The 144,179-nt window shown below is 30.5% G+C and overlaps 2 protein-coding genes and 2 non-coding genes across 4 annotated transcripts; all 4 read right to left on the bottom strand.

Moving 5' to 3' along the window:
* Positions 1-9,999: 9,999 nt before the first annotated feature.
* On the bottom strand, positions 10,000-10,071 carry TRNAD-GUC (transfer RNA aspartic acid (anticodon GUC)). The gene has a single exon. It is a non-coding gene; the product is annotated as a tRNA-Asp (tRNA).
* A 2,403-nt stretch (positions 10,072-12,474) lies between these two features.
* LOC142317622 (cytochrome P450 4C1-like) lies at positions 12,475-43,806 on the bottom strand. Its single transcript, XM_075354180.1, has 9 exons — positions 43,234-43,806; positions 36,848-37,037; positions 35,779-35,848; positions 34,292-34,418; positions 30,631-30,703; positions 20,696-20,808; positions 18,236-18,304; positions 14,928-15,096; positions 12,475-12,668 (listed from the first exon to the last, which is right to left on the bottom strand). The coding sequence occupies exons 1-9, from the start codon at positions 43,804-43,806 to the stop codon at positions 12,475-12,477; spliced, it is 1,578 nt and encodes a 525-aa protein (XP_075210295.1).
* Positions 43,807-54,236: 10,430 nt separating this feature from the next.
* On the bottom strand, positions 54,237-54,308 carry TRNAD-GUC (transfer RNA aspartic acid (anticodon GUC)). Its single transcript has one exon. It is a non-coding gene; the product is annotated as a tRNA-Asp (tRNA).
* A 4,727-nt stretch (positions 54,309-59,035) lies between these two features.
* LOC142321836 (cytochrome P450 4C1-like) lies at positions 59,036-127,346 on the bottom strand. Its single transcript, XM_075360289.1, has 13 exons — positions 127,047-127,346; positions 110,883-111,096; positions 104,106-104,212; positions 103,414-103,504; positions 91,904-92,086; positions 90,835-90,904; positions 89,348-89,474; positions 84,981-85,053; positions 74,802-74,914; positions 72,317-72,385; positions 69,043-69,211; positions 61,992-62,177; positions 59,036-59,256 (listed from the first exon to the last, which is right to left on the bottom strand). Exons 2-13 carry the CDS (start codon positions 111,049-111,051, stop codon positions 59,096-59,098), a joined length of 1,518 nt encoding a protein of 505 aa, XP_075216404.1. The 5' UTR covers positions 111,052-111,096; positions 127,047-127,346; the 3' UTR covers positions 59,036-59,095.
* Between the last annotated feature and the right edge of the window lie 16,833 nt (positions 127,347-144,179).

Below are 144,179 nucleotides of genomic sequence, written 5' to 3'. Positions count from 1 at the left end.
TTAGGTCACTGACAGCTAATGCGACTCACTCCGGCGAGGGAAGTGCATTGCATCCTCCAACAACTAGACCCCCAAGAAGCGCATCATACAAGGCCGGAAGGCGTTAGCATCGAAAGGACTTCAGCGGACGGACTGAAGGGGAATCACGCCGGTAAAACGTAGCACATATGCGGCTAATCTCCAGAGGTCAGCCGAGTAACTCTTTTTAATCTGATCTAAAGGATTGGAACCGCAATACGCAACTCCGTCCATAAAAAAAACGAATTGAAAATATAACAGCCAAATAAACAACTACCCTCCCGAAAAAAAAAGAATGTCACAGCAGCAAGGGAGATATATAAATCTCCCGCTATCTTTGCGTTCCGTTCCTTTTAAGTGTGATTGATTAACTTTCAAGCACGATCTTACCAGGCTTCAAAATTTATTTGTAGACTAAGCCTTTTCAAGTAATTAAACATAATTTATATATATACTAGCTCTACCCGCCATGCTTCGCTGTGGCACATTGTGGTTGCATTGATGAGAAATGAGAAACAAAACAAAGCATACGTTTCATAGAAGTTTAATTTTGCAATACTTGTGGATATACAATATTTTTAGTTTTTCCACTGTCTGCGTAGATATAAAGGCTATCTGGTTTGCCAACTCGGGAACACGCAACATACAGTTGCCCATGTGAGAAGCAATCCGCATGTAAATCTAAACCACACAATTCTAAACATTGATCTTGAGCTTTATTGATTATGATTGCAAATGCCAATCGAATTGGGAATTTTTTCAATTAAAATGGTGTATCGGTCGGCATTATGGGTATTCAAGGAATGAGGGCATCTTCACCTTTGAAAGGCCCCGTTAAAATCGTTGCTTCCACTACGTTATTCATCAATTTCTAAACTGCAAGTCGCGTGCCGTTGCAGTGTTTTGACTGATTAATATTCCGCAACAGGATAATTGTCATTTTTTGATCGAACCGTTGCTAGAATCAATCTAATGAGGAATGTTTTCCCAGTTCCTCATGGCGCATCCAAGAAGAAGGTTCCCCCTAACTTCGTCATTTATCATTTGCATTATGCGAACATAAATGCCTTTCTGTTCACGCGTTAATTTGGGATTGTTTGATTGGACATATGACTGAAGATCACCAATGCTGTAAGTTTGTTCACGGCGTAAATCCACATCAAATGAAGTAATCGCAGCTCGGGTGGGTGCTGCCATTCCCAATTGACTAAGAACTGTATTTGCAATAGCTACTTGTCTTCTATATTTATCAATGCTTCGTTGTAAATGCCTTCTGTAAATTCAATAGTTTAATTGGTATTTTGTAGGCGTACTCTATGCAAAATATCATAAGCCATATGCGATCGATATCTTTCCCATAACTATGTGGGAGATGAAGGGAAGCAAGCGGTCAATATAATTGCGAATAATGCGCGAATTTGGTTTGGATATGCAGTGTTGCACGCGTCATTAATACATATATCCCACTGTTGGTCGTTTTCTAATAAATTCAGAGCTTGGTGAAAGGCGCAGCTCAATCACGACACGATCACACAAAAGTACCGCGATTAATGTGAATATTTAATTCAGATTGTATAATAATCTGAATCAGATGCAAGTGGATACGTTTTTTTTTTTGTTAATTTACAATGTAATTGGGAACAGGTATTGTTTCACATGTGACTGCGGTTGTCGTTAGCTAGTATGGCGAGTGTTCCCCTCGCTTCCGGCAGATGGCGCGGTCACTGGTACACAGCTGATCGTTAAAAAAACTGTTTTCTCGCGGTCGCGGGTATGTGACTGATGCGACAAATAGATAAAAACAATCTTTGATGCGGGTTATATATCGTGCTAAAATTTGAGCTCAATCGGTACAGAACATTTTGAGTTTTTGAAGCGCACACAAACGAACTTAACATTTTTATATATAAAGATTTGTGGGCTGCGAAAAAAAGCCCTTAAGTCGTGCGAAAAAACACATCATTTTAAATGCTTACAAAAGCAGAGTAATGCTTACAAATTACAGAATAATCAAACGGCGTTGATTTCAGATGTTAATAAACTGCTAACGTAAGTAGAAGTTGTGCTGCTTCAGTGTACAACGTGATTCTCAAATATGAATCTACTAATGAATTACGGTCTCCAAAGAAAACAAAACCATGCAGGTCAATTGAGAAAAAAATGAGATTTTGATCAAAACGCGATTCGTAAAAAAATTACACGAATTTGAATTATTTAGAAATAGTTTAGCAGTGTATTATGTCCTTTGGAAGAGAATTCGGTTATTACCTTCGACAACGCTTCTTATCATTAAACGAAAAGAATTCCAGCCGTGTTATAGAAAAACAATGATATCAAAATGTGGCTTAGTTCAAACGGAATAATTTTTAAAGAGGTTTAAGTTAATGTTCAATCATTGCAAAGGGTTTCGCGTATTAAAAGTAATTATAGTCCGTATAAAATTGGTTTGACACACAACGCCATATTGGTAAGTCGTGTTTTTATTCGGCTCCTAACGAATATGTTTGCCGGCCTCCGTGGCCGGCAAACATATTCGCGGGTATGTCGCGGGTATGTGACTGATGCGACAAATAGATAAAAACAATCTTTGATGCGGGTTATATATCGTGCTAAAATTTGAGCTCAATCGGTGCAGAACATTTTGAGTTTTTGAAGCCGTACACAAACGAACTTAACATTTTTATATATATAGATATATACTAGGTGATAGGTAAGTATGAAAAGCTTTATAATGCATATTTGTGAGGTGTTTGGGGGTTCTACATAGTTAAAAAAATTCTGCATTATGTTGAGTTTTTAATTTTTGCCCGCCAAGTTGAATCAAATTTAATTTTTTAAATAGATAAGTGGATACAAGATTTCTATTTAAAATTTTACAAGGAAAACAATGGTAAAACCCGCTTTTCTGTTAATACTTTCGTTATCTATTTATAAGCATTCAAGTTTGCAATGATGGAAAAATCATGTTAACAATAAAACGAGGTAAAACGCGCTGCATAAACAATTTTTTTACATTTTACATTCATAATGAATACAGTAACGAACTTTAAACAGTGCTATAATATTGATAATAATAAATAATAACTAATAACAACACAACAACAAATTATAGTGCTATATCAACTTATACTATTTACTTTAAAATTTTAAATAAATGTTTTCGATCGTAAATTACTAACCAAATAAATTTTGAAAGCATACCATTTTACAATAACTGTTCAAAATGGTTCCACTGTACAGCTTGGCAGTATGCCAATCTCAAGTAATATAGTTTTATAACTTGTATCGTGTCTAGTGGTACACGAGCAGATTCGTCAATTATTATTCTTTTCAATTCGTCAATGTCTGCAGGTTTTGTTTTGTAAAAAACATGTTTCAGGTACTTCCAAAAAAGTAATCCAGAGGGGACAGTCTGGTGGCAAGCCAATTTACAGCTCCTCTACGACCTATCTAGCAATTTGGAAATTGCTCATTTAAATTTTACCGTACCCCCTAGATAATAATGAGGTTGTGCTTCATGTTGTTGAATCGATACGTTATTATTTAATTCTGGTCCAACATTTTCCTTGATATTTGGTAAAGTCTATTGGCTAACAAGTAGCAGAAAACATCTCCTATAAGTCTGTTAACTAAAATAAAAGGCCCTACAGTACAATTACCAATGATTCCCGCCCAAACATTTACTTTCTGAGGGTGCTATGAAGTGAATGATATGAGTATCGACAAAAAAAAAAAAAAAAAAATTGGCCGCCAGTTCAATTTGTTTGTTAAAATATTTGGATTTTTTACTATTTTTTAACTACAGTAATAAGCCCTCATTGACAGCTTTTCAACGATATATCATAAGTGGTAATTTTATTTTCATTGGTCCCAGAGTTAAAGTCAAATTAAATTTTAATTAATGAAATATTTGGATCTTACAAGGGGAAGGACATCGGTTCGAATCCGTCTTCATATACACATATTTAAAAACATTTTTTTTAATATTTAAATACATTGATTTATTAATAATTAACCTCTGACTGTAAAAAAAATTCAAAACAAATAATAATCCAATGACAATAAAAATAAATATGATAAACAATTAGAAGTTATTAGTGAAATAAAATTTGATGTACTTTTCATTTTAATTCAATAATTTTCACAGAGGTTAATAATTATTAATAAATCAATATATTTAAATTTAAAAAAAAGTTTAAAAAAATATTTGTATATGAAGTCGGAGTCGAATTGATGTTTCCATGGTTAGAAATCCGACACGTTCTCATTTACACTACTTAACTACTTGAGTGCCGTGAAACAAAATGAATATATGAACTACTATATATAAACATACTAAAGTATGATGGTGTCAGAAGACCAGGTTAATCAAGGGAAAAATGGGAGGGGTTGTGAGAGAAATTATCAGAAAAGCAGGCCCCACTGGTGACTGGTTGGTGGAGGCGCGTGATACAGATAGATATAAGAGGCTGGCATTGGAAGTCATGGATTCATGAGGTCTGTGAAGTCTACAAAGAGAGTAAATGAGTAATACATGTAAAGCAATCATCTGAGACCTCTATGCACTTGTCAGTATTGGTTTCTTTGGAACTTATGAGGTACACTCAACAGCTAGTCCCTGCAGTGGGATGAAGGTTTCACTTGTAGGGCTGATTATCAACTGCATATTTATGGGCTTGGAATCTTGGTATAAAGCAGCTGGTATTTAGCTCATTAAAGAAGACAAGAGTAAACTATTTTACTCACTTTCCAAAGAAACCTGGTATGGGTTATTTATTATTGTTGAAGCTGGCTTTTAAATTTTTGTAAGTGACTTGCGATTCGTCAGTTTTCCTACAGTAGTTATCAATAATTGTAGAATAATATACAGAATTATTAACCACTAGTAAAGTGTATCATTTTTTGAAAGTGAAGGGAAGTTATTCTTTGAAGGAAACTTAAATTAAATTATTTTACTCCTGAGTGTTAGTTTATCATAAAATAATAATCAGAATAACTATTAAAAATATGTATATTTTGAATTCCTCTTCAAGTTAACAAAAAAGAAGTAAATAGACTTTAAAAACTTATTAATAACTTACTATCCCTTACTTAGGCATCCACTTCAAAATTTTAAAAATAAATAAGAAAGTATAATATAACTTTTAGTTTTATTGGTGTTTTAAATTAGTTTTACCTTTTTCAATTTTTTTTTTACCTTTAATCAAGATATAAATATGCCTAAAAAAATCGCTTTCTCTATGTAAAAATCAATCACTGGAATAGAAAACATAGTAAATTTGCATCTTTGTAGAAATAAAAAAAGAAACCCAGAAGTATGGCGTAAAGAAACTGCTATTGAGCATGAAGTACTACTTGTATTACAGAAAGTAATACAAGTATAGATATGAGTAATCTTTTTATTATAACTTTTCTATCTTGAATTTTATACAATAATGCATTGAATATCAGAATTACATAAGAATATGAACATTGCTACACCCAAACAATTCACTGATAATGTCAAAAAAAAAGTAAAAAATTTCTTTAAATTCCCTATAAAGAGCAAGTAAACTATTCATTTAAAATATGTTCCACTTATGTGAGAAAACCTTACAACAGGTAACTGCAGGTAAATATGAAAAGTAAAACCTTACTCTTTTAAAAGGGTAACTTCCTTTTTTTAATTTTTCATAACTGCATAGGATTACTTTAGTTAGTCCATTATCCAAGTCTCTTTGAAGGGACTGTACAGACCTTGTGATCCTCTTAGTACTTTTTCATACGTTCCAATCTCCGAGCCCTTTATGGTGTTGAAAATGTTCGTGTTATGAGTTTCTTTCTTGTGAGTGATGCAAGTGTTTTTATCCTTAATTTTTTCATTTAATTTTATCTTGTCTGTAGTGTCTTCTGGTGTAAGGGCAATGTCAATCAGATCCTCTCTTATTTCTCTGATCCATCTGCATCCTGTCTTGGTGTTTTTTGAGTTAAAATTGAACTGTACCAGCTGTTTTAGATGTCTCAAATCTTGCATCTTCATGATGTATTGAAAGGATCCTAGTCTCCTTTTATGCATGATATCAGTGATGGGTTCTAATTATTTGTACATGATTTCGTTGTGCATAATCCACCACTGCCAGTCGTTTTGGTATTTATTTTTCTTGTTCTTGCAATTCTTTTTATGATTTTCTGGAGTATGTTGGTCTTTGTTGTTTATTCAGGTGTTTCTGCTGCATATGTAGCTTCTGCTTTTATAACTGTGTTGTAGTGTTTTATTTTTGTTTCATGGATAGACATTAACTTTCTTTTATATGTTATTATATTTATATTTCAACCAGTTTCTCCAGCTTGCTGCCAGATCTGGATTTGCGTGCATAGGCAAATGCAATTACTGCTACTGGCTTGCCAGGCCTGCAGCTGCAAATGTAAGTTTAAATGTACTGGTACATGTAGTCCTGAACAGACTCAGGTGGATCACTCCTGAGATATATGGTTAATTGAAACCTAACCACCAAAGAACACCGGCATCTGTAGTCTAGTATTCAAATCCATATAAAAGCAACTGCCTTTACAAGGACTTGAACCTTAAAACTCTCAACTTCAAAAAGCAGCAGATTTTATAATGAGTTTAACCATTAGACTAACCTGGTGAACCCACTGGGTTTGTTTATTGGTGAACTCATCATCGCAAATCAGCTGATTCTGAAGTTGAGAGTTCTAAGGTTCAAATCCTAATAAAGGCAGTTACTTTCATATGGATTTGAATACTAGATCATGGATACTGGTGTTCTTTGGTGGTTGGGTTTCAATTAATTGCTCATCTCAGGAATGGTCGACCTGAGAATGTATAAGACAATTATTCTTCATTTCCATTCATACATATCATCATCATTCATCCTCTAAAGTAACACCTTAAAGTGGTTTTGAAGGATAAAAAAAAAGAACAGACAAGACTAACCCGGCAGGTTAACTTCCTTTATAAAGTAGAAAAAAAAAATTAAAATCAGCCCCTTTAATAGAGAGTAAGAATGAAGAAACATTAAAAGAAAGAGATTGAATCAAATTGAGAACATCTTTCTTTTTTGAAGCTGGTTAAAAACTATTTATGTTTCAAAAAAATTGAAGTTTATTAATTTTTTTTTAATTCTTTTAACACATTTGAAACTTTTTTTAAAGAAAATAACCCATTATCAGTTAAGTTAATGTTATTTTTTATTTTTAATTCATCTCATAGATAAGCTTAATTAGAACAAATATATTTTAAGCTTTGCAAATAGAGAAAATAATTAAAATTAAAATATTAAGCAAATTTTAGAAATATTCAGTTACTCTTGTTATTAGTATTTTTTTTTAAATTCCATAATTATGCCTACCAAATATCAAGTTGTATAATAATATATCTCAGGGATATGGTGATGGGATTTTGATTTTGTTGCTACAAACTGCAAAATTCATTTAGGTCATAATAATCCAAGAAGCAAGTTCTCGAATTAACTGTTGAAAGTAATTTAAAGAATATAAAGCTTCTTGGGAAAAATATAGAACAGATTAAAATGTTTAAAGTGTTGGCTACTCTAATGTACCAGTAAAGCTGTTTTCCAGAGATCACAAGAGAAAAATAAAAGTTGGCTGTAACTGAGGCTGAACAGCACTTCAAAGAAATTGTAGCATGTTTATATTTACTTCCCACTATTCCTAACAGATCACTTTAAAGCTCCAAAGAAATAACTAGCACACCCTAAAAAGACAATGAATAATGATCATATGTGAGTGAGAAACAATCGTGGATACACCTATTGAGATGGCCTATGTGTAATGCTGACCTGGAATGCTAGCTCCCCTCATGTTAATAAACATGTTAAGGATTTTAGAAAATTAGGATTGAAATGGTGACTGTTAAGCATAATTTTTAATCAGAATAAGATAAGAAAATGAGCAAAGGCTAGTTGCAGTAGCATGTTCCTTTTATTTTTCATTTTCATGTGGAAGAAACAAAAAAAAGTTAAAAGGAAATTTAAGCTCAGAAAAACAGTCAAGGGAAAAAGTTAAAATAAGATTTATTAGTGGCAGTGAGATACAAAAAATTTTGTTAAGAGGGGTCATTATTCATAAATACCCTAATAAAACCTTCTATAATGTATTTTTTTCACAGCATTCGGCAACGATTTTTTTTAACAACTTTTAACATCTATTTCATTTTGTATAATAAAAAAAATCCTTGTGCCAGTGCCACATGCCATTATTACACTTAGGCTACACAATAATCATATATTTTTTAGGTAATGGTTATTTGTAAAAGTTATATAACTTCTGAAATATATTATATTTTATTGACGAAGGAAGTGCGGAGAACTGGATCTTATATTGATAGATTTTGTTAGTCTGACATTGCGATATTAGAGGAGAGAATACGATGGAGATCTTTAAAATGATACTGAAATATATATGTGTAAATTAATAATATGCTTATTTTATATAGGCCTAATATTAAAAGGTACTTAAACCTTCAAGGGGAGGGGGGTTCAAACTCAGTAACCCCCCCCCCCCCTTGCATACGCCCCTAACTAATGGTATCACTATTTTGGGTGAAATTAAAAGTAATGGATGATAATATGGGTTCATTAAAGTAGAAGAAATTCAATTTAAATGTAAAAAGGAGTAAAACTATTGTAATGAAATATGAAAGAAGAGTAAGATGAAAGAATTAAATATTAAAATAGAATAAGATACAAGAGAAGAAGCAACTTTTTTTAAGTAGTAAAATTACAAAGAATAAATGAAATAAGAAGCATATCAAAAGCAGATTGGCACAATCCAGAAGAGTTTAACCAGAAAAAATAAATCTGCTGTCTAGCAGATTTATGAAGTTAGAGAAGAATTCTTAAAAATATTTGTATGATGGATTAAGGCAGGTAAATATGGGTAATTGGAAAGCCAGAAAAATAAAGAGCAAAATCTTTTGAGGTGTACTGTTACAGGAAAACAGTTAAAATTAGTTGTGTAGATAGGTTTTAGGTCAAGTAAGGTAAGGGATAATTTTTTAGCAGAATCTCTAAACAAGTACAAGCCTTCTTTATTTTTCTGTTTAGCCTCTGGAACCTCTGTAAGGTTTTACTTTAGAGGATAAACTTGCTGGCCTACTTATTCTCTGAGTCATTAATAAATAAAGTTTATTCTGATTGGTTTAATAAAGTATTATGTAGGTCCACCTCAGATATAAGAGATATAGATAAATGGCTAAAAAACAGAGGAACTGCCCCACCAAGAAACCACAATAAAACCTTTCTTTTCTGTTTAACCTCTGGAACTACCACCAGGAATACTTCAGAGGATGATTGAGAATGGTATGTATGAATGTAAATAAAGTGTAGTCTTGTACAGTCTCAGGTTGACTATTTCTGAGGTGTGTGGTTAATTGAAACCCAACCACCAAAGATATATATATATAATATACATATATATATCAGAACCATACATACCATCCTCATTCATCTTGTGAAGTAATACCTTACGATGGTTCCAGAGGCTAAACAGAAAAAAAGTACAATATACTGGCTGTCTGTCGTTTTAATCCGTTCGATAACATCAGCTTCATAAAGTAGTACAATATACCTAGATCAGAGAAATATCATAAAATATCCAATTAATTATAAAACAAAATTACAGAACGGTTGAGGTCTGTATTAACTGTTTACAAAACATAAATACAGATAAATTTAAAATAAATAAATCATTCAGAAAACATTAATGAAAATTATTTTACCTGATATTTATTTGAACATTAAATAATGGAGATGCAAAAAATCCAAAAATTTAAATTTGATTTTTATTATAATTAATTTAAAAATGTTGAGATTGTAAAAGAAAATATTTTAATTTTATTTTAAATAAGTTAGTGGAAGATCAACTAGCATGTGATTATAAATTCAACCCAAGAAAAAAATTTTACAACAGTGAATAGATATCAACAATACCTACACGAATTTAAAAAAAAAAAATATCCTCCCCGGCGGGGAATCGAACCCCGGTCTCCCGCGTGACAGGCGGGGATACTGTCCACTATACTACCGAGGACTACAAGTCATTTACAGGAAATATTAATAATTAAATTACATACAAAACGGTGATGCAATGAATTTAATTGAGAATTCAAATTATATTTTTCTTAGTACAAATACTAAGATATAACGTAGTTAAAGGAATAAAAGCTTAATTCAACCTTTTGATTAGAAAATAGAATAATTTTTTTCATTTTATCATATGTTGCTATGTGAACACGATCTGTCGGGATAAAATCGTTCTCAGCAGCAACGCAGGTACTGAAGTGAAATTTTGTTTTAAAAACTTGGAAGACGTAAAAAATTGATGTTTTTCAGGTGGAGTTGCGATAAAAAAAAAAATTCTCTAAGGAATTAATTCAGGACTCGTTCAATAATTTATTATCTATCAGCTGCCTTAAGATTTCCACTTTTTACCTCCCCAAGAAAGTTTTGCCGTAAATTTATAAAATTATGAGCCAGTTTTGTTATTATCCCGATTTTCTAATATATTTGAAAAAAAAAGTGAAATATAGATTTTTAACGTTACTTGAAGTATAATATATTGGCAAATTTTCAACATTTTTTTAGGTAAAATTTTCTGCTTACACGGCAGTTTTATAAAATATTTAAAATAGGTAGTGATGGTAACGTGTACTTACATTTTCAATTTTTCGTTATCTCAATAAAATATTTGATTTAGTTTTGCATTTTACTTTCCTGACATCATGCCTCTAGAACTATGCTGCTAGAAGAAAAGTATAGTAATCAATCAAAAGATGGTAGGGTATGGGCTTTTTTTATTTCTCTACGTTTACACAGAGGGACCCAAAAAACAAAAAAAAATGGGGTATTGTTGATACGTACATTGGCGTATTTAATAACTTGGAATGCTTAATACAGTAACTTTTGACTGAATTAACCAAGATGGATGAAATTTTAAACAAAGTCTCGTGGTAAGATTTTGGATCAATATCTCCGGAGAACGGTGGGGGGTTTTGAGAGTCAGTTTTCTCAAACTTTTACAAACATTACGCCTCTTAATATTAAGCTCAGTTCATACATGTATGCTTATTTTACCATTAAAAAAAAATTTCCCCTTCCCCAAAAAACTTATCTTTCTATTTATTGCATATTTTTAACAGATTTTTTTTTATGTGTTCTAGGCTTAGTAATAATGCAAGCGACAAAAAAATAAATAAAAATACTTAAAATATTTGTTTAAAAATTACCCAAAATTTAGTTTTACGTTTTTACTTTTAATGCATTAAAAGTTTAACTAATAAACTTTTAAAGGAGTAATATTAGAATAAAATTTCATCATAATTCACCCCCACCAAATAAGAAATCATAAGTAAAATTTTATAGGTTGTACCTTATTTTGTGGACTCTTTTTTAGTTTCTTCTATTTAACATAGTAAACAAAGAAAAATCAAACAATTTTCTTGGAAGGTAATTTTGGAGGTTGCGGAGCAGAAAAGTAAAACAACACTGATGTTTTTAAATTATGTTCTTACATATGATGACTTCAGTTGCAGAATTGTAGTATTTCTGTCTTTCATCCAGAAGGTTCTGGGTTTGAATCCTGGTCAGGCTTGTTATTTTTCAAATGCTATATATTTCATCTGTCATTAATAATTTGTAATTGGGCAGCAGCATAATGCTGCTTGGGAAAGTAAATATATATGTAACCTCTACATTCTATAGATTCTACTCTATATTCTTCTTCATAGTGTAAGTTATGTTGCACTGAGACAAAAGTTTAAACAAAATATGCAGCATTGTTTATATTGTAGTTGATGATCACCTACACCCAGAAACCAGATAATTCTTTAAAATTTTTACAACTATAAGACTAATGCTTGAATTTTACTTTTCAGTTTTGTAATGTTTTTATTCATACAGAAGACTGATCAATACAATACTATTGAAACGATTTTCAGAATATGTTTATTTACATTTTTTCAGGTTTTCACTGTTTTTATTATATACTGATATATTTACATTTTTTTTATTATATTCAGTTTTTCTAAGTAAAAGATTTATTAATACCACTCTTGTTTAGTACTCGTATTTTTGTTTACTTAGGGTCCATTTACAATCTTCTTTTTCTTTTATCTTTGCATGTCACAGCCAAAAAAAATCTCTGTATATTTCATAGCTTTTTCCTTTATGGGTTTTGTTTCACAAGTTAATTTAATTTTTAGTTGATTACTATTTTCAAGACTTTTTAATTAACTGTATTATTACCTCTAGATTACAATTAACTTTAATGTTACTGAGGAGAAGATATTTATTTATACAGTTTTAAAAAAAAAAATTAAGGAAACATACTTCTAAATATTTTGAAAGTTAGGTTTAATTATTGTTTTAAGTAAGACAAATTATTACTCAACATTTTTATTATAATAAATATACTGAATTTTTCATTATTCAGTTTTTACTCACCAATACAGTTTCTTGGCCCACCACTAAATGGTAAATATGCAAATGGATGCCTCTTAATTATTTCATCTGGCAAAAATCTGTCTGGGTTAAAGACTTCTGGTTCTGGAAAATATTTATGATGTCTGTGTAACCAATAAGGGAACATAATTACATTGGCTGTAGCTGGAATAACACATTTTCTATGAGCTGAAAAATAAAATTAATTGGTCAGTAATTAATATCTATTTTATTATTCATTTTTTGTATAAGCAACAAGCAATACATTCTTTATATTTATTCAAATAAAATATTGTCACTTGTTTGTGGCTCGATCAGGATATTGAGAGATTGACAATTGAAACTATTCATATAATTATAATTTATTAGTTTAAGAATACAGATAAAATAAGACAAATCAATAATAACAATGACAGCAGCAAACATTAATAATAATAAACAAATAATAATCACAGTAATCACAACCACAATAATAATAAACAGTGATTTCATAAAAAAACAGAATTTAAAGTAATCATCAGGATTTACTTACATGTAATTAAATATTGAAAAGCAGAATTCAGTCCCACTGACAAAAGACAGCATGACCACTAGTCTTAACACTTTTAACAACTAGTCTTATATTAACAACAATAGTACAATATATAAGACAAGCATTAAGTTCTTTCACTGCAATACCTTTTCTGTTCACAAATAAAACTACCAAAACAATCTATGAATGAAATTTAATACATTATCTCTCTCACTTTAGTCTAACAGTAACTTACTGAACCACTTCAGGATTAACAGTAACTCACTGAACCACTTCTTGTTTTCATGTACTGGAATTACTTGTGACGTCACCTTAATTGCATAGAACTTAAATCACTAGAAATTTGCTCCTTCACTGTAGAATACTCTCATTTCATCACAAAAAAAAACTCAGTAATTTTGATCATATTTTATTTTATATGAAGTTCTTTATAACTCACTGTAATATCTAATGTTGTAATTATCAGTATTCTCAAGTATTAATAAATGTAAAATCATTAAAAGCTATTTGGAATTCTTCGTAAATAAAATTATTATTTGATGTTTAATTAGACCCTCACATTTTACCATGGACAGTAATGGTGGAACCAGTATTATAAAAATGAGTTGATCATCCTGTTCAAAAATTGTCTGATGGGCTATTAATTTGATTTATTTTTAAATACACATTTTTGCACATAATATTGGATTGGTTGACAGTGGATTTATTTAGGAGGATTCTGAAAATAATAATTTTAGGGCTGTTTATTTATTTCTTAATCTAATTTTAAATTTGTGTCACCAAACTATAAACAATAATAATTGAAAATATTATGAACAGAAATATGATTATGAATAACTTATATTTATTTTTACGAAAAGATCATTGCTCTGGAATTCAACATCTGCTAACTATTACATGAAATTTTATAAAGTTGTCACCATTAGAACATAGCTGTTCACAAACTATGATCAACTTGAAATGATCAACCTTTTATACATCAAGAAAGCTATGGAATTAATACACAGGTATGTACCTGTTTTTGTACTTTGGAAATAATTACCCTTTAGTCTTACCATGATCATTTAATAGTATAAAAAACTTAAATGAATTCAGTAGTACGGTATTCATATATACATAGCACATGACATATACAATAATCCAATAATTCTTGTTATCTTTTTATGAATAATACGTTAACCTTCTGCTGCAATCTTTCATTTTTTCTCCAGCATGAAATTAAAAATTTTTAAGTTTCATAAAACATACAACACTTTAAAAAATGTTATGTTTGTTAGTTGTTATTTTTTAAAAAATTGAATGTTTTCCAACAGTATTGTAAGTGTTGAAAACAAGTTTAATACAATTCACTTTAACTTTTAAAAAACTTTACAAGTTATTTGAGGCATTTCACCACAACAATATGAAAACATTGCTCATTGTATTGCATAACTTAATACAACTTACATACAAAAAATCTAAAATAATAAAATTAATTAATGAAATACTTTTATCACATTTGTTGTGAGGTTTTGCTGAGCAGTGGACCACTTTTACTCTGTAAAATTTCACTGAAACAACCTGATTTATCTAATTATATTGGGAAATGATATTATTTTATGTCAAACCATTTGTACAATATTGTTTACTTGTATGGTATTATAGCTTTAAAAAATGTGCAGTATAACTTAAAAACCATTTTTCAGAACCACTTTCAGAAGCTGATTGTCATTTTCAGAAAATATTACTGCAAATATAAAATTATGAAGTATTTCTGTAACTCCTCTTATTTGTTACAGTTTTAATTATTTACTTAAAAAAACTAAAAAAAGTTATTTTTGTGTTTTGATTATTCTTTATAAATGTTTTTAGTTTAAATTTTTCTTTAACATTTTATAAGATAAATTATTATTGAAAACAATTAAAATTATCCATACGAAGATACAAATCTGACTGTAGCCGCCTTATCATTGTTGGAACACTGGGGTACGTTCTTAACGTTTCTTTAACAACTCTTTCTAAGTAATTATGATTAAGAAGATCATCCATGGTAGCAACTCTATCAGAATTTCCAAATATATCATCTAGCTCTTCAAATACTCTTTCCTAAATACACAAAATTTAAATAGGATTACAATAATAGATAATTTAATTATAATTATGGTAACTTGCATCTAGCAGAATTAATTTTCTGTATTTTTGAGAAGAATCCTTGTGTTTCTGTATTTCTTCCATATATATATATATATATATATACTCATAAATATGAGTTCAATGTTATTTAAATTGTTGCTAATCTTGAAGTGTACTTTTAAATTGTATATTTTGAGTAATATAGTAACGTTTTGTGTAATAATTACGTTATCCCCTGGTATTTCTTTTTATACATCCCACTATACATATGTAGTGTACAACACAAATGTTTCAAGTATGTATTAAAAGTTCTTTTAAGAGATACAGAAAAGGCACAGACTCAATAAAGACTTAATACAGATGCATAGGTTATATTACTTAAGTAATATATACATAAATATATAGATTTCTGTAACATTTATTTCATGGAAAACAAAGATAAGAGTTTACAAAGTAGGAAAAGATAATTACAAAACAAGATCTATAGAGAAAAAGGGATATAGAAGGGGACCTATGAGAAGTAGATTGAAATGGGTGGGCCATCTTAGAAAAGAGGATGATCCATGTTGAGGAAGGTAAGGAAAGGATGGCTGGAGAAGGAAAACCATCAAGACCAAGACAAAGATTGCATAAAGCTGTGAGAAATTCTGTTAGGAAAAATTATGATCTATAAACTGAGTCTACAATAGTGAATTGAGATTAGAGAATTCTAACTTTTGTGGTGGGATCAAGTGAGGTAAGATATAGCCAAGACCAACATAAGGAGGAAATAGTTCACTGAGTCAGATGAGGAAATCATGTTGCTGACACCAAATATTAACTTGGATATAAGTAGTCATGAAGTATATTAAGTGTATTATAACTTAGCACTTTACATATAATAAAAATAAATGAATAGACCTAAAAAGATCAATTAAACATAATGAATTCTGCTTGAGGAAAGTTACATTTATTACATTAATTTTATTATTAAAGTCTCTAAAATTAGAATTTCAATGGATTCTTTGTTGTGCTGGTCCATAGCTTTATTTATATTTCTGTTCATAATTTAGTATATTTATTACCAAAATTAGTCGCCTAAAAACAAACTAAGTTAGAATAAAACAAGGAAACTTTTTTACAAATTTTGTTTAAATGGTTTTACTAACAGCTTCATTTTTTATTATGTTTAATACCAGTTTTAAACATACTTAAAATCCGTGGCCTAAAACCTAAAAACAGCAACATACTTCTAATTTATTTCAAAATTCCATATCACATATGGTGGTTAAATGGTTTCACAAAGTAAAAATTAGTGAAACTGAAATTTCTTTATAAACATTGTAAAGGCTTCAGTATAACAATTGCTGATTACCTGGTTAGATACGTATATTGGAAAGAAGTTTAATTGATGCAATAATGTTCTCATTGAAAAAAATGATGTATAAATACTAATACTATTGTAAATACTATTGTAAATTATTGAACCTTTACTTGCTAAAAGTTCATTACCATTATCTATGTTCACTCTTCAAATACTTAAATTAATACCTATAATTAATTAAAATTCAAAATGACATTGGATTGTCATCAATTAACCATCACTAAAGGAAGTAGATGATATTTATCTTAAAACTTGACTGCACATAATTTCATCAGATAGTAAATCTTTGCATGTGTACTCAAAGAATGAACAAAGGCAATGATAATACTGCATTACAACCAGTGGGTTACAGTATAACACCCAATAAAAGTAGTTTTTTTTCTAAGTGAACTTTTAATTAATACAAAACTCTTCATTAAACCTGCTTCCTACATATACAAATAAGCTGGTTAGTAATTGTTATAGTAAAATTTTTGCAACATTTTAAAAATTATTTCAATGTTTTACATAATGAGGGATATACTTAACTAGTACTTGTTGTTTAATACCTTATGTCCTTTTTAATAATATCTCACCCCTTTTTTATATTGTAGATTTTACACATATTTTGTATATTATAAAAAATACTTTTAATGTTTTGTAAAATTCTATTTATGAATAAGTATGGTATATGTAGTAGAATCCAAAATGATACTGAGAATTATTATTCAGTGTTCAAGTCTTACATTAAAGCAAAAAATAAAAACTGAAAATCCAGTTGTTAACTGTGAAAATATTATTGTAAAGTAACAATTTTGATATACTGACTGTTTTGGTTGTTTCAATAGAAATATAAAAATGTATTACTTTAAATTATAAGTGTTTTACTTAACAGAAAATTATTTGATAATTATCATTAAAATTAGTTCATCCATTTTTAAACTAACACATACTATACAGATCAATAGATAATACAATTAAGCAGTACTAATGAAGATATACTGCAATTTTGTTTACAGGCCTGAAACAAAAGTAGTAAAAAAGAAAATCATTTGTTTTGATGTTCAAATTGTCTTGAAAATTTTTAATATAACAAATAGTGTGCCTCCATTTTTCTTTTATAAATTTAGGTTAAAATTGTAGAATTAGAATTAATATTTATTACAACATAATGATTACCATTGTAAAAGATTGTGAAATGAAATAATTCAATGATTATTACTAGTTACTGTAAATATTTGATCTCTCTAGGATTTGAAAAATAAAGATGTAGGCTTTCCTAAAGGTTATCATTCGTAATATAATAGTTGGATTTCTAGTATAAGAAACAAATTTAAAGTTAGATCTGCTATATCACTGGGAGCATTAGTCAGTGGGGTTGTTAAGCCATGTGTTAATATATGTATATAAACTTTGCGATAATTAAATAAATTAACTTTCTTTTTTCTTAAATCAAGCAGATATTGTTAATAAATTGTTTAGCAAACTGCATCCAAGCAGTAGAGTGTAATCAATTAATTAATTTTTTTCATCCACTGTTTTTGTTTTTATCCATATTTAGTTTTTTCAAATCATTTTTTAATAAAGTTTAATTAAGAACATTTAATATAAAGTTTTAAAATTTAAAATTACACTTTACTTCAATATTATAAAACAACATTCTCATGAAATAGATCTCTCCAAAACTACTAAAAATGTAATAAAAAATAAAGTAGTAAATATAAAAACTTAAGTTGAATAAATAACAGTCATGATAAACTAAATTTATACCTGAATATCAGGATGATGTCCAAGTAGAAATAATGCAGCTGTGATGGCGGCCGAAGTAGTATCATGACCCTAAAAATTATGTAAGAACTTATTAGTATTTCCAAGTAAGTTTTAAGTTACATACAAGTTACTACAGTGATAATATTTCAACAATGTATAATCACAACTGAGTTTAATAACATATTATATTTCTGTATAAATGTAGAATTTCTGAATTTTGTAGATTATTTTTTCTATGATGTAGAAATTTTAATTCTGTCTCAGAAAAGATCAGGAAGCTTGTTTTTAACTGATAGCCGTTTCAATCTCTAAGCTTAATGTACAGCCAACGGACAGAAAATGAAATCTCAAAATGATTTTTAGGATGACCTGCTACAAGAAAACACCAATGATATTGATATAAAATCCCAATATCCTTAGAAAACATTAAGTAGGGTCTGACCTGTACTTACAGAACCAACATGGAAAAAAAAAATGAGCAAAGATAAGGAAAAAGTTTGAGTGACGAGAAATAATAATCTGCTCAGAAGAACCATAACATTAGATAAACCTCCCTCAGATGAAATCTCAAGACTACCTTCAGGTAGCAATACTCATCCTGCTCTCAACACCTAGGGAGACTGGGGCATCTTAACCTAACTGCAACACAATGTTACTGGTAAAAGAGTTTGTGTTTTTCAGGCTAAAAATCTGCTGTAACAAACACCGTTTTCTTCCAGGAATTAAAAATCCATATTAGAACAGATACAGCATTTCTAAATAATAGCTTGTGAGTTGTGCAGTATAAGGAAACATATTATATTGAACTGCAAACCCCACTAAAGCTTTAAGTTTATAATACATTCTTTCTTGATAAATTATCTATAATTTGTAATAATAAATTAAAAAACTTAATTTTTTACTTACACTTAAGAACTAAGCATGATTAGTATATTATTTCAGGAATGTTTAATTTTATGTACTAAATATTTATATGGATTTGAAAAAATAGTTCAAATCTAATTTATTTTTCCATTACATCCTTTAATACATGTTATAAGTTATTTAAAAAGTACCAGGAATAACCTTTGCAAGATGGATAACACAACAGCAGCACAGTGGTCATGATGTAAGTGTAGGGAAAAATGTAATAAATTATTTAAAGTTTTTTTCAATTCACTACAAAGTTGCAACTTTTTTATTGCCTAATATCACAGCTAGCCATCAGTTTGACAGTTTCTATATTATATTTATGCAATTACTTTCATTATAACAAATTTTAGAATACTATTAATTTTTTGTGTATTATTTTAGTTAATTTTGTTGTTTTACTTTTATTACCATGACATATTTTATAATTAAAATTAATGGTTACTTTGGTGTTAGGAATGTCTGTTACGTGCCACCCAAAACAAAAATGAATCTTTCTAAAAAAAAGTTATAATAAAATATAAAACATTTAATATTTAGTAAAATGCAGATCTTGCTACCTTAATGTAGCAAATTCCACGTAGCTTCCTTCATGGTAAAATAGTTGCTGTGTGAGAGGTGTCAGTTTTACGAGGGAACAATAATATTTTAAAAATATTGATGAATTGATGAAACTTAACTAAGTTATTTCCAAAAAGTAGCCAGCAAATCTTTTGGATAATAAATATTTTGTATCAACATGGCAAAGATAATTTGGCTGTAAGTGATTATCTGTTGTCATTTTTATAAAGCAAAATGTATTATTGCATATCAAGATGTTAAGCCTGCCAGACTGTTTAGCTTTACATTAGATCTACATCTCTTCTTCACACAGGATGTGTATGGCTGTATGATGAACATTAATACTTCCAGAGAAAACAACTCTGACTATTGCTTTTTATTAACAGCTTCCATAAGAAAGATTGAATTGAATAGTGTAAGACAATAGATTAAGTTTACACTTTATATCACTCTATATTAAGAACACCAGCCTATAACCATTTAATTTTAAAATAATTTTTTTTTAAATTCAACACATTTGTAATTAATTAAAATAAACATTTTTCTTGCAAACAATCAAGTTTTTAAATTTTTATATAGGATTGGGGAACACTAAAATAATGGTTTCTTTCTAATATTAATTTTGGTTTTTGTCATTACACTGATTTGTTCTGTACAAAATAATACTTAGTTAAAATATTTTTTAGTATATGAAATGCTTGAGTTAAATATGATGTAATGAGTGTATTTATATATATATATATATATGTGTGTGTATATATATATATATATATATATATATATATATATATATATATATATATCTTTATTTTTTCTCATAAGATCCTTTATAAGTTATTTTAAGCTATATTCAGTTACTAGAATGGATTTATTAAACACGGAGAAGAGGAACCAAAAGATGAGTGTAATGCGTGGAATCTTAACAAAAGGGCACACAATATATTTCATAAAAATCTGTTTAATTAAAAATACTATTTGGCATATACATACCTCAAACATAAATGTGTCAACTTCTTCTCTAATACCTTGTTGAGTCAATGAGCCTGGATCTTTGTCACTAAGTTCAAGCAGACAATCCAGAAATGATCTTGGATGATTCTTTTCTAAAAAAAAAAAAAAAAGTTATAATAAAACACAAAACATTTAATCTTTACTAAAATACAGATCTTGTATGTGGTAAATTCCAAATAGCTTCCCTCAGGGAAAATATATTTGTTGTGAGACAGCTATCAGTTATACATGGGCACAATAAATTAATCCACTGTTTCCAAATGACTTTTGATGATACACCAGTATGTCCATTGGAATAAGTGCCATGTAAAGATTCATCACATTGTCATTATTTGGGATTGTGGCAGAGATTCAAACTAGCACTACGAGTTGACAATATGGCTTTAATTAGCAAATTATTACAATTTGTAAAGCTTCTCAACTCTTTTGTTTGAAACTTAGATATTGTATTAATTTATTAAAATTAGTAGCACAATCAATCAGGCTCATCAATATGTTTCACTAATTTAATTTATATAGATGGTCATAATTATAGCGTTCTATTATTGGTGTCCATTAACCGTATAGTAAAATGAGAGGGTGTATTTGACATATTATTTGAGTGTTCTATAATAATACTTTATATGTATATAAGATGAATCATTTTATAATAATTTGCAATTTTTCATGTGAAACATCCTCACCCTGTAGTGGAAGACACCCTCTGCCTCCCGTTCCATTCTTAGCCCTTATGGGCTTTACCAGAGGTCATCTTCGAAACCTCATTTTATGACATATTCTAGTCCACCTTGGCCAGGATGCACTGATGGGAATGCCACAAGTGACATTCCCATCGGTGTACTACTAGTTAATGACCTCAAAACAAAACACATCTTATAGAGTCTTAAGTAAGACTGAAAGGACCTAACTAAATAAAGGGACTGAAAACATAAAAATATTACACAGTAATATTGAAACAAAACAAAGAACAAAAACAACAACAAAAAGATAATTTATAAAACAAAACATCAACAAAAACAGAATATAAGAGAAATCCTAGCAGGGCTCTAGATCCCCTCAGCAATTCTTTCCTTTGCCAAGTACACTAAAAAACTCTCCACTATTGCCTATCTGGCCTAGCTCCTCCAGTTTACCCTGAGATCCAATGTCAACCGGATAAGATCAAGCCGACAGATAGTCTCGATGCGTGTTAACTTGTACTTTGAGCACTCATAAAGAACATGTAAGTGTCATCAAATTGTTCACACTGAGGACACATCCCAGAATCTTCCAGGCCAAATTTCTGCAGTCTGTTTCTAAAAGCACCATGGCCAGAAAGAAATAGTCGCATATTTATTAGGGTGTACCCAAGAGGTGTCTGTAAACTAATAACATTTGGAAAGAGATCATGCATATAACGCCCACCCACTATCTCATTTCATCTGGCCTGTCACAAGCCATTGACGTGTTGTTCAATTTCTCAAACTATATCTGAAGTTAATTCATTGGACTTCTTAGAAACATACTGCTGCTGATTCTCAGACACAATCTAGTCTATCAGTTTCACGACTGCATCACCAAGACTGTCTCCCATGAAATAGTACAGTAACCACCCTACAGTTAAAAATATTACGTGTTGAGCTCTTAATAATGTCCTGATAACTTTTATACTGTAACCTATCTGCCCAAACAGGTGCCACATATAGCATAATAGCCTCGCACACGCCTTTACAAAGGATGCTCATGGTCTTAAAATTAGGAACCCAAGCTTGAGGGGCTCGGAGTTCAACCTCCCTCTGCAAGCATCCTTTGATCAGCATAAGCCACAATACAACACCCACTGGGCAACCTCAGCCGCAGAGAGAATCAAACTCCACCACCCTCAATAAAGGATCCAAAATGCTGCTCTCGGGACATCTCTTGAATAGCATCTTGCCAACCTCATGGAGTAACACATCCCGATGACTGAAGTAACTTTGCATAACTTAAAATTCACTTACAGTACATTTTCTTTTTTGGAGTTGGGAAATAGCAGACCACCACCGTAAATGATTACATTCTCTGGAAATATCTGGAACATATTCCAGGAACATGTGTCCTAGGACATATTCCGTCACACTGGCCTTTACCACATTCATCCCACGAAGTATGGGTTCCTCAGTACCCTTTCCAGGACGAAACCCATACTGTTTCTCCATCAACAATCTTTGCAAGGTTAACCTCTCATTTGCATGCAGATACAGAACCTTTTCAAGGACCTTACCAATAACCAGAAGCAACGTCAAGGGCCTATACAAAGAAGTAACAGCAGGACCTTGTCATTACCTATAAGCAAAAATTTTACAATTCCCTTCTTCGAACACACAGGGAACTATCCACCAAACAACAATTTGTTAAAAATTTGTATGACAAGGGAAAAAGAAGCTCTACTGTTATTCCATCAAAGCCTGGGGCCTTGCCCCTACCTAAACTACAGCCTCGATAATCTCTAAGGACACTGCACTCCCACGGAACTGAGCGACCTCTCACTGCATCCACAGATTATATTCAGGCTCTTCAGCTTCATGATCATCAGGCAGTAAATCGTCTAGTAATCTGTGGAAAAATTTCAGACGTATCGAAAATTACACCACACCTGGTTGAGAGGGCAGACAGAAGAACATCCTTTTGTCATTTGTATCCCAAGACCCTATACATTGCATCCCAGGGATCCCTGTTCTTCTGCTCACAAACAAAGGAATGCCAGGAGTCCCTTTTCTCAGTCCAGACTTTATGAAAGTAATGAGATCTCAGATTTCTGTATTCAGCAACAAGGTCATTCTGGATCACCCTCACGTTGAGAAGCTCTCCACAAATGACAAACAGCCCTCTTCATGCCTGACAGTTCTCTATTCCATCATGAGATGCAAATCTCTCTCGACCAAAACTTTGGGGAATTGAACAATCAGCGGCATCAATAAAAGCTGCCAACAAACCAACTGCCAGATCTTCCAATCCAAGACATCCAGACTCTGATCCAAAACTTGAAAGCCTGGTCAAAAGAAATAAACCAGCAACATGAATATTTCAAAAATTATTACTACCTTCTCTTCAGAGATAATGTAGACTTTGATTTAAGGAAATATTTATCCTCAGGATTATAAATTACCCTCCTGAAAAATCTACTTGTTAATTGTTGATGAGTGTTCTACTAGATAGTAGAACACTATGTGATGATGCCTACCAGATGGTAGGCATCATCACATAGTCAGGATCCAACCTTTTTATTTTACTTGCCTTCTGGGTTTATATTATCAATTAGACCTTCCAGATCCATCCTGCCTTCAAGATCCTTAGTATAAATTTTCTTTGACTTCACCATAATCAGTATCCTTTTCTGTCCTAAATTACTTAACTTACTTTTCTTGTTATGGTGATCAAAATTTCTCCGTTTCTCACTTTATCTGTTCATTTCATCCTCTCCATATTTTCCCACATCCTCATATCTAGTACTTATGAGGACATGGGAAATTTTTTATCTTTCTAGAATCTCTGTTACACTCCACATGGTGCTACACTACAAACAAATAATTTTTCCAACCTTTTCCTTAGATATTTATTTAAATGCTTCCATAACAGTCCTTTTTTCTCATTAAAAACTTATTTTTCCATTCAATTCCTATTACCAGTCAGTCAATACAAAATTCTAACAGCCTGCAAGGACAATCTATCCAGCAATTTGTAAATTTAGTAATCTGTATGAACTAGACTATTAAACATTATTTTAGCTGCTATTTTACCCTAAATTTTCTGGCTTCATTGTACTATATATAACTATACAGAGTGATTCACGTCATGTTACCAGAGCTTTCTGAGCTCATTCTACAAATGAAAACAATGAAAAGGTTCACAACAAACATGGGTCTGGTTATGTTTTGTTAGAGAGATACAGCTAGCAAAAGATTTTGCTATGATTTCTGAGCAAAGAGTGAAATAAAACCATACTGAAATACTAGGAACCCAAATAAAGGGGTAAACTTGATGGTTTCTTATGGTTTTTGACCTGAAAAATTGAATAAAACAGGTGCCAGAACCATATCTCCAGGAGTTTTCATACAATTAGTTGTGTATTTTGTGATGTTGCTTTGATCAAGGTTTTATCATGGTCTTCCTTGACTCACCCAGACAAATTCAGGGGCAATGCCTTTTATTTTTTAAACTACGGGGTTGTGTATCCACTCTTTCTGGCATGATCTGTACAATATATTATATAAGCTGATCAAAAACAGATTTATCTATGTATTAATGGAAATTCTATCCACACAACTGGCAATGTATGTCTGCCTGAGAAGCAGAATGCACCATTTTTTAACCATTCATAAAGTTATATGGTGAAATACATCCAGGGAATAATTCTTTAAACTATTAAAACAGAACTTTCATCTCCTTTTAATAATTATCTTTGGATATAATAAGATCTGTGTCATCTGTGAAGAGGTTAACAACAGTTCAAGATTTTGAGGCAGATAATTAATGAACAATAAAAAAGCAATGGACTGAAAACACTTGTCTATGAACTGTGCACTCTACATCTTGAACTAAAAAAAAAAATCATGTGTTTATGTGTATATCTTAACCAAAAAAATGAAATTTCAACTGCCTGTTTACCCCAAATTGGTGAGGTATACTTAAACCAGTTGTATACAGCTCTTCTGATTCCACAGTGTGGAATCACCAGTCTATGCTCTTTCATTGGCAAAAAAGATTAAGGTAAATGGAATGTTTTACTGAGGTTACAAAAAATTAAAAATGGAATCTTCTGTGATCAATTCAATTTAAAATATTTTCTAAAAATCAGGAAATGGATGTATCAGAAGGCACTTTTTTCTTTAAAACCATACTGAAAGATTATCAGTTTTATGTTTTTCAACAAATGTTAAAAGTGTGTTTTTTATAATTTTTTCACATACTTTAGAAAATTCAGACAGTAAAAAAATTGGCATATAATTTTAGAAATAAAGAAATGAATCATTCTTAGGGAAGTTAATAAAAAAAGAAGTGTTAAGACAACTAAGAACTATCCTGTTGTTGAAAGATTTATTAATTAAATTTTTAAGAGGAACACATAGCAGATTATTACAACTTCTTTTAAAATAACTGGCAGGAATTTTTTCAATACTCATTGAATGATTACTCTTCATATTTAAAATGCAAGTTTTAGTTTTCTGTTTACTTATGATAGAAAAATAGGGACATATCAAAAAAACTATTCAAAGTGAATGGCTTTGTCTGAAATGGAGCAAAATTATTGTTATTTGAAATACTGAAAAATAATTAATTAAATATCTCTTCTACATAAGTAGGGGATGAGATAATGGAAAATGTGTCTGTAGTATTAAATTATAAAAATATAATCTTTTAGCATTATAAATAACTTAAGCAAAAACCTATTAATAATTTTTCAAATATTTTTTAAGTAAATAAAATTTCCAGGATGCTACTAAATGAAATGTTCCAATATGAGGGACAATCAGTTTTTTAAGGGTACAATTCAGTTTGGGTATTATAAATTTATATTATTACATATTAGTTGAAGATATAATAAAAACATTCTAGAAGAGGATAAAGGGATCAGTACTAGAAGAAAGGGAGCAAGTATAAGATTCTCCGATGCAAAGAGTTCTTTGATATTTTGATGAGATGAAGCTCTGACTTTTTAGTATATTATTATAAAATTATAAGTCCTGCAAGAATATAGTTTACAAATGAATGATAAGGAACAGTAATAATGGTGATAAGGAATTACAAGTCAATAAATGTCTTTGCAAAGAAGTTAGAATTAAAAAAGTAAAACAGGACAGATACTAATGTATGACAGTAACAAAAGATTGCTAGAACAAAAATGAAATAATAAAAAAAAAAAACAAGAAGAACGCCTACAGAGTGTATTTAATAAAAATAAAAAACATAATTAAAAAACAACATTTTAAATTTCTTGAACATGGTTCCGCTGGTATATTTTAATAAAATAATTAAAGTAATTAATAATTGATATATCCATAGACCTTACCAGCTAATAAGTGTTAAGTCTTTGAGATCTTTCAGTTTTGTCAAACCATCATCAGGAGTTAAAATATTATAATTAAGTCAAAAGTTAAAATACGTATATATTCATGACTAATTGCATATGTTAACAGTACACTCAAACTGAGTATACTGTTAACATGCAATCATGATTGTATATATATTTTAACTTTTCACTTAATTATATTTTGACTTGAAGGATAATTTTTGTGAGATGTTAGGTTGGAATTTTAAGATTCTGTGTTTGTGTGAAACATGGTTACTAAAAAAAAATAGATAAAAAGCAAGACAAGAAGAGTTTGAAAGCTTAGAGTTGATTAAAAGAAATCAAATGGAGACTGAATGAAAAATAAATAAGTAATGAGGAAAGTGAATGACAATAGAAAGTAAAACAGAACAATTCAGAGTAGAGAAATTAATTAACTGGGATTAATTAACTTGAGAAGGAGTGATTAAAATAATGCTAGTTGGATTAGTACAATGTTTGAAGAAGAGAGAACAGAAAATACAAAAAGTTTTAAATTATTTAAAAGTAAATGGAATACAGAAACTTAAAAATTTAGATGGAAATTGAAAAATTAAGAAGTAGATGGTATAAGGTATTTATCTCAAGACAGATAGATCAGAATTTTATTATAACATTTTGTCTCATAATGTTACATTATTAGAATTGAATTGGGATTATCTCGGTTAGCTTTGCAGTTTAATTACTTTTCTGAAGTTAAAAAATATTTCCATTAAGTTGATGCCATTTATTTATTTTTTTTCCTGCTGATTAGCTGATTGGGTGGCCTAAGAAAGAGAATGTGTTCTGAAATAGTGATAATTTTTTAACTCCTTTGATTTTGATTTCTTCATATCTTCTTAATAATACTATTATAATATGGTGAAAATTATTTAAAAATTCTATCAAGAATACCGTTTATATAATTCAAGCCCAGGCCAAACTCTTGTCATATTTTAATGCTATTGAGTACTCAACTTTAAAGTAGCCCAATCACATAATTTAGTCTACAAATAACAGTTTATTGGCAAATACTTACATAACAATTTGCAGAAGGTGTTGAAATTGATGTCCATCCACATCTATGCAGATTTCAACATGTTTGACAATGTTCCTGGTTACTCTTGTTAGCTCGTACCTAGTCTATTTCCTGGATGGCATTGGTAATGTTTATCTTCAATTCCTTCAGGGTGTGTGGATTGCTCCTATAAATAATTTCTTTTAACCAATCCCAATGAAAGAAGTCTGGACTAATCAGAAAAAATCCTTTAGAAATGACTCTTCCACTAAAAAAATCCTGTAGCACTTCCACAACAGAGTGAGCTATATGGCAAGTGGCGCTGTCCAATTGCAACCAGCAGTCACAATCATTCTTTTGTAGTAAGGCAAATAACTGTTAGATAAATTCTTGATAGATGGCAGCAACCACAGTTTTTTCAAAAAACAAGGGTCCTTGTTTTTCATTCGTCGCCTCGAAATTGCACATTACATGCCAACTTTTTGTGGGTGTAGGGGAGATTCCAGTAACTCTGACTATTAACAAATCCACTAAGGTGAAACCACACTTCATTCATCTGTGAAAAGCATTTGATCTAAAATGTCAAAGATGCCTCTAGTAAAGTTCTTGAACTATTGACAGTAGTGAACTCTTTTAGCATAATCATCATTAGTCAGCTCATAGAAACCTGCATTTGATATGGATAATATTTCAGCATTCTCTTCATTGCAGTGTGGGCTGAACGTAGTGAAATATTCTTTTCCCAACAAGTCTTCACAAAAATTTACTGGAGATCTTGTAACTACCACTTTAAAGTCCTGTATGACCAGCATCGTTAAAACTGGCCTGTGTCGTGCACATTTCTGATCCACCAGCACTGAACGTGAGTCATAAAATATTTTATGACTCAGTAAACAACAACACACGATTATGCTACCTTGTTCAAAAGCCAATGCTCAAAAGAGACTGGCAGTACTCAAATATGCAAGCAATAAACAAAACTCCCCATTCCGGCTCTAGTCATATCAACATCTTCCACATTATTTTACTTGTTTCAACATTGAGTTTTAACAAAAATATGCGTTTAGTATACACTACTGACTGATATGTCCTCTTTTAAATTGAACACTGTATAAACTCCCAAATACTATCTCCTCCTGACCACCATTTCACTGTAGGAGTTTTAATTACATAAATAAACAACCTATTCTAGCAACCTAGGAATGTAAAAAGTTACTGGTATAGTGAATTTAAGAATGATGTATACAATTCTCAGACAGTTACTTGATTCATAAAAGTATATGATGTCCAGAGATATCTAGAATAATATACAAGATCAATATATAAAATAAAATTCCCTTCAGTGTTACATCTGATAAATATGTAATTCAATTAGAAAAAAAAATCTGGGTGTATTTTACAATAAACAATATTCAATTTTTACAAATAAAAAAAGATTAAACTACTAGAAAAAATTACTATTTCTAGCAGGTCTGAGTTTCTTTTTTTAATGTTATCTTAACCAAATGTTACGCACTAAATCAGTGTAACAATTATAATTAATATCTTCTCCATTAGAGCTACTATTAACTCTAATGATAAGTGCATCTATCATCAGTGATTAACTATTTTGTAACACTATAAGACCCAGGTTCAAATTCATTTACAAGTGGATTAGGCATGTAAAAAAAATGGGCTGCTTAACTGCTTATCTCGTAAATTTATGATTTCAGAAAAATAGGTAGTATGTTCACTGTTCGTCTAGCAACTGGTACATACTAAACAGTGTTTTATTACCAAATCACTTTTCTCATGATCTGCGTAGTATGTTAAAGTAATATGTTAACTTTCAGGGAAAATTCCGAATCTATTCTCTTTTGGTTCATATCCATACGACAAAAGGACAAGTAAGTATGGAGTGGGGTGTTAGCCTAGTTATTTTGAGTGCTATTTTAAAACAGTTTTTTTTTTAAAATTGTTCTTTTTCATATGAAAGAAGAGCAAAATTGGCTGTAGAAAAAAATACTGTACACATCATTAGGTATTAGTGAGAAAACGTGAGAAAAACACTTTTATGATTAGAAGCAAAGGGTTGAATACATATTAAAAAGGCATTAAATGAATAAGTATAAACCCATAGCCAATGATCAATTAAGTAGTCATATTTTTAAAAAAAGTTTTGTTTTACGTTTGTAGGCCTCATTTCACAACTGAAAGTGGATGATATGTTTGAAAGTAAAAATGTATCAAGACTTTATACACAACAGTTATCACACAGTTGTGGAAATAGTTCCCCTGAAGAACCTGAGTCTTCTATTAAGATTTATGGTGTTGGGTCATTATCAACATTTTGAAAAAAATTTCACATGTAAAAACAAAACTGTCAACTGTTACAGTGACCAGGAATCTCCTGTGATATAATGCAGTTGAAAATTTATGTATGATTCTCCTAAAAAGGATGGGAAAATAAAAAGTATCACAAAACTAATTTTATTAAATTATAAATACAGTTATGTTAATCTGATGAAATAAATTAAAGTTATAGTATCTTTGCTGTATTTAAATATCAACTGTGAAACTAATCAAGAATAATTAAGATTTAATTATAAAACTGACATTTTATTTAATAATATCTTTACTTAGATTAATTTGTTGTACAAATTAATGTACTTTTCACATAATGCTGTTACACCTTTAACTTGACTTGAATGCCCATTATATGTTTACTTTAGCGATACGCATTAAGTAATTAATTACTAACCTGGAATCTTTAAAATGAACAGTTGTTAAATTATATTTGGACTTAAGGCATTTTATAAAATTGTAGTCTGAAATTATAGAAAAAAAATTAGTACAAAACAAAATATTCACCTTCCTTTTCATCGTTTATGTCTTCCTTGGCTTCTTTATGTTTTCTAAATGCTTCTTGCCTTTCTTTTATTACCTAAAATAAAAACATACAAAACATAAATGGAAAGAACACAGTATTTTTATATTACTGTAAAAATGATATGTTAATTCATTATTAGATCAATTAAATTTTATTTGTAAGATCTATTTAACAAATAATATTATTAAATTTCTAAAATTTTTTATTTATAAGAATTAGAAAATTTTAATTAACTAAGTTGGGGTGTAATGTCATTATTGTATGTAAAATTGGTTTTATATCTTGCTGTATACCTTTGAGGATAAGACAACAACAATGTGACAGTCATAAATGGATGAATTCTATCACTGAAATAAGAAAGGAAAGCTAACCACTAAAATCATAAGTAATTCGTTCTGTTATCGGTGAATCCAACAATACTTTTATTAGTTTAAAAATGTCTAGGAATTTGAAATTCAAGTAACTGGATTATCTAATTAAATTTTAAAACATTACATAAAAAACAAACTAGACAAGGATCCTAATGAAAAATATGTAAATATGATGTGATTCCCATATAATTTAATATATCATGATACTGAAACATTTTTTTGGAAGAATTCATAAATATTTGGATATAAGTTCTCTTTAATTGATTCACTCTTAAAAAAAGAACTAACAAAATCAAATTAACATTTCTATAAAGATATGCAAATTTCTAATAAAAAAAAATCCATGCATATACCTAAAAACAAATAAAAGAAAAAAATACTTTGTACAGTATTCACTAAAGAAATAGTCAGCTTTATTACTGAAATTTCCACTCAGTTCATTATACAGTAAACATTATTACTATCAGAAAGAGTAATTAATATATTATATCTTAGAAATGTATAACAGCCTTAATAATGACATAAATATTAGAATAAAGTGTAGTGATAAAAGCCAAAAGTGGATAGGGTTTCCTGTAATTTGTTATATGAGCGTTACAAGTTAGACTTTATACTTTTATATTTGGAGAAATTTCAATGTTAATTTTTCTGATTTTTTACAAACCAGGATTAAGATTAGTAATAAAAAATGTATTATTTTAACATTTTTCTTTAAAAAAAATTATATAATGCTTTAAATGGAATTAATCAATTGCTCTTTTACAATTTATATTTATCAGAAACGAAAATTAGAGATCTAATGTATTTCTAGATATGTTTAATATTTCACTATGTTTCATTGAAATAGTACAAATTTAATTTTGCTTAAAATATTATGAAGTTTAACTAAAAATATTAAACATTATCACTTAGTTATTAAATAAAATAAGTGTATAATAAAACAACAATAATAGTAATTTTAATTTATGAAATATCACTCTTGAGATAAAATTCCTCTTTACTGACTTCACTTTTTATCATGTGAAAAATTCTTGTTCTTAGTGAAAATAATGTTTTTTTGCAAACCAAATACACATTCTGTGTCTCAATGACTATTGTTTTTCTTTTCTGTATATGTAGTAATAGCCCATAAAAACATCTCAAGTATACTCAGAAAAGTTAGAAAAAATTTGTTTTAAATACATGCTGTATAGAAACAAATAGTTACCAAATTAAAAATGATGTCAAAAGTTTCAGACTGGTACTTCAATGCTTTCAAAAATATGGAAAAATAAAGAAGCTTAAATGATCTACATGTCATCGCGTGTAGTAGAATGTTAAAGGAACAGACTACACTTAATCAGTGACGGTTAATTTAATACTAAAATAATAATATTGCAAGATATAAAGTTTTAGGAACTGTTAGTGATAAACTGTAACGATAAGTATGTTGAGCTTGACAAATACTTTTATCAAAAATATCTAGGCACAACAAAAACACATCTATAATGAACAGGATTTAAGTAATCTTCTCAGCAAGGGTCAATGTTAAAAGGTAGGGAGGAAATGTACATGGCAGTTAAGAGGAAGCTAACTGTGGTTGACAACAAAAAGGAATGGAGAAATACATGAGAACAGTGAAATACTAATAACCAAAAGATGTCAATTGTAGTTATGTATGAGGACGATTCAGAAAGTTCTCAGCCTGAAAAGAGAACCTAAGATTCAGAAATTTTTATTTTATATTTCAACATACTCACCTTGCAATTCAATACATTTGATCAACTTTCCAACTTTTTTTTACCCTCAGTGTAATGAAATTCATCCAGTTTTGCAAATGAAGAGGTTGTCTCAGCTTTTCCTCTGCATTTGAATTGAATCTACATCTAACAAGCTAATTTTTCAGGTTTGGGAAGAGGAAATAATTCCTGAGACTTAAATCCAGTCCGTCTGGAAACACTTCAAAGCCTAGGTCACGGTTTCGTAGCAACAACCTGAGACATGTGTAGCACATGACCTAAAGAACACTTTTTTTGTTGAGAGACTCAAAAAATATGCAGACTTTAAGTCTGAATATCACTGTTCAATAGGTCCAGTAGTGAAACATAATACTCCCCCATCATTACCATCTCCCCTTTTTCCAGGTAGACTATTAGCATAACACTATGATAATCCCAAAACACTATAGGCGACTTTTTCTGCAGATGGAATCTTTTTCACTTTCTTTGGCTATGTTCATCTCCTTCCATCTACTGTTTGGTCTCTAGCATATAATAGCAAGTCCATGTTTCTTCTACTGCTATAAAAAGGGGAAGAAACTCAACTGAATCGGCATTTATAGAAATCTAAACCTCTTGAAAAGTGTTCAGTCAAATGCGTTTTTGGTTGACTATTTAAAACATGGAACCTATCATCAAAGGGAAAGCTTTTTCATATCCAAAACCTTGTGTAAAATGCATTGGAGATGGTCTAAAGAGATGTTTGCAATGTTAGCATGCTTGTATACCTTAAGTCAATGATCATTTCATACACTGTTGTGGATTTCTGTGACAATTTCATCAGTCATAGCAGTTTTTGGGTATCCCAAGCTTCAAAATCATGAATGAATATACGACCAGTTAATATTCAGAAGCCCATTTTTTTTACAGTTGAAAACATAGAAGAAGAATCCTTTAAAGTTGAACCTAACTTTTTTTGTTTTTCCATTTCTAATGAATGTACAGAATGCCATAAAACCTTGGGAAATGAAATTGGGACACTAGTCAAAATATTCGATTTTTGAATTTGTAGTGCTCTTGAATTTGTTGGAGCTCAAGTAAAATCAGAAAAATTATCCAATTAAATAAGAATGTATGTGTAAGCTGCAATATACTTTTATTTAATTTATAACAATACTGGAAATAAAATAACAAAATATTGTGATTACATTAATGGGCTCATATGTCATACCATTCATATATTTCAGAGATTTTTACAGCCTTCAAGAGGGATTGATAGTTTTGGACATACATATAAATTCAGAACATGTCATGCTGAAATTGTAGTGATTGTGCAGTATGCTCTCTATTGTTCTTATACTTAACAAATTTCTTTGTTAAGTACAAAAATTTACTATTTTGGTACTCTACATATACTCATACAATAAAAGCAATACTGCAATCCTTCTTTTTCTTTTGACTTATGATAATATAAGAAAAGAAAGAACAAAAACATTTCTTATCATAGAGTGCGACAGTTTATAACAGTTTATAAAATTTGATTTTTTTGAGAGTATTAAACAAAACCAATATACCAAATCTGTGAATGAATGAAGAATTTTTAGTGTTCTTGCTTGTTCTCTTCCAGTAGGTGATAACCTAAAAAACCATTCTCTTGAAAGCCATGGTGATAATATTCTACGTATCACTAAGTTATTCATTCTGAAACAATTTGAATTATTATTAATTTATACAAACATTTAATAAATCTGTTATGATAATAAATAATTAATAATAGATAGTTGTTTAAAAAAATAATCAAGATATAGAAATACTGGTACTACTTTAGTAAATTTTTGATTCCATTGAATATTTGATTTTTTATTCCCAGAGTAAAAGATTATTTGTAAAAGATTTCTTGTTGTCTCCTTCACAACCCAAAAATACTGTAACAAAAATACATCAGTAAACTAAGACAATGGATATAATAACAGAATATAATTGATTAATAATACCTCTTTCTTTCTCTTTTTTCTGTTTAACCTCCAGAACTACTGTAAGGTATTACTTCAGAAGACGAATGAGGATGATATGTATGAATGTATATGAAGTGTAGTCTTGTACGGTCTCAGGTTAACAATTTCTGAGATTTATCGGGAATATATTCCTGAGTTAAATTGAAACCCAACCACCAAAAAAAAAAAAAAACAGTATCCATATTCTAATATTCAAATCCGTGTTAAGGTAACTGCCTTTACTAGGATTTGAACCTTAGAACTCTCAACTTTGAAATCAGTTGATTTGCAATGATGAGTTAACCACTAGACCAACCTTGTGGGCTAGATTAATAACACCTGTTTTAATTAATAATATACCTGTTATTAGATTTAATAAAAAATACTATCCATCTGTATCCCATTCCACCACATTTATTTGGCATCAGAAATTATATACATACATTATCTATTCATTTAATTTTTTAATTAAACTTTAGAACCCTAACTCTTTTGTAGTTTTGGTCTAATTTTTTTTGTATTTTAAGTTGATAAAGTGATAGGAATACACAAAGTAAAATAAATTTATTTTATAAAATTTTAAACTTAGAAAATTTAGATTTCTCATATTTAATCATCAGTAAATTAAACACTATATATAGATTTCAGACCCATTAGTTAGAAATATGTGTGTTTGTGTACAAATATAAGTTGTAGTCATAATAACACAAATAACTCGCCAATCCCTGATCAAAGAAATATAAGTGGCATTACCTATTTTCTTAAAAAACTGATGATACTGTAAGTAAAGTTTTCATTGATTCATCAAGACTACATCTTATTGTAAAGAATGGAGTTATACTGCACATTATTATCCTATGTAAGAATGCAAATTTCTTTAAATAATATTACTAAACACTGATGAACAGAGTAATTTTGTTTTATAAAAGAAAAACTAATTTAATTTTAAATTAACTGATGGGTACAACTTTTAAATGGGTTGGTACAGTGCTGTGTAACATTAAAATGAGTGCTATTTATTTACTTTTGCTAATACTTAGTAAAACTTACTTACTTGGTCAACTTACTTTTTTGTAGCTTTAGTATATTTTTCTCCTCTATCAGGAAGATTTGAAAGGGAAAATCCCATAGCAGCTTCTAAAAAATAAAAAACTAATTAAATAAATAAATATGAATATAAGACTCTTTCTGTAGTTTAATACCATTATACATTTTAAATAAGTTTAATTTTTTATTCTGATTCCTTTTCATGTGATAAGATTTTAATAAAAGCTTTAACAACAGAATTTTATTTGACACCAATGTATTCCACCAGGTAAAGGCAATTTTATTTAAAAAGGTTTTTTTTTACATTAACTAGTTTTCTTTATATTTCACAAATACATGATTTTTATAAGGTTTTAGGTTCAATATGAGTGTGCTAAAAAATATTCCACTATATTCACTCATTTATATTAATGCTTGTAATACGTGTAAATATTTTCAATCTATTATGTGACACTGAGGTAGTTATGTATCATACCATAAAATGGTATCACACAAAATGTCTCCACTAATTTCAGCCTATTCATTCCAAAAGGATTATTGATCATTCTCCAAGAGTTATAAGCATACTGTATCAAGCTTTCTAGGAAAGTGAGGTTCCCATTGTCTTTTTACCAAGTGAAATAAAAACAGATGCATATCAGCATACCAAGTCTACTAAAATACATGTTACAATCAGTTCCACAAATAAAATCACTGTTAATGACAGGGCTTGACTGTATAATGAACATCATTCTATACACATGCCCCGTATCATACCAGAAAAGGCATAGGAATTTTCAAGAATTATAAGCTTACTATCCCAGGCTCACTCGGGAATGTGAGGGATGGGGTGATTTCTGGTTCCTTCTTTTGCTGATACTCAGTAGCATATCAGCACGCCAAGCCCAACAAAATGGAAGTAGCACACGGCTCCAAAAATAATGTCCTTTCATCACAGGAACTGTATAACAACGTGTTCACTATTACAGAAAATTACTCTGGTTGTATCTCAGATACTTTGCATGAATCACAGTGATAAGGGTTAAGTAATATTTTTTACTTATCTAAGAACTTAAAGTATTGAATTCGAATTGAAAAAAAATAGTTTACCACAAATTATGTCCAGTGTACACTTTGAAACAAAAGGTTCAACTTCAATAACTTTTCCCTCATGTTTCAATAACTCAATTGACAACAGTGACCCACTACGATTAAAAACAGGTACACAGTGTTCCAGTATTCGAAAATGAAATGCTGGTGTTAGAAGTTTACGACGATATTGCCATTTAGCACCTGTAATTTACATTTCACTGAGTTAACATAATAAAAACACAAAAATGAACTAATTAAATATACTATTAATTAACTAAAAGTGATTCATAAGGATAAGTATAATTTCTTCTACCTTGAGTTCAGTAGAAAATATATGTTTATATGCAATCTAATTGATAGTTTTCTTTCATATGTTGTTTGTCACCAGTTAAAATAATACATAAATTACTAATTTTAATAACAAACAGAGCCATTTATTGGCACTGAAATCACTACAAGGGAGACTGAAATACTACATTAAGTTAAAAGTAAATTTGAATTTTTTTTTTGCTTGAAATTTTGATGAAATCACCATATAAGTTTGAAGCTTGTGCTTAGGATATGGAAATGTAGTGTATGAAAAATGCCATGCCTAACTGGGATTTGAACCCAGGACCTGGATGAAAGGCCGAGACGCTACCACTTGTGCCACAGAGGCCGGCACAAGTGGCAATTAATTTGTCATTAAAAATAAATAAACATAGGAAAAATTCCTTAAAAAAGGCCCAAAAAAGTAAAAATAAAATTGTTCACTTTATATTTACTTTTCTAAGTCTGAAGAAGTAATAAATAAAAACAACTGTCAACAACATGAAAACCCTTTTATGCTGGTCAGCATAAAAATGAGTGAAGTATATTATCTTTTCTCTAACAGATTTTCTAATTTTCTTTAATTTTTAGACAAAATTTTTTGAATATCAGTATGAGATATAAACTGATGCCATTATGCTATTAATAATATAATATATATAATATAATCAAACTTTCATCAATAAACAATACTGGTAAAAAAAAAAAAAATTCTTCAAATTATTTGAAGAAAATATATAAAATATTGAACGGTTTTTCTTTTATCATAATATAATCTTACATTGTAATACCTTTCAGTAAAAAAGTCAAAAATCTAGATTGGTTACTTAAGAGGAGGTCAGAGAAAATACAACTGATGTGAAAATTTTTAACCTGCATCACAGAATAGTAGATTGTATTAAATTAAATCGAAACCTTATTTACCTCTATATAATTTAAATCAAGAAGTAGGCAGGATAAAGCCGAATGTTGAATGAGGTAAATTGAAATATGAAAAAGGTAAAAATGCAAGCATAGGAGTGAAATTAATCAAAATATAAGGTAAAGAACATGTTATAAAAACTGATGCAGCCAAAATATTTTAATCAGACTAGAATGAAACGTTCATTTTCTTTTCATATAAAATGAAAAGAAATATCAAGAAATAAATGTTTAATCAAATGTGTAAAAGGAGATGAAAATTTAATAATATTAGAATATTAGAATGCAATAATAATGGAAGGACGAGAAGAAAAAGTAGTTGAAGTTTACGAAATAAAAGATATACTAAGTTTTTAGATTGTTACATTCAGTGTAACTACTGATTGCAAACATTCCGTTTAGAAGTCATTAAAGAAGATACACATGAGTCAGATCAATAGACACAGACGATATCAGATGGTTAAATAAAAGTTTTGGAAATAAATTATGGACAGCAAAACATATCCTAAATTAAAAATTGATTCTGAAAGTTTTTATTCGTTATTATATTGATAATAATGAAGCATGGGTTAGAGTTAAAAAAAAAGAAAGAATTGAAAAAAAATAGTGATCAATCTCTTTGTTTTCTTATATAAAAAAGACGGAATGAAAATTATGTTAAGTTATAAATCTGAACAAATCATAGGTTCAGGCTTAGAAGTTACTACGACAGGTAGAAAAGTAATAGTACGAAGAAAACCAGATAACAAGAAATATCGAGAAAAACAGGAAGTGTAGAAATGCTAAAGATGAAGAGGACAGAAAATTTAATCAACGTATAAGAAATTACATTAACAAGAACTGAAAAGTAACAAAGAAAAACTTTATTACAGAGAGAAGAAAAAGCAAACAAGCGACAGAAATACAAAAGAGAAAATTATTCGACAAAATACTAGGAGAGTAGATAAAAATTGATGATTTTGGAAGAGACCCTACACTAGGATTTAAATTTGATAGGCCTTTAAAATGTTTAACAAAGAATAAAACAGTTTTAATTAACCATATACCATAGGAATTATTGTGGTGTTAGCAAGACAAAAGACCAAGTGCGTTTTACCCATTACTCTCAGATTTTAAATACATTAATTGTTATCATATTAATAAAGACAAATTTGAGAACTGTCACATAAGTTAAAAGTCACACTCATCGAAGATAATAAATATAATGCATTCCAGGCGAATATAGTGTATCATAGAACGTGTGTTAAGATGAAAATCAGTTCGGTTTCAGAAAGAGTATGGGAATAGAAACCTTTAGATTAATTTTAGAAGGCTTGCTTCTTTTTTTTTTCCCCTACTCTCCCCGACCGGATATCCATTTAAGTATACTCAGTCGGGGAGAGTGTCCTTTTACTCTAAGGGAGTGTCCCCCGCCCACCGGTTGTACACCCGGCATGGCAGGTTAGCTCCCCCGGTCTCGGATCTTTAATTTTATTTTATTCGCCTGCCTCTAATCCCCCGCCTCGGAGACGGGGTATGGCTACGCTACCTCCCATCCCCTCAGCAGGGAACCGGGTCTCGGTCATTATGCCTTTGCCTCTAATCAGCGGTACCGCCCCCACTAAGCGCCGAGGCACCCGCAGGAGCGGCACCGCCAACCGGGACTCGGTCTTTTATTTGTCCCACACTCCCCAGGAGTTCCCCCCCTTCTCAGGAACCCGCACACCACGGCGTACGGGCCCTCCACGGAGGGACTGTCCTCCCTATTCTAATTTCACAAACCCCTTCTTCTGTCCTCTTCTTCCTTGGTGCGTAAGATTTCCACAGCAAACCTACGAAACCAATCCCAGTTATCGTCACTATAGACCATCCAATTTAAGAGGTTTTCAGGTGTAACTCCGTTGTCCGAAATTTCTCTTCTATTTCGAGCCCATCTTGGGCATACAAACACAGTGTGTTCCGCATCATTAGTCTCTGGGCAGTACACACATTGTGGGGTAGGTCTTTTTCCAATTCTAAACAGATAATGGCCGAACGAGCCATGCCCCGTCAGCAGTTGTGTCGTATAAAAATCTACATTACCTATTCTATTACTAGTCCACATATTTATGTTGGGGATTAGTCGCCTGGTCCAATCCCCAACTCTAGAGTGTGTCCATGTATCCTGCCACTCTTGATCAATTAGCCGTTCAACCTCATCTTTGGACATACCCCTATATCTAAATGTTCTTCCTTTAATTTGTAAATCAATGGGTAGAACCTTCGTTAATATACACAACGCGTCGTATGACACTGTTCTGTATCCCGCGGCTACACGCAGTAAAGCAAGCCTGTGTACTCTTTTTAATTTTGTTTTGTTTCTCTGAATATTCATTGTATCTCCCCATATCGGGGCCGCATATAAAATTGCTGACGTGGTAGCCGCAGTTATCAGTCTCCTTATTACCATTTTCGGTGTACCATGGTTCTGGAAAAGAGTCCTCAATGCCTTAATCAAAGGAGTGACCTTCTTACAAATCATCTCTACGTGTTTGCTAAATCTTAGGCTTTTATCAAAAAGAAACCCTAAATACTTTGCTTCTTTGACCTCCTTAATTCTCTCTCCTCTAATGTTTATATTGAGGTTTCTAATAGGTCTTCTACCTGAAAACACCAAACAACAGGATTTGTTAGGGGATATCTGTAGCATGCTTCCTACCAGTCACTCATCAATTATTCGTAACGCCTGATTTGCTTTGTCCTCTAGGTTATTAACTTCTCTGTCTTCTACTAGGATAGCAATGTCATCAGCATATCCAACAACAAAAACCCCCTCGGGATAATCCAATCTAAAAATTTTGTCATAAAAAATATTCCACAGTATAGGCCCAAGGACTGATCCTTGTGGAACTCCTCCAAATATCTCTAATGTGGATTTTCCTTCTAACGTTTTAACCTCAATGAATCTATGGTAAAGGTATTGATTAATCTGGTTGACTAGATAATCACTTATATTCATGGCTTGTAATGCTGCGATAATGGCTTTCCAAGGAACAGATCCAAAAGCATTTTTTATATCCAACATTATAATAAGTGGGATTTTCCTAGTTCTCCACGTGCCGTTTCTACTATTTAATTCCCAGGTCTTAACTTTGTCGATCGCGTTTATCGTAGACCGGCCTTTTCTAAAACCATATTGCTCCTTATGAAAACAACCTTTTTCCTCGATTTCTTCTCTGAGTCGGGTTTCTAGTAATCTTTCGACTACCTTACCCATGTTATTTATTAGTGTGATTGGTCTGTATCCTACTTGTTCTTGATTTGGTCCTATTTTAGGAATGAAAACAGTTCTGGCTTCTTTCCAACTATTGGGGATGTTACGGTTTTGTAAGCCATAACTTGCAACATCCACTAATTCCCAGGGTATGATCCTGGCAAGGTCTTTAATGATGGCGGCAGGTATGCCATCCGGTCCTGGACTTTTTTTATTTTTTAATTTCATGATGGCTTCCAAAACCTCCTTTTGAGTGAACCTGCCAGCCTGACACTCAATTACCTCTCTATTGAGATCTTCTATTCTGGGAAATAGCAATTTAACCTGTCGTGCCGACATTTCAGCACTCAATGTCGGCACGTATCTTCCCAGGCGTTTGGTCACTATCCTAAATGCCTTTCCCCAGGGATCTACGTTAAGCTCTTCACACAACTCCAGCCATTTCTTTTTTTTATCTTGTTTGATAAGGAAGTTGAGTATTTTCCTAGCTTGTCTGTATTGCTCTATCGCAAGACGACCTTCTTCTTCCGTTCTATTTCTAGCGCGTAATCTCTGAGCTGCTCTTTTGTATCGTTGCATGATTCTTCTCTGCTCTTCTATCTCTGCAGACCACCAATAAACCGGGTGATATTTATTGTTACTCGGCGGTATTTTAGTTATCTCCTCTTTAATTATATCCTGGAACGCCTCAGGAGTTATTTGTGGACAATTTTTGATTCTGTTTGCTGCGTTGTTGGTAACGCGGTGAATCTGCTGTTCTGTCATTCTACTGAAGATGTTTAACTGTCTTCTTCATGGTGGGTACTCTCTAAGGCTGACTAAAATGGCCCTATGGTCACTAGCAGTTTCTTCGTTAAGGACCTCAAAGTCGATTGAGTCAGTACGGATCCTACTGTCGATTATAACCAAATCAATTATCGAATTATGTCCTCTTGCACTATAAATGGCGGTCCCGTCGTTAACACATTTCGCGCCATTAGCCTCAAGCAGTTCCTCTAGTATTCTTCCTCTAATATTCGTGTAGGCCGCACCAGCTAGCGCTGTCTTACAATTGAAATCGCCTAGGACAAGCGTTCTCTTACAGGAGCGCGTCATGACTTGCTGTAAGTCAAAAATTATATTTTTAAAGGCTTCCGTAGTACAATTAGGACTAATGTAAATTCCTATTATTATTATATTGCTTAACTCTACGGCTACCATACCATCACCCCTATGATACAGGTTGTAGTCCACATTGCCAGCAATTCTCCTGATGGCCACATCCCCATTCCTGTCAGTCACCCAATGTCCCCTGGCCGCCAAGTACACATTTGGTTCCGTGGCCACCAAGAAGTCGGCATCGTACCTTGTTGCAATCTCCTCAGACAGATCACAAGACAAGCGACTTCTATTATTATTAATTAGGATCACTCTATTCATGACTTTTATCACAACTCGTACTGCCAGTCCTGTGCAACGTACTATTACATTCCAGGCATCGTGTTGCCTCCTTACAGTCTCTGATTTCATGGCCAGGTTTCCCACAGTTAAAGCATAGGTCCGAGCGGTCTGGACCTCGACATTCTCTTCTACTATGCCCGGTACCCCAGCAGCGGTAACACCTCTCGATTTCTGTCCGGATGTATGTCCGGCAACACACCCATCCTACTCTTAGCATTGATGCAATAAGTTTTACTGCATTCTTTTGTGTGGTAACCACCGTGGCGTTCATTGTGTTTCCATACGCTTCCCTGAGGGATGTAATCTGAAAACTTTCCCCCGTACCCAATACTTTTTCTACTGCCTCCTTGATCTCACATTCCTTGGTGTCGCACAGCAAATACTTTACATGAACCACCGTTCTGCGGTCCCCCTTTGTTCTAATATTAACTTGTAGGTCCTCTGCTCTATTTTTTAGTAGGGAGGAAAATTCCCCCGCTTTCTGCGATCCATTTATTCTGACTTCAAGCTGCTGATCTCTACCCTTCTTGATAGACAATATTTCACCAGTTTCCTCCGCCTTGACCTTCTCTTTCATTATCTTCAGGAGGTCAGCATAAGATTTTCCCGGAGGCTTAACTATCACGGTTTTACTTTCTATAACCGGTGGGGTTCCCCTTCTCGCTGAAGCAGACCTGGACCTTGCTCTTCCGTGATCTCCCAGATTAGGGAGTATCATTCTAGGTAGTGTCTTACTTTTCCTCATAAGGTATACAACAATTTTTCTAACCATAATATCCGACGGGCCAGTGGGCACGACGAAAACCGCTGACTCAGGCCTTCCCACCACTCTTCGAAGAGCTTTTATGATGTGAGAGGCCATAGCCTTCTCACCCTCGCTGGAGTTGTAAATCACCACATATTTTGTAGCATTAGTAGTAATTTTCTGTTCCTCAAGGATCGTAGATTCTTGTAACACCATTGCTCCCGGTGTAGTCCCAGCATACTGGCTGTTCGGCCTCAGTCCATTCAAGTCTACGAAGATGCAGTTATCATCTCCCAGTTTCAAAGTATTTTCTTGGGTGAGTCGATTCATCACCCAAGTTGACCATCGAGTGGGCAGTCTTTCATTAACTGTTCGTCTGATAAATCAACGTCCAATATATCCGACATCTCATTCCTATGATAGCCCTCAGTTTGTGTACCCTGGGAATTCGTGTCAGGTGCTTCCTCACTTATCCTTTGTAGTTCCTTGTAAATCTCTGTAAGTTCTCTCTCATGGGCCTTTATCGCTGTGGCACTTGCCTTGCCGGTCAAATGTCTTAGTTGCAACAGTGCATTTCCCAATCTATAGGTGACGTCTTTTAGATTAGGAGGGGCCTCCTCTTCTTCGGACGATCCCGCTCTTGCTCTCTTGGCACCTCTACCCTCTATTGTCTTCCATTTGGCCTTGTCTTGGCTGAGTGTTGTGGTCTCCATGTCTTCTGTACCCTCAGTAATGCTTTCCCTCCTTCCAGAACTTCCCCGCGAGTGCCCAGCCACTTGAAAGGCTGTATCTTCCACGGAAAGTGAGCTACGTCTCCTCATTGTATGGATTCAGAATCAGGGGACGATTCCGAATCCAACGACACCCCACACGGACAGGTGCCCCCCAAAATAATTTTTTTTGGTGGGTGGGGGGTCGGGGGGAAGTAAAATGTATCTGTCGAAATCTGAGGTCCAAAAATTTGGGGGGGGTCAATTTTGGGGGGTTGGGTCAAAGGGTAGGAAATCTTTGGGTTCGGAAAGAAGTTATTTTTCTTCTATTGTATAAACTGTAGGAGATATAGAGGAAAAGGAATTGCCCGTATAAAGTGCTTCCAAACACTTAGAAAAATTCTGACAGTATACTATAAAGTTTGTGAAAATTCTCCAAGTCCTTGTTTACTAGCTTGCCAATGACGTAACGAGCAAGACAAAGCTTGTCGTTCGACTTGTCACTCTAATTTTCACTCTATATAAGCTAATATATGTAGACTTAAAACACTAAAAAAACTTATTTAGAATGTTTTTTAACTCACTCTACAAGTATGAATTGACTTGTTATTACTCTTACCAGCAATTCCACTACACTACGGTCCTTAGCTGTTATCCAAAAATTCTACAGCACTGTAAAATCACTTAACTATTCTCAAAATTTTGTTTTTTAAGAAAAAAGTCTAATAACTTAATTAATCCGTGACCAAAACTCAAAATATTTCACACATATGTCCGTTAACCATACCACTAAAGATTCCAATGTCCAAATCCAATAAAATATCCAAAAATACGAGTCAAAAATCATAAAAACGCAGAGCTAAGAACACACGTCTGTACTCAGTGCCATCCAGAACTCGACTAGAAGGCTTGCTTAAAGAAAATTTTAAAACACGGCATTTGTAGATCTAGAGAAAAAATTTGATTATATAGAATAGAATAAGATGTTTAAAATTTGAAGAAAATTGGTACTTAAAAAGAAGTAAAAAAGATTTGTTTAATCTATCCAAAGATATCAGGTAGGAATAATAAAGTAGAAGTTAAAGAAAGGTAAACTAATTCAAAAAGACTGAGAAAAGGTTGTAGTATTCCCTTTGTCTTTCATCTTATATTTTAACGAAGTGATACAGAAGCTAATTGGAGAAGAAATTTGAGAGGAGTAATTATTCAAGGAAAAACAATAAATATGTTAAAATTCGCATATGAAATCGTTCTTTTGATTGAAATTAGAGATGAATTAGAAGAAATTCTGAATGACATGAATTTATTCACGAGAGAAAAATTTAGTTTTCAAATAAAATAATGAGAAAAAGAAAGAAAATAAAAGAAAAGAATCATAATGAAATGTGACTGAAATTGGATGGACAATGAGAAATTAAATATTCAGATAGAAAAATAAATGACAGAAGAGGAAGAATTTTGTTATTTAGCTATAAAAATTATGAAGAATTGATAAAATAATGCAAATATCGAAGTAGAAATAACATTTAAAAACCGAAGTAAATTCAATCAAATAAGGAAAACAACATAAATTAAATAAATATTTACTGACAAGCTAAATAAATAGAAGGCCCTAAGGCCGGTGCTTTTACTTGTAAAGTAAAAGTTTTCAGTATCATTTCATTTTTATTTACTATACTTAATTTGTTTCTAGTATCGACTGTTCGAAGAAGAAATAAAGAAGTATTTGTCTTCGATTATTAAGAGTTAATGTATAAAAGTAGTGTGCCTTATGTTGAAAAAAATATGTTACATTTTTTTTAAGTTCTGGACACGAGAAAGAATTATCTTTAAATCGTCGTTGTTGCGATCAACACTTGTTTTGTTGGCAAGAGCTTTTGTGTGAAACCTTCGGTGTTAGAAGAAGGCTCGAGAATCGCGCTTCTGTGAATCAGTTAATTTGATAGTTGAAGGTTGTAAGTTACGGTAGGTGGTTGTGGTTGGAAGAGGCCATAAAGGCGAAAGTAAATTATGTAAATACACTGATCTAAATGTGTTGGAGGAACCATCTAAAAGAGGTGGAGGAAACCCATTTACGGGCGCCTGCAGTGTCGGGTTCGCTAAAAGGTTCCGCAAGATGTTATTAAATGCGTATGTGTTCCTGCGCACTACCGACTAAACCTTCCACACCTGGCTACCCACCTTGTTTTGTGTTTCACACAAAAGCTCTAACTTCAATTAGACTACGCAATCAGATTATTACTTGATTGAGTTTATAAAACCAAAAATACTATCCTGATGCCAACAAAACAAGTGTTTGAAATTTAAGAATCCAAGGATTTAATCTATGAGTCCTATCATTTAATATGAACGATAAGACTGCTCCTGGGTCATATATAGAGATATTATATATAAAAATAAATTTTCAAGCATCATATAGATGTAAAAATTCGTATTTATGGGAGTGAAACTTGAACAATAAGAAAGACAGAAAAAAAATAACAGCAGCCTTTTCAATGTGATATTTACACTACGATGGTGAAAATTAAGTGAATAAAAGAAATAAAATTATAGTTTGTTAAGATATGTAGAAGAGGAGAGAAATCTTTAGAGAATTGTGTAGAGAATTGGTATTTTGCTATACGTTAAGACATCTAAGAATAGTTATTTTGATAAATATTTATAAAAAATAAATAGACCAATAGTTATAAAAAAACAAGTTGTACGAGTTTCCCGTCACGCGACTTACACAGCCATACACAAACTTAATTTAGCACGTCAGTGCTACACTACGGTTCCTTGTGGAGACAGTGTCGTATTGACGAAGTATACCCGCTTAGCCACTAATTTAGAGCATTTTTTGGGGTGGGAGTGCGATATTGCAAAACATTTTTTTCCAAATATTATTTTTTAATTGTTAAAAAATGTGCCTAAGAAAAATAAGATCTTAATTAGGTGAAATTCGAGATACTGAGGGTCACCTTGTTCTACAGCCTTAACCCCTTGACCTTTTAAGTTGAAAATTTAATGGAATCAATGCCCCCTATATAAAAGTAATCTGACCAAGTTTGGTCAAAATCAGTCTAGTAGTTCTGGAGATATAAGATGATTTAGATTGCGACATTGAACACACACACACGTACATACGAACATCCGGAAAAATTTCCATCTGGTTTTTTGCGTTCCTTAGATGTCAAAACATCAAGATCCGGTAAAAACTGCATATGCCTAAATTGGACTGGTTACAAAACTTTTCCTCCTACAGCTATAGCTGTGCTACAGCGCTAAACGGGAAATTAAAATTAGAGTAAGATAAAGATCGGTATATACAAAACAATATAACTGAAGATGTATGGTATAATAAATAAATTGAGGTTAAAAAATTGGCACAGGACAGAAAGTACTGGAGAGTAGCATTGAGTGAGTCAACTGACAATACTAGTCGAAGTATTTTATCGTAAAAATTCAAGCACAAACGTTAAAAGGGTATTATAAAAATAAGAACTATTCACGCATGTCACAGAGCTTAGCTGGTCCTTGTTAGCAATCTCTTCAAGGTGTTTATTATAATTTTTTTTATTGTTCCCCTTTGTTTATCCCCCACCCTTGGAGCCGGATTCGCAACTAAGCTTATACACAGCTCTAGGGGGTGTCATCGCCTCAAACTACCTCGGTAGGAACTAAGGTTTCCCTTCCCAGGTAGTCGGAACTCGGTCTGTAATCATTCGCCATGACTCTAATGAGGGAACCCAAGGGGGTCCCCCACCAAGTACGGTCTTACTTTAACCCTGGTTTGTGAAGTTTCAAAGGGAGTCCCCCCTTTTATTATTATTATCAAGAAGCAGTTTCTTGCAAACGGATTTTTTTTCGGGGAGTTTTTTTGTAGGCGTACGCTCATCTAATTAAAAATTAAACTAAGTGTAAAATATAATAAATTTAAAAAAATAAAACTTAAGTAAAAAACGCAATAAAAATGAGAAAATAACATTTTTCTCTATTATTTAGATGTAATTTTTTTTTTAAAAGCGATACCAAACTGTGGGCAAACTAAGTTTCATGTAGCTGTTTTTGACCTGGAGTCGGCTTCTAAAAGTAGAAATTTAAATAATTAAAAATAAATTTTATAATCTTTAGTGCTTTCGTTGGGATTGATTTTATTATAATCAAAAATTAAAAAAGACTTTTTAGATTTTTTTTCATTTCATTTTTGGTTTTTTATTATTGATACTAGCCAAATATCCGGGGTCGTAAGGATATTATGCGGAATAAAAATGATCAGAAATAAAAATCAACTTTGTTATAAATAGTATACTGACTGTTACTCTTAAGTAACTCTTATAATTTAGGTCACTGACAGCTAATGCAACTCACTCCGGCGAGGGAAGTGCATTGCATCCTCCAACAGCTAGACCCCCAAGAAGCGCATCATACAAGGCCGGAAGGCGTTAGCATCGAAAGGAGTTCAGCGGACGGACTGAAGGGGAATCACGCCGGTAAAACGTAGCACATATGCGGCTAATCTCCAGAGGTTAGCCGAGTAACTCTTTTTAATCTGATCTAAAGGATTGGAACCGCAATACGCAACTCCGTCCATAAAAAAAACGAATTGAAAATATAACCGCCAAATAAACAACTACCCTCTCGAAAAAAAAGAATGACACAGCAGCAAGGGAGATATATAAATCTCCCGCTATCTTTGCGTTCCGTTCCTTTTAAGTGTGATTGATTATCTTTCAAGCACGATCTTGCCAGGCTTCAAAATTTATTTGTAGACTAAGCCTTTTCAAGTAATTAAAAATAATTTATATATATATATATATATATATACTAGCTCTACCCGCCATGCTTCGCTGTGGTACATTGTGGTTGCATTGATGAGAAATGAGAAACAAAACAAAGCATACGTTTCATAGATGTTTAATTTTGCAATACTTGTGGATATACCATATTTTTTGTTTTTCCACTGTCTGCGTAGATATAAAGGCTATCTGGTTTGCCAACTCGGGAACACGCAACACACAGTTGGCCATGTGAGAAGCAATCCGCATGTAAACCTAAACCACACAATTCTAAAGATTGACCTTGAGCTTTATTGATTGTGATTGCAAATGCCAATCGAATTGGGAATTTTTTCAATTAAAATGGTGTATCGGTCGGGATTATGGGTATTCAAGGAATGAGGGCATCTTCACCTTTGAAAGGCCCCGTTAAAATCGTTGCTTTCACTACGTTATTCATCAATTTCTTAACTGCAAGTCGCGTGCCGTTGCAGAGTTTTGGCTGATTAATATTCCGCAACAGGATAATTGTCATTTTTTGGCGAACCGTTGCTAGAATCAATCTAATGAGGAATGTTTTCCCAGTTCCTCCTGGCGCATCCAAGAAGAAGGTCCCCCCTAACTTCGTCATTTATCATTTGCGTTATGCAATCTTAAATGCCTTTCTGTTCACGCGTTAATTTGGGAATGTTTGATTGGACATATGACTGAAGATCACCAATGTTGTAAGTTTGTTCACGGCGTAAATCAACATCAAATGAAGCAATCGCTGCTCGGGTGGGTGCTGGCATTCCCAATTGACTAAGAACTGTATTTGCAATAGCTACTTGTCTTCAATATTTATCATTGCTTCGTTGTATATGCCTTCTGTAAATTCCATAGTTTAATTGGTATTTTGTAGGCGTACTCTATGCAAAATATCATAAGCCATATGCGATCGATATCTTTCCCATAACTCTGTGGGAGATGAAGGGAAGCAAGCGGTCAATATAATTGCGAATAATGCGCGAATTTGGTTTGGATATGCAGTGTTGCACGCGTCATTAATACATATATCCCACTGTTGTTCGTTTTCTAATAAATTCAGAGCTTGGTGAAAGGCGCAGCTCAATCACGACACGACCACACAAAAGTACCGCGATTAAAGTGAATATTTAATTCAGATTGTATAATAATCTGAATCAGATGCAAGTGGATACGTTTTTTTTTGTTAATAAACAATGTAATTGGGAACAGGTATTGTTTCACATGTGACTGCGGTTGTCGTTAGCTAGTATGGCGAGTGTTCCCCTCGCCATATTGAACTGTACCAGCTGTTTTAGATGTCTCAAATCTTGCATCTTCATGATGTATCGAAAGGATCCTAGTCTCCTTTTATGCATGATATCAGGGATGGGTTCTAATTATTTGTACATGATTTTGTTGTGCACTGCCTGTCGTTTTGGTATTTATTTTTCTTGTTCTTCCAATTCTTTTTATGATTTTCTGGAGTATGTTGGTCTTTGATTGTTTATTCAGGTGGAAGAGTGTTTCTGCTGCATATGTAGCTTCTGCTTTTATAACTGTGTTGTAGTGTTTTATTTTTGTTTCATGGATAGACATAAACTTTCTTTTATATGTTATTATATTTATATTTCAACCAGTTTCTCCAGCTTGCTGCCAGATCTGGATTTGTGTGCATAGGCAAATGCAATTACTGCTACTGGCTTGCCAGGCCTGCAGCTGCAAATGTAAGTTTAAATGTACTGGTACATGTAGTCCTGAACAGACTCAGGTGGATCACTCCTGAGATATATGGTTAATTGAAAACTAACCACCAAAGAACACCGGCATCTATAGTCTAGTATTCAAATCCATATAAAAGCAACTGCCTTTACAAGGACTTGAACCTTAAAACTCTCAACTTCAAAAAGCAGCAGATTTTATAATGAGTTTAACCATTAGACTAACCTGGTGAACCCACTGGATTTGTTTATTGGTGAACTCATCATCGCAAATCAGCTGATTCTGAAGTTGAGAGTTCTAAGGTTCAAATCCTAGTAAAGGCAGTTACTTTCATATGGATTTGAATACTAGATCATGGATACTGGTGTTCTTTGGTGGTTGGGTTTCAATTAATTGCTCATCTCAGGAATGGTCGACCTGAGAATGTATAAGACTATTCTTCATTTCCATTCATACATATCATCATCATTCATCCTCTGAAGTAACACCTTACAGTGGTTTTGAAGGATAAAAAAAAGAACAGACAAGACTAACCCGGCAGGTTAACTTCCTTTATAAAATAGAAAAAAAAATTTAAATCAGCTCCTTTAATAGAGAGTAAGAATGAAAAAACATTAAAAGAAAGTGATTGAATCAAATTGAGAACATCTTTCTTTTTGAAGCTGGTTAAAAACTATTTATGTTTCAAAAAAATTGAAGTTTTATTAATTTTTTTTAATTCTTTTAACACATTTGAAACTTTTTTTAAAGAAAATAACCCATTATCAGTTAAGTTAATGTTATTTTTTATTTTTAATTCATCTCATAGATAAGCTTAATTAGAACAAACATATTTTAAGCTTTGCAAATAGAGAAAATAATTAAAATTAAAATATTAAGCAAATTTTAGAAATACTCAGTTACTCTTGTTATTATTAAATTCCGTAGTTATGCCTACCAAATATCAAGTTGTATAATAATATATCTCAGGGATATGGTGATGGGATTTTGATTTTGTTGCTACACACTGCAAAATTCATTTAGGTCATAATAATCCAAGAAGCAAGTTCTCGAATTAACTGTTGAAAGTAATTTAAAGAATATAAAGCTTCTTGGGAAAAATATAGAACAGATTAAAATGTTTAAAGTATTGGCTACTCTAATGTACCAGTAAAGCTGTTTTCCAGAGATCACAAGAGAAAAATAAAAGTTGGCTGTGACTGAGACTGAACAGCACTTCAAAGAAATTGTAGCATGTATATATTTACTTCCCACTATTCCTAACAGATCACTTAAAAGCTCCAAAGAAATAACTAGCACACCCTAAAAAGACAATGAATAATGATCATATGTGAGTGAGAAACAATTGTGGATACACCTATTGAGATGGCCTATGTGTAATGCTGACCTGGAATGCTAGCTCCCCTCATGTTAACAAACATTTAAGAATTTTAGAAAATTAGGATTGAAATGGTGACTGTTAAGCATAATTTTTAATCAGAATAAGATAAGAAAATGAGGAAAGGCTAGTGCAGTAGCATGTTCCTTTTATTTTTCATTTTCACGTGGAAGAAACAAAAAAAAGTTAAAAGGAAATTTAAGCTCAGAAAAACAGTCAAGGGAAAAAGTTAAAATAAGATTTATTAGTGGCAGTGAGATACAAAAAATTTTGTTAAGAGGGGGTCATTATTCATAAATACCCTAATAAAACCTTCTATAATGTATTTTTTTCACAGCATTCGGCAACGATTTTTTTGAAGAACTTTTAACATCTATTTCATTTTGTATAATAAAAATCCTTGTGCCAGTGCCACATGCCATTATTACACTTAGGCTACACAATAATCATATATTTTTTAGGTAATGGTTATTTGTAAAAGTTATATAACTTCTAAAATATATTATATTTTATTGACGAAGGAAGTGCGGAGAACTGGATCTTATGTTGATAGATTTTGTTAGTCTGACATTGCGATATTAGAGGAGAGAATACGATGGAGATCTTTAAAATGATACTGAAATATATATGTGTAAATTAATAATATGCTTATTTTATATAGGCCTAATATTAAAAGGTACTTAAACCTTCAAGGGGAGGGGGTTTCAAACTCAGTAACCCCCCCCCTTGCATACGCCCCTAACTAATGGTAACACTATTTTGGGTGAAAGTAAAAATGAATTAAAAGTAATGGATGATAATATGGGTTCATTAAAGGAGAAGAAATTCAATTTAAATGTAAAAAGGAGTAAAACTATTGTAATGAAATATGAAAGAAGAGTAAGATGAAGGAATTAAATATTAAAATAGAATACGATACAAGAGAAGAAGCAACTTTTTTTAAGTAGTAAAATTACAAAGAATAAATGAAATAAGAAGCATATCAAAAGCAGATTGGCACAATCCAGAAGAGTTTAACCAGAAAAAATAAATCTGCTGTCTAGCAGATTTATGAAGTTAGAGAAGAATTCTTAAAAATATTTGTATGATGGATTATGGCAGGTAAATATGGGTAATTGGAAAGCCAGAAAAATAAAGAGCAAAATCTTTTGAGGTGTACTGTTACAGGAAAACAGTTAAAATTAGTTGTGTAGATAGGTTTTAGGTCAAGTAAGGTAAGGGATAAGTTTTTAGCAGAATCTCTAAAAAAGTACAAGCCTTCTTTATTTTTCTGTTTAGCCTCTGGAACCTCTGTAAGGTTTTACTTTAGAGGATAAACTTGCTGGCCTACTTATTCTCTGAGTCATTAATAAATAAAGTTTATTCTGATTGGTTTAATAAAGTATTATGTAGGTCCACCTCAGATATAAGAGATATAGATAAATGGCTAAAAAACAGAGGAACTGCCCCACCAAGAAACCACAATAAAACCTTTCTTTTCTGTTTAACCTCTGGAACTACCACCAGGATTACTTCAGAGGATGATTGAAAATGGTATGTATGAATGTAAATAAAGTGTAGTCTTGTACAGTCTCAGGTTGACTATTTCTGAGGTGTGTGGTTAATTGAAACCCAACCACCAAAGATATATATATATAATATATATATATATCAGAACCATACATACCATCCTCATTCATCTTGTGAAGTAATACCTTACGATGGTTCCAGAGGTTAAACAGAAAAAAAAGTACAATATACTGGCTGTCTGTCGTTTTAATCCGTTTGATAACATCAGCCTCATAAAGTAGTACAATATACCTAGATCAGAGAAATATCATAAAATATCCAATTAATTATAAAACAAAATTACAGAAAGGTTGAGGTCTATATTAACTGTTTACAAAACATAAATCCAGATAAATTTAAAATAAATAAATCATTCAGAAAACATTAATGAAAATTATTTTACCTGATATTTATTTGAACATTAAATAATGGAGAAGCAAAAAATCCTAAAATTTAAATTTGATTTTTATTATAATTAATTTAAAAATGTTGAGATTGTAAAAGAAAATATTTTAATTTTATTTTAAATAAGTTAGTGGAAGATCAACTAGCATGTGATTATAAATTCAACCCAAGAAAAAAATTTTACAACAGTGAATAGATATCAACAATACCTACACGAATTTAAAAAAAAAAAATATCCTCCCCGGCGGGGAATCGAACCCCGGTCTCCCGCGTGACAGGCGGGGATACTGTCCACTATACTACCGAGGACTACAAGTCATTTACAGGAAATATTAATAATTAAATTACATACAAAACGGTGATGCAATGAATTTAATTGAGAATTCAAATTATATTTTTCTTAGTACAAATACTAAGATATAATGTAGTTAAAGGAATAAAAGCTTAATTCAACCTTTTGATTAGAAAATAGAATAATTTTTTTCATTTTATCATATGTTGCGATGTGAACACGATCTGTCGGGATAAAATCGTTCTCAGCAGCAACGCTGGTACTGAAGTGAAATTTTGTTTTAAAAACTTGGAAGACGTAAAAAATTGATGTTTTTCAGGTGGAGTTGCGATAAAAAAAAAATTCTCTAAGGAATTAATTCAGGACTCGTTCAATAATTTATTATTTATCAGGTGCCTTAAGATTTCCACTTTTTACCTCCCCAAGAAAGTTTTGGCGTGAATTTATAAAATTATGAGCCAGTTTTGTTATTATCCAGATTTTCTAATATATTTGAAAAAAAAAAGTGAAATATAGATTTTTAACGTTACTTGAAGTATAATATATTGACAAATTTTCAACATTTTTTAGGTAAAATTTTCTGCTTACACGGCAGTTTTATAAAATATTTAAAATAGGTAGTGATGGTAACGTGTACTTACATTTTCAATTTTTCGTTATCTCAATAAAGTATTTGATTTAGTTTTGCATTTTACTTTCCTGACATCATGCCTCTAGAACTATGCTGCTAGAAGAAAAGTATAGTAATCAATCAAAAGATGGTAGGGTATGGGCTTTTTTTATTTCTCTACGTTTCAACACCGAGGAACCCAAAAAACAAAAAAGTGGGGTATTGTTGATACGTACATTGGCGTATTTAATAACTTGGAATGCTTAATACAGTAACTTTTGACTGAATTAACCAAGATGGATGAAATTTTAAACAAAGTCTCGTGGTAAGATTTTGGATCAATATCTCCGGAGAATGGTGGGGGGTTTTGAGAGTCAGTTTTCTCAAAATTTTACAAACATTACACCTCTTAATATTAAGCTCAGTTCATACATGAATGCTTATTTTACCATTAAAAAAAAAATTTCCCCTTCCCCAAAAAACTTATCTTTCTATTTATTGCATATTTTTAACAGATTTTTTTTATGTGTTCTAGGCTTAGTAATAATGCAAGCGACAAAAAAATAAATAAAAATACTGAAAATATTTGTTTAAAAATTACCCAAAATTTAGTTTTACGTTTTTACTTTTAATGCATTAAAAGTTTAACTAATAAACTTTTAATACTGGAGTAATATTAGAATAAAATTTCATCATAATTCACCCCCACCAAATAAGAAATCATAAGTAAAATTTTATAGGTTGTACCTTTTTTTGTGGACTCTTTTTTAGTTTCTTCTATTTAACATATTAAACAAAGAAAAATCAAACAATTTTCTTGGAAGGTAATTTTGGAGGTTGCGGAGCAGAAAAGTAAAACAACACTGATGTTTTTGAATTTAAAAAATTTTTTTTATTTAAATATACAATGATAATTTTATAATAAAAATTCATCTTAAATTACCCCTATCCCAAAAAAGAAATCTTAATTAAATTTTTTCTTATATAATTATTTTTCCACTATATTAGAATAAATAACCAATGCAGGAAAGTACGAGTATTTCAATTTTGTTGTCAGATTTTTTTTTCTAGGCTTGAAAATTCTACATTAGCAGTTAAGTAAAGTTATTTACTTTATCATATGTTAATATGTAATATATACATATTACATATTAATCTTTTTTTATCAAACAGATCTCAATTTGATAAAAAACTATATAGCAATATAGGGAAAAGAGGAATAAATCCACTATAAAATGAAATTTGGGAGGTTTAACAATTCTTTGTCTTTATATTATTACTGAAATTTTTTAATGAGATCAATTTTATTTAATTTGGCTCTTTCTGAATTTAAGTAATCCCTAAAAACTGGGTTGTTATCTATGACTGTCTTTGACCATATTTCAGATATGTTATCCCCTTAGGAATTTTTTTTTCTACTTTAATTGTTTTCTCTTTAATATTTAAATTACTGGATAATAAAATTCAAAAATAAATGAAGTTGTTTTAGAATCCATTTCAGGAGCCTTCTTACATTATACTAATCATACTGATGCTTTTCTCTTTCTTTGGTTCTACCAGGTAAACTTGGAAATTTTGTTCATTAAATTAATAAAACACAGAAAATGTTTTTAAAAGTTTCCAAAAAAAAATTCTTAATGAATGACAAAGTCCAGACATTCTCCTTGATGAAAAATATAACAGAATTTCAAACCCCTTTCCTGTCAGAATGTCAAAAATCTTCAATGGTCTGTTTAAAGATTATTTTGAAAATTATTTTCCCAGTTTTATGAGAGATCGTTTTGGAAATACTATACTATTTTTAATGCATATTCATCTCAATTAATTTATTTGACCATTAACAGTTGAAAGAAGATGAATCTAATCAAAAAGGTTCAGTTGAAGTGTGTTTTATGATTGTTCATGGAGCTTCCCATGTTCAGTATGCCTACCAACCCAGCTTATTTACACACCCAACATGTTTTATTTACTAGTGAATTTTACAGAATACTCATGGTCTTGTGTAACATCGCTGACTGGTACTGTGATATTCTTATTTACTGCAACTCAATTATTACAATTCGAGCACAACCTGATTTATTTGTTACAATCAAAACTGTTGGACACGTATACACAGTTTTTTGTACTCAGTCACCACAGTACAGTTTATGTTATTTTAGCAACTGGTGAACCCACTGAAGTGGCTGAAAATTCAAAAAATATATATATGAAGGTGATCCTGATATGTAACAATACATCCTTTAATTTCTACTGGACTCCTATCCGAATAAGAATTCTAAGAAAGCAATTGATCTAGTAATTAAAGAAACCAGGAAGTATAAACATTTATGGAGTCCGTGGCCTTTGTTGTTTGGTGAATGATAATGTAGAAGAATGGGCTAGTTTGCACTAAAAAGTAATCAGCTATATGTTAAGATACATATTACAGAGAAAATGATCACTACAAGACAGTTGCTGCGAAGAAGTCATCGTGTTTGTACTAAGTTAATGCTGGATTTCTCTCAACATCTTTAATGCTCTAATATGGCTCTTCTATGAAGCCATGTAATATTTTAATATATTCTTCTTGACTTCAGTTAATTGCAAAAATTCTAGCTGGCATAAAATGTAAGTGCTATTTTAGATGACATGATAAAACTTAGCAGACTGTATTATTGAAGGTTGTTAGGAAGCTTTCTGAACTGTAGTATAGATTTGTTTTTTTTGTAATTTTTAAACATCACTGTTCTTAATGTAGTTTTCTGTGTGATGGATTTTTTATATCCATCTTGGTTTGCTTTCTTCCATGTAATTTTGTTTTTTTTATCTTTGTATATCACTAATATTTTTGTTTAACTAAAAAAAAAGTTTTCTTTTGTGGTGTTTGAGCAGTATTAAAATATTTTTAAGTTTATTGTAGAAAGGCATTTTTTCTTTGTGGAATCTTGAGAATATCTTCCTTTTCCCATGAAAATTTCTAAAAATGCATGATTATTTGAGAATAGATAATTGAAAAAATGGGTGTTAATGTGTTTTTTCTACCTGTTGTTAGAACATGTTTTAAGTATTCTTCCTAAAATATTTTTAATCTAATCTTTAGTTGAACATGCTAATTTTTCCAGGTTTTTTTTTTCACGAATACGGATAATTTTAATTTGTTTTCTTCTATAGTTATAAAAGTAAAGAGAAAAGTATACTGATTATCAAAAAATATTCCTTTTGTAAAAAAAATGGCAGAAACATAAAAAAAAACCTGATCTATTTTCAAAAGTTCTCTATTTTAACATGTGGGTATTGGACTATTAAATTAAAGCAAATTTAAATTCTCTTTTGTTCATGGACAAGTAATATTTGAGTACTAGGAAGAATCCACTTCCAACTGCTACGTCAGATCTATTAGAAATAAATGTATATATTTTTTAAATTTTCATCTGTATTAGAAATGAGACTTAAAACTGTCTGATATAGAAAACAGTAATGCTAAACCATTACAGTGTAGAGAGGGGCTAGCCAATCAATATATTTATCGTTTGGATATATTTATAAACTTTACAATTCTGGATATGAGGGAGGTTAATTAATTAAATAAACCACTGTTCTTAAGGTTTTAGAGAAAAACATTATTTCTTACGTTATGTATTTTGAGTTGGTAAATTTAATAATTGCTGATAAATAAAGTGGTTTTCTAAGAGAGAACTCTTCTATGGGATTAAAAGTAGAATGCGGAACCAGAAATCAGTTTGAAGCATTCTGTTGTTCAAGTTTAGTTGATTTGTGATGTGGCCTAATTCTTATTATGCATTCTTTTATTCTTGACCCTTTTTCTCTGATTTACTCATTCCATACTAAGGATACAGGTACCTGTGGAATAATTCTTCATTCTTTGTAATCCAGTGAGAGATAATTTGCCTATGATCCAGTCTGTAGATAGTTTTTCTTATCCAGTTGCTCTGAATGTAACTAATATTGGTGATTAAGCTAGGTAAGAGATAAAACTACACTTTTTGTACTTCTCAGATCAGTATAAAAGTGCAGTGATTTAATTATGTTTGTGAGATAAAATCTTATACATTATTCTTAATATAAATGAGATTAACATTGTAATCCCTGTAATATTAGAAATAATGACAAACAGTGATAAATGAAAAAATCAACTGAGTGTAAAATATTTATTTGTGCATAATAATATAATATAGTTTTTACAATAAGAGTGACTTATGATCTACGAATTATTTTAAGCCTAAATGGAGTTTGAGGACGTAATATCACAGCTGGAATCAGTTTTACTTCTTTTATTTCTGTAATTGATTCTACTTTTATTTTTCTTAATATGCAAGAAAGTATTATTTTCATTTCCATCATAGCAAACTTCTGACCTGTAAAAAAAAAAAAAAAATCAAGTCATAAAACCCTTGAATCACTACTTTGTTTTAGTCTGACATCAATTCCATAAATATTCTCTTATTCAGATTACAGTTCAGGTTCCAGGATATAATCATTACCCATAGCATTTCATAAATAAAAAGTTTATCAGACTATATTTAATTTACACTAGTTAAGTAACATCTTTATCGATGAACCTGAAGGTTGATAACTTGCTATATGATAGGGTAAAATATTAAAGTATTGATATAAGTAAGTATACTACTAGAAGTTGTATAAGTAAGTATGAAATAATATTTTATGCCATAATCGCTATTTTGTTGCCTTATATATTTTTCTTTAACTATTTAAATTTGTTGTACAAAAAAAAAAGAACAAAAGGAACGTAATCTTTTTTAACTACTTTTTAATCATTTCAACTACTACTAATCATTTACTATAATTGGCATGAAGTAGCAATTGACATAAAAATATTTTTTTAAAAATAACTGCTGCTATATTAATGGCAAAGTACTATGATTTTTTTGCAATAAACAGACTACATAGCTGTTATATTGAACTACTGTTCATTAAAAAAGGCATAAGCTAATATTTTGTTTTCAAATATATACTACCCATACTTGATCTTATCTGTATCATTTCATTTCAAAATTAAACTAAGATAATAAAAAAAGATTACTCATTAGGTAGTAAAAAGAAATATTTTTAGAATTCTTTTTTGTGTAAATTACTTATAAAATTATACTTATATTATTTATCATAGTATTTATATTTAATATTAATATTTATCTTTCTAATTTTTAACCCAAGTTTTTGAAGACAAATTTCACTAATGGAATGACATCTCTGAATTAACAGAAAAAGTAAGGGAATAATGTAAGATCATTCTACATTGTTTTATCATTATTATTATTATTAAACACGTTTTTAAACTTCTAGCTCATTGCCAAAGATATAGTATGGTGAGTAAATTTATTCTGCATTTGTATTGCAATCAGTTAATATCTTTACAAGAAGAGTAACTGTTCACCATAATTATGGAAAATGTTTCTCACAAAATCTCCTTGAAGTTCTAGCAGGATGAAACTCTCCTTGAAATTTAAAGTAAATGATTTTTATGTGTTATAATAAATTATACATTCATTTAAACCAAATGAATTTTTACCAATGAACATTACAGTTTGTTTCTTATAAATAGATGTAAACAATAAAAACATATTCATGGGTTTCAGAATTTTACTGTACAATCATAAATATATCTAAAAAAACAAAAACTGGTCAAGTTAATGACTTATCAAATATATATCATGACTACAGCATGAAGAAGTTATTTATGAAGTACAATATGAATACATTAAATAGGACATTTCTAAAATCATAAAGATTATAAGCCACAGTAGACCTAGTGAATTACATGTTTGATTATACAAAAATATGAAATTAAGTAAACTGTTATACAATTTCTAGTCACAGAAGTACATAAAAGGAAGTAATAATACAAAAAAAAAGAAAAAAAGAAATTTTTTCTGGCGCGTTAGCAAGTTAGATTAAGTTAATATGAGATAGTTACTGTAAAAAGCTACGATACCATTTTCATTTGGCATAGACTTAGGATTCTCATCATCTTGGAAATTTAGGATTCTCATACCTGTTTTTTAAACTACTGATGACTCAATAATGAGAATAAAGTGAACTAAAAGTTAAACTTAAATTGAATCCTCTTACCCTAAATCTACAATTACCTAAATTACTTATGATTGGGTAAAGAAATAATTCATTGCACTAAAATTATGTTCTTACATATGGTGACTTCAGTTGCAGAATTGTAGTATTTCTGTCTTTCATCCAGAAGGTTCTGGGTTTGAATCCTGGTCAGGCTTGGCATTTTTCAAATGCTATATATTTCATCTGTCATTAATAATTTGTAATTGGGCAGCAGCATAATGCTGCTTGGGAAAGTAAATATATATGTAACCTCTACATTCTATAGATTCTACTCTATATTCTTCTTCATAGTGTAAGTTATGTTGCACTGAGAGAAAAATTTAAACAAAATATGCAGCATTGTTTATATTGTAGTTGATGATCACCTACACCCAGAAACCAGATAATTCTTTAAAATTTTTACAACTATAAGACTAATGCTTGAATTTTAGTTTTCAGTTTTGTAATTTTTTATTCATACAGATAACTGATCAATACAATACTATTGAAACGATTTCAGAATATGTTTATTTACATTTTTTCAGGTTTTCACTGTTTTATTATATACTGATATATTTACATTTTTTTTATTATATTCAGTTTTTCTAAGTAAAAGATTTATTAATACCACTCTTGTTTAGTACTCGTATTTTTGTTTACTTAGGGTCCATTTACAATCTTCTTTTTCTTTTATCTTTGCATGTCACAGCCAAAAAAAATCTCTGTGTATTTCATAGCTATTTCCTTTATGGGTTTTGTTTCACAAGTTAATTTAATTTTTAGTTGATTACTATTTTCAAGACTTTTTAATTAACTGTATTATTACCTCTAGATTACAATTAACTTTAATGTTACTGAGGAGAAGATATTTATTTATACAGTTTTTTAAAAAAAAATTAAGGAAACATACTTCTAAATATTTTGAAAGTTAGGTTTAATTATTGTTTTAAGTAAGACAAATTATTACTCAACATTTTTATTATAATAAATATACTGAATTTTTCATTATTCAGTTTTTACTCACCAATACAGTTTCTTGGCCCACCACTAAATGGTAAATATGCAAATGGATGTCTCTTAATTATTTCATCTGGCAAAAATCTGTCTGGGTTAAAGACTTCTGGTTCTGGAAAATATTTATGATGTCTGTGTAACCAATAAGGGAACATAATTACATTGGCTGTAGCTGGAATAACACATTTTCTATGAGCTGAAAAATAAAATTAATTGGCCAGTAATTAATATCTATTTTATTATTCATTTTTTGTATAAGCAACAAGCAATACATTCTTTATATTTATTCAAATAAAATATTGTCACGTGTTTGTGGCTCGATCAGGATATTGAGAGATTGACAATTGAAACTATTCATATAATTATAATTTATTAGTTTAAGAATACAGATAAAATAAGACAAATCAATAATAACAATGACAGCAGCAAACAATAATAATAATAAACAAATAATAATCACAGTAATCACAACCACAATAATAATAAACAGAGATTTCATAAAAAAACAGAATTTAAAGTAATCATCAGGATTTACTTACATGTAATTAAATATTGAAAAGCAGAATTCAGTCCCACTGACAAAAGACAGCATGACCACTAGTCTTAACACTTTTAACAACTAGTCTTATATTAACAACAATAGTACAATATATAAGACAAGCATAAAGTTCTTTCACAGCAATACCTTTTCTGTTCACAAATAAAACTACCCAAACAATCTATGAATGAAATTTAATACATTATCTCTCTCACTTTAGTCTAACAGTAACTCACTGAACCACTTCAGGATTAACAGTAACTCACTGAACCACTTCTTGTTTTCATGTACTGGAATTACTTGTGACGTCACCTTAATTGCATAGAACTTAATTCACTAGAAATTTGCTCCTTCACTGTAGAATACTCTCATTTCAAACCCACAAAATCACTCACTCCTCGCTTAGTACTTTCTCACAGAACTCTATCATAGCACTATCTTGCAGACTGATATCTCACAGAACTATATCATAGCTCTCTCTCACAGACTGACATCGCAGAACTCTTTTTAGAGACTCACATGTTGCACACTTACCGTCAACTGGTCTTCCTTGGAGTATTTATACTCCTATCCTGTTTACCTGTAGGACTAGACCCTACTCAAACCATGAGAATGATCGTCTGCCCTCACACATTCCCATGAAATTCCAAATCTGGTCCGGTAACTCTTCTCATTGAACAACATCTGTTTAGGTGTATCAGCAGTCAGCACTATAAAGGACGATTATTAAACGGACCTTTTACCTTTACTAAAAGGATTTCTTTTAGCCACTTTTTGGATTATTATATTTATATTATTTTTATTTTTATATTTATATATTTATATTTATATATTATTTTTCTGGATTATTATATCATTATTATATTTTCTACTACTTTCTTCTTCTGTCAGGAATCCGTTACTCAGGCCTGTTACACCAGTCTTGTTACAATATCTACCACCATCACAAAAAAAAAACTCAGTAATTTTGATCATATTTTATTTTATATGAAGTTCTTTCTAACTCACTGTAATATCTAATGTTGTAATTATCAGTATTCTCAAGTATTAATAAATGTAAAATCATTAAAATCTATTTGGAATTCTTCGTAAATAAAATTATTATTTGATGTTTAATTAGACCCTCACATTTTACCATGGACAGTAATGGTGGAACCAGTATTATAAAAATGAGTTGATCATCCTGTTCAAAAATTGTCTGATGGGCTATTAATTTGATTTATTTTTAAATATTGAACATTTAAAAATTTTCATCATTATTCCATATGGTACAAATTAATACATAAAACTTTCAGTTTTGTAAAATCCAATTGTGTTTAAAAACATATTTATAATAAATATTAAGATATAGTAGCATTGTAACCACTTCTGAATCACATCTGCAAAAACTACTGAACCAATAGACGTTCAATTCAAAAATTTAATGTCAAATCATTAATTTGTATTACATATTACAAAAAATATTTTAATTAAAGAACAAATTCCTTAGAGTAAAATAATATGATAACTGTCAAAAATTTCAGTGTTCAGGTAATTATTCAGTAACTATGTTTATTTAATAGTTTAAAGAAGTTAAGTTTCATATCTGCTACTTACAAGAAACATGTTTTTGATAAATATTCTTGTGATTTTCAACTCTTGTGGCTTTCTTCAGAAATATTAAAAAAAAACTTACTAATTTCAAGGAGTAGCCTTAACTAAGAACATTTTTTTTTTTTGTCTTCAGTCATTTGACTGGTTTGATGCAGCTCTCCAAGATTCCCTATCTAGTGCTAGTCGTTTCATTTCAGTATACCCTCTACATCCTACATCCCCAACAATTTGTTTTACATACTCCAAACGTGGCCTGCCTACACAATTTTTCCCTTCTACCTGTCCTTCCAATATTAAAGCGACTATTCCAGGATGCCTTAGTATGTGGCCTATAAGTCTGTCTCTTCTTTTAACTATATTTTTCCAAATGCTTCTTTCTTCATCTATTTGCCGCAATACCTCTTCATTTGTCACTTTATCCACCCATCTGATTTTTAACATTCTCCTATAGCACCACATTTCAAAAGCTTCTAATCTTTTCTTCTCAGATACTCCGATTGTCCAAGTTTCACTTCCATATAAAGCGACACTCCAAACATACACTTTCAAAAATCTTTTCCTGACATTTAAATTAATTTTTGATGTAAACAAATTATATTTCTTACTGAAGGCTCGTTTAGCTTGTGCTATTTGGCATTTTATATCGCTCCTGCTTTGTCCATCTTTAGTAATTTTACTTCCCAAATAACAAAATTCTTCTACCTCCATAATCTTTTCTCCTCCTATTTTCACATTCAGCGGTCCATCTTTGTTATTTCTACTACATTTCATTACTTTTGTTTTGTTCTTGTTTATTTTCATGCGATAGTTCTTGCGTAGGACTTCATCTATGCCATTCATTGTTTCTTCTAAATCCTTTTTACTCTCGGCTAGAATTACTATATCATCAGCAAATCCTAGCATCTTTATCTTTTCACCTTGTACTGTTACTCCGAATCTAAATTGTTCTTTAACATCATTAACTGCTAGTTCCATGTAAAGATTAAAAAGTAACGGAGATAGGGAACATCCTTGTCGGACTCCCTTTCTTATTAGGGCTTCTTTCTTATGTTCTTCAATTGTTATTGTTGCTGTTTGGTTCCTGTACATGTTAGCAATTGTTCTTCTATCTCTGTATTTGAACCCTAATTTTTTTTAAATGCTGAACATTTTATTCCAGTCTACGTTATCGAAAGCCTTTTCTAGGTCTATAAACGCCAAGTATGTTGGTTTGTTTTTCTTTAATCTTCCTTCTACTATTAATCTGAGGCCTAAAATTGCTTCTCTTGTCCCTATACTTTTCCTGAAACCAAATTGGTCTTCTCCTAACACTTCTTCCACTCTCCACTCAATTCTTCTGTATAAAATTCTAGTTAAGATTTTTGATGCATGACTAGTTAAACTAATTGTTCTGTATTCTTCACATTTATCTGCCCCTGCTTTCTTTGGTATCATAACTATAACACTTTTTTTGAAGTCTGATGGAAATTCCCCATTTTCATAAATATTACACACCAGTTTGTATAATCTATCAATCGCTTCCTCACCTGCACTGCGCAGTAATTCTACAGGTATTCCGTCTATTCCAGGAGCCTTTCTGCCATTTAAATCTTTTAATGCTCTCTTAAATTCAGATCTCAGTATTGTTTCTCCCATTTCATCCTCCTCAACTTCCTCTTCTTCCTCTATAACACCATTTTCTAATTCATTTCCTCCGTATAACTCTTCAATATATTCCACCCATCTATCGACTTTACCTTTCGTATTATATATTGGTGTACCATCTTTGTTTAACACATTATTAGATTTTAATTTATGTACCCCAAAATTTTCCTAAATTTTCCTGTATGCTCCGTCTATTTTACCAATGTTCATTTCTCTTTCCACTTCTGAACACTTTTCTTTAATCCACTCTTCTTTCACCAGTTTGCACTTCCTGTTTATAGCATTTCTTAATTTCCGATAGTTCCTTTTACTTTCACTACATCACTAGCATTCTTATATTTTCTACGTTCATCCATCAGCTGCAATATATCATCTGAAACCCAAGGTTTTCTACCGGTTCTCTTTATTCCGCCTAAGTGTGCCTCTGCTGATTTAAGAATTTCCTTTTTAACATTCTCCCATTCTTCTTCTACATTTTCTACCTTATCTTTTTTATTCAGACCTCTTGCGATGTCCTCTTCAAAAATCTTCTTTACCTCCTCTTCCTCAAGCTTCTCTAAATTCCACCGATTCATCTGACATCTTTTCTTCAGGTTTTTAAACCCCAATCTACATTTCATTATCACCAAATTATGGTCGCTATCAATGTCTGCTCCAGGGTAAGTTTTGCAGTCAACGAGTTGATTTCTAAATCTTTGCTTAACCATGATATAATCTATCTGATACCTTCCAGTATCGCCTGGCTTTTTCCAAGTGTATATTCTTCTATTATGATTTTTAAATTGGGTGTTGGCAATTACTACATTATACTTCGTGCAAAATTCTATAAGTCGGTCCCCTCTTTCATTCCTTTTGCCCAGCCCGTATTCACCCACTATATTTCCTTTCTTGCCTTTTCCAATGCTTGCATTCCAATCGCCAACTATTATTAAATTTTCATCTCCTTTTACGTGTTTAATTGCTTCATCAATCTCTTCGTATACACACTCTACCTCATCATCATCATGGGCGCTTGTAGGCATATAGACGTTAACAATCGTTGTCGGTTTAGGTTTTGATTTTATCCTTATTACAATGATTCTATCGCTATGCATTTTGAAATACTCCACTCTCCTCCCTATCTTCTTGTTCATCACGAAACCTACTCCAGCCTGCCCATTATTTGACGCTGAGTTAATTACTCTAAAATCACCTGACCAAAAGTCGCCTTCCTCTTCCCACCGAACCTCACTAATTCCTACTATATGCACATTTGTCCTACCCATTTCCCTTTTTAAATTTTCTAGCCTACCAACCTTTTTCAAGCTTCTAACATTCCACGCTCAGACTCGTAGAATGTTATTTTTTAATTTTCTGGTGACCCCCTTCCTTAGTAGTCCCCACCCGGAGATCCGAACGGGGGACTATTTTACCTCCGGAATATTTTACCAAGGAAGGCGCCTCCATTATTGCTATGTGAAAATGCAGAGAGCCACATTTTCTTGGAAAAAAAGCAGCTGTAGTTTTCCATTGCTTTCAGCTGCGCAGTACTCAGAGGACTGAGTGATGTTGATACGGCCGTTTAAGTCGTCCTGACTCACGCCCCTAACAACTACTAAAAGAGCTGCTGCCCTCTTTCAGGAATCATTCCTTAGTCTGGCTCTCAACAGATACCTCTCCGATATGGTTGCACCTTCGGTCCAGCTACTCTGTATCCCTGAGCACTCAAGCCCCCTCACCAACGGCAAGGTCTCATGATTCATAGAGGAGGCTAAGAACATACTCACTTTTAATTGATTCAGTGTTGGGGTTATCATCTTTGAAATAAATTAGGCCTTCTGAATTTCTTACAGGTTAAAAGAGATTGAGGTTGATCCAGAATTTCATTTTAGAAAGTATCTGACAGTTATGAGTTTTACTCACTATCAATCATGTGCTGCAATTATCAAGTCATGTGTTGTCAGCACATTTATATGCTGTTTCTGTTCAGGAATTTGACAAGCACCTAGTAATTGAATTTTCAGTTTTCAAAGTAAATTGAATAAAACTGTACTACACATTTTTGCACATAATATTGGATTGGTTGACAGTGGATTTATTTAGGAGGATTCTGAAAATAATAATTTTAGGGCTGTTTATTTATTTCTTAATCTAATTTTAAATTGTGTCACCAAACTATAAACAATAACAATTGAAAATATTATGAACAGAATTATGATTTTGAATAACTTATATTTATTTTTACGAAAAGATCTTTGCTCTGGAATTCAACTTCTGATAACTATTACATGAAATTTTATAAAGTTGTCACCATTAGAACATAGCTGTTCACAAACTATGATCAACTTGAAATGATCAACCTTTTATACATCAAGAAAGCTATGGAATTAATACACAGGTATGTACCTGTTTTTGTACTTTGGAAATAATTACCCTTTAGTCTTACCATGACCATTTAATAGTATAAAAAACTTAAATGAATTCAGTAGTACGGTATTCATATATACATAGCACATGACATATACAATAATCCAATAATTCTTGTTATCTTTTTATGAATAATACGTTAACCTTCTGCTGCAATCTTTCATTTTTTCTCCAGCATGAAATTAAAAATTTTTAAGTTTCATAAAACATACAACACTTTAAAAAATGTTATGTTTGTTAGTTGTTATTTTTTAAAATGTTGAATGTTTTCCAACAGTATTGTAAGTGTTGAAAACAAGTTTAATACAATTCACTTTAACTTTTAAAAAACTTTACAAGTTATTTGAGGCATTTCACCACAACAATATGAAAACATTGCTCATTGTATTGCATAACTTAATACAACTTACATACAAAAAATCTAAAATAATAAAATTAATTAATGAAATACTTTTATCACATTTGTTGTGAGGTTTTGCTGAGCAGTGGACCACTTTTACTCTGTAAAATTTCACTGAAACAACCTGATTTATCTAATTATATTGGGAAATGATATTATTTTATGTCAAACCATTTGTACAATATTGTTTACTTGTATGGTATTATAGCTTTAAAAAATGTGCAGTATAACTTAAAAACCATTTTTCAGAACCACTTTCAGAAGCTGATTGTCATTTTCAGAAACTATTACTGAAAATATAAAATTATGAAGTATTTCTGTAACTCCTCTTAATTTTTACAGTTTTAATTATTTACTTAAAAAAACTAAAAAAAGTTATTTTTGTGTTTTGATTATTCTTTATAAATGTTTTTAGTTTAAATTTTTCTTTAACATTTTATAAGATAAATTATTATTGAAAACAATTAAAATTATACATACGAAGATACAAATCTGACTGTAGCCGCCTTGTCATTGTTGGAACACTGGGGTACATTCTTAACGTTTCTTTAACAACTCTTTCTAAGTAATTAAGATTATGAAGATCATCCATGGTAGCAACTCTATCAGAATTTCCAAATATATCATCTAGCTCTTCAAATACTCTTTCCTAAATACACAAAATTTAAATAGGATTACAATAAGAGATAATTTAATTATAATTATGGTAACAATTTTCTGTATTTTTGGGAAGAATCCTTGTGTTTCTGTATTTCTTCCATATATATATATATATATATACTCATAAATATGAGTTCAATGTTATTTAAATTGTTGCTAATCTTGAAGTGTACTTTTAAATTGTATATTTTGAGTAATATAGTAACTTTTTGTGTAATAATTACGTTATCCCCTGATATTTCTTTTTATACATCCCACTATACATATGTAGTGTACAATACAAATGTTTCAAGTATGTATTAAAAGTTCTTTTAAGAGATACAGAAAAGGCACAGACTCAATAAAGACTTAATACAGATGCATAGGTTATATTACTTAAGTAATATATACATAAATATATAGATTTCTGTAACATTTATTTCATGGAAAACAAAGATAAGAGTTTACAAAGTAGGAAAAGATAATTACAAAACAAGATCTATAGAGAAAAAGGGATATAGAAGGGGACCTATGAGAAGTAGATTGAAATGGGTGGGCCATCTTAGAAAAGAGGATGATCCATGTTGAGGAAGGTAAGGAAAGGATGGCTGGAGAAGGAAAACCATCAAGACCAAGACAAATATTGCATAAAGCTGTGAGAAATTCTGTTAGGAAAAATTATGATCTATAAACTGAGTCTACAATAGTGAATTGAGATTGAGAGAATTCTAACTTTTGTGGTGGGATCAAGTGAGGTAAGATATAGCCAAGACCAACATAAGGAGGAAATAGTTCACTGAGTCAGATGAGGAAATCATGTTGCTGACACCAAATATTAACTTGGATATAAGTAGTCATGAAGTAAATTAAGTGTATTATAACTTAGCACTTTACATATAATAAAAATAAATGAATAGACCTAAAAAGATCAATTAAACATAATAAATTCTGCTTGAGGAAAGTTACATTTATTACATTAATTTTATTATTAAAGTCTCTAAAATTAGAATTTCAATGGATTCTTTGTTGTGCTGGTCCATAGCTTTATTTATATTTCTGTTCATAATTTAGTATATTTATTACCAAAATTAGTCGCCTAAAAACAAACTAAGTTAGAATAAAACAAGGAAACTTTTTTACAAATTTTGTTTAAATGGTTTTACTAACAGCTTCATTTTTTATTATGTTTAATACCAGTTTTAAACATACTTAAAATCCGTGGCCTAAAACCTAAAAACAGCAACATCCTTCTACTTTATTTCAAAATTCCATATCACATATGGTGGTTAAATGGTTTCACAAAGTAAAAATTAGTAAAACTGAAATTGCTTTATGAACATTGTAAAGGCTTCAGTATAACAATTGCTGATTACCTGGTTAGATACGTATGTTGGAAAGAAGTTTAATTGATGCAATAAAGTTCTCATTGAAAAAAATGATGTGTAAATACTAATACTATTGTAAATTATTGAACCTTTACTAGCTAAAAGTTCATTACCATTATCTATGTTCACTCTTCAAATACTTAAATTAATATCTATAATTAATTAAAATTCAAAATGACATTGGATTGTCATCAATTAACCATCACTAAAGGAAGTAGATGATATTTATCTTAAAACTTGACTGCACCTAATTTCATCAGATAGTAAATCTTTGCATGTGTACTCAAAGAGTGAAGAAAGGCAATGATAATACTGCATTACAACCAGTGGGTTACAGTATAACACCCAATAAAAGTAGTTTTTTTTCTAAGTGAACTTTTAATTAATACAAAACTCTTCATTAAACCTGCTTCCTACATATACAAACAAGCTGGTTAGTAATTGTTATAGTAAAATTTTTGCAACATTTAAAAAATTATTTCAATGTTTTAGATAATCAGGGATTTACTTAACTAGTACTTGCTGTTTAATACCTTATGTCCTTTTTAATAATATCTCACCCCTTTTTTACATTGTAGATTTTACACATATTTTGTATATTATAAAAAATACTTTTAATGCTTTGTAAAATTCTATTTATGAATAAGTATGGTATATTTAGTAGAATCCAAAATGATACTGAGAATTATTATTCAGTGTTCAAGTCTTACATTAAAGCAAAAAATAAAAACTGAAAATCCAGTTGTTAACTGTGAAAATATTATTGTAAAGTAACAATTCTGATATACTGACTGTTTTGGTTGTTTCAATAGAAATATAAAAATGTATTACTTTAAATTATAAGTGTTTTACTTAACAGAAAATTATTTGATAATTATCATTAAAATTAGTTCATCCATTTTTAAACTAACACATACTATACAGATCAATAGATAATACAATTAAGCAGTACTAATGAAGATATACTGCAATTTTGTTTACAGGCCTGAAACAAAAGTAGTAAAAAAGAAAATCATTTGTTTTGATGTTCAAATTGTCTTGAAAATTTTTAATATAACAAATAGTGTGCCTCCATTTTTCTTTTATAAATTTAGGTTAAAATTGTAGAATTAGAATTAATATTTATTACAACATAATGATTACCATTGTAAAAGATTCTGAAATGAAATAATTCAATGATTATTACTAGTTACTGTAAATATTTGATCTCTCTAGGATTTGAAAAATAAAGATGTAGGCTTTCCTAAAGGTTATCATTACTAATATAATATTTGGATTTCTAGTATAAGAAACAAATTTAAAGTTAGATCTGCTATATCACTGGGAGCATTAGTCAGTGGGGTTGTTAAGCCATGTGTTAATATATGTATATAAACTTAGCGATAATTAAATAAATTAACTTTCTTTTTTCTTAAATCAAGCAGATATTGTTAATAAATTGTTTAGCAAACTGCATCCAAGCAGTAGAATGTAATCAATTAACTAATTTTTTTCATCCACAGTTTTTGTTTTTACCCATATTTAGTTTTTCAAATCATTTTTTAATAAAGTTTAATTAAGAACATTTAATATAAAGTTTTAAAATTTAAAATTACACTTTACTTGAATTCTATAAAACATTCTCATGAAATAGATCTCTCCAAAACTACTAAAAACGTAATAAAAAATAAAGAAGTAAATATAAAAACTTAAGTTGAATAAATAACAGTCATGATAAACTAAATTTATACCTGAATATCAGTATGATGTCCAAGTAGAAATAATGCAGCTGTGATGGCGGCCGAAGTAGTATCATGACCCTGAAAATTATGTAAGAACTTATTAGTATTTCCAAGTAAGTTTTAAGTTACATACAAGTTACTACAGTGATAATATTTCAACAATGTATAATCACAACTGAGTTTAATAACATATTATATTTCTGTATAAATGTAGAATTTCTGAATTTTGTAGATTATTTTTTCTATGATGTAGAAATTTTAATTCTGTCTCAGAAAAGATCAAGAAGCTTGTTTTTAACTGATAGCCGTTTCAATCTCTAAGCTTAAAATACAGCCAACGGACAGAAAATGAAGTCTCAAAATGATTTTTAGGATAACCTGCTACAAGAAAACACCAATGATATTGATATAAAATCCCAATATCCTTAGAAAACATTAAGTAGGGTCTGACCTGTACTTACAGAACCAACACTGGAAAAAAAATGAGCAAAGATAAGGAAAAAGTTTGGGTGATGAGAAATAATAATCTGCTCAGAAGAACCATAACATTAGATAAACCTCCCTCAGATGAAATCTCAAGACTACCTTCAGGTAGCAATACTCATCCTGCTCACAACACCTAGGGAGACTGGGGCATCTTAACCTAACTGCAACACAATGTTACTGGTAAAAGAGTTTGTGTTTTCCAGGCTAAAAATCTGCTGTAACAAACACTGTTTTCTTCCAGGAATTAAAAATCCATATTAGAACAGATACAGCATTTCTAAATAATAGCTTCTGAGTATTGCAGTATAAGGAAACATATATATTGAACTGTAAAACCCACTAAAGCTTTAACTTTATAATACATTCTTTTTTGATAAATTATCTGTAATATGTAATAATAAATTAAAAAACTTAATTTTTTACTTACACTTAAGAACTAAGCATGCTTAGTATATTATTTCAGGAATGTTTAATTTTATGTACTAAATATTTATATGGATTTGAAAAAATATAGTTCAAATCTAATTTATTTTCCCATTACATCCTTAAATACATGTTATAAGTTATTTAAAAAGTACCAGGAATAACCTTTGCAAGATTGATAACACAACAGCAGCACAATGGTCATGATGTAAGTGTAGGGAAAAATGTAATAAATTATTTTAAGTTTTTTTCAATTCACTACAAAGTTGCAACTTTTTTATTGTCTAATATCACAGCTAGCCATCAGGTTGACAGTTTCTATATTATATTTATGCAATTACTTTCATTATAACAAATTTTAGAATACTATTAATTTTTTGTGTATTATTTTAGTTAATTTTGTTGTTTTACTTTTATTACTATGACATATTATATAATTAAAATTAATGCTTACTTTGGTGTTAGGAATGTCTGTTATGTGCCACGCAAAACAAAAATGAATCTTTCTAAAAAAAGTTAGCATAATAAAATATAAAACATTTAATATTTAGTAAAATGCAGATCTTGCTACCTTAATGTAGCAAATTCCACGTAGCTTCCTTCAGGGTAAAATAGTTGCTGTGAGAGAGCTGTTAGTTTTACGAGGGAACAATAATATTTTAAAAATATTGATGAATTGATGAAACTTAACTAAGTTATTTCCAAAAAGTAGCCAGCAAATCTTCTGGATAATAAATATTTTGTATCAACATGGCAAAGATAATTTGGCTGTAAGTGATTATCTGTTGTCATTTTTATAAAGCAAAATGTATTATTGCATATCAGTATGTTAAGCCTGCCAGACTGTTAGCTTTACATTAGATCTATATCTCTTCTTCACACAGGATGTGTATGGCTGTATGATGAACATTAATATTTCCAGAGAAAACAACTCTGACTATTGCTTTTTATTAACAGCTTCCATAAGAAAGATTGAATTGAATAGTGTAAGACAATAAATTAAGTTTACACTTTATATCACTCTATATTAAGAACACCAGTCTATAACCATTTAATTTTAAAATATTTTTTTTTTAAATTCAACACATTTGTAATTAATTAAAATAAACATTTTTCTTGCAAACAATCAAGTTTTTAAATTTTTATATAGGATTGGGGAACACTAAAGTAATGGTTTCTTTCTAATATTAATTTGGGTTTTTGTCATTACACTGATTTGTTCTGTACAAAATAATACTTAGTTAAAATATTTTTTAGTATATGAAATGCTTGAGTTAAATATGATGTAATGAGTGTATATATATATATATATACATATATACATATATATATATATATATATATATATATATATACATATATACATATATATATATATATATATATATATATATATATCTTTATTTTTTCTCATAAGATCCTTTATAAGTTATTTTAAGCTATATTCAGTTACTAGAATGGATTTATTAAACACGGAGAAGAGGAACCAAAAGATGAGTGTAATGCGTGGAATCTTAACAAAAGGGCACACAATATATTTCATAAAAATCTGTTTAATTAAAAATACTATTTGGCATATACATACCTCAAACATAAATGTGTCAACTTCTTCTCTAATACCTTGTTGAGTCAATGAGCCTGGATCTTTGTCACTAAGTTCAAGCAGACAATCCAGAAATGATCTTGGATGATTCTTTTCTAAAAAAAAAAAAAAAAGTTATAATAAAACACAAAACATTTAATCTTTACTAAAATACAGATCTTGTATGTGGTAAATTCCAAATAGCTTCCCTCAGGGAAAATATATTTGTTGTGAGACAGCTATCAGTTATACATGGGCACAATAAATTAATCCACTGTTTCCAAATGACTTTTGATGATACACCAGTATGTCCATTGGAATAAGTGCCATGTAAAGATTCATCACATTGTCATTATTTGGGATTGTGGCAGAGATTCAAACTAGCACTACGAGTTGACAATATGGCTTTAATTAGCAAATTATTACAATTTGTAAAGCTTCTCAACTCTTTTGTTTGAAACTTAGATATTGTATTAATTTATTAAAATTAGTAGCACAATCAATCAGGCTCATCAATATGTTTCACTAATTTAATTTATATAGATGGTCATAATTATAGCGTTCTATTATTGGTGTCCATTAACCGTATAGTAAAATGAGAGGGTGTATTTGACATATTATTTGAGTGTTCTATAATAATACTTTATATGTATATAAGATGAATCATTTTATAATAATTTGCAATTTTGCATGGGAAACATCCTCACCCTGTAGTGGAAGACACCCTCTGCCACCCGTTCCATTCTTAGCCCTTATGGGCTTTACCAGAGGTCATCTTCGAAACCTCATTTTACGACATATTCTAGTCCACCTTGGCCAGGATGTACTGATGGGAATGCCACAAGTGACATTCCCATCGGTGTACTGCTATTTAATGACCTCAAAACAAAACACATCTTATAGAGTCTTAAGTAAGACTGAAAGGACCTAACTAAATAAAGGGACTGAAAACATAAAAATATTACACAGTAATATTGAAACAAAACAAAGAACAAAAACAACAACAAAAAGATAATTTATAAAACAAAACATCAACAAAAACAGAATATAAGAGAAATCCTAGCAGGGCTCTAGATCCCCTCAGCAATTCTTTCCTTTGCCAAGTACACTAAAAAACTCTCCACTGTTGCCTATCTGGCCTAGCTCCTCCAGTTTACCCTGAGATCCAATGTCAACCGGATAAGATCAAGCCGACAGGTAGTCTCGATGCGTGTTAACTTGTACTTTGAGCACTCATAAAGAACATGTAAGTGTCATCAAATTGTTCACACTGAGGACACATCCCAGAATCTACCAGGCCAAATTTCTGCAGTCTGTCTCTAAAAGCACCATGGCCAGAAAGAAATAGTCGCATATTTATTAGGGTGTACCCAAGAGGTGTCTGTAAACTAATAACATTTGGAAAGAGATCATGCATGTAACGCCCACCCTCTATCTCATTTCATCTGGCCTGTCACAAGGCATTTTGTTCAATTTCTCAAACTATATCTGAAGTTAATTCATTGGACTTCTTAGAAACATACTGCTGCTGATTCTCAGACACAATCTAGTCTATCAGTTTCACGGCTGCATCACCAAGACTGTCTCCCATGAAATAGTACAGTAACCACCCTACAGTTAAAAATATTACGTGTTGAGCTCTTAATAATGTCCTGATAACTTTTATACTGTAACCTATCTGCCCAAACAGGTGCCACATGTAGCATAATAGCCTCGCACACGCCTTTACAGAGGATGCTCATGGTCTTAAAATTAGGAACCCAAGCTTGAGGGGCTCGGAGTTCAACCTCCCTCTGCAAGCATCCTTTGATCAGCATAAGCCACAATATAACACCCACTGGGCAACCTCAGCCACAGAGAGAATCAAACTCCACCACCCTCAATAAAGGATCCAAAATGCTGCTCTCGGGACATCCCTTGAACAGCATCTTGCCAACCTCATGGAGTAACACATCCCGATGACTGAAGTAACTTTGCATAACTTAAAATTTTCTTACAGTACATTTTCTTTTTTGGAGTTGGGAAATAGCAGACCACCACCGTAAATGATTAAATTCTCTGGAAATGTCCTGGAACATATTCCAGGAACATATGTCCTAGGACATATTCCGTCACACTGGCCTTTACCACATTCATCCCACGAAGTATGGGTTCCTCAGTACCCTTTCCAGGACGAAACCCATACGGTTTCTCCATCAACAATCTTTGCAAGGTTAACCTCTCATTTGCATGCAGATACAGAACCTTTTCAAGGACCTTACCAATAACCAGAAGCAACGTCAAGGGCCTATACAAAGAAGTAACAGCAGGACCTTGTCATTACCTATAAGCAAAAATTTTACAATTCCCTTCTTCGAACACACAGGGAACTATCCACCAAACAACAATTTGTTAAAAATTTGTATGACAAGGGAAAAAGAAGCTCTACTGTTATTCCATCAAAGCCTGGGGCCTTGCCCCTACCTAAACTACAGCCTCGATAATCTCTAAGGACACTGCACTCCCATGGAACTGAGCAACCTCTCACTGCATCCACAGATGATATTCAGGCTCTTCAGCTTCATGATCATCAGGCAGTAAATCGTCTAGTAATCTGTGGAAAAATTTCAGACCTATCCAAAATTACACCACACCTGGTTGAGAGGGAAGACAGAAGAACATCCTTTTGTCATTTGTATCCGAAGACCCTATACATTGCATCCCAGGGATCCCTGTTCTTCTGCTCACAAACAAAGGAATGCCAGGAGTCCCTTTTCTCAGTCCAGACTTTATGAAAGTAATGAGATCTCAGATTCCTGTATTCAGCAACAAGGTCATTCTGGATCACCCTCACGTTGAGAAGCTCTCCACAAATGACAAACAGCCCTCTTCATGCCTGACAGTTCTCTATTCCATCATGAGATGCAAATCTCTCTCGACCAAAACTTTGGGGAATTGAACAATCAGCGGCATCAATAAAAGCTGCCAACAAACCAACTGCCAGATCTTCCAAATCCAAGACATCCAGACTCTGATCCAAAACTTGAAAGCCTGGACAAAAGAAATAAACCAGCAACATGAATATTTCAAAAAAAATTACTACCTTCTCTTCAGAGATAATGTAGACTTTGATTTAAGGAAATATTTATCCTCAGGATTATAAATTACCCTCCTGAAAAATCTACTTGTTAATTGTTGATGAGTGTTCTACTAGATAGTAGAACACTATGTGATGATGCCTACCAGATGGTAGGCATCATCACATAGTCAGGATCCAACCTTTTTATTTTACTTGCCTTCTGGGTTTATATTATCAATTAGACCTTCCAGATCCATCCTGCCTTCAAGATCCTTAGTATAAATTTTCTTTGACTGCACCATAATCAGTATCCTTTTCTGTCCTAAATTACTTAATTTACTTTTCTTGTTACGGTGATAAAAATTTCTTCGTTTCTCACTTTATCTGTTCATTTCATCCTCTCCATATTTTTCCACATCCTCATATCTAGTACTTATGAGGACATGGGAAATTTTTTATCTTTCTAGAATCTCTGTTACACTCCACATGGTGCTACACTACAAACAAATAATTTTGCCAACCTTTTCCTTAGATATTTATTTAAATGCTTCCATAACAGTCCTTTTTTCTCATTAAAAACTTATTTTTCCATTCAATTCCTATTACCAGTCAGTCAATACAAAATTCTAACAGCCTGCAAGGACAATCTATCCAGCAATTTGTAAATTTAGTAATCTGTATGAACTAGACTATTAAACATTATTTTAGCTGCTATTTTACCCTAAATTTTCTGGCTTCATTGTACTATATATAACTATACAGAGTGATTCACGTCATGTTACCAGAGCTTTCTGAGCTCATTCTACAAATGAAAACAATGAAAAGGTTCACAACAAACATGGGTCTGGTTATGTTTTGTTAGAGAGATACAGCTAGCAAAAGATTTTGCTCTGATTTCTGAGCAAAGAGTGAAATAAAATCATACTGAAATACTAGGAACCCAAATAAAGGGGTAAACTTGATGGTTTCTTATGGTTTTTGATCTGAAAAATTGAATAAAACAGGTGCCAGAACCATATCTCCAGGAGTTTTCATACAATTAGTTGTGTATTTTGTGATGTTGTTTGATCAAGGTTTTACCATGGTCTTCCTTGACTCACCCAGACAAATTCAGGGGCAATGCCTTTTATTTTTTAAACTACGGGGTTGTGCATCCACTCTTTCTGGCATGATCTGTACAGTATATTATATAAACTGATCAAAAACAGATTTATCTATGTATTAATGGAAATTCTATCCACACAATGTATGTCTGCCTGAGAAGCAGAATGCACCATTTTTTAACCATTCATAAAGTTATATGGTGAAATACATCCAGGGAATAATTCTTTAAACTATTAAAACAGAACTTTCATCTCCTTTTAATAATTATCTTTGGATATAATAAGATCTGTGTCATCTGTGAAGAGGTTAACAACAGTTCAAGATTTTGAGGCAGATAATTAATGAACAATAAAAAAGCAATGGACTGAAAACACTTGTCTATGAACTGTGCACTCTACATCTTGAACTAAAAAAAAAAATCATGTGTTTATGTGTATATCTTAACCAAAAAAATGAAATTTCAACTGCCTGTTTACCCCAAATTGGTGAGGTATACTTAAACCAGTTGTATACAGCTCTTCTGATTCCACAGTGTGGAATCACCAGTCTATGCTCTTTCATTGGCAAAAAAGATTAAGGTAAATGGAATGTTTTACTGAGGTTACAAAAAATTAAAAATGGAATCTTCTGTGATCAATTCAATTTAAAATATTTTCTAAAAATCAGGAAATGGATGTATCAGAAGGCACTTTTTTCTTAAAAACCATACTGAAAGATTATCAGTTTTTTGTTTTTCAACAAATGTTAAAAGTGTGTTTTCTATAATTTTTTCACATACTTTAGAAAATTCAGACAGTAACAAAATTGGCATATAATTTTAGAAATAAAGAAATGAATCATTCTTAGGGAGGTTAATAAAAAAAGAAGTCTTAAGACAACTAAGAACTATCCTGTTGTTGAAAGATTTATTAATTAAATTTTTAAGAGGAACACATAGCAGATTATTGCAACTTCTTTTAAAATAACTGGCAGGAATTTTTTCAATACTCATTGAATGATTACTCTTCATATTTAAAATGCAAGTTTTAGTTTTCTGTTTACTTATGATAGAAAAATAGGGACATATCAAAAAAACTATTCAAAGTGAATGGCTTTGTCTGAAATGGAGCAAAATTATTGTTATTTGAAATACTGAAAAATAATTAATTAAATATCTCTTCTACATAAGTAGGGGATGAGATAATGGAAAATGTGTCCTTTTGTATTTCTAGTGAAGTTACCTGTTTTACTCCCAAATCTGCTTTTGCTATTGATAACTTCTCACATAGTTTTTGATTTGTTGTTTTAATATTAAATTATAAAATTATAATCTTTTAGCATTATAAATAACTTAAGCAAAAACCTATTAATAATTTTTCAAATATTTTTTAAGTAAATAAAATTTCCAGGATGCTACTAAATGAAATGTTCCAATATGAGGGATAATCAGTTTGGGTATTATTTATACCATACTCCATTAAACGGTACCATTAAGCGGTACTCCACTTATATTATTACATATTAGTTGAAGATATAATAAAAACATTCTAGAAGAGGATAAAGGGATCAGTACTAGAAGAAAGGGAGCAAGTATAAGATTCTCCGATGCAAAGAGTTCTTTGATATTTTGATGAGATGAAGCTCTGACTTTTTAGTAGATTATTATAAAATTATAAGTCTTGCCAGAATATAGTTTACAAATGAATGATAAGGAACAGTAATAATGGTGATAAGGAATTACAAGTCAATAAATGTCTTTGCAAAGAAGTTAGAATTAAAAAAGTAAAACAGGACAGATACTAATGTATAACAGTAACAAAAGATTGCTAGAACAAAAATGAAATAAAAAAAAAACAAGAATAACAGCTACAGAAGTATTTAATAAAAATAAAAAAGATAATTAAAAAACAACATTTTAAATTTCTTGAACATGGTTCCGCTGGTATATTTTAATAAAATAATTAAAGTAATTAATAAGTGATATATCCATAGACCTTACCAGCTAATAAGTGTTAAGTCTTTGAGATCTTTCAGTTTTGTCAAACCATCATCAGGAGTTAAAATATTATAATTAAGTCAAAAGTTAAAATACGTATATATTCATGACTAATTGCATATGTTAACAGTACACTCTAACTGAGTATACTGTTAACATGCAATCATGATTTTATATATATTTTAACTTTTCACTTAATTATATTTTGACTTGAAGGATAATTTTTGTGAGATGTTAGGTTGGAATTGTAAGATTCTGTGTTTGTGTGAAACATGGTTACTAAGAAAAAAATAGATAAAAAGCAAGACAAGAAGAGTTTGAAAGCTTAGAGTTGATTAAAAGAAATCAAATGGAGACTGAATGAAAAATAAACAAATAATGAGGAAAGTGAATGACAATAGAAAGTAAAACAGAACAATTCAGAGTAGAGAAATAAATTAACTGGGATTAATTAACATGAGAAGGAGTGATTAAAATAGTGCTAGTTGGATTAGTACAATGTTTGAAGAAGAGAGAACAGAAAATACAAAAAGTTTTAAATTATTTAAAATTAAATGGAATACAGAAACTTTAAAATTTAGATGGAAATTGAAAAATTAAGAAGTAGATGGTATAAGGTATTTATCTCAAGACAGATAGATCAGAATTTTATTATAACATTTTGTCTCATAATGTTACATTATTAGAATTGAATTGGAATTATCTCGCTTAGCTTTGCAGTTTAATTACTTTTCTGAAGTTAAAAAATATTTCCATTAAGTTGATGCCATTTATTTATTTTTTTTCCTGCTGATTAGCTGATTGGGTGGCCTAAGAAAGAGAATGTGTTCTGAAATAGTGATAATTTTTTAACTCCTTTGATTTTGATTTCTTCATATCTTCTTAATAATACTATTATAATATGGTGAAAATTATTTAAAAATTCTATCAAGAATACCGTTTTTATAATTCAAGCCCAGGCCAAATTCTTGTCATATTTTAATGCTATTGAGTACTCAACTTTAAAGTGGCCCAATCACATAATTTAGTCTACAAATAACAGTTTATTGGCAAATACTTACATAATAATTTGCAGAAGCTGTTGAAATTGATGTCCATCCACATCTATGCAGATTTCAACATGTTTGACAATGTTCCTGGTTACTCTTGTTAGCTCGTACCTAGTCTATTTCCTGGATGGCATTGGTAATGTTTATCTTCAATTCCTTCAGGGTGTGTGGATTGCTCCTATAAATAATTTCTTTTAACCAATCCCAATGAAAGAAGTCTGGACTAATCAGAAAAAATCCTTTAGAAATGACTCTTCCACTAAAAAAATCCTGTAGCATTTCCACAATAGAGTGAGCTATATGGCAAGTGGCGCTGTCCAATTGAAACCAGCAGTCACAATCATTCTTTTGTAGTAAGGCAATTAACTGTTGGATAAATTCTTGATAGATGGCAGCAACCACAGTTTTTGCAAAAAAACAAGGGTCCTTGTTTTTCATTCGTCACCTCGAAATTGCATATTACATGCCTACTTTTTGTGGGTGTAGGGGAGATTCCAGTAACTCTGACTATTAACAAATCCACTAAGGTGAAACCACACTTCATTCATCTGTGAAAAGCATTTGATCTAAAATGTCAAAGATGCCTCTAGTAAAGTTCTTGAACTATTGACAGTAGTGAACTCTTTTAGCATAATCATCATTAGTCAGCTCATAGAAACCTGCATTTGATATGGATAATATTTCAGCATTCTCTTCATTGCAGTGTGGGCTGAACGTAGTGAAATATTCTTTTCCCAACAAGTCTTCACAAAAATTTACTGGAGATCTTGTAACTACCACTTTAATGTCCTGTATGACCAGCATCGTTAAAACTGACCTGTATCGTGCACATTTCTGGTCCACCAGCACTGAACCTGAGTCATAAAGTATTTTAATTAACTTCTGAAAAACACTTTTCACTGTTGCTTTTCAAATTTCTCCCTGAACTTTCGCCAACACACAGCATGAGATTTCATCTCTAAATTAGTTTCCATCATGAATACACGTTCTTACAATTAACTGCACTTTAACAACAACACACGATTATGCTACCTTGTTCAAAAGCCAATGCTCAACAGAGACTGGCAATACTCAAATATGCAAGCAATAAACAAAACTCCCCGTTCCGGCTCTAGTCGTATCAACATCTTCCACATTATTTTACTTGTTTCAACATTGAGTTTTAACAAAAATATGCATTTAGTATACACTACTGACTGATATGGCCTCTTTTAAATTGAACACTGTATAAACTCCCAAATACTATCTCCTCCTGACCCACATTTCACTGTAGGAGTTTTAATTACATAAATAAACAACCTATTCTAGTAACCTAGGAATGTAAAAAGTTACTGGTATAGTGAATTTAAGAATGATGTATACAATTCTCAGACAGTTACCTGATTCATAAAAGTATATGATGTCCAGAGATATCTAGAATAATATACAAGATCAATATAAAAAATAAAATTCCCTTCAGTGTTACATCTGATAAATATGTAATTCAATTAGAAAAAAAATCTGGGTGTATTTTACAATAAAAACTATTCAATTTTTATAAATAAAAAAAGATTAAACTACAAGAAAAAATTACTATTTCTAGCAGGTCTGAGTTTCTTTTTTTAATGTTATCTTAACCAAATGTTACGCGCTGAATCAGTGTAACAATTATAATTAATATCTTCTCCATTAGAGCTACTATTAACTCTAATGATAAGTGCATCTATCATCAGTGATTAACTATTTTGTAACACTATAAGACCCAGGTTCAAATTCATTTACAAGTGGATTAGGCATGCAAAAAAAAATGGGCTCCTTAACTGCTTATCTCGTAAATTTATGATTTCAGAAAAATATGTAGTATGTTCTCTGTTCCTCTAGCAACTGGTACATACTAAACAGTGTTTTATTACCAAATAACTTTTCTCATGATCTGCGTAGTATGTTAAAGTAATATGTTAACTTTCACGAAAAATTCCAGAATCTTTTCTCTTTTGGTTCATATCCATATGACAAAAGGACAAGTAAGTATGGACTGGGGTGTTAGCTTAGTTATTTTGAGTGCTATTTTAAAACAGTTTTTTTTTTTAAATTGTTCTTTTTCATCTGAAAGAAGGGCAAAATTGGCTGTAGAAAAAAATACTATACACATCATTAGGTATTAGTGAGGAAAAGTGAGAAAAACACTTTTATGATTAGAAGCAAAGGGTTGAATACATATTAAAACGGCATTAAATGAATAAGTATAAACCCATAGCCAATGATCAATTAAGTAGTCATATTTTTAAAAAAAGTTTTGTTTTACGTTTGTAGGCCTCATTTCACAACTGAAAGTGGATGATATGTTTGAAAGTAAAAATGTATCAAGACTTTATACACAACAGTTATCACACAGTTGTGGAAATAGTTTCCCTGAAGAACCTGAGTCTTCTATTAAGATTTATGGTGTTGGGTCATTATCAACATTTCAAAAAAATTTTCACATGTAAAAACAAAACTGTCAACTGTTACAGTGACCAGGAATCTCCTCTGATATAATGCAGTTGAAAATTTATGTATGATTTTCCTAAAAAGGATGGGAAAATAAACAGTATCACAAAACTAATTTCATTAAATTAAAAATACAGTTATGATAATCTGATGAAGAAATAAATTAAAGTTATAGTATCTTTGATGTATTTAAATATCAAAAGTGAAACTAATCAAGAATAATTAAGATATAAGTAATAAATATTTAAAAATTATGTAAATATTAAACTGACATTTTATTTAATAATATCTTTACTTAGATTAATTTGTTGTACATATTAATGTACTTTTCACATAATGCTGTTACACCTTTAACTTGACTTGAATGCCCATTATATGTTTACTTCAGCGATACGCATTAAGTAATTAATTACTAACCTGGAATCTTTAAAATGAACAGTTGTTAAATTATATTTGGACTTAAGGCATCTTATAAAATTGTAGTCTGAAATTATAGAAAAAAAATTAGTACAAAACAAAATATTCACCTTCCTTTTCATCGTTTATGTCTTCCTTGGCTTCTTTACGTTTTCTAAATGCTTCTTGCCTTTCTTTTATTACCTAAAAAAAACACATACAAAACATAAATGGAAAGAACACAGTATTTTTATATTACTGTAAAAATGATATGTTAATTCATTATTAGATCAATTAAATTTTATTTGTAAGATCTATTTAACAAATAATATTATTAAATTTCTAAAATTTGTTATTTATAAAAATTGGAAAATTTAAATTAACTAAGTTGGGGTGTAATGTCATTATAGTATGTAAAATTGGTTTTATATCTTGCTGTATACCTTTAAGGATAAGACAACAACAATGTGACAGTCATAAATGGATGAATTCTATCACTGAAATAAGAAAGGAAAACTAACCACTAAAATCATAAGTAATTCGTTCTGTTATCGGTGAATCCAACAATACTTTTATTAGTTTAAAAATGTCTAGGAATTTGAAATTCAAGTAACTGGATTATCTAATTAAATTTTAAAACATTACATAAAAAACAAACTAGACAAGGATCCTAATGAAAAATATGTAAATATGATGTGATTCCCAGATAATTTAATATATCATGATACTCAAACATTTTTTTGGAAGAATTCATAAATATTTGGATATAAGTTCTCTTTAATTGATTCACTCTTAAAAAAAGAACTAACAAAATCAAATTAACATTTCTATAAAGATATGCAAACTTCTAATAAAAAAAAAATCCATGCATATACCTAAAAACAAATAAAAGAAAAAAATACTTTGTACAGTATTCACTAAAGTAGTAGTCAGCTTTATTACTGAAATTTTCACTCAGTTCATTGAACAGTAAACATTATTACTATCAGAAAGAGTAATTAATGTATTATATCTTAGAAATGTATAACAGCCTTAATAATGACATAAATATTAGAATAAAGTGTAGTGATAAAAGCAAAAAGTGGATAGGGTTTTCTGTAATTTGTTATACGAGTGTTACAAATTAGACTTTATACTTTTATATTTGGAGAAATTTTAATGTTAATTTTTCTGATTTTTTACAAATCAGGACAAAGATTAGTAATAAAAAATGTATTATTTTAACATTTTTCTTTAAAAAAAATTATATAATGCTTTAAATGGAATTAATCAATTGCTCTTTTACAATTTACATTTTTCAGAAACGAAAATTTGAGATCTAATGTATTTCTAGATATGTTTAATATTTCACTATGTATAATTGAAATAGTACAAATTTAATTTTGCTTAAAATGTTATGAAGTTTAACTAAAAATATTAAACACTATCACTTAGTTATTAAATAAAATAAGTGTATAATAAAACAACAATAATAGTAATTTTAATTTATGAAATATCACTCTTGAGATAAAATTCCTATTTACTGACTTCACTTTTTATCATGTGAAAAATTCTTGTACTTACTGAAAATAATGTTTTTTTACAAACCAAATACACATTCTGTGTCTCAATGACTATTGTTTTTCTTTTCTGTATATGTAGTAATAGCCCATAAAACCATCTCAAGTATACTCAGAAAAGTTAGAAAAAATTTGTTTTAATTACATGCTGTATAGAAACAAATAGTTACCAAATTAAAAATGATGTCAAAAGTTTCAGACTGGTACTTCAATGCTTTCAAAAATATGGAAAAATAAAGAAGCTTAAATGATCTACATGTCATCGCGTGTAGTAGAATGTTAAAGGAATAGACTACACTTAATCAGTGACGGTTAATTTAATACTAAAATAATAATATTGCAAGATATAAAGTTTTAGGAACTGTTAGTGATAAACTGTAACGATAAATATGTTGAGCTTGACAAATACTTTTATCAAAAATATCTAGGCACAACAAAAACACATCTATAATGAACAGGATTTAAGTAATCTTCTCAGCAAGGGTCAATGTTAAAAGGTAGGGAGGAAATGTACATGGCAGTTAAGAGGAAGCTAACTGTGGTTGACAACAAAAAGGAATGGAGAAATACATGAAAACAGTGAAGTACTAATAATCAAAAGATGTCAATTGTAGTTATGTATGAGGACGATTCAGAAAGTTCTCAGCCTGAAAAGGAAACCTAAGATTCAGAAATTTTTATTTTATGTTTCAACATGCTCACCTTGTAATTCAATACATTTGATCAACTTTCCAACTTTTTCTTAACCTCAGTGTAATTAAATTCATCCAGTTTTGCAAATGAAGAGGTTGTCTCAGCTTTTCCTCTGCATTTGAATTGAATCTACATCTAACAAGCTAATTTTTCAGGTTTGGGAAGAGGAAATAATTCCTGGGACTTAAATCTGGTCCGTCTGGAAACACTTCAAAGCCTAGTTCACGGTTTCGTAGCAACAACCTGAGACATGTGTGGCACATGACCTAAAGAACACTTTCTTTGTTGAGAGACTCAAAAAATATGCAGACTTTAAGTCTGAATATCACCCTTCAATTGGTCCAGTAGTGAAACATAATACTCCCCCAGTTAATATTCAGCAGCCCACTTTTTTACAGTTGAAAACATAGAAGAAGAATCCTTTAAAGTTGAACCTAACTTTTTTTGTTTTTCCATTTCTAATGAATGTACAGAATGCCGTAAAACCTTGGGAAATGAAATTGGGACACTAGTCAAAATATTCGATTTTTGAATTTGTAGTGCTCTTGAATTTGTTGGAGCTCAAGTAAAATCAGAAAAATTATCCAATCAAATAAGAATGTATGTGTAAGCTGCAATATACTTTTATTTAATCTATAACAATACTGGAAATAAAAAAAAAAAATATTGTGATTACATTAATGAGCTCATATGTCATACCATTCATATATTTCAGAGATTTTTACAGCCTTCAAGAGGGATTGATAGTTTTGGACATACATATAAAATTCAGAACATGTCATGTTGAAATTGTAGTGATTGTGCAGTATGCTCTCTATTGTTCTTATACTTAACAAATTTCTTTCATCAGTTCACTGTATAACCATCAAAGAAAATATGACTTCAAAATTTGCATTGTGTGCAGGCACAGAGAAAATATACTGACAGATATTTAGTATTTTTGAATGCTGTTCAGTATGGTTTATAGTCTTGAAAAAGTTCAGCTACTCATCTTGAACACTTGTGCTTTTGTATTCAATAGCAGCCAAGTTAGCACTTACAAACTTTTTTACGCAAACAAATTGATCAAACACTTCAGCTTCTGAAAACTGCACTGTTTTTGCTTTTAAGTGAGTGTATTTTCTATGTTTTTCCACTCAGGAACTTTGTTTACGTCATCCAACTAAAATTATTCATACGCTCCATTGAGGAGGGCCACTGCTGACAGTAGGTCAAAGCTGTGTCAAAAAATTCAGTAGTTTCAATATTGAATTTACGAATCACATTTTTACTCAATTCATCCCTGATAATATCTTTTTGACTTTCAGTTCAAAAATGTTTTTTTTGTTCAAGTAAAACAGTCAATGTTTCATAATTGACAGTATTACCACTGTCACACATTTTGGAACCAGGAATTGCCTGCAGTGATACACCAATAAAGAAAATCTTTAAGTATGTTAGATTGAATTAAATAGTAGATATTTACTAACAATAAGTAGTAATTTCAAAATAGCTACATATAAAATAAAAATAAATCTATTCCTTCAAGTTGGGATCATTCCAAATGGTCTGTTGGTACAGTGCTTAACTTCAAAATCTTTGCCAATCCGTGAAGTATGTCAACCTTGTGGATGTATGATCATGTTTAACTGAAGCAGCCCACTTTTGTACCACAGAAATGAAGGTAAAGAATCCTTTAATGTAGAATCTAACTCGTTTTACATCTCTGTCGAGGTTAAACATTTTAAAACAAAGTATTTTACACAGCTTGAATTTCAAGCTTATCCACTTTTCGTAAAATATCAAACTTTACTTGATTACGACAAAGGTTGCATTACCCAATTGCCACAAAAACGTGACTGAAAATACGCATCTGAAACTTTACAACCACCCCACCTAACAGACCATATTTGACGAATGTTGCCATCTAGTCATACTTTAGTCATCTGTTCATAGGCCAAGAGCATCTGATAATCCTGGTATTTTTATCTTGGAAAAATATTGTCACTTGGTCATACTTGAGCCGTCTTGTACACTGAGAATTATCTAAGCCATACTGGTATTTTTATCTTGATAACCTTTTCTGATTCACTATTTTGGCACTCTACATATACTCATACAATAAAAGCAATACTGAAATCCTTCTTTTTCTTTTGACTTATGATAAAATAAGAAAAGAAAGAACAAAAACATTTCTTATCATAGAGTGCGATATTAACAGTTTATAAAATTGGATTTTTTGAGAGTATTAAACAAAACCAATATACCAGATCTGTGAATGAATGAAGAATTTTTAGTGTTCTTGCTTGTTCTCTTCCAGTAGGTGATAACCTAAAAAACCATTCTCTTGAAAGCCATGGTGATAATATTCTACGTATCACTAAGTTATTCATTCTGAAACAATTTGAATTATTATTAATTTATACAAACATTTAATAAATCTGTTATGATAATAAATAATTAATAATAGATAGTTGTTTAAAAAAATAATCAAGATATAGAAATACTGGTACTACTTTAGTAAATTTTTGATTCCATTGAATATTTGATTTTTTATTCCCAGAGTAAAAGATTATTTGTAAAAGATTTCTTGTTGTCTCCTTCACAACCCAAAAATACTGTAACAAAAATACATCAGTAAACTAAGACAATGGATATAATAACAGAATATAATTGATTAATAATACCTCTTTCTTTCTCTTTTTTCTGTTTAACCTCCAGAACTACTGTAAGGTATTACTTCAGAAGACGAATGAGGATGATATGTATGAATGTATATGAAGTGTAGTCTTGTACGGTCTCAGGTTAACAATTTCTGAGATTTATCGGGAATATATTCCTGAGTTAAATTGAAACCCAACCACCAAAAAAAAAAAAAAACAGTATCCATATTCTAATATTCAAATCCGTGTTAAGGTAACTGCCTTTACTAGGATTTGAACCTTAGAACTCTCAACTTTGAAATCAGTTGATTTGCAATGATGAGTTAACCACTAGACCAACCTTGTGGGCTAGATTAATAACACCTGTTTTAATTAATAATATACCTGTTATTAGATTTAATAAAAAATACTATCCATCTGTATCCCATTCCACCACATTTATTTGGCATCAGAAATTATATACATACATTATCTATTCATTTAATTTTTTAATTAAATTTTAGAACCCTAACTCTTTTGTAGTTTTGGTCTAATTTTTTTTGTATTTTAAGTTGATAAAGTGATAGGAATACACAAAGTAAAATAAATTTATTTTATAAAATTTTAAACTTAGAAAATTTAGATTTCTCATATTTAATCATCAGTAAATTAAACACTATATATAGATTTCAGACCCATTAGTTAGAAATATGTGTGTTTGTGTACAAATATAAGTTGTAGTCATAATAACACAAATAACTCGCCAATCCCTGATCAAAGAAATATAAGTGGCATTACCTATTTTCTTAAAAAACTGATGATACTGTAAGTAAAGTTTTCATTGATTCATCAAGACTACATCTTATTGTAAAGAATGGAGTTATACTGCACATTATTATCCTATGTAAGAATGCAAATTTCTTTAAATAATATTACTAAACACTGATGAACAGAGTAATTTTGTTTTATAAAAGAAAAACTAATTTAATTTTAAATTAACTGATGGGTACAACTTTTAAATGGGTTGGTACAGTGCTGTGTAACATTAAAATGAGTGCTATTTATTTACTTTTGCTAATACTTAGTAAAACTTACTTACTTGGTCAACTTACTTTTTTGTAGCTTTAGTATATTTTTCTCCTCTATCAGGAAGATTTGAAAGGGAAAATCCCATAGCAGCTTCTAAAAAATAAAAAACTAATTAAATAAATAAATATGAATATAAGACTCTTTCTGTAGTTTAATACCATTATACATTTTAAATAAGTTTAATTTTTTATTCTGATTCCTTTTCATGTGATAAGATTTTAATAAAAGCTTTAACAACAGAATTTTATTTGACACCAATGTATTCCACCAGGTAAAGGCAATTTTATTTAAAAAGTTTTTTTTTTACATTAACTAGTTTTCTTTATATTTCACAAATACATGATTTTTATAAGGTTTTAGGTTCAATATGAGTGTGCTAAAAAATATTCCACTATATTCACTCATTTATATTAATGCTTGTAATACGTGTAAATATTTTCAATCTATTATGTGACACTGAGGTAGTTATGTATCATACCATAAAATGGTATCACACAAAATGTCTCCACTAATTTCAGCCTATTCATTCCAAAAGGATTATTGATCATTCTCCAAGAGTTATAAGCATACTGTATCAAGCTTTCTAGGAAAGTGAGGTTCCCATTGTCTTTTTACCAAGTGAAATAAAAACAGATGCATATCAGCATACCAAGTCTACTAAAATACATGTTACAATCAGTTCCACAAATAAAATCACTGTTAATGACAGGGCTTGACTGTATAATGAACATCATTCTATACACATGCCCCGTATCATACCAGAAAAGGCATAGGAATTTTCAAGAATTATAAGCTTACTATCCCAGGCTCACTCGGGAATGTGAGGGATGGGGTGATTTCTGGTTCCTTCTTTTGCTGATACTCAGTAGCATATCAGCACGCCAAGCCCAACAAAATGGAAGTAGCACACGGCTCCAAAAATAATGTCCTTTCATCACAGGAACTGTATAACAACGTGTTTACTATTACAGAAAATTACTCTGGTTGTATCTCAGATACTTTGTATGAATCACAGTGATAAGGGTTAAGTAATATTTTTTACTTATCTAAGAACTTAAAGTATTGAATTCGAATTGAAAAAAAATAGTTTACCACAAATTATGTCCAGTGTACACTTTGAAACAAAAGGTTCAACTTCAATAACTTTTCCCTCATGTTTCAATAACTCAATTGACAACAGTGACCCACTACGATTAAAAACAGGTACACAGTGTTCCAGTATTCGAAAATGAAATGCTGGTGTTAGAAGTTTACGACGATATTGCCATTTAGCACCTGTAATTTACATTTCACTGAGTTAACATAATAAAAACACAAAAATGAACTAATTAAATATACTATTAATTAACTAAAAGTGATTCATAAGGATAAGTATAATTTCTTCTACCTTGAGTTCAGTAGAAAATATATGTTTATATGCAATCTAATTGATAGTTTTCTTTCATATGTTGTTTGTCACCAGTTAAAATAATACATAAATTACTAATTTTAATAACAAACAGAGCCATTTATTGGCACTGAAATCACTACAAGGGAGACTGAAATACTACATTAAGTTAAAAGTAAATTTGAATTTTTTTTTTGCTTGAAATTTTGATGAAATCACCATATAAGTTTGAAGCTTGTGCTTAGGATATGGAAATGTAGTGTATGAAAAATGCCATGCCTAACTGGGATTTGAACCCAGGACCTGGATGAAAGGCCGAGACGCTACCACTTGTGCCACAGAGGCCGGCACAAGTGGCAATTAATTTGTCATTAAAAATAAATAAACATAGGAAAAATTCCTTAAAAAAGGCCCAAAAAAGTAAAAATAAAATTGTTCACTTTATATTTACTTTTCTAAGTCTGAAGAAGTAATAAATAAAAACAACTGTCAACAACATGAAAACCTTTTTATGCTGGTCAGCATAAAAATGAGTGAAGTATATTATCTTTTCTCTAACAGATTTTCTAATTTTCTTTAATTTTTAGACAAAATTTTTTGAATATCAGTATGAGATATAAACTGATGCCATTATGCTATTAATAATATAACATATATAATATAATCAAACTTTCATCAATAAACAATACTGGTAAAAAAAAAAAATTATTCAAATTATTTGAAGAAAATATATAAAATATTGGATAAAAAATCTTTTTCACAAGTTATATGAAAGAAACTGGCACCAAAACTACCTCAGAATCTTCCACTACAAAATAAAACAAAAGGAATCATTGAAATTGGTCTGTATGATGAAATGTAAGGCCTGAGCATACTTAAGGGGACTAGGATTCTCTACATAATCTAATATTAACATGGGTACACTTTCTCTAATTTTTTTTTTTTTTGTTTGTTTGTGGACGAAAAACGCCTGGGCGTTATCATCGCCCGGTAGTTATTAATAACTCCGAAATAATAAACTATACAAGGTGTAAACGTAATATTAATCATATAATAAAAATTTACTAAAACAAGCCAAGAAGGCAAAATAAAACTCAAAACCAATACCACAGACAAAGTTGATAAAATATAAAAGTTAAAATAATAGAATAAAGAAAGTATAAAAACTTACCTAACTCTGATGGGTTGTGCAAAAGTCCCCTTCCCGGATAGTAAAATTAAACACATAGAACCAAAAAATCAAATTGAAAATAAATGTTAAAATTATTAAAAAAACTCTCCTTACAGAAAAACATATATGAGCATATTAAATCCTTTGCAGTAACCCGATACTATGCAAAAAGAGAAACACCCGTTCCAAAATCCCGCTATCGTTGCACAAGATATCACGGATGTTTCTGGGTATATTAAACTGACGACGCAAAGCCGCATAACATATGCAGTCCATGAGAATGTGGTGCACAGTCATGCGGCAGTTGCATCGTGTGCACAGGGGTGGGTCTCCTCCTGACATTAGGTATTCGTGTGTGACCCTCGTATGTCCCAACCGTAACGTAACGTAAAGCAGAGGATCACTTCCTCACGACGAGAGTTACTGCAAGAGGAGCCCCATGGCAACACTGAATCCTTAATCCGTCGGAGTTTATTATCGACGGTAGTCGTCCAGTTACTTTGCCACCTTGCTCGCAGTGATTGTTTTATATGATTGATAAAATCAAAGGTAGTAACTCGGGTGGTGAAAGGAGGTTGAATACACGCTTCCTAGGCAGCAGAATCTGCTCTTTCGTTACCTAGAATTCCAACGTAGCTAGGGATCCAGCAAAAACCTACCTCCCTGTTGCGTTTACCTAACTCAACGATTTTATCATAAATGTCAATGACGACAGGATGTCTGGAATAAAGGCTTTCCAACACCTGGACAACACTGTACGAGTCACTGCAAATAAGAATGCTCCTATATTTAGGGTCAACGATACTTAGAGCCCTATCCACAGCGAGTAGTTCCGCGGTGAACACACTCGTAACACCGGGTAGTACAAACATATAAGTCTGTACATTGATAACAAAAGCACAACCAACGTTACCGTCATGCTTCGACCCATCAGTGTATATCACCACACCTGGGTTCGACTTGGCGAACCCACCGGGTTGGTCTAGTGGTGAACGCGTCTTCCCAAATCAGCTGATTTGGAAGTCGAGAGTTCCAGCGTTCAAGTCCTAGTAAAGCCAGTTATTTTTACACGGATTTGAATACTAGATCGTGGATACCGGAGTTCTTTGGTGGTTGGGTTTCAATTAACCACACATCTCAGGTATGGTCGAATTGAGAATGTACAAGACTACACTTTATTCACACTCATACATATCATCCTCATTCATCCTCTGAAGTATTATCTAACGGTAGTTACCGGAGGCTAAACAGGAAAAAGAAAGGGTTCGACTTGGCGAGGAGAAACTGAAACATCTGCCGGAAAACAATAGGTGGCGTGGAACGTTTATCGTACGTTGTAAGATCAAACGTAAAATTTACATAGTTTATTCTCCAGGGGGGATTCGAGCACGGACATGATGGAAAGAACGAGAGAGTGTCAACACTCATACGCTGCAGCAGACGTCGTGTAAGGACACCCACAGGCGCAGTACAACGTGGACGGTCCTCATACTTCCTCAAATTAGAATTCTTAAGAACTGGGTCGAAAGCTGGGTGATTCGGCTGTCCGCTGAGGCGGAAAAAATAATACAATAAAAGCTGGTCTCGTCTATCCCAAAGTGATGGCTCGCCACTGTCTACAAGTAAGCTTGCGATAGGGCTCGATCTAAACGCACCTGTGGCAAACCGAAGAAAAGCATGATGCACACCGTCCAGCATTTTAAGTACGGTTTGACGAGCTGAAGAATAGGCGACACAACCATAATCCAAACGGGAACGAACAAGGGAGTAGTAAAAACGTAACATACATGACCGATCGGCCACCCAGTTGGTGTTACTAAGGACCCGCATCATATCTAAAAGTTTGAAACATTTTGTCCTCAATTCCTTTATATGTTTGATCCAGGTAAGACGGCTATCAAAAAGCAAACCTAGAAACTTAACGTAAGGAGAGACAGCAATAAGCTCTCTGCCCAGAAAACCCCGCGGATTAGAAGGGTTCCGTAGCCGAGAAAAGACTACATACACATTTCGTCTTGTAGGGTGAAAATGTGAAACCAGTAGTCCTTGACCAAGCTTCAAAGCAAAATATAGTGTTCTGCATCAGTTTCTCCGCAGTGGGTGTAGAGCGGCTGGCAACGTAAATAACAAAATCATCAACGAAAAGAGAACAAGAGACAGGAGCCTGTACACAATTGGTAATCCTGTTTATGGCCACAGAAAACAAGGTGGCACTTAATACACTACCTTGAGGTACACCATTTTCCGAGATGACACTGTCTGAAAGTGAATCGTCCACACGAACACAAAACGTTCGGTGATTTAATAACCCCCAGATATAAGCAAGCATATTGCCATTGATTCCCCACCTCCTAAGGGTGTCAAGAATGCCACGTCACCAGGCCGTGTCGTATGCCTTTTTTATATCGAAGAAGATAGAAACGACGTGTTGGCGGTTCAGGAAGGCGTTTTGTATGGTTGTCTCCACTGACACCAAATGGTCAATGGAAGATCTCCGTTGTCGGAAACCACACTGTTCCGAAGAAAGAAAGCCATGTTTCTCCAAGTACCATGCAAGCCTGCGGTTTACCATTCTCTCCATTACTTTACACAACACGCTTGTTAAAGAAATAGGGCGGTAGCTTGAGGGATCGGTTTTGTCTTTACCAGGCTTTAGTACTGGTATAACAAACGCTTCTGACCAGCCGGGCGGAAAGACTTGTTCGGAGAATAAACCATTGTAAATACTCAAAAGATGTTGTAGTGCTGAGTTAGGAAGGTGTGAAGGCATACAAAGGCAAACGTTGTCCGGTCCAGGGAAAATGTCACGTGAGTTCTTAAGTGCGTGCAACAATTCTTTAAGTAAGAATGGAGTGTTCAATTCACCAACCGAAACACCAATATTTAACGCCAACATTTCCATCCGTGGTTTATGTCTCTGAAAGTCGTTACTATATGATGAAGTGAGGGACACCGAGCGGAAAGATTTTGTTAAAGTATTTTCTACAGCCGAAGATGATGTAAGGAGCTCTCCTTCATCGATGAGACCGAGAATAGACTGCCCTGGCGACCAAAAATTGCACGGATTTTTTTCAACACAGTAGACGTGGGAGTAGTACGTGAGATGGTGGTCACATACTTCGTCCATGAATTTCTCTTAGCGTTCAAGAAGACCCGACGGCATACCGCTCTAGCCCTGCGGTACAAATTTAGATGTTCAGTTGTAGGTCTATTATTGAATTTGTGTAGTGCCCGCCGTCGATTCTTAATAGCATATTTGCAATATCGTTCCACCACGGAACGGAAGGACGTGTAGGATTACCCGATGTTTGTGGGATATATCTGCTGGCAGTTTCAAGAATTATGGACGAAAAATCATTTTTCTAATGAACAAATGGATCAAACATTATGAAACTTTAACTACAGTTTCCTTATACATTTGTACACCTTCTGAAATGATTTTTTTTTAAACAACTGTTTTCAAATTTTTTTGATCTTGTACTAGAAAAAACTCTAAATTTATAAGTTTTTGAATTCCACTATTTTTAAGGAACATTCTTCTAAAATATCATTACTTCAGCATGTGTAACTACTGAGCTGGGCAAATTAAAAAAAATTATCAAAATCCATTCAGCAGTTCTTGAGAAAATGTTCCTTAAATGCAAAAAACAAACTTTTCAGAAAATGGCAAAATTAAAAATAATGTGATTACTCTAATACATTCCTGCATCATAGGCTGGTTCACCCTCTGAATCTTCTTCCACTAGCTTTCTCTTGACTCTTCTTTGGCACGTTTTTCAAATTGTGAAACCTTTTTCTCTGAATTGCTTACTCTTTCAAGATCATCTTTTCATAGCAACCACCATCCTATTACCACACATCAAGCCGCATCACATTTAATTATGATACCGTCATTAAATGTTGCTATAGCATCATATACACCAAACTCCAATTTACTGAGTGTAACAAAGTTGTTTTTAGGAACTCTTGCTCACACTTTCATTAATATTCTGCATTTTTCCATGTGTACATTTTTTCAAGCGAGTAACATCTGCCAACTCTCTTAATATGAGCTTTATTACTTCCATAACTGCTCCAGGAATACCATTTTTATGCTAGTATTTTCCTCCAGTTACGAATGCTTTGTTATATCTACACCAGGAGGGCAAAAACCATGAACTGGTTTCTTCCCTGTTGACAGTTTATGAAAATAAAGTGCCCACACAGCTTTCTTCATGGCATTCACATGATTTACATTCCTTCTTATGGCTAACTCACAGTAAGTTTGTAACTAATCTACTAACCCATCTGTCAATCTATTCTTGCCACCTACGGGTAAATTGTCAGAAACTTTTTGGCCATTAATATTTTTCTTTTGTCTTGTCTTTTTTTCTTTTCTTTTGTTTTCCAAATCTGGCACTTCTGTAGATGACCTACACACTCGAGCTTTGATATACCAACATCCCCTCATGACTTTGCTTTCAGTTCTACAGATTTGAAGCTTTTGGTGTCACCATTCCCAAGTTATCTTACATAATGTACATTATATTTATTAATGACCTGCAGAATAAGTTATTTACTCGAGCGATCCATACTAGTCCCCTTATAATTAGCCTGGCAGTTGTCATCATGATCACTACTTACACAATGACAGTGCTTTGTAACTACTTTGATATCCATTACTTTACCAGTGTCAATACAATTAACTACACCATTTAGAAATGAGTGGGTACTCATCTCTAAATGGTGTAGAAGTGCAGATTCATTCTGCCACATCTCATTGAATGAAACAGATATATCTCTTTTACTTTGCCCCTCAACATTATTTTCTACCACAACTTCTTCTACAGCATTTATCAAAGATATTTCAGCAAAATTTATAGCTGCCTGTCTCAAAAATTTGACTACACACTAAATTTTGCAGGGGGCTGAGATACACTTAGAATGCCAAATAACATCTGACCTACAGTTAGGCCTTTACCTATTAACCTCAAGCCATACACTACACTAGTCTTAGATTAGTATAAGGGTTTACCTGATTTTTTATCAACTGCACTTCATACATGATTTATTTTAGAAATATAGAATTTCTCTACAAAACCGCATTGACCATAAAATATTTCTGACCGTGAAACTAAACTTACACAGAAGTCACCAATCCTTACACCTTAGCCGTTAACTTTAGTTGTTTGCACAGAGTTGTGTAATAATGAACTTTAAGGTAATTCTACATAAATTATTTTGTTGCAGTTATTAGTAGGTGAAAATATTTATCAAACTGTGAGACTGATTATTTTTCGAAGAACTACATGGTTGTTTTGTACATGCACTCGCTTCTAGATTACCAATATTGGCAATGTTTATGTCGCCGTCATGTTTCTTTTTCCTGTAGCTTACCCTTTTCTTAAAAACTCTGTTGCTAAATCTAGGCATTTTTACAATAAAACAAAACAAAGCACCTCAAAACAAAACCTATTTAAAAATAACACTACTTCAAACAAAATTATAACCTCCAACGTAATAAATACGAAACATACATAATCAAAGAACCATGTGTTTTAGTAATCAATTTACCAATGGTACCAATAGAATTAGCAGGAAATATTGAACAAAATGATATCAATAACATGAAATTCTGATCAGTATTTCAAAAGTTACAGCTAAAATTACACGAGATACAGTAACTTATTATATTTTTTTTATCGCATAGAATTGTTGTAAGCCCTTAAACGATATATCAAAATGTTCACAAAATTACGCTGCTTTATATGACGCAAAAAACAAAAAATGAATTTTTTTTAAATTTCCTTGTCCCCTGAAAAGAAATGAAGAAATGTAATAATATTTATACATATGAGTTAATTTGAAAACTTTTTTCGAGATCTATTTAATAAAGTATTCTTAAATAAGTAGTTATTATATTTATTATTTGTTTGGATGCATATTTTATTTCTAAGGAAAGACAGATAAAAAAAAGCTGCAAACAATGTAGATTAATTATTTTTTCGAATTTAGACTAAGAACTTCGTAAAATAAGATGTTTAAATTTAACCTCGTCCAATGACAAAGTTACTTTTACCCATTTATTATCACTCATTTAAAGTAGTGAACTCTACATGTAAGAAGTTATAAACTCTGTTTCACAAAGTGTTCTGATATTTGAACTGAACAATTTAAAAAATAAAATAAAAATTTTATTTTGACCATCGCAATTAAATTTGGAAACTAGCATTTATAAAAAAATAATAATAAATAAAAACACACTCAAGCTAACAGATACAAACGTTTTAAATTTAGAAAAATAAAATTCTACTTTTAAGTCTAGAATGTATTATTTCTTGGATTTAGAAATAATAACATAATGTATGTATTAAGAAAGCATAAATATTGAATCCTAATTTTATTTTGGATAATAAAGAATTATTTCTTAATATGAATATTTCTCTTTGACATAACTAACATCATAAATAATGCCTCACTGACAGATTAATTATTTGAAAATTAATCATTCAGAACCTTTAACAATGCTTTTGTAAGTCATAAAGTTATTGTTGCAGAATTTTGTGAAATTAATCAATATTTTCAGTGATAGAATTGTTTGATTTTATCATGTGTGGTATTACTGTAATTGATTTTCCCCCTGTGAGATTGATTATTAAAATATTAAGCCATAAACATTTTCTGCTATAACATTTTGTGATAAAAATTCTAAAATAATTTATACCCTGTACAGGAGCCAGTTCATCACTGTCATATAGTAACAAAAAATAAATTTCCGTAAAAAAATTAAAAGTGAAGTACAGTAGGAATTAATAGATAATTCTCTTGAAAAACTGAAAGTTTAAATCCATCAATATTCTTTGAAAACTTTGCTGCATGATGAAATCCAAGAATGTTTTGTTGAATATTAACAATAACAGCATTCATTTTAATATATGTGTTACGTGAAAATTAGTGAATTTTCACTTAATTTTATTCAGTTTATTAAAAGCCAGAAACGAGTTACATAACTTTGCTGACCTTGCCAGCACATTTATCCTAGTTTCCTTATAAGATAATGAACCATAATATTTGAATGAAGGATAGTTGGAAAATGAGGTATTTAAATTAATTCTCTAATATACTGACTATGCAAACAGTTCTGCTACTTAGTTACCATCAACTTTTAATTTAAAAATGTGTTTTAAAATATATTTTATATAAGAATGTAAAAGTGAAATTAAAAAAAAAAAATTTTTTTTTTTGTCTCCATTCCTTTATGGGGGATTTGGGTGAGAAAAAACACTATTATGTATTACTTTAGCTACCTAAGGAAATTAAACTATGTGAAAAAACGTACCTACCCTTTGAGTAAAGTTTTGAGATATAGTACTTATGAGGTCTGTTTCTCTCTCTCTCTTGGTAATTTAAAAAAAAATGAAATGGCATCAATGCCCAAAATTCAGATATCATCATGCCAGATTTCAACTAAATCAGTCCAACCAATCTAGAGGTATTAAGCAAAAAATAGGCCCACATATATGCAGACATTTGTATATACATACATTGTTTTGGAATTTTTCAATGTTAAAATTGTGGTTTTTGATAAAGGAAGTCATGAAACATCAAGATCTGCAAAACTTCCGTTATGAAAAATTTGACTTGGTTTAGCATACTTTCTCTTATAATAAATAGTAACCTTAAGAGGTTTTGTTTTTATTTTTTTGTGAAAAATAAAAGCATTAAAATGCATTAAAAAAGTAAGATGTAAGATGTAAAAAAGTAAGATTTACGTGGATGATAATCATATCTATATAAAATAGAATAAAACCTGAATTAACCTTCCTATTATTAAGATATAATCATTTTCCTTCCTTCTTTCATTTTAATATTTGTGTATGCATTACTTTTTCAACGTTTTTAATTTGTTTTTAACTTTTTGTAACAGATAGGACTTTAAAAAAATACATGAGTAAGCTTTACATTCTTGTCAACTATTCAGAAAAACGTTTGCAAGTTTCATGAAATTGTCCAAATTTAAAGAAAAGCCATTGTTCCAGATAAAAATCTTTATTCTGATATTTTTCTTACATAAAAAAAAACTAAAATAATCATTAAACTTGATAATAATTAATTTTAAAATTAAAAAATACTTATGTTCAATAGTTTTAGCAACCTAGGTTAAAGTGATTAAAATGTTGGTTTCTATTAGCATCATTACATCTAATTCTGATTGTATTTGTATATTAATTTTGATTACCAATAGGTGATCAAACAAGGAAATTAAAGCAAGCAAAGCATTCATCATTATGAAGATGTTTCATCGAAATGAGGGTAAGGAGTGAAATACAATTGTTGTTGAGGCTCGTAATAAAAAAGGAAATATAGGGATTTGAATTTTAGATCAAAGAAGAGTGCTGTCTGAGTCTTGAATTACTATTGCTCAAATGTGAAATATAAATCTGCCATCAGTAGAGCAATATTTGATGTGGTTGTTTTCATAGTTGTTATTCAAGGAATTATTTTCATTTTATTTTGAAACTTACCTCACAACATTCTAGTGATGGCTTGTGTATAGGCACTGTGGAACTGCAGCACCCCCTATATCCACATCCACTTGAAATTATCAATAACATTTAATAAAATCAGTCCTTTTTTCTTTAATTCTTTCTTTATACTTTTACAATATATAATCCTTAAGCTTAATGTCAGTACCCATACCCCAGTTTACGAAAAGATATAAAAATCTTTGTATGGAACTGTGTGCTTGACAGTTCAGTAGCATGGTGTTTGACTGTTGTTGCATGCGCACATAGGAAGCTGCATGCTAGGCTGTGAGGGAGAGAGACAGCACTGTTGCTCCTGCAGTGTTGACCCTAGTGTGCTGGTGAAAGGTAATTTTTTTTTTACTCAATGTGTGTATGGAACGTTCCTTGTTTGTTCCCTTTACTAGTTTAGTCAGTGGAAAGAATATGAAAGTGGTTTAGTTGTTTTATCAATAGTGATCAGAAGATGACAGAAAGCAAGGGCTCTTTGATTCCCAAATCTGTCCAAAAACACGCTGGAAGGGCAAAAGAGAAGGTAATTAGTAAAAGTGAATTTTGTATTTGTTTCTGTGTAAATAGAAATTTAAATTAATGACCATTGGACTATAGCGTTTTTAAGTGGACATTCTATTAAGTTATTACCTAATAATACTAATAAATATTATCTATATTGACATTTTATTATTTAATTGGTTAAACCGAATACGGTTTTTAAGCAATGTGCTTAAAAATTGTGTACAATATTCTTGATAAAGTGTAGAATCAGATTATTATTCTACTTCCAGCTATTCTATTTGATTAATTTTTTTTTCGGTTTTTATATTTTACAGAAAACTTTAACCATGGCCTTGAAAAGCCCAGAAAAAATTTTCTGGAGGAGCACCCCTATTAATTTTAGTTACGAGCCACCACTGATTCTATAATTCTATTTTAAGTTTTACATTGGTCTCAGTGTTTAAAATTTATTAAGTAATTTTTATGGGACATCTAATCAGATACAATTCAATATACTGAACTAATTTTCTTTAATCTAGCATTAAATGCAAATATATCAAGCAAAAGGTTATTCTGACCTTAATTTGTATAGGGAAGTCTCTGTTTTAAAGTAATATTATCAGACTTGACAATTTTCACAAGCTATAAGATTCATATCTCCATCTAAAAAAAATCATATCATATTTGTGTGAGTGTGAGTTAGTGAGGGGGTGTGTGCGCACTTGTACGCACATTTATTGGGTGCAAGTCTGTTATTACTAAAAGAAAAAAATAAATTGCTGAGTTTGAATCCCAGTCAGGGAAATTATTTTTCATCGGCTACAAATGTGCGTTCTATATTTCTATGCACAAGCTTCAAGCTTATATGGTGAATTGTTTATCAAAAAAACAAAAGAATAGTAATATTATATTAAATATACGTATATATACATGACATATATATATATATAAATATGACATCCGTGTGTATATATATATATACACATATACATATAAAATTTATTTATAAAAATATGATAAGAAGATTAAATAATATTTTACTCACCTGTACTGACAAGAAGCCCTTCATTTAACCAATCCAAAAAAGCGTCATAATCCACTCCTTTTCTAATATACTGCACACTACTCAACAAAGTCTAAAACCAAATCGAGTCAGGAGTAATAATTAAAACAACTGCGACTATTTAATACAAGAACAGTGTAAATAGAGATCATGAAATAACTTTATGAAAGGTATATTGGTTATCATAATAAATAAAATAAATAATTAATCTATAATTTTAAATCCTTATATTACATTTTATATTACAATCTGACATAAAATCTATCATTTTTCTGTGTTGTTCAGTACAAAATCACACCATAACATGATTATTTCCTTGATTTGAATATGATGGTCCAAAAGGTATTTTTTTTTTTTTTAACTGTATCACTAGTATTATTATAAAGATCAAGTAATATCTTACAATCTCTTCTGAAAAATTGTCAATTGATGAAAAAGTTTGAGATAGTTCAACTTTGCTATATTGACACAGAACTGGCTAGAAAAAGGGATAATTTATATTCAATACCAAGAATTCTTTAGGTGGTCATAATCTGCCATCAAACAAAATATACTCACTTCCCTAGTTGGTTGTATGTGTATTGACAAAGTACATAATTTTACTTTTGGTAAAAAGTAATTTTAATTTTAAAATAACAGAGAGAAAATCTTTAATAAGTATATAAATTATTTACCTCAATGTCTTCTGGCTCATTCAAAATTATCAATGGAATACCAAGAGACCAAAGTTTAAATACTGGTCCATATTCTTTACATAGTCGTCCAAAAAAGTTCAACATATCTAGAAAAACAAAAAAATGGCTTTTAGTTTACTAGTAGCATATCAAATAATTAAAGATTGTTTACAGTATTTAAGTTACTGTTATTTAAAAAAATAACAGTAAGTTTTCCACTCATGAATTTGACAGATGGAAGACTTGGGGGTAGCCATTCCTACAATGGAGAATTTTTCTGGAGACAACTCTGAAGAAGCTCTGTATAATCTCATGGTCCTAATATGGCAAAGAAATGTAAAGTTAAGTCCATCAAATCTCAAAAAGGGATTGCTGTAAATGACTAGTAAATGTTGTCATTCTTAGTTCCATTGAAACCTAGATTTCTAATAATAAATATAAAGTACTGAAATTTAAAGAAAAATTTGAATTAAATAGTAAGGTAAACCAAAGCCAAATCTTTTGGTTGGTGGAGGGGTGTTTAATAGATTTTACTGAAAACAATTTGAATAAAAAAAATCCCTTTTTGCATGCTGGTAGGCAGAGGAAGATTTCACCAATGCTAAGTAGGGGATAAAAAAGATTTCCATCTTAAAGTTAAAAAAAAAGTTCAAATTTACTCAATACAAGAATGGTTGCACATGAAAAAAATTTCATATGTTTAGCATACGATAAGCCCCATCTACTTATAATTCCAGTCATTTATAATTTTGGTCATTTCTTGCAGTAAGGTTAGTCATATCAAAAATTGTTTTAGACAAAATTTTATGTAATGTTTAGAGGAATAACAATCACTTTAAAACGATTCGATATACTGTGCCTATTAAGGGAGATATGATTTTTTTTTGTCTTTGAAACCCCATTTTTTTCACCTCCTTGGCCAATGGCTGTGGTATCAAAAAACTTTACTTACATAAGTTTCAGGCCCTTATCTACAGAATAGTAGGAACGTTAAACAAATTCAATATTTTACTTAGTATGAAAGTTTTCACTAATTTTTGTTTTTTCAAAAAAGCCCCCCCCCCATTTCCACCCTAATGGTCCGATTTTGGCCATTAATGAACTTGACCGAGATTTTGGGATGAGTTATTTTTAAAGAACAATTTGAAAGTGATTGGCGAAACATTACAGCAGTTATCATGTCCACAAGAAAGTGAAGTATATACATATATATAAATGTATATATAAACTTTTGAGCTGACGGTGTGGTATTGGGGTCTGGGGATGTGAAACGTGAAGATATTTAAACATTTTCCGAAAGTCGAATCATGGTACCAATTACAGTAGGTAGCTTTCTTATGAAATCTGCCTAACAAGGTTGCTTTAACACTAAGTTAATTTATAAAAATGGTAATTATTGTTATCAAAGTAAAGATATTGTGGAGGATATTTTATTTTAGGATTGATAAAATGAATATCCAATAAAATTTATGGCATGTATTTCAACATTGTCAGAGGTTTGTTTTATGAAATAATGAAAAACTCTATACATTATATTTTTATGCATAATTTATAATTATCAGTTGCTTGTTTAACAAAAATTATTTACAATGCATTGTTTAATTTTGATATTTCAGATGGATGTAAAGGTTTTAAGTTGTGAAGAGAATATTTCTATGGGTTTCTTGAATTAATTTCTTGTCCAGAACGAGCCTCTTTTGAAGGGAGTAATTTAAGACTTTAATTGCCAAATTTCAGATGTAGTTTTCAAGATAATGTACAAATATTGTGAATTTAAATTTAATTATTTGTACAGAATGTATGCAACATAGGATTTATTGAACCTTATTTGAAATAGAGGGTTTATGCTAAAAAAGTAAGGTTAATTATATTGTTAAGATTGAATAATTTCCATAAAACTAGGATTTGTCATAAATCTTGGTTCAGATTTTATAGTAATAATATATGTAATTGCTGTAATTTATTTGATTATATTTCTACAAGGATGTTGCATTTCTTGTTTCATTATCCTCTACTGGAAATGGTAAGATTTTATTCTTTTGGCTTTTATATTTAAATGGTCAGAGGAAAATTACATTGATTTACTAATTTTTGTCTTTCTGTAACAGATTAGTTCTAAATATTTAACCTGCCTAAAACTTTTGAAGTTTATAACCAGCAAAGTTGTATGTACATTTTTTTGACTAAGTAAGGTAGTTAACTTATGATAGGTATGATAAAGCTTTGTCTAAATGATTAATAATTACATTTTAGTAGTTGTTTATTTTTGTTAAATATAAAATTAGTCAAGGTAGGTTGTTACATTTTTGTTTTTACATCTGCTATCTGTTTAGTTCAAATAATAAGTAAAAAAATAAATATATAATAAACAATTGATAGATTATTTTATGATATGGTTAACACTGCATATCTTCACTTTTACTTACTTTTGTTTCTTTATTGATTGTAGATCTTACATTATTTGGCTTATGAAAGAATAATTTAATAATTATATTGATTACTATATGGAGTTCACTAAAGACTGGATAATTTTATATATATATATATATAAAAAATTTAGTAAGAAATTTTTATTCAGGGCCCCTTCTTGCAAGAAAGGATCTGTTTTTACCTGTATATAAGAGTCAATCAACAAATAAAAATGTTTGCCGCCCATGAAATAAAGGACATTGTTATTGATCAACAATGGTCATTGGTTGATTGATGGTGGACTTGCATGTTCCATTGATTCTGAAAGCTATCCTAGCGTTAGCTTAGGATTAACAGGGCTTCTTAGCCTGACTAGGAAGTATTCTACTGAAGGATCTATTTCCCTTTTTAGGGATATGTTCAAGGCAGTGTCTGTTCTCTGGTTTTTTATCAGCATCTGATATCAAATGTTTAAAACACTCATCATTTGCTCATTTTTGCAGAGGTCATACTTTTAATTTGATTTAAATGTGCATCTGCCTCATAGTGGGCCTTATAAAGTGATAAAGTTTTTGTTCTACAAGGCACATGGCAACGATTTCTGGTGTAAGCACCCTGCAACAATCAAGAATTGCCCAGTTAGAGTTCACCCTGGTCCATCTTGTGCTCTTTTGCAGTGCAGGGGCTGTAATCAGTGTATTCATAATTGCTTACACTTACGTAAACAATCCAGCAGTGGCTAAGAGGTGCGAAGAGTGAAAGGAGGATAATCAGGCCACCAACTGCGTGGTGATGATCAGATGTGATCAGTTGCCGCATTTGTGGGCTTATTACCCAACAAAGTAGTAGATATCAGTGAGAAAGAAAAATAAATTAGCTTAGCTTATCTTATCTGCTTAGGGAAATACTGGCAAAGAAGTTGATTGTAGAGTATGGAGAATCCAGGCGTATTAGAATGAAGAGGTTTTCGAGAGGGGAGTGTAGAATGCTTCCATCTTTTCCTCTGATGATGTAAGCCAAGCCAGTCAGGCAGGTACGTCCACAATTTGGTCGGGTACCAAAATTTAGGCTAATTAGTGATTTCATTAAGGCTGGGGCCAGGGCTGGTAGTTCTGTATACTTATCATGTCACTATTAAACTTGTTATTGGTGGTCTTGATTTCTTTGTTGTCAGTGTGAATTTTCAATATAGAGATCCCACTGAGGAACGTTTACAAAAGTGGCATAGAATTCATGGTCTTTTTGGTAACTGTCCTGTAGTACTAGGTACTGATATAAATGCTAAGTCGCTTCTTTGGCATAGTGGATGGTAGTGACACAGATGATAGTGGTGAATTATTTGTAGGTTTTGTTATGCAGTATGGATTAGAGGTTTTCATTGTTTTTGGTGAGTTGTGAACATAAATTATACTAGAATGGTAGATGGAAGGAAATTGTTTGCGGGAGTGAATATTGATATTCTGTTGGTAGGAGTATTTCTGGTAGGGTTGATACTTGTTCTGTTGTTGATGATTATTCTAGTGATCATCGATTAAGTATTTTTGAAATAGTTAGGGAGTAGGGAGTTGCAAGACACTTACATATGCAATGTCCCTGCTCAGCAGGAGCACTTCCTGCACAGGAAGGCGCAGTGGCTTAAATCTGTTAATATTTCCTCCACTAGACTCTGTATCTTAGACTGAAGTCAAGTTCATACTCAGTTGGAAGACCTGGCACAAAGATATTCTCTGGCTTTCATAGATGCCACTGAGAATTCTATTTCCTGTAGTTCGGATCGAGAGAAAATTGCCCTTTGATGAACTAGACAGTTGTCTTTGTTGAAACAAAGTCTGTGAAATGACTTAGGAGAGCCGCTTGAAAGCAAGGAAATAAGAACCTTTGGGGTATTGTATATAGTCCTATGACATAAATGTAAGAAAAATATCCTTTTTCAGCCCTCGAAAAAAATAGCATCATGGAAGATGCTATTCTTAAATTTATGAACATGGTTTCTTCTAGTGAGTCTGAGTATGTCTTAGGCATCTTTCTGGGTCGAGGCTTTTATCAGGGAAGTTTAATAATGTGTGGTGTTTTTTTGCCCTATTTCAGTTGTAGAAGCATGATTATACGCAGAATGTGTTATATAGTTATTTCAGTAATCGAGACGTCGTTATTCGAGATGTCATCTTAGAAGTAGGAAAAACGCTATCTAAAAGTTGTCCGCAAGTTTAGGATCCATGCTCTGGGTTGTTGAATTCGATAATTTGATGTGGTTGAGGTTACCTTGTGGATGCCGCATCATCGTGTCTGTGGATGATGGGCTTTTCTGGTTAAAGGAAATCCAAGGAATGAAATTGAATTCAGGGCCGCCCAGGCTTGTGAGATTCTCCAGTTGTGGAGTTTGCAATATAAGATGGTGTTTAACTTAGAAAAAACAACGATGATGTTCAATGGCAGACTAGTCGTTACACAATGACTTTGTGTGACAATAGTGAATCATCGAGAGTCCAGGTTCTCCTTTTTTGTTATCTGTGATTGATGTTTATAGGACTGTCTCTCGAGAAGAGGTCCTTGTTTTTTCTGGTATTAAGTCGATCGATATGCTTGTGACTGATTGCCAAGTACGTTATAATGCCAAGAAGATAGATCAACTTAACTCTGGATGCATAAAAGAAATAAACAACCAAGGTTTCCATTTATGGCAGGTCAGGTGGACTGAATCATCTGATGGCCAAAAACAAATGATGTTTTTTTCTTGATGTGAGAAGTATGCAAGTTGTTAGATAGAAACATCATATCACACAGTTTCTTTCTGGACATGGTGCTTTTCGAGATAGGTTGGCCATATTTGGTTTGATTAATTCAGATTTGTGTCCGGAGTGTAGGACCATTGACGATGTGTATCATGTCTTAGATGCCCCAGGTACAAAGCTGAATGTAAGTAGCTAGAGCACTTGTGAGGTTCAATTCTGGTTCTCATCTGCAAGTTAATTGGAAAACTGAATGGGAATAGAACATAGTTGCTGGCTTCCTTAGATTCTTAGCCTTGCAAAGGATGGCTGAAGGAGTCTAATGCTATTATAGATGTTTAGAATAGAATAGTAACTCGGGTGGTTAGGGGTTCGCCTGGTTGCTTACTTTGCCAAGATATTTGACTTTGAGCCCCGGGTAGCTGAGATATTCACTGTTAGGATGAAAGTGGACGTGTACCGAACTCTGTGATGGAGCTGAGGTATGGGAGGGTATAGACAATGACCTGGTATGTGAGGGTGTAGACAATGACCTTGCTTCCAAAAGCAGATCAGAGCAGAGAGAGATAGGGTATGTTTTCATTAGAGGCTTAAAAAATTTGTGAATCTCTCTTGATTTTTAATTAAATCAAGAGAACTTTGAGTAAACTGAATTGTAGGACAAAATTGTTATTGTTGTGATCAACACTTGTTTTATTGGTAAGAAGGTAGAATTTCTGATTTTTAAAGCCTCAATCAACTAATGATCTATGTGCATAGTCTAATTGAAGTTAGATATAGGAAGAAATTTTGTGGGAAACCTTCAGTGTTAGAGGAAGGTGCAGGGATCACACATCTGCAAATCGGTTAATTTGATAGTTCAGGGTTGTAAGTCATGGTAGGTAGTTGTGTGGAAGAGGCCATACGAAGGCCATAGTAAATAAATACATTGATAGAAATGTCTGTTGAGGCATTTGCACTGGTGGCACACTAACAGAGGCCATACTGATGACTGGGATGTCTTATCAGGTTTACAGGGTCTAAAAGATAATCTTTGGTAAAGACCATCAGGTCTAGGAATGGAAGGATTGGTGAGAACTGGGATTGTCACAAGGAGGATAGGTATCTTTTTCTATGAGGGTCAGGATATTTTAAAAAATGGTTAAAATATTTTTAGACAATATTTAAAAATGCATTTCATAATTCTAACATAGTCATCAATTGGAAATAAGAATCACGACATTAATAAAAACTAGGAATTTCATAAAAAATCTATGATAATCTGTATGATGCTTATTTACTGAAAGACTTTGTCTTTGATTTCTTTTTCACTGTTTACTTCACTTTAACCCAACATATAATGACATTTATTGACAATTTTTTCCCATTGCATATAATAAATAAAAATATGTAGCCAAAAATTCACACAAAAATCATAATTGATAGGTTCCCTGACATATTTTGTAAATGTTTTCAAGAAAATTCTGCTAACAATGAATGAATAAAATTCACTAGCTATAATTTTTGAGAAAAAATAAAGTGTTCAAATGTAAATGAACATAACATTAAGGAGGTATATTTCACTTACATAACGCACAGCTCCTACACATTCCAATGAACACACATACACAAATGATATCATTATAATTTAAAAACAAACCTTCAAATTTCACTACAGCTATTGATGGAGAGTGTCCAAAGAATAATACTTCTGGAGGTCCTCTGATTTTTTTTATCATTCTCTGTGTACGAAGTGATGGCCACTCATGGAAATCAATTATAATGCAAATAAATATGAGCAAAATTGATAATAATATTTCAAGTATCATATTTAGTAAGCACAGATTAGATTTTTGTTCTCCTGTTGAACAGTACTAAAAAAAAATCATAAAACATTTCATTAACAGAAAAACAGTTCAAATAAAAATATTACAATAAAATGAAAGTATTCATATTTTAATGAACATTAAGATTGTATTAAAAAAAAAACTTTCTTTTTTTAATGTATAAATGACAAATTCAAAAAAATATTTAATCTCCATTATTGTTTAATTCTTAATTAAAGAATCAAGCTTTGATTAACATTTTTAGCTCTTCTACTATAGTACCAAGAAAATCTACTAAAATTCAACAAAATTTTATTGTTGAATCTGTTAAAAATTACATTTTCAGTAACTTTTGTGAAATAATTTTAAAAAATGATCTCTTTAAGAATGGAATAAATCTCTCTAACTTGTAAATAATTTAAATGAATGCTATTAATATTTAAATTTTCTCCAAATCTCCCATCTAACATTTTTTCAGGGGCTCTTGAGGATTTGAGTGGTTTATTTATATTTAAATATATGATCTTAATTTTAAAAATGTTTTAATTGCCATTAAACTTGCTTAAATGATTCAGATCATTTACCTATGATTTAAAAATATTTTGAATTATTCAGGAATTACATCATAAACATGTAATAAAAAAGATGATAATTGCAGGAAAACATTAAAGACAACAGATTTGAAGTATTAAAAAAAAAAATATTGTATTGAATTAGAAAGAGTGATTCTAAAATCAACATAAACTAATAGACTAGTTTGTTTAAATTATATATGCTAAAACGAATAAAATGACCTACTCAAAATACCGTATTTATTCGAGTACCCCCCGCCCACGAATAAGCCCCGCAGATCGATTTTCCGGACCGAAAATAGAAAAAAAAAAATCGAGTATATACCGGTATTTTAAAGTGCAACAAATATGATAAAAATACGTAAATACGAAAATATTCAGAAAGTAAAGCATTTAATTCGTTCATTTAAATTACAATATTAATATTACATTAATAATTAAATACCGTAACTACTAGTTTAAATCAAATTCAGTAAGCCATTAAAACGAAAAGGAAGTATTATGTTGAAAAGAATCATTTCAATACACTTTTTAATATTGGATTTTATTTTTAATTCGTCGCTCTGCCAAAGGTAATCGCTTCACTACCATCAAGTTCATTAGATATTCCGCATTATTTAAAACTTTTCCTTATTAATTCCGTGGAAATACCTTCCCAAGCATCTTTTATCCAAACACAAATCTGGTTAAAATCTGGGCGTTTGATTCTTCCTGCAGGGGTGAGAAAGAAATTTTCATCAGCCATCCATTTACTGTACGGTTGTTTTAATGCAGATTTGAACGCTTTATTAATGCAGACATCTAGTGTTTGCAATAGAGATGTCAATCCACCTGGAATTATTACTTGGTCTGTCATACCCTTTTTTAAAATGTCTTTCACTTTATCAGTCGTATGCCTCCGATAACTATCCATTACTAGCAGATCGGTATTTTTTTTATTAAGTAAATCTCCTGATCGCTTTCGCCATACACACCTGATCCGATCTAAAATTCAGGTTTCGTCCATCCAACCTGATTCCTGTGCTCTGATAATAACTCCATTTACCTGTACGGTAGGAAGAGTTTTTCTTTTAAAAACAGAAGTTGTTTCTTCTTACGCCAGTCTCGAATGCAGTTTTCATCTACGTGAAATTTTCTTCCTGCCGCCCGATTTCCAATTTTTTCAGCCTCTTCTATAATGCGCAGTTTTTCATTTACTGTAAAAGATAGTAGACGCTGTCCTTTTGTACTCATTTTAATGCCGCAATTAAAATAAATCACTGTATTAAACTTTACAAGATAAACTAAACAGATAACATGCACATAACCGTCCACGTATACAAACAGTACAATGACTATGGCGAATAGCCAAAACGACGATGGGTAACTGATCCTGTAATAGTGTCATTAGAACCGGATGCAGCCTATACAGAATGAATCGGTTTTATAAAAATACCGTAACTTCGTTCTTATCGATAATATGAACAGGATGTTAATAATTAAGGATGTATTCTGTATAAGCGGCATCCGGTATTGATAAACGAAAGCCTAATGTAACTATATTTATGTGATTGAATTTAGGTACTTCTAAGAAAACGTTTACATAAATTATCCTGGCTAAAGGCTATGTTTCAAATAAGCCCCGCACCCTTATTTTTTCTCTCCAATCCCAAGAAAAAAAGTGCGGGTAGTATTCGAATAAATACGGTAGTTAAAAAAACGAAAAAATCTACCCTCCCGCTAAATAAATGAAATATGAAAATAGTAAGCTGGTTCAATTCTTTAAATTTTAGATTAATGGACAAAAAATAACAACTGGTGTGTTGTTAACATTCTTGCCTAATCTCGTTGATCTGCTGATTAGCAGATATTGCTCAATAATTGTTATTTGAATAGTGTTAGGTTTTTATTTATTGAACTGAATTCGTCTAGCTAATATAACGGTCAGTTTTTGGTTTCCGTTAGTTAGATTTTTCTGAGAAACAAGTAAGGTTTTTTAAGCATTTAAGTTTTAATGTTTACCATTAAAATTGTTAAAATATGATTTTAAAATATTATTTTCAATCCCTGTATGTAATAGACCAAGAGCTAAAGTTCTAAAATAGTTTACAAGTTTTGTTTCTACAATTTTTTTTAACATTTTTTTTGTAAAATCAGTAATTTTTATAAAAATCAAAAAAAGATTTCAGCTACAGGAATTTTATTATATTCCTCGAGTTATACGGAAAAAACTGATTTTTGCTAACTTACTCCTGTCCGGGCCCCTTTGCTTCCATCTACGTGTCTGCCTTTCAGGATTTGGCATCAGGGAAATTACACACGACCTCCTGACAAATTAGCAGACATTTACAGTAAAAACATCTTTAAAAAGTGAGTTCTTCTTGGAAATTAAAGGCAAAAAACTACTAGTTTTATGCATTTTCTCATTTTTTGCAAAAAAAAATTGATTTATAAAAAAACTGTAGAGCTTGGAAAGACAAACAAAATTTTTTGTTAACTTTTTTCATCCATTGCTTATTTTTCGAGATAATACGGAAAAACTGATTCTTTGAAAATTAACTCCTGGCGGTCGTGATTAAAGATGTTCTCGGAACCCTCGGAAGGATGCTTCAAATAATAAATAAATATATCAAAAAATTAAAATCTTTCTTTTTCAAATTAGCATGTTTTGAGTAATATTTATAGGATATAGACCAAAATTTTAGTGACTTATTTATTTAAAACTTATATTACACAACTTTGTTTTAATTATGTAACATCACTTTTTACATTATATTGATTATTTTTTTTTCCTTTTCCAGTACTCATTTTAACTGCTTCTTTAAATAATTTCAATTAATTATTTTAAATTAATCATTCATATTAAGTTTTATAGTTATTACTTTGTTAATTATTCTAATTCTCTTGTTAACTTTGTAACTATTTTATCATACACAATATGTAACCCTAAAAATATCTTTTTTTGTTTGCAACTTATCAAATGATGTATATAAATAAAAGTGTTTGTACGTTTGCTAATCTCGTCTAATTAACGTTAAGTTTTCAGATTAAGTATGTTATTCTATAACATTGGAGGTGATTAATCAAATTCACCGCATTTATAAAAAAATTAATCAAATTTTCAGCATTTTAAAAATTGAAAGGGTCTAATTATATACGAGGTGCGACAATAAAGTAATGAGACTGATTTTTCTTTGCAAGATGTGGCAACCCTGGAGCTTGCGTAGGCATACCATCTTTGATCTTGGTCTATAAGCTACTTCATAATAAAGCACTTTCAATAATGAAAAGAATTGTTTCTCATTTTGGGTCTGAAATATAGGTGCAAAAGCTAATTTTAACGACCCTTTAAGTAATGAAGAAAAATACAAAAAAGCTGATATGGACACCACATGACTTCCTTTTATACCTATTAAATTACATATACACATTTTTTAAAGATAAAATTAAATAAAATTTTATTTTATTAATAAGCTGTGATATTTTTCATATTTTCTTTTTTTTATGTTATTATTAAATTATTATTTTTCGTAATTGTTTTTACAATCAGAGGTTAATAATTATTAATAAATCAATATATTTAAATTAAAAAAAAAAATTAAAAAAATATATGTGTATGAAGTTGGATTCGAACCCGTCCCCTTCCCGTTGGAAGATCCCAATATTTCATTAATTAAACTTTTATTTGGCTTTAACTCTGGAACCAATGAAAATAAGTACCACTTATGATATATTGTTGAAAAGCTCTCAATGAGGGCTTAAAACTGCAGTTAAGAAAAAGTCCAAAATCCAATTTTTTTTTGATTTCGGGGTTTTTTGGACACTTATGGTTCAGTCGATTGCAATTAAAAGGAAAGGTACATAACTAGATGTTACAACAGTACTAAAACCAAAATTTCAACATCCTGTGGTTAATCGTTTTTGAGTTATGCGAGATACATAGGTACGCACACACGTACGTACGTACAGGCGTCACGCCGGAACTAGTCAAAATGGATTCAGGGATGGTCAAAATGGATATTTCCTTAGAAATCTGAAAACCGAAATTTTTGCGATCACAATACTTCCTTTACTTCGAACAAGGAGGTATAAAATATTTTAATAATAAAAATTAAGAGAGTAAAAAAAAAAAAAAAAAAAAAAAAAACTAAAAAAACCAAAAACAAAAAATTAGACTACATATTATTTAGATATAGGAAATCAATTTTTAAGAATGCTTTTCTAAAAATATTTATGTATTGGTTAAGCTTAACAAATTTGTGTAAGTAATGTTTTCTCTAACTCTAACCACCCTCTTCAATAAAGGCTAAAAAAAAATTTTTCAAAACATTTTGCTACAATTTAGGTCCGGGATCTATAATTTAAAACAATTTTACACATTTCTTGTTTGCTCTAAGTGTAAAGTATAAACTTTCTAAATATTTTTAAAAATGTTTTAAACCGAAGGGAGATAGAGGAAAAGAACGAAAAACATACATTTCAATTTTAAGTGGTGAGAGGTTGATTTTAAAAAAAAGGTTTTTTGGATTATTTATATATGCATTATAATTAACAAATTTGCTGTAATAAAGTTTTCTCAAAAATGGCTCTGAAGAAAATCGAAAAATCAACTTTAAGTGGATGGGGAATGTAACGAATTTTTTTCTTAATGACCCCCCTTAATGAATTCTGAAAAAAAATAATATGATCAATGTCCCATATGTAGAAATATTTAAACCAAATTTAAAGAAAATCGATTGGGTCAATCCTGAAATATAAGGCCAAAAATAATGCGGCACACATACGTACGACCGTACAAACTCACATACATAGGGCTAGATGAACTAGTTGGAACTTAATACGTAAAAATTAGAAAAAAAATCCGTTATCCCAATTTTGAAATGATCATCCTACTTTCTCCTATAATACAGCAATTTTAATTGTATTCACCGGGAGGTAAAAAGTTAAAAAAATGTTTTGTCGTATAACCTGTAACAAATAGTACAATTTTTTTTTTCAAAATAATTATTACTTTAAAAATAATGCTCCATTCAGTGAATTGATCAATATAACACAAAAGAGCTGTGAAAGTGGAAAGCCGAGTAAAATTCCGGTAAATTATTACATAAATAGATCGACATTAAACAGAAAGATTAATCTTATAAAAAAATTGAAATTCCGTTTATAAAAGTACTATAATTTTTTAATAATTAAATTTGACATTACATTATTATTTCTATCGTTATTTCTATTAAATAAATCGAGCGATTAATTTTATGATAATGAACAATAAATGACCTACTTTCTCTTCTAAAATTCATCTTGTCAATAAATCGTTACAATTTCCTTTTATGTTTAATTTACAAAATATAATTGTTCAGTAATAAAAATCATTTATGTTAAATTAAAATGAATAAAAGCAAAAAATAAAAATTAAATCAATTTAATGTTGTTTCAGTTGAAAGTCATATGCCTATTTCATTCAGCATATTTTAATAACCAATAATATTTTATAAAAATATTTTTAATGACGCTTAGTTTATTCTAATGACTTATTTAACGAAAGGCCTTAATTGGAATGACCATGATCGATGTGTACAAGTAAAAGGGAAAACTAAGGATCTTTTGTGGAATTAAACAAATGTTACTGAATGGCTTTGTTTGTCTTCCTGGAGGACTTTTTTTATTTTATAATACAAATAACTTCCATTAATAAGTACTTAATATTATTGCGTTGGTGTTTACTTCTTTCAGTGAAATAGCTAGATTAAATTTTGTTGAACGTTTTAAATCACACAAGGCGAATGAAATCATACAAGGACTAGCATTCAAAAGTTTCTGAGGACAATTAAAGGATTTTAAGGATTATCTAAAAACACAAATTTTAAAAATATACAATAGTTATTATTATTTTGGTCATCTTTAACATTCACCTCTTAGCGAAAAAATTGGTTAAAATGGTAGACAACTTTAACTTGTCTTAGTTCGAGTACCTCGTTTAGAATTGTTTTTTCTTTTATCATTTCATTCTCATCATCTTCGTTAAAATAAAATATACAAAATTGTAATACAAAAATAAAATAAAATCATCGAAAATTCAAAATCAATTGTTTTATAAATTATTCATTTATTTATTTTGTATAAGTAAGTAATTAAATTATTTCACATCTAATAATCTTACTGCAGTTATTTATTATAAAATATCGTTAAAAAGTTACAATTTAACCATTAAGTACCAATGTTTTTTTAAAAATCCCTCATGAGGATTATACTATTTCCTCAAAAGGATTATAAAGATATCTTCAATAAATGCAATGATAATGGAATAAGAATGCGGCTATTTATGACCCAATGATTTTGTTTGTTTTATTTACGCACAACTACGACAGTAAATCCTTATTTTAATATATTAAACAGTTAAAACATATACTATTTATTAGTTAATTTGTTTCTATGAAGTCAACTGTAAAATTTCAAATGTAACAAGCGTGTATTAAAGAGAACAATGTGTATTTGTATGGATTCCAGGGCTTGCTGGTATTGTAGGGAATGAAAGTGCAGACGTAGCTGCCAGAAAGGCGACAGTCTGCTATAACTTCGATATAATTCCTGCACGAGTGGCAGATGTTAGAAATTATCTAAATAATACAACAAGAAACCGGTGGAGTAATGGTTGGAAAAGATTATATACCAAACTAAAGTCGGTTAAAACTTCTCCATATGATTGGAAAGCCGACGTGACGCTGGCTCGCCGAGAACAAGTAGCGGTGATGAGACTTAGAATCGGTCACACGTGAATAACAAATTCATATTTGTTAATCTGCGAAGAAAGACCAATATGCGATGTTTTTAATAAAGCACTAACAATCAAGCATCTAATGGAAGGATGTATCATATATGAGGACCTCAGAAAGAGGTTCGGCGTAAGAAATAGTATTGCTGCTGATTGGGGAAATAGAAATGAAGGACAAATAGTTGCGTATCTGCATGCCAATGGACTATTAACAAGTCTATATGGAAATTAAAGCTGGGTATGGAATCTCAGATCGTGGATACCGGTGTTCTTTGGTGTTTGGGTTTTCAATTAACCACACATCTCAGGAATGGTCGAACTGAGAATGTACAAGACTACACTTCATTTACACTCATACATATCATCCTCATTCATCCTCTGAAGTTTGTCTATAAACGGTAGTTACCGGAGGTTAAACAGGAAAAGAAAGGGTATAGAATCTCTAAGCGAACTAGTTTAATTCTATTTATAAAAAAGGGTTGTCTTGCAGCGTGGCCGTACAAGGCATCGAGGTAGCCCCTTTTGCCTAGGGCGTCCGGGCTCACCTGCATGCAAGAGTGGGGGTGTCGGGACGTATCCGATGATGGCATGGGGGACACTCGAGGGTGGACAGAGGGCGCGGGGCAAAGGGTATGCGCAAGGCATGGCTGGAGCCAGGTAGGTCAAAACTGGGAAGGGCAACTTCCCCGCCGAAGGGTTCTTTGGTCGTCCTGAACAGGTGGTCAAATTGCTCCTATGATGCAGGCGGTGGACCCCGATGCGTTAAGTCCTACAGGACAATTTATATTGGGTAGTCAACTGCCACGGCATCCTGGGGCGAATGATGTAATATTAACGGCCGTTCCAGTCGCCGCGGGGTGCTTAAAAAAAAAAAAAAAAAAAAAAAAAAAAAAAAAAAATATTGTTAAGACTTTCTTTCTATTTTTAGTTTGTGTTTTATTTATTTTTCATTTTAATATCGAGGGGCCCTTTAAGTGCCACTTACCCTGTAACGAAAACACTTACCCTGTAAGTGTTTTCAGTGTTTGTGTTTAAATGTTCAGTCTTGTTTTTTTTTTGGTGTTTTTAAATAAAATGTAAGGACCCTTTACATCCTTACATATGACGAACCTGATGGTGATTTAAACGTTATTTTAAAGAATGTGACGAGGGCTAATGACCGTAGAAGTCGATTCCCATATAACGCGTCCCAAAAAAAAACAAAAACTAATAATAATAATAATAATAATAATAATAATAATAATAATAATAATGAATATACATACATATAATGTCAGAGCAGCACTGAAAGATATCAGGCAGAAACATGTAGTTATCCATTTATCATGAGCAGATATTGTACTAGTATTTTTAGATTCAGAAAATGCATTTAGTAAAAAGTATTTTGGTTGACAATTTGGTTTACTCCTAACAACATCCTATACTTTCTGTCGGCTGTTGCCATAAATTGTTAAAGATTTACTAAATGCACATTTGTGAAAGAACACTTCGTGTTCTTTAAAATTTCTTTATGAGAAGTAATAAAATATTAACTGTAGAAATATTTTATAAATTCCTTTTGTTGACCTCTCTCCTTAATGCACATTGCAATAAACCATATTTATAATAAATGACCTTATCTATTCTTATTGTATAAATAACTATTATTATTTAATTAAGGTTTTGGAAATTAAGGAAGCATATCTAATATAAAAATTATTTAAATTTTTGCAAGACAATAACTTGCTAACAGAGGAACTAATTTTTAATTGTGGATAGTATCCATTGTTTTTTAACAGGTTATTAAAATCCATGGTTTAAGTTTGTACTCGTATAAGGTAATAATAAAAAGGGAAAGGAAATAAAGGCTCGACAAAAAGGAAAAGGACTCTCGTTTTGGGAATACGAAGACTTACAATCCCGGACCATTACGCCGACTTTTAAGAAACGTCTGTTAAAAAAATGAAAGGGATTCGAAGAATATATGTACTAAGCATGAACTAAAGGTCTTCTATGCAATATAAAAGTATATATTTCTTACTTTCCTTATGTTGTGTAAGAAATGTTTTTTAACAGATTTAAAAAAAAGGGAGGTTAGCAATTTACTTTTCTTTTTACTGATTTTCGTATTTTACTTTTTACCCAATGCATCGATTCCAGTCTTTATTTTTTAGCTTTTAGGGAATGATTCTCTGAAGGTTTCGTAAATTTTTTTTTGACAACTTCAAAGAAAAATTTAAAAATTAGTAATCATATTGTGTATATAGATGATTCAAAAATATCTATCTATCTTTTGTCGTCACAATTACTCAGCTATGAATTTTTTTTATAGAATATAAAAAAAATATATCTCATACTGATGTTCAAATTATAAAAAATAAATTGTTAAAGAATATGGTAAATAAATAATATATTTTTATCCTATTGCATAGGGAGAAGCTTATATAGTTCATGCCCAGTAAAACAAATTCTTCATATATTTTCTTTGAACTGCTTTTCTTATTTTTAACATTTATTGTTACCAGTATTCTTTTATTCTTTGAATTTATTGGAAATGATTTTCAGATCGGTTTTACTTTTGAAACAAATTAAATATTTTATGTCATTATTTTTTTCCTAGAATAACAAAAAAATAGGTTTTGTGTACTCGCCTAAGAAATTTTTTAAATTAAACATAATTTTTTAATAAACAAAAAAATGTAATTATTCACTTAGAATTAAGTGGAAACTGTTCTTCTTGAATATTTTTAACTCCTTAATTTTTGAAGTTACCTCGCGGTACTACTGTTAATATCATCCATATTTAAGTAATTATTAAAGTCCTACAGTACATAGAAAAGTAATATAATTGGTTCTTGTTATGTTAGGTCGTGTGATTGTTTTTAATTTTTATCAAATTTATTATGTTTTTAAATTTAATAATATTTAAAAATGTTGAGAGATCGTGGGTTTTATGTGCCATGTATAAAAATTGAATATTGTAATTAATATTTTTCAGTACGTTATTTCTTCTATCTCGATTTTGGAAAAGACTGATTCTATCTTTTTGTTAATTAATAAAGCTCTACATATACATTTCACATATTCGGATATTAAATGTTTAGTTAAGCGACAGTAGTTTAAATTTTTAAGTGATTTGAAATATTTTTTTACAAGGGTTCGGTCTGATTAGGAGATAACCGTTTTTTCGTCATGATTTTGTCAAGAAGTATTTTACTGATTATTGTTTTTTCAAAACAATTTTTTCCATTTTTTTTCAGTTTGAGTATTCTCGGCCTTTTTTAATACTTAAAATATTTTTTTTTATAACCTTTGTTTGCTTTAGAACTGTTTGGTTACTCTTATCATACAAAAAATATTTTTATTAAACCATATTCATTATCATTTCTATTATGGCAAAAACGTTTTTAATTTGGTTGTAATTCATACAACTCTAAGGAGGTGTGATATTTTACTTTAGACACTCTGTATCTCTTTTCAATCTGCTCTTTCATATTTGAAGAAAAAGACGTGTTTACTACGGCTTATATTTATGTTGATAAATAAACTAATGTGGTGACAAAGTTGTAATACTTTACTGGTATTGGTTATTTATTTTTATATAGTGTAAAATAAATTATACGTGAAAAAGTTAACAAAGATTACTTTTTTGGGGGTGAGGATAATTTATGATGAAGTTTTATTGTAAAATTATCATTATATGTATAAATAAACCAAAATATGTTTTAAAAATTAGAAAAATATCGATTGATTTTATTTTTTCGGCTCCCCACTTCAAAAATCTTCTTCAAAGAATTTTTTTTTTTTTTTGGTTTTTCTACGTTTACTTCGTTAAATGGAAGAAACTTCGGTAATGAAAACTGAATGGAAATTACACTAAAAAAAGGTAAAACCAATAAAAATTTATCTATGATTTCTTTTTTGGTGGTGCAGATGAATTATGATGAAATGTTTTTGTAATATTATAATAAAAATTTTTTATTTAAACTTAAACCTACAAAGTTTTTAAAAATTAAAATAATCGACATTTTTAAACGTTATTCATCTTCCCCGCCCCACAATATTGCCTAAAATTATGTTTCGGTGGACGCTTGCACTATCACTATACCTAGGAAGACATTAAAAAAATGATGCTAAAAAATTATGCAATAAAATAAAATATTTTTTTGGGGGAAATGGAAATTTTGGGGGAAATCTTTTTTTAATGGTAAGATGCGTATGCACGCATACTGAGCTTAATGTAAAATGGGTTATGTTTGCAAAATTTTGAAAAAAATGACTCCCACAGCCTGGAGGTATTGACCCAAACATTTACCAACTAATTACCTCATAAACATGAGTCTGTATACAAAATTTCATCAAAATCGGTTCATTCAGTGAAAAGTTCTAAAAACTCCGAAACACGTACATACAGATGTACGGACATTACCACCCAATTTTTATTTTTATTTTTTGGAGTCCCTGGGCCATGAAAGTCGAGAAATGCAAAAAAACCATACCCCAATTTTGACTGATTAACATACTTACTTCACATAAATACACATCACATACTTTTTGCAACATTGCTCTAAAGATGTAATGCGAGGAAAGTAAAAATCAATGATAATTCTATATACTTATTTCATCCGGGTAAAACTTCTGTGGGTTATAGGCGAGATCTGTACTGACATTTATTTTATGTGAAATTTGTCTCTTATTGAATTCTATCAGGGATTGATTTTCATTTATCTTTTTCTACCCCTTTTCCTTATGTATGATTATTTCTCCTATATTTTCTGTTTGTTAATAATTTTTGGCCATAGGCTTCCTTGGTGTGATTTTCTTAAGGAGGGATGTATGTGAACCTTTCTATTAAGAAATTTAATTCCTTTCCAGTATTCAAAATATTCAAATTCACAGTTCAGGGAAAATTAGCATAACATCTGACAAATATTAAGTTTTTTTATAAAATTTAATATTATTATTAGGGTGAAAGTGTATCATTTAATGTATGTGTTCTGTCAATATTCATTCTTAGGACTGATTATATAATAAATATATTCCGTGTAGTTAACTTACGTACAATAGATGATAGTGAAAATATGCGCGTTTTATTTCAATGCTAAATATTTTTTAAAACCTACGGAGAATACAATGGAAATATTAATTACGAACATATAAATATGAGAAATACTACCTACGTAATAATGTCATTTACCGCATAAAATTACCATTACATTATTTTATACTTCCATGAGAGATCTTCAAATGATATTAACTAATATTTTGTAACAGGTTGTTTTTCCTTATACATTTCCTTATACAACGTTTATATTATATCAATACACAGTGTGTCTTTGGAGAAATAAAGAAAAAAAAAATTAATTTTCAAAAATTGGTATCCGTACCCTATCCATCCCTACAAACTACTCAACAACATAACAATAAACAATAAATTTACATAATGCAGAGATGTTTTTTTTTATTTGTTAAGGGTAATAAACATAACGGTTATAGAAAACCTAAGGATTAACAAGTAACTTCTGAAAAAGATATAATCATTCTCAAGAATGAAAAGAACCCATGCTTGACTTCCAAGGAAAACTGAAAAGTGAATTGGTTTAATCATTAAATTCTTTACTGACATTAGTCGAATATAACTTTTCTAATTATTAACAACCACATAAAGATTAACAAAAATGACAAACAGTCTTCAATTTTATATGAAGAACAAAAAATTATGTGAATTACAAAAACGAGGTGGTTGTTTGAGAGTACTTATAACAGAATGAAAATCAAAATAAACCAACAGTAGACGGACTAAACGGTTTTGTAACATTAGTGTTAAAATAACTTCCAAAATTTAATTTTGGGGACTAATAAAGAAAAATGAAGTAGTATGGTCATTTATCCACTCAAGAAAAGAAATTAACGCTAAATTAAATACTCCATTTTATTTAATCTAGAATTATATGATAAAACATTGAGCTTTATGTGGCGAAAGAGAGATCAGGCTGTAGGAAAAAGATAATTTATTATTGTAATGAATTTTTGAAAAGAATAAACTTAAACAAATGAAAAAAAGAGCAATACAACAAGAAAATATTTCCTAAATTATTAAAAATTTACGTATATATAAGTAATGTTTTCTTCTAAGAAACTGAATCCTTTCAAAAAAAAATCTGATGTGGACATCACATAGCTTCCTTGTAGGCCTATTACGAAATTTCATATACACATTTTTTTTTTTAATGAAAAGTACATAAAATTTTATTTTATTAATAATTTCTTATATTTTTTTCATATTTTTTAATTTTTTATTGTTATTATTGAATTATTGCAAAAAATTTTTACAATCAGCAGTTAATAACCGTTAATAAATCAATATATTTTAATTAAAAAAGAAAAGTTAAAAAAGGAGATGAATTCGGATTCGAACCGATGTGCCTTTTCCTTGTAAGATCCAAATATTTCATTAATTAAAATTTATTTTGCTATAACTCTGGAACTAATGAAAATAAGTACCACTTATGATATATTGATGAAAAGCTTTCAATGAGGGCTTATTACTGCAGTTAAGAAAAAGTCCAAAATCCACATTTTTGGGATTTTGAGCTTTTTTGGATACTTTTCGTCCTGTTATTGCAGTTAAAAGGAAAGGTGCACAACTAGATGTTACAACAGTCCTAAATCCAAAATTTCAACATCCTACGGCTAATCGTTTTTCAGTTATGCGAGATACATACGTACAGACGTCACGCTGAAACTAGTCAAAATGGATTCAGGGATGGTCAAAATAGATATTTTCGTTGAAATCTGAAAACCGAAATTTTTCGCGATCACAGTACTCCTTTACTTTGTACAAGGAAGTAAAAACTGTACCATTTTCTTTTTCACATGGAGAGAGGTAAATTATTTTTTCATACATATGTAGAAAGTACAGCTTTTTGAGAAAGATGTACAATTTCTTTAAAAAATAGTTTATAAATGTTATTTTTAATTATCGTTATTAATGATATAACAAAAATTTACTGAGAATTATTTTTACGAAAATTTTCTCCAACACTGATGATTAAACGACAATCCTTTTGTATTGTAGATTTATTTATTTAAGAATATTCTATTTTTTGAAATAAGGTTCCAAACAATTAATAAATTATCATATGTTCAAGGATGTTAAATTTATAAAAATAATTTATTATTCGTTAAATTATATAGTATTGTAGAAAACTTATATATTTTGTATTTGAAAATGTTTAATTAAACTCTGCATGTTTTTTATTCGTTACTAATGAACGTGTTATTAGAATAAAACGTTAAATAGTTGTCAATATTTATGTTATCTTGATAAATAATATGATTTTTTTAAATATTGAGGCTATTTTACTACTCAATAAATTTAAAATTGATGTAAAAAAAATTATTATTATTATTATGGTGTTTAAAATTTCCCCTTTAAGCGCTGGTAGCGTCTCTATCTTTTAGTCAAAAGATATTTGGTTTGAATACCAGTTAAACTTTTTTCATAATCTAAAACATTAATCTATTTTCCTCAAAGTAATTTAATTGGCAATCAGCCTGTGATTTTAAGTGTAAATAGATTTAATAAAATCAGGATTTACTGATGTCGATATGTAGTCCTATCAGCTTTAAAATTGCAGGTTTTGAGTCTTAGATACCTTAATTCTGATATTTAAACAACAAAATTTAGTTATAAACATTTGTAATAATTCTGTTTTAAGAATAAGAAAACTTTTTTAACGAAAATTCAGTATTATATTTTATTTATACAATATATCACGACGGAAATAGCCTTACTTCAATATATATATATTTAATATGTAGGTTTATAAATATGAAGAGAAAATGTTTTCTACGCTATTAATTTGGTATTTAATATATTTTTTTAAATATTAGTAAGCAATAGTTTACATATTTATTGTGCGATGTCATTTTAAAAGGAAATTTTATCCTTTATATTGTACTGTGTACAATATAAGTATATAGTTCATACGAATTTTCTATAAGCGATTTTCATTTTTAAATCAAACCAACCTATAATTAATTTGATTTTTTATATAATCTTTAGAAATTTTTATTTTCTTCACACGTTTTTTATATCACTTCATCTTAAAAAGAGGAAACTAAGAAAATTTAATAAAATATTTTTAGATTTAATTTTACGTAATTACTTCTTAAGTTATTTTTTTACTGATTATTTATTTTACTTTAAGAGGGACTATGTTGAAGAATACAGTATTAAAAAGTCCTATATTTAAATTTTGATCAAGAAATTTTTAATTAATTTACTGTAATAAAAAATAAGTGAAGATAAGATTCGCAAACAAACATTTTCCTCATTAAACGTTATTTTTTTGTTTTATACATATGCATATACATATACGGGAGCCCTACAAGATAAAAATACTTTTTAGATTTATCAATTAATGAGATAATAATAGCTTTATAGGTTGTTTTAAATTGTTATTATAACATTTTTTCTTTGTTTAAGAGAAACCTCTTACGTCTTAAACACTATATGAATAATCATGCTAAAAATTATAAAAAGGAAACGATTAGTAAAATAAATTCGCCCCTAATAGTTTGTAACTTATGATATTTATAAAAAACTGGTTATTTAAAAATTAGAATTGAAGTAAAAACTACCTTAAATAGTATTTTAATAAAAATTATCTTTGAATACATGCAGTACTTACAAAATTATTGACCCGACAATAGATGAAAACTTAAAAGAATTTACGGAATGAAATTCAAGTTATATATTGTTTTAAATTAGTATGAAATTTTTATTATAGAAGTAGTATTAAAAATAATAATTTGTTTTATATATAGATATATTTCAAACAATTAATAAAAACTTCTTCACATAATCTTGTATTCACGCTGGTCGGAGACCGTTTCGATTCTAAGAAATAAATAAACGTTACTACAAATTATACGTAACGAAGTTTGAGAACTGAACTCCCTCTTAACTACTGTATCCTGACCTCCTAACTAATTTACTTTTCTAGCTGCAGATTATAGTACTGTTTCTAACTTCATACGGTCCCTCTCCATTTTAAAATTAGATAAGCTCCACCGTATTCCTATTTATTAACGTAGTAAATAATGCATATGTGTTATTTATTAAACTACTCCCATCCTATAAACGAAAGATCAGTGTTCTAGTATGTTATTCCATAGTTTTCAAAACAAAATTTATACGAGCTAATTTTGAACTAAAGGACCAAATTAGTTTTGGGAAGGTGATAAATTATAATTTGTAATATTGATTAGTTAGGACTTTCAATTATTACGTAAGAATTTTAAGGAACTTTGATTATGTAAAAATATTACGTATTTTTACATAATGATTTAGAGTGATTTAGAATGGCGGGACTGTATATATATTATATAAGATATACGAACGTCTATCAAAATTAACATTCCTAGAATTATCAAGGTATAAAAAATTATTTGAACCTTCCCCTGATCTTTTCATAATTATTGCAAGGATTTGAATATTTAACATTTTAATTAAGTATTGTTTGACTTCCTTCCACTATTCTATAAAATATTATATGCAGGTAGACAGAATAGATATCGTAGAAATGAATTATTATATTTTCATAAAATATAGATAGGAATTTTAAATGTTCAGTTTTACGTTTTATAGTTGACTACCTATCCTGTAAACCAAAAAAAAGTCTGATTTTAAGACCTCTGATTCCGAAGCCCTTAATCCTTTTTACTGCCTTTTAAGGAATTATTGTGATCGCGAAAAATTTCGGTTTTCAGATTTCAACGGAAATATCCATTTTGACTATCCCTGAATCCGCTCCGGGTTGAGATTTTTTTTTAAAGAGTGAAATCTCTCCCCTAGATGCCTACAAAACACTCGTACGAAATTAATAATTTACCACGAGCAAAAAAAAAATGAAGATAGAGACTTGTATTCTATGTATAAAAACGTCAGCTAATACAAAAAAAAATGGTGGTTGCAGTTCCACACCTCGCAACCACCATAAGCACACCTCGGCAACCGAGGTGAGCTTATATTTAAAGAACTCGCTGTTGTCAGTGTCAGCGGATGATGCATGATAATACATTTTCGTTCACCGTACCCGCGCGCTGAATTGAAATTGAAATACAGGCGGATGGCCGCGTGGTTAGAAAGAAACGAGCGCCATCAGTAAAGTTGTGTTTTTTCTGTGTGTTACGAAAATTGAGCATCGGAATTTAGAGCGACGTTATGCAATCAAGTATTGTGTTAAACTTGGGGAATCCGCGAGTAAGACCTTAGAAAATTTGAAACAGGCCTAAGGGGAACATTGCTTATCAAAATCACAAGTTTTCCGCTGGCACAAATCATTTTTGGAAAGCCGATAACACGTTGAAGATCAACCTCGCTCAGGGAGACATTCAACTTCAAATCTGACGAAGACGTTGAACGTGTCAGGGTTCTTGTGAGATCAGACCGTCGTTTAATAATTAGGATGATGAATGAACAGTTAAATTTAAATACTTTCAACGTACATCAAATTTTGACCGACGATTTTGACATGCGAAATTGGTGCCGAAAAACCTCACAACGGAACAGAAGGACAATCGAAGAAACGTGTGCGTTGATCTTCTTGAGAGGATTGACAATGACCAAGAATTCTTCAATCGTGTGATCACAGGTGATTAATCCTGGATATTTGAGTACGATCCTGAAACAAAGCGGCAAAGCGAAGAGTGGTACACTCCGTCATCTCCTCGACAGAAAAAATGTCGAATGAGCAAATAAAAGATCAAAACCATGCCGATTTGCTTTTTTGACAGTAGGGGTATCGTGTATAAAGAATTCGTTCCTGCAGTACAAATTGTCAAGAAAGTGTTTTACAAAGGTGTCCTTGAAAGGCTCAGGAAAAGAGTGATTCGCGTGAGACCAGACATTGCAAACAAGTGGATGCTTCATCATGGGAATACCCCGTGTCAAAGGCCACTTCCATCAGGGAATTTTTGACCTCAAAACCCATTCCTACGGTTCCTCAACCCCCCCCCCACCCCCTATTCACCTGATTTGAGTCCTTGTGACTTTTCCTTATCCCGAAAGTGAAACATGTCTTAAAAGGACGTCATTTCATTTTGATTGATAACTAACTTTTCTGCTATAGCAGGTGAAAAAATAAAATAAAAAAGGTAGGTAAGCGTGACCATCAAAAATCGAAAAATATTGTTTTGTTTGAATTTTGGGCCATGTGATTATAAATTTATTTCTGCACAATTCCATGTAAATATTTTGCTCATACGTTAAAAAATACGGAAGCTATAAGTATTTTTGTTAAGTATTATTTAGACCTGAAATCTGTTTGTTTCATGCTCGATTCACTTTCTTTTTCTTAAGAAATTGAATTTAGATTTTTACGGAATTTTTAAAGATCAGGTGATGGATATTGCATATTTATGTTAATTCTTTGTGTAAGTTTTTACAAACGAAGTTTTTACAAACGGTAGGGAAGAAGATAACATTCTATTAAGTTTACATTATATCCAGTGTCTTCACTGGCTGAATATTTTCATTTGAAGCTGTTTATTAAATCAAAATTCTACTTTGAATTAGTCTACTTAAAATGTATTGTTTGAATAGAAATATTTTAAAGAATTTGTATTATTTTTTTTTTTTAACAAATTAAAAAATTAATAATTTCAATGGATTGTTGTTAAAATTAAGTTAAAATTTTAATTTTGGGTAGTTATTCCTTTTATAACAAATTTATTTTGACTTAGGGAAATTTGTTGTGACTTAAATAATTTTTCTTTTATGATTGTAGTTTACATTAAACAATAGAATTACAGCAAATTAATTAAGACTACCTTTTCTTCTATCAGAGTTAAAATTCAGACTCATTAAATAATTATTTAAGGGATGCTAAGTAATTTGACTTCATTTAACTGTATTTTTAAACATTATTAATGTATTATGTAGGGTTGAATATACTTGTAGTCTTGTTTTCAAAATAGAAAATTAAAATTAAAAAAAATTTATATAAAATTAATATAGTGAACAATAATATTATATGTATATTAATTACTAAATGCATTATTTTAAAATATTTTCAATAACCAATATAAATGCTTGGTTCTTTGAAATAATTACTACAACCAAATATAAGTTGACTTTTTCAGGATGATTTTGGTTTTCAAGGTAGTGTCCTTTCTAGGATGACAACGGAGGACTCTGTGTCCGTTCTTGATGACAGAGGTTTATCAAAGAAGGACAAAAATGAAAAATGATTGACAATATTTAGTAATGTCCAAGGTATAATGCCAATAATATGGCTAGTATAAGTCAAATAAATAAATGTTAATTAACATTATTTTTTTAAGTTATTAAATAACAGAATTCATCGTCATAATAATTTTTATAAAATTTCCTGCACTAAGGCACATCCATGATTACCTCTATTTTCTTTTATTTCATTTAAATTTTTGAACTTTTGGTAGGTACCATTTCCTTTTAAATCAGTTATAATTTTTAATCTTTTCCAATGTTTCTTCTTTGTACATTCTACACATCCTTGTAGGGGTGTTATTAACTCTGGGATTCTTCTTTCTAATTAGCTATCCTATTCTGAATTGGGTAGTTTGTTTCTATTCTCATACACTTTCATACATACTCCTTTATTCTTTACTTTGTTCATCTGTTTAATCTAATCCATTTTTCAATTTTCTTTCATGTCCAAATTTCAAATGATGTCAGCCTGTCTTTTTCCTTTTCCTTAATGCCCAAATTTCATATGAATAAAGCAGACTTCACAAGATGCTTCTTCAAGTTTGACTCAATACTGTTTCTACTAAATATTTCCCTAGCCATTATTATTCTAGTTTTTTTCGTTTTCACTCATGCAATACTCATTTTACATTGTATCTAAGTATCTGTACTGTTCAGTTCTTTGAATTCTTCTATCTTTTGTAAATTTTAATCTGCTGACTGTCTTCTATCATCATTCATTTTGTTTTTAAGATTTTTTCAATTCCATATTCTGTTTAAATGTCTTCCGGTTTTGAAATTATACATTTATTATTCTGCTTCTTCTAAAATCATGTCATTTGTATACCTTAAGCATTTTTTTTCTTCCTATACGGATCTGTTCATTTTATTTTGGATTATTTTGTATCATTATACATATTAAACTAGGTTACAGATAAGCAGTATCCTTCTCTAGTTTAGCTGTATCCTATTTCAATAACTGCTTTCTTAATTAGAATTCTTTACTTTATCTTTCCAGTCTTTATTTTCTACCTTCCCAGTCTTCACCTTTATAATAGTTTTTTTTTTTTTTTTTTTTTTTTTACTAGATGGTCCTATTTAACAGAATTGAATGCTTGTACCGTAAGTATAAAATTTACTCCCTTACCTCTTCCTGTACCTCTCTCTACATTAGTTTTTATTAGCAAAATAGTTAGCTAGCCAAATTTATCTTTACTCTTAAGTCCATATTATTCTTCTGTAAATATTTGCTTTATTCTGTTGAATTCTCAGAAGATTATTTATTGAATGTTAGGTTGAATTAATTGTTCTGTGATCTTGACCCAAAAGCATGGTATAATATGATCCATGATTTTTTGGGATTGGTAAGACAACTGTTTTAAGACTGCAGTAATGCTAAAATTTGAGAAATCATTGGACAGTAGTATTCTGGTTTCACCCTTCTACATATAATTCCTCTAACATAAAAGTTAGAATTCATGAACTACATAAATCATAAATCACTATTTATATAATAAAAATATAAAAGAATATTTCATGATATCTTTCTATCATATTTCTTCATGAAAGCATATATGATAGAAGGTATTGTATTAGTTCACATTATTCCTTTAATAAGGGGTACTAGAAATACTTATACAAATCAAGCTGGCAACATGTTGCTTTACTTTTCAGAAAGTTCCATTTAGTCTTTCCAAATATGGTTATCTTCTTACATATATATTTATCAATTTTCCCACAAAATAATATTAGGAAAGGTAAAAATTAATTATATTCAATTTTACTATTAGAATATTAGAGACACTTCTGCACTTTTATAATGAAGAAGTATGAGAAGGATGAAATGGTAGATGGAAAAATGCAAGATTCTGTCTTCTAATAAATCCCAAGATCAGTTTATCTAGAAGCAACATAAGTAACTACACCTATGATTTGTTGATTGTTTATTCTACTGTGGTTTATACCTCTTTGTTATTAGGTGTTAGGTAATCTGCCTGCTATTAAAAAAAAATAATAATAAAAAAACAACTTAAAATATTTAAAAAATGGTAGTGTTTTATTACATTTGAAGATATATATATTATAATATGGACTCTACCTGTCTGATAAATTTTGAAAGTTGTTTCCATCCCAATAAGAGCTAATAAACATATTGAAAAACAAATTTTTAATGTAAATGAGAGGTTAATTACCAGATAAAATACTGTTTTAAAATTCTTAAAACTGTTCCTAATGGCCCTTATATAATGGCACTAATGGCACTTATATATAATATAGGATATAGTTCCTATACTGTTACTATATATTATCCCATGTACTATATTATATCTATATATATTATAGATATCCTTAAAATCTACTAGCATATAAATATATATATATGTTAGTAGATTTTAGGAGTAAAAAAGTTTCACAAAGTTTCAAAAAAGTTACTGATGTAATTTTGAGCAGTACTTCTAATAATAGTACTCATGCAGCAGTAATCTATAAACAGTTTTCTTTGTTATAGCACCACGATTTCTTTTTATTTACATCAATTAAATTATATTTTACAGATATTTCTACATAATTTGATCAATTTTTCTTCTTTGAAAGTTTCCAGACCACTTTCTATCAAAACATTCTTCAACTTACTATATTGCAGAACTTACATTCTCCAAACATTAAGTACAAAATTCACCTTCTCCAATATGTAACGTTTATTTTCTTCTTTTTGAAGCAAGTTTGTTTTGTAATGTGTAGCTAAACATTACTTCTTAATACAATCCACTCAATAAAGTTTTAAAAAGTCACAATATATCCTTTTTTAAGATTTTAGACATTTTTCTTTGTCTCCTTAAAATTTTAAAAAGTGGACAATGTGAGTTTTGCAGTTAGGGTCTTCAAATATGAGAATACTTTTGTCTGACAACATATATTTTTACAACTTTCTATAAAATAATTACAACTGATATAAACATATAATAATTTCTTTTGTGTAGTATTAATCAATTTTAGGAGATAATGCAGCATTTGTGTTGTTAATATGTGTAATAAATTACGTGACTGAATAAAAAAAAATCAACTTTACAAGTACATAACATGATGTACCACTACAAATTATCACCCAATGCACAGTGTACCATTAGACCGAAACCAATTTTTGGCCCATAGAAGTAAAGCAAGGTAACGAAAAATTGGTTAAATAATTTTTCTCTTGTTTAGGATACATTCTGTATGTAAAATATTTTTTTCATCACAAAGAAAAGTTATGTAGTAAAGGGTTAAAATATGCTTCTTCAAGTCTAATTTTTACATACCAAATGAAAATGATTCCCCAAATGATATCCAAGTGAAAATTTTATCTATAAAAGTGATAAAATTTTCACTTACTCCTTCACTTCTTCCTACACTCTCAATACATTAGTTTTTATTAGCCAAATTGTTAACTACTCAAATGTATCTTTTCCCTTTATAAGTCCATAATACTCTTCTCTAACTATTTGTTAGATTCCATTCAGAATCCTCATAAGACTCTTTGCTAAATGAAACTAATTATTTTATGACTGATCCAGAAGAATGGTTCAATAAAGTGGACTATGTATTTTAGATATTGTTACTAGAATTATTTTAAGACTAAGTCATGATACTTAAAATTGAATAACTATTCAGCAGTACTATTCTGTTGCTATCACCCTGCACACCACCTTTCAATAATATAAAAATTACAGTTCATAAACCACATGAAACATAAATCATTTTATCATAAAATATTATTTCATGAAGCGTATATGATAGGAGGTATTATATCAATTCTTATTATTTACTTAATAAAGAATACTAGACTTAACAGTATACAGCAAGCTTTCTGCAATGTTTCTGAACTTTCATCGTATTTGCTTTTAGTGCTTCTATACCTTTTTATCTTCTTAATTAGATATGTATCTTTTATCACAGAATGATATTTTAAAAAATAAAAATAATTTCTGTTTGATTTTAGATTAACAAAATATTGTAATATTTATGTTTATTTTAATGTACATGTTATGATTCTGTTATATTACATAACTGAAGTCGAAAAAGTATTTGCTTATACTCCTAAGTAATCACTGCACACAAATTATACTATCTATATGTGAACTCAGTAATTTTCCATATGTTTATTACTTATGAATCATATGTACCACATTTTTGAAAATCAAATCTTCAACATAACATCTGACCTAGAACATCAAGTCAGTTACTTTTATTTGTTTGTATTAACTGCAATATCATTTTACTGTCTAAATCCTAAATTATTAAAAAAATTTGCCATTTCAGTGATCCATTTATATCTTTTAATGCTTTGTTCTCTGATATTTTACTTTGAAATTCTAATCAAATACACACGTAGGCATCTATTCTGCATAATTTGAAAAAACTTCTCAAGATATTCAAAGATTTTTCTTCTAGATATTTAATTATTTTCTATTTAGGGTGAGTACTTCTTATTTACAATCTTATTTACATCATCTAGACAGGAATTATGTTAGCCCGACTGATTAAAGCTTAACTATTATTTTGTAAATGGCAGGAAGATGAAAAATAACACAAAATTAGTTGTATTTGTTTGCAACATCAGTTTTTTTTACCTACAAATATAAAATTACACCTTTTATTGTGTTTATATCTCCTCCCTTTCTGAAAATAATTACTTTTGTTTTCCTGTTTTTAAAGTCAGGTTGTTTATTTCATAATATTCTAACAGGATCTATATCCTCTTTACTGCTATCTACAAAGCCAGTAAAAAGACAATATGTTATGTACTCAACTGATAAAATTTCCATAAAATATGTAACTAAAAACTCATATGCATTTTTCAACTCTCATAAATTCTCCAACATCTGTCAGATAATTAGAAAAGAGTAATGCTAAGACTTACACCATGCAGAACATCCTTTTTTATTTAAACAAATTTAGTTTATTCATTATTTTATCTTACATCTTCTCTAAATTAGAGAAAAGTCAGATTAGGATTTTAAGAATTTTAAAACAGCTCTTTTCTGTACAATTTCAGCCATAAGATGTTATGTTCAACAGAATTGAAAGCATTTTTAAATTCAACAAACCGCTTAAGACATATATTTTTTTCAAGACATATAATTTTCCTTTTTTCTTATTTAACTGAATGTGTATTAAACAACCCAATGTGAAAATGTATTCATGCTGTGAAAATGTAAACTTGACTGAAACGAAGGAAAAAGTTTGTAAACACTGAATAAAGGACAGTGAGAAACATAATTTTATGAAAGGTACTATCTTTAATTAACATACAATTAATTGATCATGTATGTAATATACAATTAATCATTTATAACCACGATAATTCCACAATTCTTGGAATATTTCAAGAAAAAGCACAAAAGAAAATGAATATGTTAATGCTAATGAGCATATTTAATGGTGCCTACAGATGGCCAAATCTTAACAATATTCAGTTCATTTTTACTAGTGTTGACATTTATAAGTGATTAATGACTGTACCAGTTGATGCCAATGTATAATTACAAATAAACAAAAAATGTATAATAAAAATATTTTATTAACAATATTATTATTTAACAAAACTAAATATATAAGGACTATTATAGCATCTATGACTTCTTTTAAAACATTCTCAGGAATTTTATAAGCACCTACTGATGTTTATTTTTTACATTTAAAATTCAAGTTTTAAATTCTTTTGTGTCAGTTGAAATAAAAATACTAATTCATAAACAAGATTAATATCTTTTGTGAATATACAGTAACTTTCAACTTTTTAAAAAAATATACTGTAGAGCAAGATTTCAGTAAGTTGATGTGATTAGGGGTTGAATGGATGAACACTGAGAGTCATTTATAGAAGCCGAATGGAGTTATGTTATTCTATACTGTAATTTATTGGATTGATGTATTATACACCAAGATTATGGTGAGATTTTGTTTGTTGATTGGGGTGAGGGAAAACAAGACAGTGAGGGCTTTGTGCATGTGCATATGCACATGTGTGCGCACACATCTGTACATATATATATTTTTGCAATGATTATGAGACTAAAAGTTAAGAGAAAAGCATGAGTGAGATATACAAGGAAGAGAACATTTGGAGTATTTTATTGAGATAGTGAGATCGCATGTGAGTAATTTCTTTGTGAGTGTATGAAAGATATACATAAGATTTTGTAATTCAATTTAGAATGGAGTGTAATGTATAATAAGAAATGCTAATTTTAAAGAGTATTGATTAGGTTTGGTTCGATAGATGAAGTATGTTGTGAGTTTAATGTGTTGCTGTACCTTAGTATGCAAGCAATGTATGAGTATGGAGGATATTACTGAGTGAAAGCAATGTATATGAATGAGAGCAAAGGATAAGGAATATAATAGTCATCTAAGGTTTAGTTTTGAGCGAAAGGTTTAGTTTATGAGGCTTGGAAATGTGTTATGTAGAAAGATGAATTACGTAGAGTTAATTTTATTTGTGATATTCATTGTGCATTACAAATTTTTATATTTATCTGTTAATTTTTTCTTTGTTCTTTTTTTTCCTTTAAATAAATGTACAGAAAAAACATAAATTTATCTTTTAATTCTATTGTTTCAGTGTTTCCAGGAGCTTGTGTGTATTATAAACAGTCTGTGTACCTATAAATTATTGTACGAAAATAAAATAAAAATGATGTAAATTTCACCCAAATATAAAATTTGAAACTAAATTGAAAAAAAAAATAACTTGAACTTGATGTATAACTGCAAATGCAGGAACAAATTTTTTAATTCTACTCTCTATGATGGATTTATAAAAGAACTAAAATAACAGTAAATGGATAATTATTATGTTTTAGTTCTTATGCATTGTACTGGAATGTATGACTTACCTTAACATTGCAGTGTAGGAGTGATTGTTGTTGCTTTTAGTTTTCTGTTAACGTTAGTCTTGATTTCCTGTTGCATGAGGATGTAATATATGAGATATTTTGAAATTTTCTGAACCCAGAACTAGAAATATAACCTATTGAAGCCATTTCGCTCCTGCCTGATGGGCTCTGTTCAGGTCATTGCTTATACTAAGGATATCGTTAGCCAGGAGATTTTGTCTTTGGTTCTGCTGAAAACCCCTCTCTGAGGTCCCATCTGGCTAATAGAAAATCTTTTTGACTTCATTGGAGTGATGGGAATTGAGATCTAAGCTGGATCGGGGTTTCTGTGAAAAGCCAGAGAACACATGATTTCCAAATTGTCATGGATTTTGTGCATTTGTGACGCAACCCTATTAGCCTATCAGGTTAGAGCTTCTGTTGCCAGCTCAAGGTAGGGAAATTTTAATGGAGGTGAGCTTGTGCTGCAGAGAATCCTATTTGAATTATAAGATTTTAGCATGTCCATAGAATATGTCTTAGAAGAATATTTTTTCTTCGAAAAACCATATTTTATAAGAAAGTATTTTGGAATTTTGAAAAATTATTCATCAACCTATATTTTGCTTTTTTTCCAATAGTATAAAAGAAATTAGATTTTAGGAGTATATATTTTTAAGAAGTTTTTTGTCTTTTAATTATTATAAGAAGATAAACTACATCATTATCTATTGTGTATTTACATTACTATTAACATATATCTGAATTTTTTTTACAAATGTCAGACTGTCTGGATGAATCATTCAATCACATTGCTTATTTTAACAAAATCTTCTGAATTTAACATTATATAAAATAAGAATTTTATATAAACTTAAGCGTTTTTGGAATTATCAATTATTTAAAGCTACATTTTCAATAAAGAAATACACACACCAAACACACGCGCACGCGCTTATATGAACAGAAATTCATAGAAATCAGAAAAAAGAAGCAAATTGAGTTTAATTGTTTCTATATTTAACAAGCTTGTCAAAGATTTGACCTAAATGATTCTCTCTATCATGCTGTACAAAACAAAACAACTGTAGTTGGTGTAAAAATACTACAATTAGTGGTTAAAATTGGAAAGGAAAAAATAAAAGTTAAAATAATAGACAAGATACAATCGTAGCTTTAAAACTAAACTCAATGAAAAAATTAACAAAGTTATATTTACAACAAATTACTCTAAGTGTCTTTTAATATTACATTTTTCAGTTTTACACTTCAAAATTACATGAATTTAATGTCTTTTATTACCTTTAACCGTTTTTTTATCTTTTTCCTGTTTAACCTCCGGGAATTACCGTTCAAGTATTACTTCAGAGGATGAATGAGAATGATATGTATGAGTGTAAATGAAGACTAGTCTTGTACAGTCTCAGTTCGACAATTCCTGAGATGTATGGTTAATTGAAACCTAACCGTCAAAGAACATCGTTATCCACGATATAAATCCACGATTCAAATCCGTAAAAAAATAACTGTCTTTACTAGGACTTGAACGCTGGAACTCTCGACTTACAAACATCTAATTTGGGAAGACTAGTTCACCACCAGACCAACCCGGTAGGTATTTCCTTCAACCTAGAGCAAGACTGATTGTACGAATAGTACACTGATTTAAAACAGGTGGTCCAATTGTTGATTTAATGTTTTTGACTGGAACGAAACATTTAAAGCACTCATGAAATTTTTTTATCTTTCATACATCATACATTTTTTTTTATTACAGGAGTTCATTCATATTCCTCCAGATGATATCCTTGAATCTTCAGCCCATAAATCGTGTGTTTTATCGAAACATCAGGGTTTGCATTTCCTCCCTTACTGAGCACGATTACTTTCGCGACGACATCAGCAGGATAAAAATGAAACCTGTCCAAGACGGTCTAAACGTAGCAAAAGTTTCCATTGGTAGGTAAGAATTCGACGCTTGGCTAATTCTACTTCACGATTATAGAAAGAGCTGACATCGAAGGATCATTAAACAACGTCGCCTCTAGACGTTACCTCTTCGGTAACTTTATTGGTATCTTATGCAAAAATATCTTTGAACTAAATGAACTGAGAAGCCGTCGTTCGTTTGCCGTCTCTATGTATACTACATATCGGGATGAAATCAGTGTTTTATCTTTTTCTCTACACCGTCTTTTTGTCTGCGTTGAGTAGTCCTTAGGACACCTAAATTATCATTTGCTGTAACATCGAATCAGGTCACCCGAGAGAATAATTAATAATCGATCGGAAGTATCTCTTGGACACACTCAGAAATAAGGCAGGCTCAAAGTATTCAAGAGACTCTGAGAGAACCATCGTTTTCACCCGGAATGCTGCATCAATCCGGTTGACATCAGCGATCCTCAGACTTTTTTACGCGTCAGACCCTTCGGACGCTGAAATACCGTTTCGCTTCCGCCGTTTCTGAAACGTTTTCCGCCTGTTTGAATAAGTAAAAAAAACAATGATTTGAGATAAAAAAGTTTCCATTTGGAGATGCAACATAAGGATAGTGATATTAACTATTTGGACTGCGCCTGCATCAAACAGAGTAAAAGTATTATTTTTAGTAATGAATATTACTTCATTCCAGTTGCCTTAGTTTGTTTATGTGGAACAATATATCAGATTCAATGAAGATGTCAAGGAACCACTTCTTTTGGAGATTCGATGTATAATATTTTCGAGAGTATTTTTGGAGAGATATTGTCACGTCCGTTTGCATGCTTTAGTGTAACAAATAAACAAACATTGCCTTTAAAATTCAAAAGCGTATTATTTGTTAATTTTAATAAGTACACTATGCCACCCTCCGTGGGGCGAGTGGTAGCGTCTCTGCCTTTCATCCAGAGGTCCCGGGTTCGAATTCCGGCCAGGCATGGCATTTTCACACGCTATAAATCATTCATGTCATCATCTGAAGCAATACCTAACGGTAGTCCCGGAGGTTAGAAAAGGAAAAAAAGTACACTTACATAAGCGAAAAACAATTTAAATGATAAGATAAATGTAAACAGTTGTATTAAAAATATATAATTAACACATTCAAACGTATCTTCATTATCATATTTTTTATCTTTTTTTTCTAATACAAGGACACTTACAGTTTTAAGTAACTTTTTTAAAATTATTTTTAGAAATACTTATTCTTAGCATTTTTAAGAAAACTTAATATTCCAGAATTAAACACGTGGCAAGTAAAGTAACTTTTTGCAGCAAGCACTATCAATGTACTACTCATGTAATGAAAAGTTTTGTTTAATTTACACTAATTTTTAATACGCTGTCTTCACGTTTCCTATTACATTCAAGCAAAAGCTTATTATTTCAACAAATCCAAATTATCAAGTTTGTTCCTAATTTCAATTTGTCTGATCTTCACAAGTGAAATGACGAAAATAATATATATATATATATATATGTCTGTGTGTGTGCATGTGTCTGCGTGCGTGCGCGCACGTGTGTAATATAATATTATTACGAGTAATAAAATGTTACTTGACGAAGAGGTTTTGGCATTAACTTATCGAGAAAACAAAGAATAGTATGACAAAGATCCAAACCCACAACATTTTGGAAAGTGTTCTTATTTTTTTAAATGCTTGGGATGCATTTAATAAAAAATATCAAAAAACAAAAATGATATTTGAGATAAGTCATGGAAATTTTCCTCTTTCATTTCAATGGTAAGCAAGTACTTCAAATGCTTTTTGTTAAACTGTTCTTAACTGATTCACTTAGATGCATAAAAACAATGAAAATGAAAGAAAATGAAATTTTAAACTGTTTTAAATTTTTAACTATTTTCATAAAAAGGTTTATTTAAATTTTCTAATAAAATTTCTAGTCCATTTTGAATGTACATATATTTTTATCTACAGATTATTGATATATTACAAAAATATTTTAGGAGACAAAAATTAAAATACGAGAAATTTTTGAAAAATAAATTTTTGTGCAAAATTCCGTTGGGGAAAACAAATAAAATCTTATAACCAGAAGAAAATTGAGTTAATTCAGTTTAAATTGTAAAAAAATCCTGGCACTGGATTGTATAAGATTTCGGGCTTCGCCGGTCTATTTATTAAATTAATTTAAAAAAAAAAAACTTTCCGGCTTTTTTAATGATCTTTTTTTATACCATACCCTATTACCCTATACGCAATTATACAGCCAACAATGACTATCATCCACTCCCCACAGCCCATCATTTTTGGTTTATTCAAAGTTCCTTCTCTGGGCCACTCTTGTTTCTAACCTCAAATATACCCTGGTAACATCGTTTTTTTGAACGTCCACATTTTATTCTCTTATCTGGACTCACTTATATATTTACCGAGGTAACCGATTGGGATCCAATCTCCTTAAGATGACTAAACCATTCCAACTCTTTGATGGCATCCACTACCGTTCGTTCAGTCCTCATGTTCTTCCTTTGTCTTCATTTCTTATCCTATCCTTTAATATTAACTGAAAACAATGCCTCAAAAAATTAATTTCACTCAATATCAATTTCCCTTTGAATCTTCTTATTCAAAAGAAGGGTGTAGTTTCCTTGTGAATATTCTTCTTCTATGCATTTTAGTGAAAACATCACACTCATCCCTTCTATCAGCTAACAAAATAACCCCCAAATGTTTACTCTCAAAAACACTCTAAATAGCATATCGACCAGTGTTCAAATCCGATCCGTCCCACCAACCACCAAATACTGGGACACCACTCCTCATAAGCGTCCATCAGTTTTCTGATCATATGTCTTCCTCATTCTCGGGCAACAACAAAAGATCATCAGCGAATAATAATATGTGTATCCTAATCACCTTCTCTTTTCAAACCCATTGACCTGCATTTCTGACTCCTTCATTTTTCTGTTTAGCCTTCAGAACCACCGTACGGTATTACTTCATAGGATGAATGAGGATGATATGAATGATTGTAAATGAAGTAATGAAGTGTAGTTTTGTACACTCCCAGGTCGACCATTCCTGAGATGTGTAGTTAATTGAAACACAACTACCAAAGAACACGGGTATCCACTGGGTTGGTCTATTGGTGAACTCGTCATCGCTAATCATCTGATTTCCAAGTCGAGAATACTAGATCGGGGATACCAGTGTTCTTTGGTGGTTGGGTTTCAGTTAATCACACATCTCAGGAATGGTCGATCTGAGACTGTGCAAGACAATACTTCATTTATATTCATACATATCATCCTCTGAAGTAATACCTTGCGGTGGTTCCGGAGGCTAAACAGAATAGGAAAGCATTTCTGACTCCAATGTTTTACAAAACGGAGTATTAAGTAATTTTAGTGAGTTTATTGTTTACCAAAATGCGTTTTGAGCATTAAACATCTCAAATTACGAAAAATGGTTTTTTTTTATTTTCTGGGCTTCCATAATCAAAGAAAGCATTAAGGCAAAATTAAATTTTAAGGAAATAATCCTAAGTAGTGATAATAAATTTGAAAAAAAAAACTTTTTAAAATCGTTTAAAAAATAAAAGGATACAGACATAATTCTAACTAAACAAAGTTTTCATTTGCTAGGAAGGGGTGAAAATTGTTGGCTAATTATTTTTAAGAAATACTTTAGTAAAGACTATTAAAAAATTAAAATTAATAAAAATGGTATTGGTAAATTGATAGATTGGTTTAAATTTAAAAAAAGGTTTTTATTACAGGCCACTTTTTTTATTTTAGATGATAGATCTTTTTTATCTTAAAAAATTTAATGTTTTTTATGAATTATGATTTCTTTTTAATCACAGACTGTATGAGTCAGATGGGCCAATAATCTTTACGGTGGTTTGAAGAAAAAAATTTAATTCCAGAAATATGTATTAACTATTTTCGGAAGCAAGATATAGCTAAAAGAAAGAAAAATATATAAAGTAATTTTTGAGAAGGGATATGGGTATAGAATAAAAAGTTTTAGTGATTAGTGATCGTGATAAAAAAATTTCAACTTTTGTAGGAAACGTTTTTTGCCCAATTGCCCCAAAAATGATTTGAAATTTAATTTCTGCTATAAGACCACAATCACTTTTTAACTTTTGCAAATATTTAATCGATTCTTTCCTTCCAAAGGTAGTACCGAGTTTGAAGAAAATCGGTTAAGGGCCAAGAGTTCGTATTTAAGTGTTGTATTAGAGTTGTATTTAAGACCAAATACAGGCCAACATACAATAAGTACCTACAAATGTCTAAAAGCACAAATGTCCATCGGACAGAAATAAATTTTCTTTGTGCCCGGGAGCACTAGAATAAAAACTTTTTTTTTTAAGATTAATTAAAATATATTTATATGTACTTTTTTCGTTGATGGTTTTTTAATGACTCCTTAAAACATAAACAAATGATAAATTTTTTTAGATTTTCTTTACTTTTCAATATACTTTCCCAATCTAGCTATTTCTTTAGCAGCAAATACCGTGATAGCGGTAAAAGAATTAAAATTATTTTTTTATAAAAAATTATTTAAAATATTTAAATTTAAAATAAGTATAAAAGTAACATTTGAATAACTTTTGTCTGTAAATTTTATTTTTATCATAATCAGTTTTTCTTTTAGAAAAGGATTTTATCTTAATGGTTTAATCGTTTAAATTTACTATTCTTGTAAATAGTAAATTAAGTTACGAAATTAAGTTACGTTTCTTTGCATGATTATGCATAATAATACATATTAATA

Source organism: Lycorma delicatula, chromosome 1 (genome assembly GCF_047948215.1).
Source record: "Lycorma delicatula isolate Av1 chromosome 1, ASM4794821v1, whole genome shotgun sequence".
In the NCBI taxonomy this organism is placed as follows: Eukaryota; Metazoa; Arthropoda; class Insecta; order Hemiptera; family Fulgoridae; genus Lycorma; species Lycorma delicatula.
Note: the sequence above shows the minus strand (reverse complement) of the source record. Positions and strands in the feature narration are given on the sequence as shown.

Coding starts and splice junctions, on each gene's coding strand:
- LOC142317622 (XM_075354180.1), bottom strand. CDS start 43,806: ATGAATCGACTCACCCAAGAAAATACTTTGAAACTGGGAGATGATAAC. Junction 30,704..34,291: donor TTCATTCATTCACAGATTTG/GTATATTGGTTT, acceptor TTTTTATTTTAG/GTAATAAAAGAAAGGCAAGA. Junction 12,669..14,927: donor ACAGTCAGATTTGTATCTTC/GTATGGATAATT, acceptor TTTATTTTTCAG/CTCATAGAAAATGTGTTATT.
- LOC142321836 (XM_075360289.1), bottom strand. CDS start 111,051: ATGATACTTGAAATATTATTATCAATTTTGCTCATATTTATTTGCATT. Junction 69,212..72,316: donor GACATCATACTGATATTCAG/GTATAAATTTAG, acceptor TTGTGTATTTAG/GAAAGAGTATTTGAAGAGCT. Junction 59,257..61,991: donor TGGGCCAAGAAACTGTATTG/GTGAGTAAAAAC, acceptor TTTTTTTTACAG/GTCAGAAGTTTGCTATGATG.